General features: G+C 43.4%; 2 protein-coding genes across 6 annotated transcripts; one reads left to right on the forward strand and one right to left on the reverse strand.

The window, feature by feature from the left end:
• The first annotated feature begins 6,387 nt into the window (after positions 1-6,387).
• On the forward strand, positions 6,388-56,645 carry LOC144594573 (pseudokinase FAM20A-like). Of its 3 annotated transcripts, XM_078401286.1 has the most exons (12): positions 6,388-6,470; positions 10,522-10,890; positions 29,747-29,922; positions 35,663-35,713; positions 38,730-38,808; positions 41,915-42,007; positions 43,887-44,002; positions 46,827-47,007; positions 48,172-48,281; positions 50,204-50,285; positions 52,618-52,677; positions 53,779-56,645. In XM_078401286.1, the coding sequence occupies exons 2-12, from the start codon at positions 10,631-10,633 to the stop codon at positions 54,044-54,046; spliced, it is 1,476 nt and encodes a 491-aa protein (XP_078257412.1). In that variant the 5' UTR covers positions 6,388-6,470; positions 10,522-10,630; the 3' UTR covers positions 54,047-56,645. The 3 variants fall into 3 exon arrangements, with proteins under 3 accessions (XP_078257412.1, XP_078257411.1, XP_078257413.1); XM_078401285.1 differs by lacking the exon at positions 6,388-6,470 and having other exon boundaries at positions 10,370-10,890; XM_078401287.1 differs by lacking the exons at positions 6,388-6,470; positions 10,522-10,890 and adding an exon at positions 23,345-23,422.
• Positions 56,646-57,423: 778 nt separating this feature from the next.
• On the reverse strand, positions 57,424-121,593 carry LOC144594574 (platelet-derived growth factor subunit A-like). Of its 3 annotated transcripts, XM_078401288.1 has the most exons (8): positions 121,297-121,593; positions 117,646-117,729; positions 99,032-99,152; positions 87,653-87,685; positions 75,222-75,368; positions 68,667-68,860; positions 63,959-64,071; positions 57,424-57,905 (listed from the first exon to the last, which is right to left on the reverse strand). In XM_078401288.1, exons 1-8 carry the CDS (start codon positions 121,387-121,389, stop codon positions 57,866-57,868), a joined length of 825 nt encoding a protein of 274 aa, XP_078257414.1. In that variant the 5' UTR covers positions 121,390-121,593; the 3' UTR covers positions 57,424-57,865. The 3 variants fall into 3 exon arrangements, with proteins under 3 accessions (XP_078257414.1, XP_078257415.1, XP_078257416.1); XM_078401289.1 differs by lacking the exon at positions 117,646-117,729; XM_078401290.1 differs by lacking the exon at positions 75,222-75,368 and having other exon boundaries at positions 121,297-121,589.
• Between the last annotated feature and the right edge of the window lie 6,946 nt (positions 121,594-128,539).

Here is a 128,539-nt window from a genome sequence, read left to right on the forward strand (position 1 = left end):
TGCAGACAGGTCAAATTGTGTTTCCTTGACCACATCAATAATCTATTGCTTATTTTCCTCTCATCCTTTCTTGCATGTTATGGAAAGCTTCCAGCTTCAGTTAAATATTCACTAACAATCCGTAGATGGAGGGTTTCAAAACTTAGTATATCATGTACTGGTCTCATTACAAATCATATCGTTAAATCCATTGTTTCACGTGTGGTCCCATTAATTCAAATTCATGGTAAAAAAGGGACAATAGATGTTCAAGTTAAATTCTGTTCTCACATTTTTCAAAGCGACAAGTTAATTTGTTATTCTGATATTGTATAAATATGCATAAATATAAATATGCACAGTCACTGATTTTAAATTCTATCAAGTAATTTTTCGGCAACTACGGAGCTTCCCCCATGTAGGCCGCGGCCTATCGAATCTTTCTCCCCTGGCATCGACAGGCCTGGCCTGCCACCGCACGTTGCCATGGGTGGCTTCCCCCGACGGTCCGTGGCTCACTGGGTCTTCCTTCATCTGGCCACTGGGTCTCCTGGGCGGGCTCCCGGCCGGCTCCGCGGCATCACGGGTCCATTCTGCTGCTGCCAGGCAAATCCCTGGGGCCTTCAATAGACAATAGACAATAGACAATAGGTGTAGGAGTAGGCCATTCAGCCCTTCGAGCCAGCACCGCCATTCAATGCGATCATGGCTGATCACTCTCAATCAGTACCCTGTTCCTGCCTTCTCCCCATACCCCCTCACTCCGCTATCCTTAAGAGCTCTATCCAGCTCTCTCTTGAAAGCATCCAACGAACTGGCCTCCACTGCCTTCTGAGGCAGAGAATTCCACACCTTCACCACTCTCTGACTGAAAAAGTTCTTCCTCATCTCCGTTCTAAATGGCCTACCCCTTATTCTTAAACTGTGGCCCCTTGTTCTGGACTCCCCCAACATTGGGAACATGTTTCCTGCCTCTAATGTGTCCAATCCCCTAATTATCTTATATGTTTCAATAAGATCCCCCCTCATCCTTCTAAATTCCAGTGTATACAAGCCCAATCGCCACCTTGCCATACATCCCGGCCACTGGAAGGCTACAGACCAAGTGCGGTTGGTGCCCGAGTCAGGGGTGACGATGGGTCAGCACAGCGGACAGCGGTGAGAGACGGATAGACTTGGTTGAGTGGTGCCACAACCTCCTGCACAATGTCAGCTAAAAAAAGGAACTAATCGTTGACTTCAGGAATGGGAAGTCAGAAGTCAGAAGTCAGTTGCTTCAAATGCCGAGGCGTTAACATCTTGGATGACCTATCCTGAGCCCAGCATAAAGAAGAAGTTCCCATTACCACTTCTAATTTATTTGAAGTTTAAAGAGAACTGACAAGACCGCGAATACTTTCACACATTTCAACTGATGCACGGCAGGTAATATTCCAATTGACCTCATCATGGCCTGGTATGGCAAGTCTTACACACAGGTTCTCCAGAGCCCCAGAGAATGGTGGACTCAGCCCAATCCATTATGGGCACAATCCTCCCCATCACCATACGTATCCTCATGAGGCGCTGCCACAAAGAAGGCGGCATCTGCCATCATGGATCCCCCACCAACTAGGCCATGCCCTCTTCATGCTGTCACCATCATGCAAGAGGTACAGAGGCCTGAGGTCCCACACCACAAGATTCATGAACAGACACTTCCCTACAACTATCAGGTTCTTCAATCAACATGCACAATCCAAATCCTGTCTCAACAACAGTACACAACTGTCCACCTCTTGCACCACCAGACACTAGTTTCCCAATTGAGTTTTTGCGCTAATGTCTTGTTTTTGAACAGTCTATTTTTCTTTTCACTATACTGTAGAATTAATGTGTAATTTAGACACAAATGCTGGAGTAACGCAGCAGGGCAGGCAGATCTCTGGAGAAAAGGAATAGGTGACGTTTCGGGCAAGACCATTCCTCAGTCTGACGAAAGATCTTGACGCAAAATGTCACCTATTTCTTCTGACCCAATGAGTTACGCCAGTGTTTTGTGTCTATCTTTGGAATAAACCAGTATCTGTAGTTCCTTCCTACACATAATGTATAATTTAGGTACATTGATGTTTCTGTGTGTTGTCTGGGTTTATGTACCTGTGATGTGGCTACACACAAGATTTCATTGTACCTGCACCTTACCATACTTGGGCATATGACAATAAACTTATTTTGACTTCACATTGAAAGTAATTTTCTATAATAAACTACTTTATTGCCTTTCAGCGGAGTAAACCTGGTGGTGCAGGTCAAATACTTCCAAGAATTTTAATCACATCGCCAGGGCACAATGACATTTCCAAAGGCAAGATGACCCAATTCAAACAGAACAGTTTATATTTTGTTCAAAGTTTACATGTTTTTTATTGTATTGATTATGGATTAATATGTAAAAAATTAGTTAGATGGCTGTATTAACATAAAGGTAAGGTCACTATTAGTAGAAGTACAGGATTTAATTCATTCATTTTTGGATTATTACATTTCCTAATTTAAATAATTGTGTAGTTTTTAAGGATTTACTGAGATTTTAGAATGGACCTGAGTTTAATATTGTCTTTGACCACGATATGGTGGCACAGCGGTAGAGTTGCCTTACAGCACCTGAGATCTGGGTTTGAATCTGACCACGGGTGCAGTCTGTACGGAGTTTGCATGTCCTCCCCGTGACCGCGTGGGTTTTACCCGGGTGCTCTGGTTTCCTCCCACACTCCAAAGACGTACAGGTTAATTGGCTTCAGTAAAGATTGTAAATTGTCGCTATTGTGTAAGATAGTTATTGTACGGGGATCGCTGGTCAGCGTGGACTCGGTGGGCTGAAGGGCCTGTTTCCGCACTGTGTCTCTTGAACTAAAAACTAAAACTGATATTACTTTGCTTAATCAAATTATGTTTGAACTACATAAATTTGCTCAAACCAATAAAATAAATATAGAGTGAAGAAGGGTACAGCACAGGTACAGGCCTTTCGGCCCATCGTGTCCATGCCAAATATGATGTTACGAGACCAAGTGGACCCGTTGTGCCCAAACCTCTCCTGCATTGGTGCAGCACCCTCTCCTCCCCCCCTCCTCCCCCCACCCCTCCCCTCCCCCCCTCCCCTCCCCCCTCCCCCTCCCCTCCCCCTCCCCCTCCCCTTCCCTCTCCCCTCCCCCTCCCCTCTTTCTTCATTCCCCCTCCCCCCTCCCTCTCCCCTCCCCCCCCACTCCATCCCCCTCAACTCCCCTTATCCTCCCTCCCCCCTCCCTCCCTAGGAGATAGAGTTAAACTTTAAAATATGAATAACTATAACACCGATTTCAATGAAACTTCTTCTATTAGCACCAAAGGGACAACGGTGAGTAAGGTGGGCCTAAAATTGTTGCGCTATCGTGTTCCGTTTTGGCTGTAGTTCGGGAACAAACAAACAAACAAACGAGAGTTTTAGTATATAGATGTTAAACTAATCTACTCTGCCTGCCTGTGATCCATATCCCTCCATTCCCTGCATATCCACGTGCCCATCCAAAAGATTCTTAAATTTATTTAAACTTTAGCGAAAGGTAATCAAGATATCTCCATTTTCATCACAGACTTTGCGCAATGATAGTACTTTTAGAAACAATTCTGGCTTTGTGGTGCTTTGGAAATAAAATGGTCTGTTAAACTAGAAGTAACCTGAGACATGGCCAAGCAGTTAAAAAGCTAACAATTTAGTTGCAGACAGGTCAAATTGTGTTTCCTTGGCCACATCAATAATCTATTGCTTATTTTCCTCTCATCCTTTCTTGCATGTTATGGAAAGCTTCCAGCTTCAGTTAAATATTCACTAACAATCCGTAGATGGAGGGTTTCAAAACTCAGTATATCATGTACTGGTCTCATTACAAATCATATCGTTAAATCCATTGTTTCACGTGTGGTCCCATTAATTCAAATTCATGGTAAAAAAGGGACAATAGATGTTCAAGTTAAATTCTGTTCTCACATTTTTCAAAGCGACAAGTTAATTTGTTATTCTGATATTGTATAAATATGCACAGTCACTGATTTTAAATTCTATCAAGTAATTTTTTTAAAATCTGATAACAATGTAAATTTTTCAAACTTTACAAACAAATCCGGTCTATTCCTTTCATGAATGCCTTATGATCAATGTAAATACTGTAGTCTTGCTATAGACGTAAATTGTTAACCAACTGTTAATCATGTTTGACAATTTTTGTATTTGATTCCATTTGTCCCTCTATTCCAGCAAAACTGTGTATTGGTAAAGTACCCTTAATATAGAAAACATCCCAAAGTGTTTCATGGTACATTCGACAAATGAGGACTTTTGTCAAATTGTGAGGATTTAAGAGTTGAAAAGATTTAAGTGTGGAACTCCTCAACCCAGGTATATCTGCAGGAAGCATTGGTGCCAATGACATAGAGAGTAAATCAGGGCTGTACAAAGAACCAAAATTAGAAGAGACAGATAATAGGAAAAGATGCAAAATGCTGGAGTAACTCAGCAGGTCTGGCAGCATCCCTGGAGAACATGGAAAGGTAACGTTTCTGGTCCAAAGCCTTCTTCATACTGATGGTGGGAGAGTTGGGGGGAGGTGGGGAAGGAAAGCTGGTTTACGCACACCTTGTCTAACTTCATCTAGTACATCTGATGTTCCCGATGTGGCCTCCTGTACATTGGTATAGACTCGGTGACTGTTCATTCAAACACGCGCTAAGTCCACATTTTAACTCCTCTTCCCATTCCCATGGAAATTTCTGTCCTGGGCCTCCTCCTTTGCCAGAAAGAGGCCACTGGAAACTGGAGGAACCACACCTCATATTCCGCTTGGGTAGCTTACAACGCAATGGTATGAACATTGAATTTTCCAATTTTAGGTACCTACGTAATCATCCGCTGCCCCAACCCCCCCATCCCTGTGGCCCACTTGGACTCGCAACTATTTCTCTCCTCCCATTCCCCTTCCATTTATATTCCTTCCTCCAGCTTCACAATTCAATAGACAATAGACAATAGGTGCAGGAGTAGGCCATTCGGCCCCTCGAGCCAGCATCACCATTCAATGTGATCATGGCTGATCATTCTCAATCAGTACCCCGTTCCTGCCTTCTCCCCATACCCCCTGACTCCGCTACCCTTAAGAGCTCTATCTAGCTCTCTCTTGAATGCATTCAGAGAACTGGGCTCCACTGCCTTCTGAGGCAGAGAATTCCACAGATTTACAACTCTCTGACTGAAAAAGTTTTTCCTCATCTGCGTTCTAAATGGCCTACCCCATATTCTTAAACTGTGGCCCCTGGTTCTGGACTCCCCCAACATTGGGAACATGTTTCCTGCCTCTATCATGTCCAACCCCTTAAAAATCTTATATGTTTCGATAAGATCCCCTCTCATCCTTCTAAATTCCAGTGTATACAAGCCTAGTCGCTCCAGTCTTTCAACATATGACAGTCCCGCCATTCTGGGAATTAACCTAGTAAACCTACGCTGCACGTCCTCAATAGCAAGAATATCCTTCCTCAAATTTGGAGACCAAAACTGCACACAGTACTCACTAGGGCCCTGTACAATTGCAGAAGGACCTCTTTGCTCCTATACTCAACTCCTCTTGTTATGAAGGCCAACATTCCATTGACTTTCTTCACTGCCTGCTTCACCTGCATGCTTCCTTTCAGTGACTAATGCACTAGGACACCCAGATCTCGTTGTTCCTAACTTGACACCATTCAGATAATAATCTGCCTTCCTTTTCTTACCACCAAAGTGGATAACCTCACACTTATCCACATTAAACTGCATCTGCCATGCATCCGCCCACTCACGCAACCTGTCCAAGTCACCCTGCAACCTCATAGCATCTTCCTCACAGTTCACACTGCCACCCATTTTAATTCGCAACTCTTCAATCCTTTTGTCTCATGCCCCTGTCTTTTCATCTCAGGCCTTTGTAACCATCTGCCTATCAAGAAATCCCTCTTCACCTGCATCAACCCGTTGAATTACTCCAGAACTTTGCGTCTTTGTTTGTAAACCAACATCTGCAATTCCTCATTTCTACAGATACCATGAAGATCTGTGGAGCTGAAGAAAATTACAGAGATAAGGAAGGCTTAGAAAATGTAGTAATTTGAAAACATGGTTTTGAATACACACAGATATTATAACTTAAACATATTATAGTAGCTCTCAAACTTCAACTTTTCAGGAAAGGACCCAGCAACTCTGAATATCGTTTCACACAGGAAAGGGAAAGCCAAAGCATTATGTAAAAATGTGCATGCCTTATTAAAAATGTAAATTCAACACAGTACCTTAACTCCCAGAAATTATCCTTGTAGGTTTTATGGTTGGGATTTGGTGCAATATTCACTTGAACTTCCAATCTCTCCTGCCGAAGACTCTCAGGGGATTGAACTCAGCCGACATTCATCCAGTACTCTGTCAGCAGTTAAGTTCAGTGGTGAGTAAGCAAGTGAATAGATGCACTGCCAGTTCCTCTAATGGGAATATTAACGTTCTCCCATGTTCTATAAAGTGACTCACTCATTTGATTACAGTGTTCTGAGTCAAAAAAAGCATGTTGATATTCACACTCTGAGCTCCTTGTCATTAAATTTTGATTGGAAACTACTTATTTCCAGGATGTTTAAACATGTTTTTTCCTTAGGTTGAAAATCTAAGAGCAGTACTGTATTGGTTGAATGACGCTGTTAATTTTCCTTCATTGTCCCTTTAACAGATTCACTTGCATCTATATGTTGAAGCATGCATGCACGGCACACTGTTTCCACACTATTTCTAGTACCATGTGTCAAATTATAATCGTCTAGGTTATTTTTATCAATTCAGGATGAAAAGGGGTAGCATTTGCAGATTATTTTCACAGGAGGTTAGTTGATTATTAATTTGAAGGAAACCATGAGGTAAATAATAATGGTAAAGGCTGCACTGTGTCTTTATAATGAAAACAGGAACAGATTGCACACAAAGTGGCATTAAACATCCTAGAATCTCACCCAGGTAGCTTTAAAAAAATTGAATATTTTTGATCTATTCTATATTGATGGGTAGGTTAACCTATGATGAGTGTTTGTCGGCACTGGGCCTGCACTCGCTGGTGTTTAGAAGAATGAGGGGGGACCTCTTTGAAACATGGAGAATAGTGAAAGGCTTGGATAGAGTAGATGTGGAGACGATGTTTCCACTAGTGGGAGAGTCTAGGACTAGAGGTCTTAGCCACAGAATTAAAGGACATTCTTTTCGGAAGGAGATGAGGAGAAATTTATTTTGTCAGAGGGTGGTGAATCTGTGGAATTCTTTGCCACAGGAGGCCAAGTCAGTGGATATTTTTAAGGCAGAGATAGATAGAATCTTAATTAGTACAAGTGTCAGAGGTTATGTGGAGAAGGCAGGAGAATGAGCTTAGGAGGGAGAGATAGATCAGCCATGATTGAATGGAGTAGACTTGATGGGCCGAATGGCCAAATTCTACTCCTATCACTTATGACCTTATGACTTATGACCTTGATAGGGTATACAGTCAGAACCTCTGTCCCATGTTTCAAGGGCTAGAGGGTATAGTTTTAAGGTGAGATAGGGAAAGTTTGAAGATGAGTAGGACAAGTGTCTTACAAAGGTGGTGGGTGCCTGGCACACGCTGCCAGGGGTAGTGGTGGAGGCAGATATGATAGTGGCATTTAAGAGGTTTTTAGAGAGGTATGTATATGCAATGGAGGGGTATGCATCATATGCAGGCAGAGGAGATTAGTCTAACTTGGCATCATGTTCGGCACAGACAGTGTGGGCCGAAGGGTCTGTTCCTGCCCTATGTGCTATGATCCCCAGTGGAATTGGACAGAGGTTGCCAAAAACGTATAACATCAGCCTAATGATGATTTCTAAAGAGATTTGGTCAAATATGGGAAGGCGGGACTAAGTCAGATAGCCATCTTGTTCAGCAAGGACAAGTTGGGCCAAATGGCCTGTTTACATGTTTTGTAACTCTATGATTGCCTTTGTATAACTGATTAAAATAAATAGTTGGTCATTAATATTTCCCCCAAAATTGGCTCTCTTAAATGTAATTTCCATAATAATATTTGCTTAACCTCTGTTAAAAGTAACCTAAGAAACAAGATTTATGTATTCTTCTCTTCCTTTTTCCAAAGCCTATTATTCAAATTTAAAATCTAATTTGATTGTTAAATGAGATACAGCATGGTAATTTTTCATGCGTGCTTAATTCCTGTTGGACATTTGGCAGTTCATAATTTCATAAGTGAAAAGTAGGAGCAGAATTAGGCCATTTGGCCCATCAAGTCTACTCCACCATTCAATCATGGCTGATCCATCTCTCCCACCTAAACCTAGTCTCCTGCCTTCTCCCCATAACCCCTGACACCAGTATTAATCAATAATCTATTTTTGCCCTCAAAAGGAGAGAGATGTTTGCCTCCAAACCTGACCTGACCATGCCCAGTCAGAACCAAACTCGAGCCTGAGTTCATCTTATTTATTCCATAACCATCTGCTCTGACTTTTACAGTCATAAAGTCATAGAGTCATACAACATGGAAACAGGACCTTCAGCCCAACTCGTCCATGCCCGACCAAGATGTCCCAAGTAAACTTGTCCCATTCACCTGCATCCCTCTAAACCTTTCCCGTCAATATACCTGTCCAAATGTCCTTTAAAAGTTGTTATTATACCTACCTTAACTGCCTCCTCTGGCAGCTCGTTGCATGTATCCACCACCCCCTGTGTGAATAAGTTGCCTCTCAAGTTCTAATTAAATCCTTCAAGAGTCAAGAGTCAAGAGTGTTTTATTGTCATACGTCCCGAAACAGAACAATGAAATTCTCAGCGCAACAGATATGTAAACATAGCACTCTGTAAAACTCATAATAAACAACAACAAAAAGTTCAGTATATAAATAACAAATATAGACAAATAAATAGACAATGACAGTGCAAAGATAATGTCCCCAAGTCTGCACAGTTCAGAGCCAATTTGGAGGTTGTAGTGTTTAATAGCCTGATGGTTGTAGGGAAGAAGCTGCTCCTGAACCTGGACTTTACAGTTTTCAGCAAAGATACTAGAGGAACAAGATAGACCACTCGACCCTAAAAACCGTAGTCTGTCACGGCGCCATTTTAGTAGGCAGAAACTTGCAGAAACATTTAAAAAGAACAAAAATCTGTGAATTGATAGATGAGATATATTCTGCATTTTAACGGTATCATCACACATATTGTCCCCCCAAAACACTGATTACACTGCGAGAGGCATAGCGGTTTTGCCTACTAAAATGGTGGACGTTACGCTCCTTTGCGTACTACACTTCAGTACAGGCGATTTTGACGAAGTGGTCCATCTTGTTCCTCTAGTATCTTTGGTTTTCAGGCTCCTGCATCTTCTTCCCGATAACAGGAGCGAAACAAGAGTGCGGCCAGGGTGGTGTGGGTCTCTGATGATGCTGGCTGGCTGCCTTCTTGAAAGAGCGACTCTTGTCGATCCCTTGCTTCGGTGGTGGGGAGGTCAGAGTCCGCGATGGACTGGGTAGTGTCCCCCACCTTTTGTGGTCAGTGCTCCCACTTGATCAGTGCAGGTGTCAGGGGTTATTATGGGGAGAAGATAGGAGAATGGGGTAAAGAGGGAAAAATAGAGCAGCCATGATTGAATGGTGGGGTAGACTTGATGGGCCAAATGGCCTAAATCTTCTCCTATCACTTATGAACGTGAACCTTTTTGCAATAAGTCGTATAAGAAAATAACTGCAGATGCTGGTACAAATCGATTTATTCACAAAATGCTGGAGTAACTCAGCAGGTCAGGCAGCATCTCGGGAGAGAAGGAATGGGTGACGTTTCGGGTCGAGACCCTTCTTCAGACTGAAGAAGGGTCTCGACCCACCCGAAACGTCACCCATTCCTTCTCTCCCGAGATTCTGCCTGACCTGCTGAGTTACTCCAGCATTTTGTGAATAAACCTTTTCGCATCTTCTTCGTTCCTGGGCGTTCGAGTTGCCGAACGCCCAAGATTGCCATGATGCAACCAGTCAATATGCTCTCTAATGTACACCTGCCCATCAACCTACTCCACAATTCAATCATGGCTGATATATTTTTCCCCTCTCCACCCCCATACCGCTTCCCCTTCTCCCCATAACCCCCTGGCACACTTATTAATCAGCCTTGCGGATCCCCTTCTCTGCTTCCCTTACTCTAAACCTCGGAATAATGGGCGGCTACATTCATTCATTCAGGCGTGGAAGGGAATGTGGGCGTGTAAGGATTTCACAAGGGCAGTGGTGTCACTTTAATAAGATTGTGCGGCTCGGCTGGAGGAGCGTGGGTCGTGTTGTGACAGACTCTCTCTCTTTCCCTCCCTCCCTCCCTCCCTCTCTTCTCTCTCTCTCTTCTCTCCTCTCTCTCTCTCCTCTCTCTCTCTCTCTCTCTCTCTGTGACAAGCACAACACTCACCGGCTGAGACACAAACCATGTGGAGCAGAAGGAACAGATTGCTGGCTGTCCTGCTCCTCTCCAGCGCCTTCACGGTCGACCTGCTCTTCAACATCTTGCCCAAGTTGCAGCAGCAGCAGCAGCAGCAGCAGAGGTGGATGTTCTCTCCGGGCCAGTGTCCTTGTGATCATCTGCGGGCTCGGAGTGGAGCCCGGCCGCCTGGCTCAGCCGCGGGCACCGGTAACCCTGTAGCCGGGGCACCCTGGCAGCTCAGCCCAACTGTCTCCAAACTCCGCCAACTCTTCTCGCACCCCTTCTACCGAGTGCAGTCGCTGCTGACCCGAGGGCTCGGAGACCTCCTCTTGGACACAGACACCGCCGTCAAATACTACGACCACAAGGCTAAACGGGCGAACAGGTAAAGGGAGCACAAAAAGTGCTTGGAGCGGGTCAACAGCATCTGGGGAGGGGGATGGTCTGAAGAAGGGTTTCGGCCATGAAAGTCACCTATTTCACTTTCTCCAGAGATGCCACCTGTCCCGCTGAGTTACCATAGATCTTTGTGTCCTTCTACGTTGTAAACCAGCATCTGAGGTTCCTTCCTACACAAATGGGGACAAGGAAACGGGGCAAGCGAGCCTTGCAAGTCTAGTGCCAGGCAGTGTAGTTTGGGGCGAAACCATACGTGGAAAGAAATTCAACGGCCACAGTTCATGATGTTTGTTTGCTTCCATTGAGAATGTAAACTGTCACTGTTTGAGTATTCCGTTGTAACATTAAGTGCACACTGACTGGGTCGTTTAATGGAGAAACACGGAACTGCAGATGAAGAAGGGTCTCGACCCGAAACGTCACCCATTCCTTCTCTCCCGAGATGCTGCCTGACCTGCTGAGTTACTCCAGCATTTTGTGAATAAACGGAACTGCAGATGTTGGTTTACAAAAAAAAAGAACACACAGAGTGCTGGAGTAACTCATCGGGTCAGGCAGGCTTTGTCCCATCCCCCATCCACCTTTTGTCCTGCTTTCTCCACCCTCTTCCCCCCCCCTACTATAATCGGTCTGAAGGGTCTCAAACCGAAACGTCACCTATCCATGTCCCCCAGAGATGCTGCCTGACCCGCTGAGTTACTTCAGCATTTTGTGTTTAGTTTTTGCACCAAGTAGTTTGACAGATTGTAAATTGCCATTCAGGGAAATACCCCAGTTCCCATTCAGTGGGTTCCCATTCAGCTGGGATCTGTTGGCATCCCTTGTCCTGGAGGCCGTTACGAGTACCTGTGTCTTTGAGGGTTTGAATAACACTCATTTTAATGCACCTCTCGATCCAATATCACACGGCCCAGTTGCCAGCGTTTAGTTCGGTTTAGTTTATTGTCACGAGCACCGACGTACAGTGAAAAGCTTTGAGTTGTATGCTAACTGCTAACCAGTCCGCAGAAAGACAATACATGATTATATTCGAGCCATCAACGGCGTACAGATACATGATAAAGGGAATAACTTGAATAACGTTTAGTGCAAGATTAAGTCCAATAAAGTCTTAATGATAGATGTCAAAGATAGTGTGAGGGTCTCCAATGAGGTAGATTGTAGTTCAGGACTGCTCTCTAGCTGTTGGTTCTCTAGGATGGTTCAGTTGGCTGATAACAGCCTGGGAAGAAACTAACCCTGAATCTGGAGGTGTGCAATTGTCTTGCCTGATGGGAGAGGGGAGAAGAGGGAGTGGCCAGGGTGTGACTGGTCCTTGATTATGTTGGCTGGCCTTGCCGAGGCAGCGTGAGGTGTAAATGGAGTCAAGGGAAGGCTGGTTTGTGTGATGGTCTGGGCTGTGTCCACAATTCTCTGCAATTTCTTGCGGTCTTGGATGGAGCTGTTCCCAACACATGCTGGGATGCACCCTGATAAAATGTTCTCTCCGGTGCATCTGTAGATGATGGTGAGAGTTGTTGGGAACATGCCGAACTTCCTCAGCCTTCTAAGGAAGTAGAGTCGATGGTGTGCTTTCTTGGCCATTGCTTCAACGTGGGTGGTCCAGATCAAGTTGCTGGTGATATTTACTCCTAGGAATTTGAAACTTTCAACCATCTCTACTTCTGCGCCTTCAACGCAAACCAGGGTATATTTACTGCTTCCCTTCTTGAAGTCGATCACTATCTCCTTTGTCTAGCTGACATTAAGAGTTGTTGTCTCTACACCAGGTCATTCTGTTGAGCCGGTGAAGGGGGTCATTTTGTGGATGTTGGTGTCACAGTGATGTTGTTGTAAGAGTGGTGCAACAGGTGGGGTTGCTGCCTCACAGGCCCAATGGATCCTGGCTCCAATCAGTGAATGAATGGATTTAGGGGATAGAATTGGTTCCAGCGGTTAGGTTAGGTGGAGTGGGAATACAATTGGGGCCAGAGGAGGTGGACGTAATTGTTCTGTGAACTATCATACCTGATGGTCTGAATGGTCATCTGTATTGTTATGGGAAGTTATTTACCTGTAAATAGAAGTGTGTTCTATGCTGGATCAAAAATAATTTGTAAACAAAGAACAGCAACAAAATGCTGGTTAATACTCAAAAGGACACAAAGTGCAGGACTATCGCAATGGGTCAAGCTGCATCTCTGGATCTGAAGAGGGGTCTCAGCATGAAACATCACCTATACATGTTCTCCAAAGATGCTGCCTGGCCCACTGCGTTACTCGAGCACTTTATGTCCTTTTTTCTGGGACACAACACCCCAGCTTGTGTAGGTGGGAATGATTAATGCCACCATTGGATAATTTAGTTAAGTTTTGAGATACAGCATGGAAGCAGCCCATTCAGTCCGTCGAGTCTACACTGACCATCGATCACCTGCTCACACTAGTTCTATGTCGTTCCACTGTCGCATCCACTCCCTGCACGCTGCGGGCAATTTGCAGAGGCCAATTAACCTGCAAACCCGTATGCCTTTGGGATGTGGGAGGAATCCAGAGCACCCAGAGGAAACCCATGCGGTCCATGCGGAAGACGTGCAAACTCCACATAGACAGCACCCAAAGTCAGGATCGAACACAGGTCTCCGTTGCTGTGAGCTAGCAGCACTACCAGCTGCATCACTGTGCCTTCAAGATTTTTCCCAGATGTCATAGATTGGATGGACACTCAGAAAATCCAGCCATTGTAGAGGGATATGGGTCAAATGTGGGCAGGTGGGACGAGTGTAGATGGGGTACCTTGGTCAGCATGGACAAGCTGAGCTGAAGTGCCTGTTTCCATGCTCGATGACTCTATGCCAATGACTCTGGTCATGTCATGTTCAAATACTACCTGCACATTGCACTTTTAGAACCTGCTAAACCAGTTCCAAGTACAATTATGCTGCATATACTGTTTAATTAAGCGAAGTTGACCTCTTAATTCTCCAAAGCTAACTTGCAAATTTATATAAACATCTATGACATGGTACGTACAAAACGTCTCTGCCATAATGTAGTACAGAATATATCCTTTGCAAGACACGCCAGAATGCTTCACTGCACTTACACAGAAAACAGTTCAGGTCAGGAACAGGCTCTTTGGCCCACACTGTCTGTGCTACCATGAGTCGATGTAATTCATCCTGTCTTCCTACACATAGTTTATATCCCTCCAGCATCTGCCTGCACATGTGCCCATAAGTACCTCTTAAATGCTGTCATTACAATAGGAGTTTAGAAGAATTATCTCATTGAAAGCTACCAAATAATCAAAGGTCTACTTCAGTGGATGTGGAGAGAATGTTTCCAGTAGTGGGAGAGTCTAGAACCAGGGGGCACACCCTCAGAATAAAAGAATGTGTCTTTAGAATGGGGATGAGGAGGAGTTTTGTCAGCCAGAACATGGTGAATCTGTGGAATTCACTGCAACAGACGTCTGTGGAAGTCATGTCATTGGGTATTTTTAAAGCAGATATTGATAGTTTCTTGATTAGTAAAGGCATCAAAGGTTATGGAGAGAAGACAGGAGAAAGGGGATGAAAGGGAGAAATAGATCAGCCATGATCGGATGGCGGAGTAGACTCGATGGGCTGAATGGCCTATTTCTGCTTCTATGTCTTATGGTCTTATGTAAAAGATTATAAATTATAGATAGCATTATATGAATTATATTACATTCACAATGTTCCACGGGAGATCTGGGTTCCAGCCCCTTGAGCTGCAATGATGGGAAAGACTTAACATTTACAATCCAACAAAGACAGTGTGTCCACCTTGGGGTGTGCCAGCCTTGGGATGTGTTCATGGATAATGGCGCAGGGGTAGAGTTGCTGCCTTACAGCACCAGAAACCAGGTGTGAACCTGACTACGGGTGCTGTCTGTACGAAGTCTCCCCATGACCTGTGTGGGTTTTCTCTGGGTGCTCCCGTTTCCTCCCACACCCCATAGAAGTACAAGTTTGTAGATTAATTGGCTTTGTTAAAAATTGTAAATTGGCCCTAGTGTGTAGGATAATGGTAGTGCACAGGGTTATCACTGGTCAGCGTTGACTCAGTGGGCCGAAGGGCCTGTTTCCACGCTGTATCTCTGAAGTCTAAAGTCCACAGTTCATAAACTGGGGAAGACCTATATACTCTTTAGTCAGCTACATGAGTTAGCTACATCTTTGGCATGCCCAACACCAGGCTGCCGAAATGAAAACCCTCCTCTGCACTCAGCACTTACCAGACAGACAAATGATAAGATCTGTTTAGGAAAGCTCAATGCTTTCCTAAACAGAAACAACGTTCTAATGACTCCGGGGATAACTAATGAAAGTGGAGTATGAGCATTTGGGATGGTGTTAAGAACCTTGCGTTCACGCCCTGTATGTAAGTGAATCCCTGCAAATGGGGTACACCACTGGACCCATGACCCATTCTCTTGTCTCCTTTCGCCTCATCTATGCGAGTCTGAGTTCCCAACTACATCAGTGGACTGCTGAAGATAAAGTGTTACAGGATGAAGCAGTACAAATGATTGCAACAAGACCAGACCCAACACTAGGTAAAGATACAACCTCAGTACATGGTGACACCTGATGTCAGCATACATATCTTGAGTCAGTCACACACCAAGATAGTCTTCTGGTCAAGTTCTACATTGAGTATATAATCTCTACTTTATATCCGGAGACTTATATATTGCACCTCTGTGGATTGATTTGTTTTCAATCTTTAGATAAAGGGGAAGATGTATCGGGTAACTAACTGGTAAAGGAGTTCAGTCAGCATATGGTTTCCAAATTTAAAGTACCTGCCATATTCAATGTGGTGATTTGAAGAGATTGAATGTTCATTACTGTCACATTCAACTCTGTTTGGGTCTGAGTGAATGGACTTAATCTCCGCACTGCAGGTTAAAGCATGCAAATATTAAAGTGTCAAATCCACGTCTGTGGTCTCATCTTTCACTTGCATGCATACTATGTTGGAATAATAGTAAAGGACATGTTAATAGCATCCTTGGTAAGGAAATTTGTAATTTGTGATATATTAAGAAAATAGTGAGCAGGTTATTTCAAGAAGAGAAATGATACAATGAAAGTAGACATCTTTAGCATTTCCTACTGCACAATCTCCTGTTGACGTCAACATTCATCTAATTTGAAACATTTGACATTGATAACTGGGAATTAATCATCTGTGTAAAAATGCATTCTCTTTTTTGTCATTATTAAGACAGAATAATGTCACTGGATGTCTTACAGATATGGGTAGCAGTGAAATTAAGAGCCACATTTGTCCTTGCAAAATCAAATTTTTGTATATAATTTTTTTAACCATATTCAGCAAAAATAAACAATCCCTCCACCCTTTTATTAAAATATGTAATTTATTTATGAATTGCCAATCTGTGTAACCTTTCAGCAAGTGAACATTTTTCCATTTTCAGATTCATAGCACAAAATGAGAGCTAATTTGGTCTTCTTTGCTTTATTTAACCCAACAATAGATTTTCTTTTCTCCAGATTCTCCAGCTGTCAAACATTTTAACTCCCCTCCCATTCCCATAATGACCTTTCTGTCCTGGGCCTCCTCCACTGTCAGAGTGAGGCCACACGCAAATTGGAGGAACAACACCTCATATTTTGCTTGGGCAGCTTAGAACCCTACGGTATGAATATTGATTTCTCTAATTTCAAGTAACCATTGCATTCCCTCGCTTTCCATTCCTTTCCCACCTTCGTCATCCTGCTAGTTTCACTGTTCATATCTCTTCATTATCACCTCTTCCACAGCCGACAATGGACTATTGTGGGCTCTTTGGTCATTGGTGCCGGCTCTGATTCTGTACCTTTTCCTACCTCCAGTTTCCCTCTCCCTGACTCTCAGTCTGAAGAAGGGTCTCGACCCAAAACATCACCTATTCCTTTTCTCCAGTGATGCTGCCTGACCCGTTGAGTTACTCCAGCATTTTGTGTCTATCTCCATTGAGAAATCATTGTTTATGACTGGTGGTGGTAGATACCGACTAGAAATATCACTGAGGTCATGAACAGTGTATTTTAAAGTTGAGGGCATTATTACATATATATTTTGTGAGCAATTCTAGTTGAAAACAAACTCTAGCCAAAATTCATTTTATTATACCCTTGAGTTTAAGTATTTTTATAACAGGAAACATTTTTACCTTTTCTGCACAAAGCCTATATTTTTTGTGAAGTCAACCATAGCCTTTATTCTTGGTGTCTAATTTAAATCACAGGAAGCGTTTGGTCACTTGTACCCATCGATTGACTTTTACAGAGGCTTTTCACATGTGACGGTACTCCAATCAATGGTATCCTTGCAAACCAATAACAAAGGATATTTATCAGAACAAATCATCAGAGGTTCAAATTATCCCGTAAATTGTCAGACTGAAGTTTAAGAGGCAGCCAATATTTATATAGCACCTTTCCTAGCCTCAGGAGATCTCCGATCAATTCAGAGCCAATTTTTGAACAGCAGTCACTATTGTAATGTAAGAAGATTTGCAGGCAATTTTCTCACTATTGATGGCCATACTTAACCCACAACAAGATGACTGACACCTGAGACAGATTTTCTGGTTATAGATTAATCAATGGACCAAATATTTATTGCTTTTCTTTGACAATTGTCAGCTGTCTGAAGCCTGAAATGTCATTTCCTTTTAAATTAATTTTGTATTGTTTCTTAAACCAAAGAGGACAGCCAATACAATTGCTTTCTTCGACAGATCTCCCCCCATCTCCTCCCCCCCCCCCTTAACACCAACAAGTGCATGGATCGCATGGTTTTCTTTGTTGCTCAGATTGAAGACATGATGAAGACATCTGGCACATCACCTTCTGTACCACCTACCACTGCCCATCAGGTGAAACATCCACCTTGGAACCTTACCTCCAAATTCCCTATCTATCTCTCCTCATTCCCTCCTAAAGATCATTATGTCCATGAGAAACACTTTCCCAAACTTTATCACCATAAACTGATGACTACCCAACTTTCCATCCTGATCCCCACATTTGCTGACGTTATCTCCTTTGATACCTTTCTCCTGAATCAGCCATCTGCATATCTTTAGATTTACTTTCGAGATACAGTGTGGAAACTGGCCCTTCGTGCCCGTGCCGACCAGCAATCACCCCATACACTTGCATTATTTACAATTTGCAGAAGCCAATTAACCTACAAACCTGCACGTCTTTGGAGTGTGGGAGGAAACTGGAGACCCGGGAACCCACATGGTCACAGGGAGAATGTAAAAGCTCCTCACAGACAGCACCCCTAGTCAGGATCGAACCTGGGTCTCTGGCGCTGTAAGGCAGCAACTCTACCGCTGCGCCACTGTGCCGCTCCTATTACTCCAGCATTTTATGTCTATCCTTGATCGAAACCAGCATCTGCAGTTCTTTTTTATTACATAATATTTAAACCCTACTGACTGTAAATCACACAACTAATCAATTTTCTGTTGTCGAAGGTGTGTGCCAATTTAGTTTGAATTGTATATTGTACCCGTGGTCAGGATTGAACCTGGATCTCTGGCACTGTACGGCAGTAATTCTACCGCTGCGCCACTGTGCCGCCATCCTGAGATCTCCTCAAGTATCTGAGATTGATACTGTGTATCTCTCCTCAAAAACTCAGTCTTCGATCCCTTCAACCTTGCAAGCAAAATATTTTCTTATACTGCGAAATAAAGAGGGATCTATATTGTTAATGGCTCGATTTACCATAATTTTACTGATTGTACTCCATGAATTCCTGATGCACAATGACTCTGTTTGAAAATACACTTTGTACCTCCTGACAGCCCACATGTTGAAGTCTGAAAATAAACATAATGAAAGCCGCAGATTGCAGTTTTGAGTGCAATTAAGAAGCAAAGCTCTGGGAACTACAAGATGAAACACAGTGGCAAAAGTCAACTGAGTGAAGTTACACACCACATGAATGATGTAAATGCAGATTTTGACTTTAAATTAATCAACACATGTCTCTACACCACAAGCACAACAAGCGTGTGAAGGATGACTCAGTCATGATGAACTTAGGTGCCGACAAGGTGGAATAGGCATTTGGAAAAGTTAACCCAAAGTCTGAGCTGCCATTTTTTCTGATAACCATGCACGATGAAGGGAAGATCAGCAAAATCCTATGGTGCACAGAAAGAAGAGTTTGGATCTTTACAACAGTGGGGAAATTGCTGAGTCAGAAACAAAAAGTTTTGTTTCGTTTCTTGATATGTGTACCGAGGTAAAGTGAAAAGCTTTTGTCGCATGCTAACCAGTCAGCAGAAAAGCTATACATGATTGCAATCGAGTCATCCACAGTGTACAGATACATGATAAAGGCAATAACGTTTAGTGCAAAATAAAGTCCAGTAAAGTCCGATTAAACATCGTCTGAGGGTTTTCAATGAGATAGATAGTGGATCTAGTTGTTGATAGAACGGTTCAGTTGCCTGATAACAGCTGGGAAGAAACTGTCCCTGAATCTGGAGGTGTGCATTTTCACACTTCTGTACCTCTTGCATGATGGGAGAGGGGAGAAGAGGGAGTGGCTGGGGTGAAAATCAAATGTCTGCAGTTGTTGGGAAACTGAAATACAAACAGAAATGGCTGGAAACACCCAGCAGGTCAGGCAGTTGATGTTTAAAGACCTTCCACCAGAACTGTGAGCTCTGTTTCCCTTTCCACAGATTCTGCCTGACCCGCTGAGTGTTTCCAGCATTTTCTGTCCGCATCTCTACAATAACCATGTCATAAGTGATAGGAGTAGAATTAGGCCATTCGGCCATTCGTCTACTCTGCCATTCAATCATGGCTGATCTATCTCTCCCTCCTAACCTCATTCTCCTGCCTTCTCCCCATAACCTCTGACATCTATACCAATCAAGAATCTATCTATCTCTGCCTTAAAAATATCCACTGACGGCCTCCACAGCCTTCTGTGGCAATGAATTCCACAGATTCACCACCCTCTGATGAAATAAATTTCTCCTCATCTCCTTCCTAAAAGAACGTCCTTTAATTCTGTGGCTAACACCTCTAGTCCTAGACTCTCCCACTAGAGTCATGGAGTTATAGAGTCAGAGAGTGATACAGTATGGAAACAGGCCCTTCGGCCCAACTTGCCCACACCGGCCAACATGTCCCAGCTACACTAGTCCCACCTGCCTGCACTACTTAAACGTTGGGATAGGCCCAACCTCAACTACCTCCTCTGGCAGCTTGTTCCATACACCCACCACCCTTTGTGTGAAAATGAACACTAGTGGAAACATCCTCTCCACATCCACTCTGTCCAAGCCTTTCACTATTCTGTATGTTTCAATGTGATCCCCCCTCCTTCTTCTAAACTCCAGCGAGTACAGGCCCAGTGCCGACAAATGCTCATCATAGGTTAACCTACTCATTCCAACCATTGCAGTTCTTAATTTTTGCAGCAACATTCAATCAGTTTTATAGAGGTATGTGCAGTGATTACAACTTCAGTCTAAAGAATGATTAACGTAGACTTCATTTAAACGAAATGGATTTAAATTATTGCACCTCTCCAGCTCTAACCTTGATATCACAATATAATCTGAAGCATTTCTTACCTTGATAGGTACTTACAGAAAAGACTTGGTTTGTATGTACATAAATCTGCCATCAACTTTCATTAATTATTTCTGAGATATAACATATAGAATTTTAAGTACATTTATCAACTGGCTAATTCAACAATGTATAATAGATGAAGTAAAATAGAACAATGGCTTCATTTTATGGCCGAGGCAACATTCTAATACAAATTAACACTTTATAACAGCCAAGCCAATTTCCACATAGAACTGTTATGGAAATCAGCGCCCAGAGAATATAAGAGGATGTGTAAGCACAATATGTTCCGGAACATCTCAGAAACCAAAAGTGCTGAGCAGGGAATGACGTGGCAAAAGTCACAGGCAGAGATAAAATGAAGAGAACTGCTCTCGCAGGACGGTTTGTGGTAATGTAGGTAATTCTGACGCTGTGTACTGTAACACGGGATCAACAGCCTGTTTAACATGTCCACAGGCATCATCCATTTCTCTGCAACATCAGAGGTTGAGGGGTGACTTGATGGAAATATATAAAATGATGAGAGGCATGGATAGGGATTTTAGTTCTAGTTTGGTTTGTTAGACAATAGACAATAGACAATAGGTGCAGGAGTAGGCCATTCAGCCCCTCGAGCCAGCACCGCCATTCAATGCGATCATGGCTGATCACTCTCAATCAGTACCCCGTTCCTGCCTTCTCCCCATACCCCCTCACTCCGCTATCCTTAAGAGCTCTATCCAGCTCTCTCTTGAAAGCATCCAACGAACTGGCCTCCACTGCCTTCTGAGGCAGAGAATTCCACACCTTCACCACTCTCTGACTGAAAAAGTTCTTCCTCATCTCCGTTCTAAATGGCCTACCCCTTATTCTTAAACTGTGGCCCCTTGTTCTGGACTCCCCCAACATTGGGAACATGTTTGCTGCCTCTAATGTGTCCAATCCCCTAATTATCTTATATGTTTCAATAAGATCCCCCCCTCATCCTTCTAAATTCCAGTGTATGCAAGCCTAATTGCTCCAGCCTTTCAACATACGACAGTCCCGCCATTCCGGGAATTAACCTAGTGAACCTACGCTGCACGCCCTCAATAGCAAGAATATGCTATTGTTGTCACGTGTAGCGAGGTACAGTGAAAAGCTTTTGTTGTGTGCCAACCAGTCAGCGGACAGACGCTACATTATTACAATGGAGCCATCCACAGTGTGCAGATATAACGTTCAGTGCAAGATAAAATCCAGTAAAGTCCGATCAAAGATAGTCTGAGTTAGAAGTTAAAGTCTAAACTACAACTGAGGGTTAGACAGTCAGAGCCTCTTTCCTTGGGTGGACGTGCCCAACACTAAAGGGCATAGCTTTATGGTGAGAGGGGGAAAGTTCATTGGAGATGTGCAAGGCAAGTATTTTACACAAAGAGTGGTGGGGTTCTGGAACGCATTGGTAGGGGCGGAGATGCAGGCAAGTGCGAGAGTGGCATTTAAGAGGCTTTTAGATCGGCACATGGAAGTGCAGGGAATAGAGGGATATGGATCATGTACAGGTAGATGCGATCATTTTAACTTGGCTTCATGTTCGGCACACACATTGTGGGCTGAAGGGCACATTCCTGTACTGTTCCATGTGCTATGTTCTATCCACTGGTTTGTCTGACTTCACAAAGGCAAAATTACCCCAAGTGTTTTGGATATGAAAATGGAGCCGATTATTTCCATTCCAGAAAAAGGTTTGAAGGGGATAACGGAGAAAAACCGAGGGCCCTGAATTTCTTCACAATCATTATTATACTTAATACGTCGCCAATGCACGGTGACCGAGAGGAAGACCAAAGCTTTGCCACAAAGGCATGATTAAAAAGAGATATGACAAAAGTTAACATTGGCACTGACAACTGGGAAGAGGCTGCTGAGGACCGGGGGAGGTGGGGAAAGGACCTCCAGGTGGATATGAAGGTTCAAGACCCTAGAGGCCAGGTGCCAATGTCTCAGGTGATCGGTGGCAACAGCAACACACTCCCCTATCCAAAGGCCAGAGCCATCTTCACCTGTGGAAGCTGAGGGAGGGTCTGCCTGTCAAGGATAGACCTAGTCAGCCACAGCAGGAAATGCAACCATTGATGAAACATTCCACTCTCTGAGGAGAGCAACAGACCACAATGGACCATTGTGGGCTCCACCTTTCCTGGGTCATCGGTGCCAGCTCGTGATGTGTCATGTACCCTTTCACGCTTCCGGTTTCCCTCTCCTGTCTGAAGAAGGGTCTTGAGCCAAACGTCACCTTTTCTCCAGAGATGCTGCCTGACCTGCTGCTCAGTTACTCCAGCATTTTGTGTCTATCTTAAGGACAATGTCAAAGCCGCGCTGTCATCTTTCGTAGATGGGCGGATGCCAAGAACAACAACAACAAAAAATGTTGAAGCAATTGAGGGAATTTGTGTTGGAGGGACTCATGGTGCGTTGTTTGGCCTTAGCTCACTAATTCCACATTTCCACGGTATCTAGGAATCTTCGATGCTTCTCCCAAGCTTAGTATGGGCTCATTAACATAGGCACAAAACTTATCCATTGGCCTAATGCCTGTGGATGTTATGTGTGTGTAGCACTGTTGCGCCTGGAGGATGTTATGCCCATGTAAGTCAGCCTGATTCAAACCTTGAGGACCTGGAAAAGCCTCCACACGATGATTGATGCTGACACAGGTGTTTTCTTGAAAAATAAAATTCCTCACATTTTTCACACTACCCACTACCCCCCCCCCCCCCCCACACACACACACACACACACACACACACACACACTCAACTGCACACACACACACACACACACACAGTGCGCGTCATGTTAAGAAGGTACAGCTTGTTCCATGGGAAGACCTCCCAGAGGGTGTGAGAATGGCAACACATTGTGGTGAGTGGGGTCGTAGTCAACATGGCAAAAATATTTGGCAACAAGTTCCAGAACAGCTTTCCTCCAGATGTCTAAGCTAGCACACCTGAATGGTTAGGAAGAAACTGCAGATGCTGGTTTAAACTGAAGATAGACACAAAAAGCTGGAGTAACTCAGCGGGTTACTCAGCATCTCTGGAGAGAAGGAATAACTCAGCGGGTAACTCAGCGTCTCTGGAGCGAAGGAATGGGTGATGTTTCGGGTCGAGGCCCTTCTTCAGACTTAGTCTGAAGGGTTAGCTGTCTCAATCATCCAGGAATCTTTTACTGCTTCCAGTAAAATTAACAGCTCTTCCTGTGAAAACGTTTGCAGCCTCTTTGTGCGAAGCCGGCCTAGACTGGTCTGCCTTTGACATGATGTAAAGTTCAGGGTCATCTTAAGCTGGTCAAATCCACGACAACCATCCCACATCACACTATCCCACTTACGCACCACTCCCTGCACACAAGGGGCAGTTTGTAGAGGCAGATTAGCCTACAAATCTGCACATCTTTGGGCTGTGGGAGGAAACCAGCGCACCCAGAGGAAACCCACGCAATCACAGACCCTTAAATGCAATTTCATTTTTTGCATTATCAGATTTATCTTCAGAAACTTTATATTTAATTTAGTTTAGTTCAGAGATGCAGCAAGGAAACAGTCCCTTTGGCCCATCGAGTCCATGCTGACCAGCAATCCCCATGGACTAGCACTATCCTACACACTAGGGACAGTGTACAATTTTTACCAAAGCTAATTAAAATACAAATCTATACGTCTTTGGAGTATGGGAGGAAACCGGAGCACCTGGAGAAAACCCACGCTGTCACGGAGAGAACGTACAAACTCCGTACAGACAGCATCCGTAGTCAGGATTGAACCCGGGTCTCTGACGCTGTAAAGCAGCAACTCTACCGCTGTGCCACCGTGCCGCCCTGAACTTGATATGGTTTGAACTTGAGATCAGCCTGGAAAGCTTGGAATTTAACAGGAATGTAATCATTAAGTTAACATAGAAACATAGAAAATAGGTGCAGGAGCTGGCAATTCAGCCCTTCGAGCCAGCACCGCCATTCAATATGATCATGGCTGATCATCCAAAATCAGTACCCCGTTCCTGCTTTTTCCCGATATCCCTTGATTCCTTTAGCCCTAAGGATTAAATCTAATTCTCTATTGAAAACATCCAGTGACTTAGCCTCCACTGCCTTCTGTGGCAGAGAATTCCACAGATTCACAACTCTGGGTGAAAAGAGAGTTGTCACTATTTATCACTAAATAAGTGACCACATGAGCTTATAAAGGGGATTTTTCTGACAACCAATATCAATGTGCTATTCACAGGCAGATTCTACAATCCTTAAAATGATTAAAACCTTTTCAATTAAATATGCTTTGGGAAATATTTTTGTCTGAGCAAACATGATTATGAGATTATTCTTCAAATGCCTTATAATATTTTATCTTCACTCTGTTTATGGTGAACTATATTATATTTGCATAAACAATTCCCAGAATCACAATCAATGTTAAGATAGTGTTAATAATGGGGCAGCACTAAAATCTAGCGTTTATAATTCAAAGCTGTTCTCCGTCCATTCATGGCCAAACCAATTAGACACTAGTTATAATGAGAGGCGCAAAAGAAAAACGTGACAAATGGTGCAGCTAATAGAGGTGACACCTCACAGTGCCGGAGGTTCAATCCTGACCTCCGGTGTTGTCTTCGTAGAGTTTGCATATTCTCCCTGTTGGGACTGCTTGGGATTCTTCCGGGTACTCTGGTTTCTTTGCATGTCCAAAAAATGTCGGGTTGATGGGTTTTGAAAATTGTCATTAATGTGTGGATGAGACAGGTTGTGAGAGAATAAGATGGATTACGTCAGATTTTGTAAAGATGGATGCTTGATGGTTGGGTGGACTCGGTGGTCTGAAAGGCCTGTGCCCATGCTGTTTTTCTCTGTGACACGATCAGTATTCAATTAATCAAAATGCGAATGTGAACATGGTTCTGATGAATAATGGATGCAAACTGTGCATCTATCATTAACTGTGACCCACATTGGTAATGACAGCATTAGTTGCCCATTCCATGATCCCTCTGAAAGCAGTTCAAGATTCAACCAGGGGCGGCAAGGTGGTGCAGCAGTAGAGCTGCTGCCCATTAGCACCAGAGACCCTGGTTCAATCCTGGTTACATGTGCTGTCTGTGTAGAGTTTGCATGTTCTCTCTATGACCGCATGGTGTTCTGGTTTTCTCCCACATTCCAAAGAAGTGCAGGTTTGTAGTTTAATTTTAGTTTCACACCCCTGCAACAGTCTGTTCGAACTTCTACCATCGGGCAGACGATACAAGGCCTTCTACGCCCGCACCTCCAAACTCAGGAACAGCTTCACCCCCAAGGCCATAGCTGCTATGAACCGGTCCTGCTGAGCCGGATTGGTCACATCGCAAAGTGAACCGGCACAGACCTACTTGCACTTTATTCTGTTTTAAAACTGTTCTAATTTGTTTCATTGGGTTGTTTAAATTAATACTGACTAGCGAATTAATTATTGCATCATATGGGAGGTGCATTCCCAATCTCGTCATACCCCTGTACAATGACAATAAAGATATATTGTATTGTATTGCATTGTATTGTAATTGGCTTCTGTAAATTTTTCATAGTTAGTGTAGAACTATTGAGTGGGTGATTGATGGTGGGTATGGACTTGATGGGCCGAAGGGTCTGTTTCCATTCTGTATCTCTAAACTGAACTGAACACATTGGAGTCATGTATGGGTTGACCAGTAGGTGTGACAGATTCCCTTTCCCAGAGGATGGCAGTGAACCAGATGTGTTTTTAAACATTCCAGTAGTTGCCCAATTTCTACTACAGAGATTAACTTTTATTTTACTATTTCGACAAAGACTCAATGATCACTCATCCCTAAGGATTAATGGTGCAGGAGTCTAAGTTAATCACTGCAGTTCCATACCCATAACATCAAAATACCTTGTGAGCATGGCCCTGTTCGATGGCTGCAGGCTTCAACCTAATGCATGCAACAGTGATGGGTGTGCTAAAGTGATTTCCTCCATTTAATACAATTTTATTCATAATCTAATCTTCAGAAAGCAGAAGGAGATTTTTTGTTCCCTCTGGGCTTAGCCTTAACCGGAGAATTACATTTCCCAAAAAACAGATTTATCATAACATTTTTGTCAGGTAGATCATTACTGAGTCATTTCTCGAGGTATTTGAGGCCTTTTCCCTTCAGCTCGGTTTCAATTATGTTAAATTATGGGAAGAATTTAAAGTATCAGAGGAATAAGGGAAGTGAAGGGTATGAAGTTGTCCAAACTTCAAGAGAAAACACTTTTGATGTTGTTGCCCTTAGAACATTTGAGCATTACAACATAGGTACAGGCCTTTGACTCACCATGTCTGTGCTGACCATGTTACCAATCCAAAGTATTGCCATCTGCCTGCACTTGGTCCATATCCCTCTACTCCTTGTCAGTTCATGCGTCCGTCCAAATGACTTTTAAACGTTGCTATTATGTCTGCTTCTCCCACCTCCCCTGGCAGCATGTTCCAGGCACCCAGCACTCTCTGCCTAAAACTACTTGCCGTACAAATCTCCATTAAACTTTCCCTTTCTCATCTTGAACCAATGCCCTGGAGTATTTACCATTTCCACCCTGGGTAAAAAGGTTCTGAAGGTCTACCCTCTTTTAGATTTTTTAGATTTAGATTTAGAGATACAGCGCAGAAACAGGCCCTTCGGCCCACCGGGTCCGCGCCGCCCAGCGATCCCCGCACATTAACACTATCCTACACCCACTAGGGACAATTTTTACATTTACCCAGCCAAGCCTGTACGTCTTTGGAGTGTGGGAGGAAACCGAAGATCTCGGAGAAAACCCACGCAGGTCACGGGGAGAACGGGGATGGGAGGGGATTGGAGTGTTATGGTCAAAGAGCAGGTAGATGAGACTAGGTCAGAGAAAGTGGTCACATCGGGAGTTCGCAGGTCCCTGGCTGGCGACCGGCTTTCGGGAGCTCCAGCCGTAGTAGCTTCGACCACCCCGGAGCGCGAGGTACGATCGACCCGCCCGCAGGCCCTTCATCGCCCTGCGTGGTTCGGCCGCGGCACTTTCCATCGCCCGGTGGGGGCTTAGGACTTTCATCGGCCTGCTCGGCTCGGCCCTGGGACTTTCCATCGCCCGGTGGGGGCTTCAAAAGTTGGGAAGAATGAGGAGGAGATAATGACTTTTCTTTGCCTTCCATCACAATGAGGGTGTGCCTGGAGCAATCACTGTGATGGCTGTTTGTGTTAAAATTATATCTGTGCGTCCTGTGCTTTTTGTTGTCTACTGCCGGACCCTGACGTGAGAGGACGCTGGCGCTGTTTGTTCGCCGCTTCTCCGTCAGGATAGTTTGTCTGTTTGTTTTTATGTTATGACTGTTTTTGTAAAGCGCTTTGAGCTCCTGGTAAAGCGCTATATAAAATAAATGCTTATTATTATTATTATTATATGGTTATATAGTACAGAACCCATAGTCAGGATCGAACCTGAGTCTCCAGCACTGCATTCGCTGTAAGGTAGCAACTCTACCGCTGTGCCACCGTGCCTCTTGATGCCTCTCATCATTTTAAATACTTCTATCACGTTGCCCCTCAGCCTCTGATACGCCAGGGAAAACAATCCAAGTTTGGCCAAACTCTCCTCAGAGCTAATACACTCTAATCTAGGCAACGTCCTGCTGACCTTGTGCTGCAACCTCTTCAAGGCCTCCACATCTGTCCCATAGTGTGATGAACTGAACTGCACACAATACTCCAAATGTGATCTAACCAAAGTTTCATACAACTGAAACGTAACCTACCAGTATATATACTCAATGCTCTGACTGATGAAGGTAAGCACACAATATGCCTACTTTGCCACCTTATCCACCTGTGTTGCCACTTTTAGTTTAGTTTAGTTTAGAGATACAGCACGGAAACAGGCCCTTCGGTTCACCAACCAGCAATCCCCGCACATTAACACTATCCTACACTAGGGACAATTTTTACTCTTATACCAAGCCAATTAACCTACAAACCTGTACTTCTTTGGAGTGTGGGAGGAAACCGGAGTTCTCGGAGAAAACCCCCGCAGGTCATGGGGAGAACGTACAACCTCCGTACAGGCAAGCACCCGTAGCCAGGATCAAACCCAGGTCTCTGGTGTTGTAAGCACTTTCAGGCAGCAACTGTACCGTTGTGCCACCACGCTGCACTTTCAGGGAACTATGAATTTGCACCTCCAGCCATCCTGGGATAGAAGAACCACAGAATCTCACGTCATAAAAATTCAGCCTCGCTGTTCACCGCTGTCCCAAAACCTTCCCACAAAACATTTCCTTGTTGTTTATTGTTCCTTGTACCACCAGGAATCTAGGTCTAGGACATAAGAGAGTGTAGGACCAGAGGCCATAGCCTCAGTATAACAGGAGAATGGGGTTGAGGGAAAGGTAGATCAGCCATGTTTGAATGGTGTAGGCTCAATGGGCCGAATGGCCTAATTCTGCTTCTATGACTTACGAACTTAAGAATTAAGAATATCTTTCAGCTAGAAATCTGAACATGCCACTGGACTGTTTGTTTATTTGCCTTTACATTCTAATCTTCCAAATCCCAATTGCTGATCCCACATGGTGCCAACGTCAAATGTGCAATCAGTGCTTATAGTTAAAGTCCATGAGCAGTCAACCAGGGGCCATTGTTGGAGAAAGCTGGGTAAAGAGTTGGGGCAGGACAAGTCGGGGAGCTGGCAGGACAGCACAGGAAGACGGGTCCCAATCCAAAACATCACCCATCCTTTTTCTCCAGAGATGCTACCTGACCTGTTGAGTTACTCCAGCACTTTGTGTCTATCTGGGGCAGGACAAAGCCTGGCAAGTGATAGGTGGATACAGTTAAGGGGGGGGGTTGAAGTAGGGTAGGTGGGGGAGAAACCTGTACAGAGCCCAGCAAGTGATAGGTGGATAGGGTGGGGGAGAGGGGGGTGTGGGATTGGAGAAAGCTGAAAAGAAATCAAAATTGGGTAAAGCCTGGGAAGTGATAGGTGAATACAGGTCAAGAGGGCAGGGTTTTGGAGGGGGGGAAGAAAGCTGAAAAAGAGGTAAAGGTGAGACAACGCCTGGCAAGTGATAGGTGGACACAGGGGAAGAGTGGGGGGGATGGGTGGGGGTTGGGGGGTAGATAGCTGGAAAACTGTCATCAAGTGGTTTGTTAACTGAATGTTTTCTTTTACACATTGTCCACAAAGGAAAAGAGCGCGGACTGGGAATGTGACGGGTGCACTGTACAGCTCTCAGGTTTACCTGGCTTCCAACTGGCTAAAGTTCCACTTGGCCATCGATCGCTACGCCCTGTACCCCCGATCCGAACCCTCTCTCGATCTCCTGCTCGAAGATTTGGCCGCTCTCGACATCACTGAAGTTGGTAAGGACTCTCGGCACTGCGACTGACAGAGAAAGATAGGATCTATGGCTGATTACAGTTGGTGCAAAGAATGACTTGTTCCTCAATACAAGAGTGAATGGCACAGCACCAAAGAAGGGTTTTGACCCAAAACATCACCTATTCCTAATCTCCAGAGATGCCACCTGATCCGCTGAGTTACTCCAGCATTTTGTGTCTATCTTCAGTGTAAACCAGCATCTGCAGTTCCTTCCTACACATGGTTTAAACTCCAAGTAAGCCTCTTCCATACCTGTAAGAAAATAACTGCAGGTGCTGGTACAAATCAAACGTATTTATTCACAAAATGCTGGAGTAACTCAGCAGGTCAGGCAGCATCTCAGGAGAGAAGGAATGGGTGACGTTTCGGGTCGAGACCCTTCTTCAGGTGAGACCCAAAACATCACCTATTCCTAATCTCCAGAGATGCTACCTGAACCGCTGCGTTACTCCAGTATTTTGTGTCCATCTTTTGTGTAAATCTTTTGCTTGTTTGTTGAGGTTAAGCCTATTGGGACCTTTCTTATCAACATTGGAGATGCTGCTCCATCTCCCCATGGGTCAGACTAGGAAGATGTAACATGACCCACCCACCCTTCCTCATCATCTCCGTCCCCAACCCAAGCTCTTTCCCTTTCAGCATTACTCTGACTTTTTACTGGACACTCTGGGCAAGTATGTAGGCACCCCTCACCCCCACCCCCCTCCCCCCCCCCTCAAATTAATCAAAAGCAGGCTACTGTCCAACGTTATTGGGCATCTAGGGTTGGCATGTCTCATCAGCACTGTCATTATAAAACATCTCGCCAGTGAAAACTGGCAGCACAGTGGCGCTGTTGATAGAACTGCTGCCTCACGGCACTGGAGACCCAGATTCGATCCTGGTGCTCTCTGTGTGGAGTTTGCATGTTCACCCTGTGACCACATGGGTTTCCACCACATCCTCTGGTTTTTCTCCCACATCTCAGACGTGCAGGTTTGTCGGTTATCTGGCTGCTATAAAATTGCCCCCCAGTGTGTAGGAAGTGGGTGCGAAAGTAGGACAGCATAGAACTAGTGTGAACGGGTGATCGACGGTTGATGTGGACTCAGTGGGCCGAAGGGCCTGTTTCCATGCTGTAATTTTAATCTAAAAACATGAAAATGTGACTCTGCTCAATCAGCACCCTCTTAAGAAGGGTCTCAACCCGAAACATCACCTATTCCTTTTCTCCCGAGAAGCTGTCTGACATGTTGAGTTACTCCAGCTTTTTGTGTCTATCTTCAGTACATAACATTTAAGTAGCAAACCCTGAGTTCCAAGCCACTTTCCACTCTGAGCATCACTCTTTAAATTACTTATTCATTGGTTGTCAGTGTCTGTGCTGCAAGTGGAAAATTCCAACATTTTTATGAATCACAGTCACAGCTGTGTCTGCTGTGAACTCAATAGACTGAGGGAGGATGAGTCAGCAGGTTATGAGACCAGCTCATCAATAGGACTTGCCTTTAGGCGTGTGAGGCTTTACTGTAAACCTTTGCTGGCCAGACCTTCAGCTAGAAATTAAGCAATAATCAGATTTTGTTACAATCATTACACAACCGGCAACTTCTAATAGGGCATTTCTATCCACAAATAAAGAAAACTATTTAACAGGTCGTTTAATTTAGTTAAGTTTAGTTTAATTTAGTTAAGTTTAGTTTAGTGATACAGTGTGGAAACAGACCCTTCGGTCACCCAGTTCACGTCCACCAGCGATCACCTGTTCACATTAGTTCTATCCTGGGGTGGAAGCTGCTTTACGTCCTCACCATCCACCCTGGGTAGTTCTACTGAACTGGCAAAATCTGTAGCAAAGCGTCAACTACGGTATTCTGAAGCACCAATTGCCACTTTTGACTGTTGGAGTTGACATTCGAAAGAAAGAAGTCCTATCCTACACTCTAGGGGCAATTTACAGAAGCCAATTAACCTACAAATCTGCACGTCTTTGGAGTGTGGGAGGAAACCAGTGGGCCCGGAGGAAACCCATGCGGTCACGGGGAGAACATGCACCAGTAATCAGGATTGAACCCAGGTCTCTGGCGCTGTAAAGCAGCAACTCTACCGCTGCACCATTGTGCCACCCCAAATTAGTCACATTAAATTGCATTACAAATAGCAATAAACATCCCTAGCAGAGGTATTCTATGAGTTAGTCACAGCTCATTCAGCATTAAATCACATTATAAATAGCAATAAACATCACTGGCAAAGTTATTCTATGATTTAGTAACAGTTCCATTCCAATTCTTAACATGGTGAGAGTTTTTTAGAAATTGAGTCGTAATGATTATATAAACAACAACTGTGATCTTTGGAAATCATTCATCTCCAGCCAAGAGCAACTGCTGTTGATTGAACAAAATTGATTGACTGAAACGCACTGGTTTGAGTTGAGTTCAACCAAAACAAATAAACTGATTACTAATAAGCTAAATGGCCCACGAATTTCTATCCTGCTTAATACATTGAAAAAATTCTGACTAGCCATTTTAGTGTGTGAATTTTGAAACAATTTAAAAATGAATATTCTGGGAATCTTAAAACAAAATCCAGAAGATGCTGGAAATACTCAGCAAGTTAGACAGCGTCTGTGAAGAGACAGAGTTAACATGTGGAAACAAGGGATGGAAGATGCTAGTTTGCATAAAATAAAACAGTGCTGGAGTAACTCAGCGGGTCAGGCAGCATCTTTGGAGAACATGGATAGGTGCAGTTAGGGATCGGGCCCTTCTTCAGACCTGACCTAAAGTGACCGGTCCCCTTACATCACCTATCCATGTGTAGGAAGGAACTGCAGATGATGGTTTATACCGAAGATAGACACAAAATACTGGAGTAACTCAGCGAGTCTGGCAGCATTCTCTGGGAGAAAAGGAATGGGTAACGTTTCGGGTCGGAATCCTTCATCAGACTGAAAGATAGAGAAGGCCAGAACAAAGCAGGGCCGGCAACAGATGACCTCAGGCAGGGTGGAGTCCACAATGGCCCATTGTTGGCTGGGGGAAATGTGCTAACGACAGGGATACAAGAATGCGAACAGTGGAACTAGCAGAGCAACAGGGGTGGGGGAGTGGGGGCAAGAGAGGGGGGGAAAGGAATGCAGGAGATATTTGAAATTAGAGAAATCAACATTCATACTGCTGTGTTGTAATCTGCCCAAGCCAAAGATGAGGTAATGTTCCTATTCATGTTCTCCAGAGATGTTGCCTGACCTACTGAGTTGCTCCAACACTGTTTCTTTTGTAAACCAGCTTCTGCAGTGTGGCAACCTTACAACGCCAGAGACCCAGGTTCGATCCTGACTATGGGTGCTGTCTATATGGAGTGGTACCTTCTCCCCGACCTGTGTGGGTTTTCTCCGGGAACTCCAATTTCCTCCCACCCTCCAAAGACGTACATGTTCATAGACAAATTGTCGGCTAATTGGCTTGGCAAAATTGTAAATTGTCTCTAGTGGTCTGCAGGACAATGTTAGTGTGCGGAGATTGTTGGGCAGTGTGGACTCAGTGGACCAAAGGGTCTGTTTCTGTGCTGTGTCTCTAAACTTAAAAAAATTGGTCCCAGACAACATCCCAGAGAATCTGTGCACCTCACCAATACAGTGTGATAAACAGAACCCCTCACGGGATTCCAAGTGTGTACCCATTGGTGTTTGACAAAGTTACACCATTACCTCCCTGCGCTTATTTTCTTTACTTTAGAGATACAGCGCGGAAACAGGCCATTTAGACCACCGAGTCTGCACTGAGCAGCGATCACCATGTACACTAGCACTATCCAACACACTAAAGACAATTTTTTTTTTTTTACCTAAGCCAATTAATCTACAAACCTGTAGGTCTTTATGGGAGGAAACCGGAGCACCTGGAGAAAACCCACATGGTCACAGGGAGAACGTACAGACAGGATCCGGGGAGGGGGTGGACAGGCAATGCTTAGGGTCGGAGCACTTCTTCAGTCTGAAGAGCTGTCCCGACCCGAAATGTTGCCTTTCCATCCCCTCCACAGACATTGCCTGACCCACTGAGTTCCTCCAGCGCTTTGTGCTTTGGCTCAGGATTCCAGCATCAGCAGTTCCATTTGTATCCTTTTCCTTATTGAATGCTGATGAGAAGTGTACATTTAAAGCCTGCCTCTGTTCTCGGGCTCTGCACACTTGGAGGACATGTCCTCACACTTCCAGGATATCGATCATGTTTTGGCCCATGGGATCGCACCTTTACACTGCACAAAGTATGGCAGAGCTAAGTTACTAATAAATCGTTCCAATGAATTGGTGGTAACCTTATAGCTGATGACACCGAGGTCAGGGATCCGTTGTGAACTCTGATGTTGGTGACGCATGAACTCAAATGTTTAATTTTCCTTTTCTGGCTATTGACTTAGAGTCAGAGAGTCAGAGAGTCAGACAGCACGGAAATGGGTCATTTGGCTCAACTTTGTCCATGCCAGCCAAGTTGACTAATCAAGTTAGTCCTGTCTGCGTCTGACCACCTATCCTTCCAAATCTTTCTTATCCATATACCTGTGTAAGAGTCTTTCTAGAAGTCATATTGTACCTATCTATATCATTGTCTCTGACAGCTCGTTCCATACATGTGCCACCCTCTGTGTGAAAAAGATGCCACTCAGGTGTCCTTTAAATCCTTCCCCTCTCACCTTAAACCTCTACCCTCTAGTTTTAGACTTCTCTCCCTTACACTAATTAGAACTTTTTTTAAATTCTGGACTCTTACGATATTTGTTTGGAAAAAGAAAAGCACTTTTCTTGTATTCATTCTCCATACACTCCATATACAGTGGCACAGTGGTACTGCCTATAGCGTCAGGTACCGGGTTAGATCCTGACTACGGGTGCTGTCTGTACGGAGTTTCTTCGTTCTTCCTGTGACCACGTGGGTTTTCTCCGAGATCTTCGGTTTCCTCCCACACTCCAAAAACGTACAGGTTTATAGGTTAATTGGCTTGGTATTATTGTAAATTGCCCCTAGTGCGTGTAGGATGGTGTTAACATGCGGGGATCGCTGGTCGGTGCGTACTCAGTGGGCCAAATGTCCTGTTTCCGTGCTGTATCTCTAAACTAAAACTAAACTAAAATGAAATCGAAGCACCTGAAAATACAATAATGCAGTTACTCTACATTATGGGGGTTTTTCCAAAAATATATTTTATTCAGAATAAAAAAATATGCAAAACAAGAAAAGTACAAAGAAACTTCCAACATTCTCAGCAGTGAAACATTGCTCTCTGAAGCAATCTGCTGCAGTACAGGTTAATAGCTGGCAGCACCTTATCCCATTGCTTGCTGATGAAGTGAAATCTCGTTCTGGAGAGGGGTGTTCTGCTCAACTGCACTCAGATGTGGTACATTTGCAGGATTGGCAGCTTTCTTTAAAAAAAACTTAAATATGTTCCATTCTAGTTAAGAATCCGGGAGGTCAATCTGACGCAATGAGGATCCTGTGGTCTGGAATGGCAAGCTGTGTGTAGATAGGCGTGTGTGGGTTGTGTTGCCACCCCCACCCAGGGCACCTTACAGTGCTTTGGTATTGGAAACAGGCTTGTCTTGTACCATGAATCTAACCTCTCACTTCTGCAGCAGCTCTAAGCTGCAAATTGCCTCACTCCTATCCAAAATGGCAGTCTTATTGCCCTTGATTTCATTAATAAATAAGTTAATTTTTGCATATTTTGTAGATTATACATACGATGAAAAGGCTTTGAGGGGAAGGTGCAACTGTAAAGAAGGTAGGAGAGCATTTAACTTACTCCATCCTGACCAGTTTACTGAAAGAATTTGGCAAACTTGCACCCCTGTTTAATTTCAGGTTTAGCAGAAGATTTACAATTATTTATGTTTTTTATTAATGAATATATTCCTTTACTGTCATTGGTGAAGTCAAGTGACTTTGTATTTTGCTTCAAACCTCAGGACCAGCTGAGGTAACAGAGAGGGTTGTGAATGATGCTTTGGAATGTGGACATTCGTCCTCACCCTTTGCCTTGTGCAATAACTGCAGTGTTTGTGCTGATTTAAAGTAAACGTTGCTGCTGCTTTGACTGAGGGACGGGCAAGCATGAGTCAATAGACATGGGAGCAACTTGACTTTGTGTAACTTGTGGTTGGAGCTCTCTGGGATGATTTGTACTACTGTAAACTTTTTCAAATTCAGCTATGGTAAGGAAGCCCGCTGACAATTTGTTCAAACAGATCCTTGTTGTGAATGTTTTGGTTCTGTGATCCTTGATCGCTCCTCACAATGCAGATTGATTCAAAATCAGCTCAACTGTGCTCTGCAGTATGCATGTTTACTATAAATACTTTGCAGTACTTTCCACCCACACGTGTATGGTTTTCTTCTTGGCAGAAGTGTATAAACACTTTTGCGTCTGATAAAGTGGTGTTTGTCTCTTTAAGGAAGTAGAGAAGTGGACCTTGTGCTCAAATGTGCCCATATTTGATTTATGATTCGATGTGGAACAGAAAGATAAACATTGGAGCCAAAACTGCCTGTGAGGGTCCATGCATAACCCAGTATAGGGTGAATTAAATGGACTATGTGAACTGTTCTCTTCCTTACCTAATAGTTAATTAGTTATAGGCTACCATCATGGCTGAATCTTACAGACCAATAACCTGAAGTAGAGCTAGCTACTGTTCTGTGTGAGATGAGATTTCTTGTCCTACTTTTGTCGGAAAGAAATGCAGATGCTGGTTTAAACTGAAGATAGGGCCAAAATGCTGGAGTAACTCAGTGGGACAGGCAGCATCTCTGGAGAGAAGGAATGGGAGACGTTTAGGGTCGAGACCCTTCTTCAAACTCGACCCGAAAAGCTTCCCATTCCTTTTCTCCAGGGATGCTGCCTGTGTCGCTGAGTTACTCCAGCATTTTGTGTCCACCTTCTTGTCCTTTTGCTACAACCGAATCTATCACAAAACAGTGTCAGATTGGTTTTCTTACGTGGGAAACTCAAACTAAAATTTCATCCCATTAGAAGAAGAAGCTTGGAAAATTATTGAAGCCATTTTGCTGAACAGCCATTTAGAAAATATAAGCAATCCTAATAATCTTGCATGTTTCAATGAAGGCATGTTTCATTCCTCTAAACTCAAGACTTTATAGTTCAATCTGCTTCATCTTTAATCCAACTAATCTTTTTTATACTTGGAATCAAACTAATGACACCGCAAAAGCAACTATTTCCTTCCTTCAATAGTTGATTGATACTTCATTATCATGTGACGATTCACAAAGAAATTCTTTGTTTTGCACATCATACACAAAGTATGCAGAGTATAGGGCGCTGACAAAGTTACAGTTCCGATGCAGTGCCCTATAGTTCCTCTTTGATCTTAGTTCCCCCCCCCCCCCCACATCGGGTCCCTCTTTGCTTTCGGCTGCCCCTCACGCCAGGTCCCTCTTCTTTCTCGGTGCCATCCCCGTGCCACGTCCCTCTTTGTTCTCGGCGGCGCATCATTGACCGACCTCCGGCACCCACCGTGGGCCTGTACGACCTCTGGCACCTATTGTGGGCTGAAGGGCCTGTTTCCGTGTTGTATCTCTAAACTAAACTAATCACCTCTGACATTCCCTCGGATGTTTATATCTTCAATAAACGTTGATGCAATACACCTTCTCTCGAAATAGCGTACATTTTTGAGCTAACACTGCTCCCTCTGGCATCTAATACAGACCATTTCTCCTTACTTATTACTTTTCATTAGTTAACCCAATCTCTATGTATGCCACAACATTACTCTCCACACCATGAGCCTGTGCCTTTCTATGTGTCGCTTTACTTGGAAATCCGAGTACATCGTACATGTGGTGTTCGCTGGTTCCCTCGGCCTACAAGTTGCATCCTCGATGAACTTCACTAAATCTTTAAACATGATTTCCTTTTAATAAAACACAACTGTTAATGAAATTCAGTCTGTTCCTGTCAAGACTGACTCTCACATCTGCCAAAACATAAACAGGCCTCTAATTAAAATGTAAGACCTACTGAGTAGGCGGTTGAGTTTGGTTCTCACAGTACTTTTACACATGATATTTAGCAGCCGTTTGTCACAATATCCTCCAACACCCACCATCCGTACACATTCAACCCCTGTTCTGCTGTGTATTCTAGATTGAATATTGATGGAAAGGTCATTTTACAAATGAACTCCTTACCTTGGAATTCATGTTGAATCAAATGCTGTTCAGGGACACAAAAGACAGTGGTTTTAAGGCAATAAAAGATTGTGTATTAGGAGCCACGTTGAGAAATATATTGTTTGAGTTTATCCTTGGTTAATATCCTTATAACTCTGTATGAAAGCCACCCGACTTAGCAAACTTTTCATTCTGAGTTAACTGAGTCTGACGGTGGCACAGTGGCACAATGGTAGAGTTGCTGCCTCGCAGCACCAGAGACCCGGGTTCGATCCTGACCACGGGTGCTGAGTGCAGGGAGTTTGTACGTTCTCTCTGTGACCGCATGGGTTTTCTCCGGGTGCTCCGGTTTCCTCCCACATTCCAAAGATGTGCAGGATTGTAGGTTAATTGGCTTCTGTAAATTGTCCCTAACGTGTAGGATAGAACTAGTGTACGGGTGATCGCTTGTCAGCATGGACATGGTGGTCTGAAGGCCCTGTATCCATGCTGTATCACTAAACTGGATAGTGTGTTGCCTCTGAAGATGCTACTCCATGTGAAACATTTTGTTAGATGGACAGAATTTAATCTGTTACAATTTACCTTATGATTTTCTCCACAAGTTGTGAAGCCAAGTGGAGTCCACCTGAAATTGCTATTAAAATTTCAGAACTTTGGGAAAGCAATCTACAAACCCATGAGGTAAGTTAATTCACCAACACCCATCAGTGAAGAATATGTTCACTTCAATGCCACAACTGAAAAGCAGCAGTCTCATCTGTGGAAGACTCCTGGTGGACTACATTAGTGTTGTCCAAGACATTTGTGCTCAAGTCTCTGCATTAGGGCCTGTATCTGTCACTTTTCTCCCAAAGAGACGATATTGCTATCCAGAGCTGATACAATATAATTTTCCCTTTGGAAGGTGTAACTGGGATGGACAAATGTACATTGTAGTTTTATACAATGGAAGGGGTTATGAGAGGTGTAATTTATGTCATTCATCTGGGCTTTTTGCTCACAGAATTGTTCTGTTGAACGATTGAACAGAATGAACTGTTGAATAGAACTGTTGAACAGAACTGAACTGTTGAACAGAATTGAGTTCTATTGGGAAACCAATAGAACTGTCAGTGGAAGTTCTACCTTGGGAACTATAGTACCATCCGCGATACAGTACTGTATGCTTTCTATGGTACCAAACGCTTTCTATATTCTTTTGTAACTGGGATCTTCTATCAGCCTTTCTTTAGTCTCCATATTTGTAGCAGACAATTTTGCAAAAACTCCTGTTTAATATAAAGACTCCATTGCCCTTTTACAATGCAGAAGTAAGTTGGAATCTATTACACACACTGCTGCACTAGCTCGGGATTTAAAAGATGTATACAAACCATGAGGTTACATATAGCACGGAGCAACTCCAACATGTTCCAGCACGATGACACACTCCAGTCATTGCTTATTCTAGATGTGTGACTGATGTTCATGTACTTAAGGATTCAGAACATCAGGAATTATTGTATCAGCTCTGGGTATTATTGACGTCTCTGAGAGTGACAAAGTTAGAGATGAAGCCCAATGACAAAGACTTGAGCATAAACATCTTAGTTGACATGTTACCAGGTTTGGAAGGTTTGAGTGACAAGAAGAGGCTGGTTAAGTTGGATCTTTCCCCCCCGGTAGGCGGGAGGTTGATGGGTTACCTTAGAGGTATATACAATTATGAGGGTAGTTAATCTGTGGAGCTCATTGCCACAGAGGGCTGCAGAGGCCAAGTCAGTGGATATTTTTAAGGCAGAGATTGACAAATTCTTGATTAGAACCGGTGTCAATGGTTATGGGGAGAAGGCGGGTAAATGGGATAAGCAGAGATCAGCTATGTTTGAATGGCGGGAACACTTGATGGGCCGAATGGTCTAATTCTACTCCTATAACTTGTGAACTTGCGACTAGTTTTAGTTGAGCAACTTGGTCACCAAGGACAAGTTCGGCCAAAGGGCCTGTTTTGGTGCTGTGACAGTGCCCTCTCTCCTCCATGCCACTCTGAACCCTACCAGTAGTTGACAGGCCAGGAGAGGCCGATCTTCACCATTAATGGTAATAGCTGGGTCCAATGAGCTGACATTGGTTGGTCACCCGAACCGTGTCAGCCTATTCCCTATAATACCCAGGCATTCGAGCCAGAAGCGTAAAGTTGAGAGTATAAGCAAAAGAGGGGAAGAAAAGAGAGTGGAAGGGAGTGAACGTGGGGCATCTCCCTGCTAGCTGTGTTGCCCTGTTGCTGGGTCCAGGAATTCTGAGCCACTGGGACAAACCCAAGACCACTAGCGCCACCTTGTGGTCAAGATTTGGCTGCCGGGAAGAAGCCCTAGATAAGCCAGCGCCTCTACTGAGGCCAAGACTGAGTGGCCAGGGCAAGCCTGAGATGTCAGTGCCTCTTCCTGCCCACTTACAACAAGCGACTGCACCCACATACACAGCCAGGATAACCCAGAGACCGCCAGCACTGCTTCTTCAGGCCCAAAGCTGAGCAGCCAGGATAGACCTGACACTGCCAGCGCCTCCTCTTGAGGCAAGGGTGAACTGCAGGGAGAGACCTGGGATTGCCTCACCTTCAAATACCAGCACTGAGCTGCCGGGGCAAACCCGAGGTGGCCAACATCACCGCACATGCGCGCTGATGACAAAGGACAGCGCCCCATGTGGACCTGGACTTTCTTACCACTGTAAATAAAATAAACCTTGTGAGCTCACCCCACTGCGAGTGTTGGGTCAGTGTGGTCACTGCCAAACCCAGTGTCTTCCCTGACGCCACAGTACTGTGTAACTATATGACTCTATAACTTTCTAACGTAGTGGAGCAGGAGTCCTCCGCAGATGGAGGAGCTGGTTTTCAGTTGTCAAGAGACAAGTCAAAAGTGTTTAATTGTCAAACATAACCAAAACGAAACAATGAAATTGATTCTTGCAGCAGCATAACATGTCTGGAAGTAGCATTGACGTGAAGTTCCATCTTAAGAAAATATAGAAGATCCAATGACACTCTTTTGAAGGAAAGCAAGGAAGCTTTTCTCCAATTAACGTCACTAAAGTGAACTAGATGGATATTATTATGATGTATTGAAGGGTTTGCTGTTTATATGTTGGCTGTCATGTTAATTATATTGCAACAACGTAACAATAGTCACCTACATTGATCGAATTATCAATTTAGCTGCTGCCTCACATCGCCAGAGACTCGGGTTCGATCCTATCTCAGGTGGTATCTGTGTGTGGAGTTTGCACATTCTCCCTGTGACCGTGTGGGTTTCACCCGGTAGCTCCGGTTTCCTCCCACATCTCAAAGACGTGTGGGTTCACAGGTTAATTGGCCTCTGTAAATTGCCCCTAGTGTGTAGAGAATGGATGAAAAAATTGGTATAACGTAGAACCATTGTGAACGGGTGATCGATGATCAGCGTGGACTCGGAGGGTCGAGGGGCCCGTTTCCACGCTGTATCTCTAAGCTAGACTAAACTAAATTCATCATGGCGGGAGATGGAGACGTGGGCTCTGGGCGCAGCAAAGTATTAGTCTGGTAATTAGTAAGCTCAAGGATGGGGAGGTTGGCATCTTCTGCAGCTGGCCACAGGCTACATAAAGCCAGGACCAGCCAAGGAAAGTAATGGGAAGGAGCAATCGGAGAGGCAAGGGAAGTGAAGAGGACACCGTTGCGTCCACAACCAAGTGCAAGATGTCATCCTTTCACTCTTTGTACGATGAAAGACTCTTGCCCACTCAGATGGGTTCTGTTTATTTTTCTCAGACAGAAGCGAGAAGAGGAAACCCCAGAAGATGTTTTTTACTTTGTTGACATTCAAAGGCATAATGCTGAGATTGCTGCCTTTCACCTGGACAGGTAAGGTCTTGGTTTATCCTGCGTGTGAAATCGATTGTCCTCGAAAGTACGGATAAGAGCAGGCAATAACTGTAAATTGGCCAAAGGGTGAATTTGGTGCTGAATTTCTCTGATTCTCTGTGCTTAAAAACGAAGTGATCTACAAAACACATCTACTTTGAAAGCAATTGGATGGCAAAGTGATTTTGGTTTTAATTCACATCTGATTTTGGAAACCACAACTGTGGAAATGAGAAGTTCACGAAAATGCTGCATTCATCTGCTCCATATTATCCATTCACAGGAGCAACTCATTGTACAGGGCAGTGGAATGAGAGCAGCGTGGGCTTTGAATTTATCCCATAGATTCAGCTACAGTCACAATAAAGGAAACTCCCAGTGCGTGCAATGGACAGCTTGTTGCGTGCTTGCAGTGCCAAAAGCACATTTACCACTTCCTCCACACCCACCTCCGATCCACTCAACCCACTGCATCAAAGGGGACGTAATTTTAAGTTAAGGAGTCAGTTATTTAGTTTAGTTTAGTTTAAAGATACAGCATGGAAACAGGGCCTTTGGCCCACCGAGTCCGCGCCGACCAGCGATCCCCGTACACTAGCACGCACTGCACACTAGGGACGATTACAATTTTTACCAAAGCTACTTAACCTACAAACCTGTATGTCTTTGGAGGAAACCGGAGCTCCCGGAGGAAACCCATGTAGTCACGGGGAGAACGTACAAAATCTGTACAGACAGCATCCGTAATCAGGATCGTACCCAGATCCCTGGGGCTGTAAGGCAGCAATTCTGGTGTATACATACAGGTTTATAGGTTGATTGGCTTGGTAAAATTGTAAATTGTCCTTAGTATATGTGAAGGATACTGTTAGTGTGCGGGCATCGCTGGTCGGCGCGGACTCGATGGGCCGAAGGGCCTTTTTACCACACTGTATCTCTAAAACTAAAAAAAACAAAAAACTTAAACACACAATCGCATAAACAGCCACAGACATACACATTTACAGTCATGTAACTGCTACACACATATAATAATATAATAATAATGCATTTTATTTATATAGCGCTTTTCATATACTCAAAGACGCTTTACAGAGATTTTGAGAACATAGGGAAATGAATAAATAGATAAATAAGTAAATAAATAAATGAACAGAGAAAGGAGACAGAAGGTGAGGTGACCTTCAGTGGTTGAAGGCAGTACTGAACAGGTGAGACTTCAGCGATGTTTTGAATGTGGTGAGTGTGGGGGAGTCTCTAACGGTTTGGGGTAGTGAGTTCCATAGGGTGGGAGCAGCGATGGAGAAAGCCCTGTCCCCCCAGGATCTGAGTTTGGTCCGGATGTGGGGGGATAGGAGATTGGCAGCAGCAGAGCGGAGGGTGCAGGTGGGAGTGTGCCTGTGGAGGAGGTCGGTCAGGTAGGATGGGGCCAGGTTATGGAGGGCTTTGTAGGTTATGAGGAGGATTTTGTACTGGATTCTCTGGGGGATGGGGAGCCAGTGGAGTTTATAAAGGACGGGGGTGATATGGTCATGGATCGAGGTGTGTGTGAGTAGACGGGCAGCGGAGTTTTGAATGTATTGAAGTTTATTGATGATTTTTGAGGGTGCGCCATAGAGGAGGCTGTTGCAGTAGTCCAGACGGGAGGTGATGAAGGCGTGGATGAGGGTTTCTGCAGCTGTGGAGGAGAGGGATGGACTCATATGCACTCATACACAGGTTTACACACCCACACACAAAATAACAGACATACACACCTGCAGAAGCAAATGCACAATTACATTCTAAACTTGCACCCCCAAAGAACGAGACATATTTTTGCTTCAAAGATACGTCATTCAGATTGCACTTGTTGATGAATTTGTATTTTCCTTGGAAGGATTCTCGATTTCCGCCGTGTTCCCCCCGTGGCTGGCAGAAGAATTCACCTCAGTAAAGAAATTCAAGATCTGACCCGAAATGAAGATTTGAAAGGGACCTTTTTCATCTCGCCAGGTAATGAGACCATCAGAATATTTATGTACCAGACAGAAGGTCAATTGCACCTTTGTATGCAAATGTCATGTTGCATTGAAGCAATACCTTTCAGTGTCAACATTTAAACCGTTGCATATTTACGCCACAAATGTAAATATTTAGAGACCTAGGACAGTACAGCATCGGAACAGGCCCCATAGGTCCACAATGTCCATATCAAACATGATGCGAGGTTAAACTAATCTCCTCTACCAGCACATGATCCATATCCCTCCATTCCCTGCAGAATCATGTGCGCATCGTATCTGTCTCTACCACTGCTCTTGGCAGCGTGTTCAGGGCACCCACCACCTTGTGCAAAAAAAACTTGTCCAGCACAAGTTTGCATTGTTCTCTCTGTGTTCACATGGGTTTTCCCTGGGTGCTCCGGTTTCCTTCCACATCCCAAAGACGTGCAGGTTTGTAGGTTAAGTGGCCTCTGTAGTATGTCGGGAGTGGGATAACATAGAACTAGATGGTCGGCATGGACTCAGTGGGCCGAAGGGCCTGTTTCCATGCTGTGTCTCCAAACTAAACCAAACATCTCCTTTAAACTGTTCCTCTCTCACCTTAAGGGTGAGATCACATGGCGAACCACATTCAAACACATTTTTAAATAAACAAAAGTGTTACTCTGTTATCATTGTCATGGATGGTGAATGTTGATCAATGGTGCAGGTCCTCACTTGCAGAGGACGTCTGTACTGGTTAGAAGGTCTAGTCAGGTTCGTTGGTTGTGTATTCTTTAGTCATCAACCCCACCCCGATCATTCTGATTTTCTTTCCCTCAATTAACCCTCATGATCTCTCCCTTCCCCATAAATGCCGCCCTTCTCCTTCCGCTTGGAAATACCAACAACTGTCCAACCACTCCCAACAATTGTCCTCTCCCCATTTCTGATCTCCATCAAATTCCCTTTCCTCCTGCCCTGTCCCCTATCCTTATTCCCTTCCCACATGCTTCCCTGATCCCAGAGCAGTCACCCCTTCCAATATTGCTTAAATTGTCTGACGAGTTTGCAGATTACAACAATATTCGATCTAACTCAGCCCCGTTCTGATAAAAGGTACTTTGAAGCATTACCACAACCGTGCCCAAGTACAGGAGTGCAATGATTGTAGTGTAAGAACAGTAGATTATACTGAAGCTGTACACAGAGTTGCCATGCTTCCAGCGCTATCTTATATCCTTCAAATATCTAAGTTCTAATAAATAGCATGTCTTATGTTGGCTTTCAGGCCTGTTGTCGTGGTGGCGACATTAGGTTGGTGTGGCACTGGTCTATCGATGTTCTCCACCGTCCCCGGCCTTCACAGTTTCCACCAATGGGAGAATCTAGGACCAGAGGCCACAGCCTCAGAATAAAAGGGCATACCTTGAGAAAGATGAGGAGGAATTTCTTTCGGCAGAGGGTGGTGAATCTCATAATCATAATCAAATTCGTAATTTATTAGCCAAGTATGTTTTGCACACATACGAGGAATTTGGTTTGCCATACAGTCACTCCAAAAAAGCAACAAGGCACACAACTACATAAAAAATTGACATAAACATCCACCACAGCGGCTCCTCCACATTCCCCACTGTGATGGAAGGCAATAAAGTCTTATCTTCTTTCCTCCTTTCCTCCCGCGGTCAGGGGATTCGAACCATCCGCAGCCGGCGATCGAGCTCCCACGTCGGGGCGGTCTAAGCACCCGCATTGGGACGTCGAAACTCCTGCGGCTTGGAGTTCCCGAAATCGGTCCCTAGCCAGGGACCGCGAGCTCCACGATGTTAAGGTCCGCAGCTCCTGCAGGTTGGAGCACCAAAGGCCGACCCCTGGCAAAGGGATCGCCCGCTCCAAGATGTTAAGTCTGCAGGCTCCGCGGTTTTGGAGCTCTAGAAGTCCCAAACAAGAGGCCGCCAACTCCACGATATTAGGCCGCAGGGCAGACGGAGATACCACACGGAAAAAGTCGCATCTCCATCGAGGAAAGAGATTTTTAAAAGTTTCCCCCACACCCCCCACCCCCTCCCCACCACCCCCCACAAATACAAAAACTAAAGATAAGCTAAAACATACATTTTACAACAAACTAAAAACACAAAGAATGAAAAAGACAAAGACAAACAGTTGGCGAGGCAGCCATTGTGTGGTGCCCCCTGGTGGAGACGCCTGTGGAGGCCAAGTCAATGGATATTTTTTAGGCGGAAATTGACAGATTCTTGATTAGTAAAGGTGTCAGGAGTTTAGTTCAGTTTAGAGATACAGCGCAGAAACAGGCCCTCTCAGTCCACCGGGTCCGCGCCGACCAGCGATCCCTGCATATTAATGCTATCCTGCATACACAAGGGACAATTTTTACATTTACCAAGCCAATTAACCTGCATACCTGTACGTCTTTGGAGTGTGGGAGCAAACCAAAGATCTCGGAGAAAACCCACGCAAGTCACGGGGAGAACGTACAACCATACAGACAGCACCCGGATCTCCAGCACTGCATTCGCTGCAAGGCAGCAACTCTACCGCTGCGCCACCGTGCCACACAACAGTTATGGAGAGAAGGCAGGAGAATGGGGTTGAGAGTGAAAGATAGATGGGCCATGATTGAAATTACAGAGCACACCTAATGGGCCGAATGGCCTAATTCTGCTCCTACAACTTAGGAATTTATGAAGGGCCGTTGCAAGCTGCATCTGGTCCATGTGCTCTGCCTCTGTGGGGCCCCTAGTGGTGCCTGATCCACGCGGCCCACCACCGTAATGATCTCGACGGCACAAGATAATGAATGAAAAATGACGTTTCTGTTCTTTTGCCAGAGAACAATGTTTGCTTCTATTCGAAATGTCTGTACTCCTGTAAGACGGAGTATGCAGCGTGTGGGAGACCACAGCAGCTGGAAGGGTCTGTGTCTGCCTTCCTGCCCGACCTCTACATCGCACGTCGAGAGCAGATCAAGAACCCATGGAGCAGGTCCTACACATTTGCAGACAAAGCAGAGTAAGGCCTTCGAACTACTTTGTGTTTGATTCCTCTTTGGGGAGATACAGCAGAATATCAGTCTTCATATGTTCGCAGCTGTGCTGGTAACAGCAGGATTGTAAAAAGCGAAGCCTAGCTAGGATTAATGCTCAGCTCTTTGCAGTCACCTCAGTGCACTGGTTGCAGCTTGCAAGCTTTCTCATCAATTTGATTAATTACCCATTACGTCAATACGCAAATGAAATATTTGCCTTGCATTGGGAAATAAGCCAGTTTTATTTTACTCAGGTAAAGATGACATTATCAGAAATATTACTAATCAGTAAATGAAAACAATGAGCTGAAATGTTATTAATGTGTGATCACACGTTTTACATCAGCAATTACGGTCAACAGTCTTGGCTAGGCTAATGTCTTATAGTTTAAAGAAACAGCAGGGCAACAGGCTCTTTGGCCCATCGTGTCCATGCCGGCCATTAATCGCACTAGTTCAATGTAATTCCCACTTTCTCATCCACTCCCTTCACACCAGGAGCAATTTGCAGAGGCCAATGAACCGATAAACCCGCACAACGTTTTTGGGGATGTGGGAAGAAACCGCATTACCTGGAGCAAATCCACTCAGGTCACAGGGAGAAGGTGCAGACTGCCCACAGACACCACCTGAGGGCAGGATCGAACCAGGGTCTCTGACATTGTGAGGCTGCAGCTCTACGAACTGCACCACTCTGCTGCATATTCAGGGACAGCAGACATACCCTAAGGACAATATATAGGCCACCTCATTAAACTACAGCAGACACAAGAGGCCTCGGGAGGGGGAAGGGAGAAATCTGTTTACAATTTTCAGTCATTCCCACTTAAGCTGGTTGGAGGTTTGTTGGCAGTGGTTTGTCGGCCTTTATGTCCTTCATTCGGGTCTGATGAAGCCTGCCTGCACGGAGTTACTCCAGCACTTTGTATCTGTCTTTTAAATAGGTTGTCACTTGTGTGAAAATGCATCCAGCCATGGTTCTCTGTGCCAGGGTAAATACTAGTTCCCATATGTGCATGAAGAGAGGCGTAATGAGTCCAATTCCTTGTCCCTAATTGTGTAAGCAGTAACTGGCTCTGATATGCGATTAATGTTATTTTTGGGAATGAGTTCAAACACTATCCTAATTGCTCCTTTTTTTCCTTTAGGTGGGAAACCAATCCAAACTACTGTAAATTGATCAAAAAAACTCCTCCGTACAATGCAGGCAGTAGATTGTTGGACATCATTGATATGGCCATTTTTGACTTTTTAACAGGTAACCATTTGACAGGAAAAAATATCTCAACGATGGGGATAGGTTTCATGCGTTGGGGGAAGGTGTGGCTGACCTACAAAGGTTATAGTTGATGCCAGAACAAGCTGTGGTTAGATTTGCATTTGTAATCACTCCCCCAGAAATGACAACATGGAACTGAACCCGAAGATAGACACAAAATGCCAGAGTAACTCAATGGGTCAGACAGCATCTCTGGAGAAAAGGAATGGGTGATATTTTGGGTTGTGACCCCTCTTCAGACTGAAGGAAAGGAGAGGGAAACAAGAGGTATGAAAGGATCCTGGACATATCAGAGCCGGCGCTGATGATCAAGGAAAGGTGGAGCCCACAATAATCCATTGTTGGCTACGAAAAAGGTGATCACAAAGGGATGTATGGGTGTGAACAGTGAAACGAGCAGGATGACTAGGGTGGGGGAGGGATGGAGAGAGTCAAGAGTGTTTTATTGTCATATGTCCTAAAACAGAACAAAGACATTCTCACAGCAGCACAACGGATATATGTAAACACATTACTTTGTAAAACCCATAATGGTGGTGAATCTGTGGAATTCTTTGCCACAGAAGGCTGTGGATATATTTAAGGTAGAGATAAATAGATTCTTGATTAGTACGGGTGTCCGAGCTTATGGGGAGAAGGCAGGAGAATGGGGTTAGGAGGGAGATAGATCAGCCATGATTGAATGGCGGGATGGGCCAAATGGCCTAATTCTGCTCCTATCACTTATGTTCTTATGATCTTATAATCTTATGATAATAAACAAGAAAAAAGTTCAGAATATGTATTTAAAAAAACAGATCAATTATATTGGCAACTGCTGCTTCACATTGCCAGAGACTGGGGTTCGATTCTGACCAAGGGGGGTTGTCTGTACGACGTTTGCACATTCTCCCCGTGATCACGTGGGTTTTCTCTGGATGCACCAGTTTCCTCCCACATCCCAAAGACGTGCGAGCTTGTTGGTTAATTGACCGCTGTAAATTGCTTGTGGTAAGTAATGAGCGGATGAGAAAATTGGGATAACATAGGACTGGTGTGTTTGGGTGATCGATGACCAGTTTGGACCCGATGGGCCAAAGGGTCTGTTTCCATGCTGTATCTCTAAACTAATCACATTTCATTCCTGGAGAAGTTCTTTTTTTCCATTAGTGACAATAAAAATAGCAAAGCTATACCATCAAATTTCTAGAATATTCTTTTTTAATTGTTGACGGAACACAAGAGAAACTGCCGAAGGATGAAAAGAACAAGGAAAACCACCTTGGGCTGATTTACAGGAGATAGACACAAAGAGCTGGAGTAACTCAGCAGGTCAGACAGCATCTCTGGAGAAAAGGAACGTCACCTGTCTGACCTGTTGTTACTCCACCTTTTTGTGTCTATCTTCGGTTTAAACCAGCATCTGCAGTTTAGTTTAGTATAGAGTAACAGCGCGGAAACAGGCCCTTTCGGCCCACCAGGTCCGCACCGACCAGCGATTCACACACATTAACACTACCCTACAAACCTGTACGTCTTTGGAGTTTCGAAGATCTCAGAGAAAACCCACGCAGGTCATGGAGAGAACATACAAACTCTGAACAGACAGCACCCGTAGTCGGGATCGAACCCGGATCTCCGGCGCTGCATTTCGCTGAAAGGCAGCAACTTTACCGCTGTGCCACCGTGCCACCCTCAGTTCCTTCCTACACATTTCGTCTGTTGATTTACAGGATTCGTTTTAGATTCAGTGATGAATATTTTGAATTAATGATATCCTGTCTTCATCAGAAATTGTGATAACGTTTGTTAAACTGCTCATCAGGGCTCAAAGTAAATATTTCAAGAAAGGATCTTGGGCTAGAAGGACAACTCTGGTGAACCCCTTTACCTGCAGTCAATGTTTCTAAATTTGCTTCCAGGAAATATGGATCGGCATCACTTTGAGGTCTTCACAAAGTTTGGAAAGGATGGTTATATCATTCACTTCGACAATGCCAGAGGGTAACAACTTTAACTGTTTATCTTTGAGTATAAAATGCAATTAATATCATTTAAGTGCTGATTCCATAATAAAATATTGTAACCCTTTTTAGCAATAGGAATATACCCTTGTGCGGCACCTTGAGGCATCCTATAGAGCTGCATCCTTACCGCGCCAGAGACATGGATTCAATCCCTGGCCTTGGGTGCTGTCTATGCAGAGTTTGCACATTCTCCCTGTGACCCCGTGGGTTTTCTCCGGGTGCTCCTGTTTCCTCCTATATCCCAAAAACATACGGATTTGGAGTTTAATTGGTCTCCTTAAATTGCCGCATAGTGCGAAGGAAGTGGATGCGAAAGTAGGATAACTTAGAACGGGCGCGAACAGATGATCGTTGGTCGGCGTGGACTCAGTGAGCCTGTTTCGCTGCTTTACCTCTAAACTAAGTAAGATCACAACCAAGGCTTACTGTATTGCTTTCCAGGTTTTACTTTCCAGGTTTTGTTGTTCTGATTTGGAAAGAGCATAGAAAGCACAGCATAGAAACAGGCCCTTTGACCCACAATGTCTGTGGTGAAGATGATGCCAAGCCAAACTAATCTCATCTGCCTGATCCATACCCCCCCCCCCCCAATACCCCTCACATCCACGTAACTATCCAAATCTCTTGAATGCCACAATTGTATCTTCTTCCACCACCGTTGGCAACATATGCCAGGCACCTACCACCCTCCTGGCAAAGAACCTTGTTCTTTTTGCTCCCCTGGGACTTCCTGGTTACCTTCATCTCAAGCAAGAGAACCCCCAGAATTAAAGAAAGACACTAAGTAATGGAGACACAAAGATTTCTTTCAAATCATCACTGCTGCATTTACTTTTGCACCCTGTCCACCCTGTCGCAAAGCTGCCTCCCATTTCAAGCCACAACTCTATATTTATCTTGCACCTTCACTGTGATGGCGAAATGTTTCAAGGCTCTTCCCAGGTGCATCTTCCATCAAGATTTGACACCTGACACCTCTCACATACGAAAATCTTAGGGCAGGTTATAAAAAGGTTCACCAGAGGAAGGTTTTAAGGAAGGGTCTTCGAAGAGAGAGTTTTTGGGGGAATTTTAGATTTCAGGCCTCAACAACTAAAGGCACAGCTACAAGGCCTAATTAAAATCGGGGATACCTCAGAAGACAGAATTGGTGGAGCACGAGTAACTTTAAGGATTGTTAGCGGCTGCAGATCAAGGGGGAGGGAGATGAGACCATTAAAAAGTTTGAAAAGCAGGATATTCATTTCAAAACCAAGACATTGGTGGACCAGGAGCCCATATGAACCACCAAGGAGAGGAGTGATGGATGAAGAGAATGCTGCAAGTCAAGATGTGGACAGGAGAGTCTTGAATGATGTTAAACTTGTCCAGAGTGAAGAATGGAAGGCCAGCTAGTTAAGTCAAGAGGGACAAAAACAAGGAAGAAGCTTGTCACGGCAGATGAGTTTAGGCAGGACAGAATCATATAATTGATTAGCCATGGTTTGATATCGCGTTCAATAAAATGTGTGCTTATTTCAGCAAGACAGCATGCCAATCTACTGAAGCTCTGGAACTTGTACTGGAGCTGCCTGTTAATACATGTCCACTACCCATTCCGTGGCAACTGGTGGTCCGGCACTTCCTTTAATCTGGACAAAATTATGAGAGAGCACTTGAAATCACTCTCCCCCCCCCCCCTCCCCCTTGAAGTCCCTCCCGAAAATGTGGCACCTCGGCCGGTTGAGGCGGCCGATCTCGACCTCATTCAAGATTCAAGATATCTTTATTTGTCATCCAAAAAACAAGTTTTTTGGACGAAATTCAGTCACCCACAGTCCAACAATAAAAGCATTAAAATAGGCAAATTACACAACCCCAACCAACACACAAAAAAAAGAAACATCCATCACAAATAAAGAAAGAAACATCCATCACAGTGAGTCTCCTCCAGTCCCCTCCTCACTGTGATGGAAGGCCACAATGTATTTTCCCTTCTGGACTTCCGCGCCGATGGAATTTGCCCCCTGCTGCCAGGCCTCTGGAACTCCGGCCTGACCGGAGCCGGCAGATCCGTTCCCATAGCCAACTACCATGGCCAACATCACGTGCCGATATCTTGACACCCCCCAGCCGAGGCCATTACCTCTGTTGATCTGGAAAAACAGAAAATCTGGCAAGGCTCTGGAACCAAGGGTGCCAGAAAATCAGTGGTGGACCTGTACCAAATCATTTCTGTCCACTTAATGTCAGTCAGTACATCTGGATAACTGTGGTCCCCTGCCAGCTTTGGCACGGCAGCCTGTAACACATTTCTTTCTTTTTGTTAGGTTTGGGAAACACTCACACGATGAACTCTCCATCCTCGCCCCCCTCATTCAGTGCTGCAGGTAAAGCCACACATGATATATAAACGAGGGGGAGTTGGGTCAAAATGGTGTGTCTGTGCATCAGGTATAATTTGGGCCTGATCTAACAGCGGCTCAGTCTGCATTATATGGGTAGGAAGGAACTGCAGGTGCTGGTTTACACCGAAGATAGACACAAAATGCTGGAGTAACTCAGCGGGTCAGGCAGCATTTCTGGAGAAAAGGAATAGGTGATGTTTCGGGTCGATTAAGGGTCTGCAAAGACATGGTGTTAGATGTCCAACACTGTCAGACATGGTGCTTTGGTCTTATTAAGACAATGAATGGACAAATTCAAACAACTGATGCCTTTGTGGGCCGTCCGGTGGTGCAGCGGGTAGAGCTGCTGCCTCACAGCGCCAGAGACCCACATACCAAAGACGTGTGGATTTGTAGATCAATTGGACTTTGTAAATTGCCCCTGGTGTGTAGTGAGTGGAATGGAAAGTGGGATAACATCGAACTAGTGTGAACAGGTGATTGATGGTCAGCCTGGACTCGGTGAGCTGAAGGGCCTGTTTCCATGCTGTATCGCTAAACTAAATTAATTGATTAGTCCAGCAGTTAGAACTCTTCATGTGTTTGAATGTCAAATCCTACACTTTGATACAATGGCTTGGATAGGATTAATGAAATCCAGCCAATAATGTCCAGACTTCTGTATTTAACTGCGCAAGTACAGATGGCGGATATGACTCTCCTGTTTACACGATAATAGTTTTCATATGTTCGTAAGTTCTAGGAGAAGAATAAGGCCATTCGGCCCATCATGTCTACTCCGTCATTCAATCATGGCTGATCCATCATTCCCCCTCAACCCAATTCCCCTGCCTTCTCCCCATAACCCCTGACACGCATGCTACTCAAGAATTTGTCAATCTCCACCTTAAAAATATCCATTGACTTGGCCTCCACAATCGTCTGTGGCAATGAATTCCACAGATTCACCACCCTCTGGCTAAAACAATTCCTTCCTTCCCATCTCCTTTTTTTTGCCGCGAGCCTTACAATTGTTCTTGCCGTCAAATCGGGGCCCTTATGTTCCAACTGGGGACCCTAATTGTTGAATGGTCTGTTTTATAGAATAAAGAAGTCGACGCTCTTGCGCTTGGAGCTTCTGCTACAGCCAGGGTATCAACTCAGTGACGTGATGCGGGAGTCCCTGCTACGCGACGTTCTCAGTCCGGTGCTGACGGAGCCTCACCTGCTCGCTCTCGACAGACGCCTGCACTCAATACTGAGGACAGTTCGGGAATGTGTGCAACAGCACGGAGGAGCCGACGTGGTCACGGACGATGTGGGAGATGCGTTTGACGCAATGGACTTCAATAGCAGCGTGCTGGCCAGTTGACAGGCCACTAACGTCAGGGGAAAGGAGTTACGTATAAGGCCAAGGACAGTGACTTGACTGAGGATGGAACGCCCCCGACAAACAAACTCTCAGTTGATGTCTTAGCATTTGCATTACATCTCGTGCCACTTGCAGCCCATGCTGAAGATGTACTATCTGTTGACTGGCCCCGTCCTGTTTCAGAGCGCAGTTGCTGAGTCATCTGGCATTTCCTGGGGTTTTTCTGCGTTATTTCCTTTCTCGCCTCAGCCAGTAGGTGGAGCCCCAGCTCATAGGTTGAATGTTGCGTTCCGCAGGGTCTATGAGTCTCACCGCCAGTCATACCCATCCAGATGGGGCATGGACCTCCCTGTTAAACTTGGCATATCAGTGTCATAGCCAGAGCACCAGGTTTCATTTCATCCCTGAGGCTGTAACACCTTTCCAGTTACAAATCTATAAATTGGAGGTGGGTGAGGAAGCTTCCTAGAGAGATGTGCATGCTATGATGTTACAAGGATGTTGCCAGGACTCGAGGGCCGAAGCTATAGGGATAGGTTGAGCAGGCTTGGACTTTATTCCTTGGAGTACAGGAGGATGAGGGGTGATCTTAAAGAGGGTATAAGAACCCGAGGAATAGATAGGGTAAATGCACAGAATCTGTAGACTTTAGAGATACAATGTGAAAACAGGCCTTTTGGCCCACCGAGTCAGTGCCGACCAGCATTCACCACCAGCACTATCATACACACTAGAGACAAATTACAATTTTACCGAAGACAATTAACCTACAAACTTGTACATCTTTAGAGTACGGGAGGAAACAGGAGCACCCAGAGAAAACCCACGTGGTCCCAGGGAGAACGTGCAAAGACTATATGGACAGCACCCGTAGTCGGGATCGAACTGGGGTCTTTGGCGCTGAAGGCAGCAACACCACCACTGTGCCACTGTACCACAAAAACTGTGTCTTATACCCAGAGTATGAGAATCATGAATCAGAGGACATAGGTTTCAGGTGAGGGAGGAAAGATTTAATAGGAACCTGAGAGGCAACTTTTTTACACAAATGGTGGTAGGTAGATGGAACGAGCTGCCGGAGGAGGTAGTTGAGGCAGGTACTATCACAACGTTTAAGAAACATTTAGACAGGTACATGGATAGGACAGGTTTAGAGGGATATGGGCCAAACGCAGGAAGATGGGACTAGTGGGGATGGGCCATATTGGTCAGCATATGCAAGTTGGGCTGAAGGGCCTGTTTTTATGCTCTTTGACTCTATGACCCTATGACTGTGCTTTGGACAAGTTTACACAGAAATGTCTCCTCGCCACTGTCCCCAACAGCAGATATTGGATTTGGATTTTATGACCCTTGATACCACATATCTGCTCTGAGTGGAAGTGACAACGGTCTACTTGAATTCTCAATCCCAGCCAATATTAACTTGGACTTCAGAGGTCAAAACAGGGCAGGGCATAAACCAACCACACCACAATCCACTCTCTCCCTATTCAGCAGGATGCAGCTTTCCCTGATACACTATTCTATTCTCTTTTTCCTTTCGCCAATACCAATCTCAGCTGAATTGGGCCGAGAGGTAGAATATGGTCTTGAATAATGCTCCTCTGTGCCACAACACCTGCACCAAAAGCTGGACCCGTGCCTGACCTCGACATGTAGTTAGCACCTACCCACAGGTCAAGCATCTGTATGCAGCCAGCAGCAGTGGGCCAGGGGATGGGCAGGGCAGTGACTGTGGCTGAATGACTGAATTGATCAGCATCAGTGCAAGTTGGCAATGCATAAACCTTTCTACTGAATTGCCAACATTGAACCTTGGGGAGCTGAAGCAGCAAATTTCACGGACTCCATCTGAAGCATAGAACATTGAACCTTTACACAGAACATAGAAAAGTACAGCACAGGAACGTACAAATGGGTACAGAGAGTACCCATTGTCAGGATCAAACCCGGGTCTCTGGCGCTGTAAGGCAGCAACTCTACTGCTGCACCACTGTGCCGCACCTAAATCCAACTGCTAATATTTTTACCAGATATCACAAGATAATGGGTAGTTTTTATCTATTGGTGAAAAGATATTTCATTTTTTAAAATATTTCTACACAAATTGCTTTGAATGTGTATTCAGAATGAAGGAGTGGTATGACTATGGTTGAGAACTCACTGGCACTGGTCATCTTCATGGCAACCAGACTCATTTCAGTGCAGAGTTCATGCCTGTTGGCCAGCCTACACACACAGCCCATTGTGACCATGGGGTGAAAGGTAAAGACACAAGGAATTGCAGATGCTGGAATCTCGAGCAAAAACGCAAAGTGCTTGGAGGAACTCAACAGGTCAGGCTGCATCTGCAGAAGGAATGGATAGGTGACATTTCTTGTCGGAACCCTTCTTCAGATTGGATAATCAAGAGTTACTTTATCTCCTCATCAGCACCATTTGTCTTCATCAGGTGAAAAACACCAATATCCTTCGACGCACCCTGTAACAGGGAAGCTTGTAAAATATAATTTATAATTATAATATAAAATAATGTACTATTTAATTTTAGAGTGAACAAAATGTTCTTTTGTTTGTAGGAAGATAACAATCTCTTTTGGGGGAATTAAAAAGTATCTTGTATTCACTAATTTCTATTGCGTCCAGGAACCATTTTTGCTGATTTGAATTTCTTTCAATGTCTAATCAGTAATGTTTGAAATATATCTCATAAGTGTAGATGCTACGTCAATTAATCTATATCCCATTGAAGTACATTTCTGTAGAAACAAGGAACTGAAGATGATGGTTCATACAAAAGTTAGACACAAAGTGCTGGAGTAACGCAGCGGGTCAGGCAGCATCTTGGAAAGGATGAGTGGTGTTTTGGGTCAGGACCCTTCTTCACATTGCTAGTCTGAAGAAGGCTCCAGACCTGAAACATCACCCATTTTTTTTCTCCAGGGATGCTGCCTAACCTGCTGAGTTACTCCAGCACTTTGTGTCTATCTGAAGTATATTTCTCCATGATTAACTGTGTATAAAAGCAATGCTGAATAAGGTTCCAGCAGGGTGGGAAAGGCTGATGGAAATCTTCATTACTACCCCAACGAATAAATGTAGAAACACCTGCAAGGGGGATAGAGAGGCAGAGCGGTTTAGGGAGCAAAATCCCAACATTTAGGACTTTGGTACTGCCACAGATGATAGATCAATTAAAATGGGATATGATCAAGAGGCCAGAATTGGAGAGGCACAGATACCTTGGAGGTTCCTCGTTGATTCTCGTGATACCTTCATTATCACTTGCTTTGATTATTAATTTAACAATCACTTAGACTTTGCAGAAATTAAGACCAGATCAAAACTTTTTTTTTTTTTTGCTTTATTATATATCTGTTTACAGATTATTTTTTTTGTTACAGATCTTCAGTGTGAACCATAAGCCCCTTACCAGCAAAATGAAAGCTTAGAAACTAAACAAAAATGTCTCTCTTATCCAGAGTCCCCAGTCTGAGGATCGCTCCTCTCTGTATTATGGGACTGTCGCAAGTCACCAGATTGACCGCGGAGAGGTGCAGAAAAGGCAGCTTTTGTCCGTTATTGCACATCACGTGTGGACCAGGCAGGGTCCACTGTGAGCAAGAATCCAGAGCACTAAACATCCCATTCGCCCCAGCTCCACATGGCCTTCATTGGGCATTGGGCTTAAGGGAAGGATGCCTGCATAGTCCAAAAAGAGTGAAAGAGAATACTGCCTCTTTAATGCATGCAATATATTAGTTGTTTCTCATTGACGTGCTTTGTAGTCTTGTGTGCCAGCTCAAAGGTTGCCTCTCAGTTGTCAGTTGATTGTTTGTAATATTTTGAGGGAAACCTGGAAAAGAAACAAAATGTTGATTTTTGTTTAGTTTAGTTTAAGGATACAGCGCAGAAGCGGGCCCTTCAGCCCACCGAACACTAACACTATTCCGCATTTAAGAGGGACAATTATAATCATACTGACCCGATTAACCTACAAACCTGTAGGTCTTTGGAGTGTGGGTGGAAACCGAGATCACGGAGAAAACTGACACAGAACACGGGAAAAACATGCAAACTGTACAGATAAGCACCCGTGGTCAGGATCAAACACAGGACTCTGGCACTGAAAGGCACAACTCTACTGCTGCCCCACCATGCCACCCTAAATTTCTCTAACTTCTTGAACTCTAGAGAATTCTCGACAGTTTTCTTGAATTCTACCAGATTTCTTAAACTTTAAGTAAAACTCCCCTCCCCTAGTCGCCCTACTAGATCCACTGTTCACATCCTTGTATTCCTTCATTTATCAACTCTTCCCTAGCCAACAATTGGCCATTATAGGCTCCACCCTTCCTTGGTCATCTGTTGCCGGCTCTGCTTTGTTCTGGCCTTCTCTTGCCTCCAATTCCCTCCCCCCTACTTTCAGTGTGAAGAAGGGTCCAGAACCGAAACGTCACCCATCCTTTTTCTCCAGAGGATGCTGCCTGACCCACTGAGCTACTCCAGCACTTTGTGTCTATCTTAGATATAAACCACCATCTGCAGTTCCTTTCTACACAACATGATTATGGTATTCTGGATTAACTGCTTGATTGTGTCTTAACACTTGTTCAGAAACCAAAGCAGCTCAGTGGAATCAAGTGTTGGCCCTTCACCCACAGATTATATCACCCAATAATATGATATTGGGTCTCATTATTGGCCATAATATGACCCAATATCATATTAACCTGCAGCCAAGCTTAATATGATATCCTCTCTGTTGACTGAAACAGTCCTAAAATGAAAGGTGGTTCACCAGTCTCAACTACTCCTGGGATGTAAACATTTTAGGCATAAAACTCAGATATATCCATTCCCATTTCTGAAGGTTAAAGGTTTGACTGATGTGAAATTTAAAACAATTCAGTCTGAAAGACACTGCTAGCCTTTGTTACAGGTTGAGGCTGTGGTGCTTGCCGATCAAGATTGGGGAACATTCACTCTGCAACCAGACCTGTACAGATAGTGATAGTTGCTGATAGAGAAACCTAGGTGAATTTGACACCTCTCCTCGTGAACAGGAGAAGTTTAAATATTTCATGAGATCTTTCTTCTAATCACAAGATACATGCGATAGAAAATGCATACAAGGTCTTTTTCTATAATGAAGGCATCTTTTAAGTGTCGGGTTGTAGCTTAGTTTAGTCTAGTTTAAAGATACAGAGTGGAAACAGACTCTTTGGCCACTGAGCCCGCGCCAACTAACGATCACCTGTACACTAGTACTATCCAACATACTTGGGACAATTTACTCAAGCCAATTAACCTACAAACCTGCACGTCTTTGGAATGTGGGAGGAAACAGGCGCACCCGGAGAAAACGTACACGGTCACAGGGAGAACGTACTTACATTGAACGTATGAACATTGACTTCTCCAACTTTAGATAGTTCCTCTGTCCCTCTCTTCCCCTCCCCCTTCCCAGATCTCCCACTGTCTTCCTGTCTCCACCTATATCCTTCCTTTGTCCCGCCCCCCTACATCAATCTGAAGAAGGGTCACGACCCGAAACGTCACCCATTCCTTCTCTCCTGAGATGCTGCCTGACCTGCATTTTCTTACAACTCCGTACAGAGAGCACTCGTAGTCAGGATCAAACCCCGGTCTCTGGTGTTGTGAGGCAGCAACTCTACCACTGTGCCACCGTGAGGCCTGCTGTTCTATTGTGATGGCATCTTTTAACAGTGGTTTTATTTATTCATTTAGAGAATGTGGGCGTCGTAAACATGGCCGACATTTCCAACCCATTGTTTTTTTATGTTTGAGAAGGAGATGGTGAGCTGCCTTTATGAACTGCTGCTGCAGTCAATCTGATGAAGGAACAGCAACTGTGCTCTCGGGAAGTTCAAGATTTACACTAGTGATGATTAAGTAATTGCGATTATGTAACCCAGTGAAGATAATATGCACTTGGGATAATTAGGCACAGACTCAAATGTTTAAATAACCCGGCTCAGAACAATATGCCCGATTTCTCCATGTTTCTAAGAATTTTGAACTATGTTTCCTATTACCTATCAATGCTGCAAATAGCTTCTCAAACTGGGAATATCTTATCTCTGGTCTTTTTGCAAAAACGAAACCCTTAAATGAAGTAGAGAAAATTTCACATCCATACTCCCAATTCCCACAGACTATTTAATCCAGCTTTAAACTGCTGGTCAGAAGCAGAAGACAATTGTATAATGCACACGCTCGCATAATCCAGGCTGTAAAATCAATTATGAACATAGAACATAGAAATGTACAGCACAGGAACACAATGTTTATGCCAAACATGATGCAATGTTCAACTGTTCTCATCTCCCTGTACTTGATCCATATCCTTCTATTCCCTGCACTTCCATGCGCCGATCTAAAAGCCTCCTAAATGCCACTATCATATCAGCTTCCACCACCACCCCTGGCAATGTGTTCCAGGCCCCCACCATACACCGTGTAAAAAAAACCTCCGCACATCTCCATTAAACGTTTACCCTCTCACTTTATGCCCTCTAATGTTGGACAATACCACCGTGCGGAAAAAGGTTCTGACTGTCTACCTCATCTATGCCACTCATGATTTTTTTTTATATAGTCTAATTTATTCATTTATAAACACTCTCATATATTGTGATTTGGCTGCCATTTCCTGCTATATCTTTTGCAACTTGTAGAAAACATACGAAGTGCATTATGAGATAATACTCTTTGGGTGAAATGAAAAACCTTGGAGATAAGCAGCAGGACAGGCAGCATCCGTGAACAGAGAGAATTAAATTGGAAGTTGATTGGGAATGGGAAAGGCTAGAGGTAAAGAGGACTTAAAGTGTTCAATAGTTCAATGGTACTTCATTGTCAGATGTGCCAAGGTACAGTGAAACTCTTTATTGCATATGGTTCAGTAAAAGTTTTAGTATAAAGAAGGTAGACACAAAATGCTGGAACGGGACAGGCAGCATCTCTGGATAGAAGGAATGGGTGCTGTTTCGGGTCGAGACACTTCTTCAAAGAAGAAGGTCAACCATTCTACTATCCAAAGATGCTGCCTGAGTTACTCCAGCAGTTTGTGTCTATCTTCGGTATAAACCAGCATCTGCAGTTCCTTCCTACACAAAGTATTAATATACATAAGAACATCTTAGATTCAGTACAAATGTATAGAAATAGTACACTGACACAGTGTACAAGAGTTGCCATGTTTGGTGTCATTGTCAAGTCCCAGTAGAGAATGGCAGAGGAGAGGAGGAAAGAAAGGGGAAAGCACATACATGATTGTGGGATGACAAAGGGTAGCATTATGCAAGTCAAAATGAAACGCAGCGGAGAATTATCCAACATTTAAACCCAGTGTTGAGTGGAGAAGAGTAATAATTTACATTTGCTGATAAATGAAATGCTTTTCTTTTATCTCACGAGTTTCACTGGAAAATGTCCAAGGGCACAGAGGTCACTGAAGATGTTGGGCAATGAAGTGAAGTGATGGGCAACTGGAAGCTGAGGGTCACATTTGCACTCTGAACACATTCGTTTCCCGATACATATTTGGCCTCTCCGTTGTAAAAGGTTCCACATAGTTAGCCACAAAGTCCTGGAGTAACTCAGCGGGTCAAGCATTTTATTACTCCAGCACTTTGAGTCTTTTCTTTTGTAAACCAGCATCTGCAGTCCACAATGTCCACATTGTTAGGTGTGGGTTCATTGGAACAAATGCTATTCCTATTGTTGACACTAGGTGGGGCACTTCTCCATTCCAAGATCTGAGTGCTGATTGTCATTTGTGTAAGTAGCAGATGTTCCCATACCATCAGCAGGTGATAGACAGTTTGGTGCTCTTGTGTGGGAACGTAACAGAGATTATAGAGAGACTGAGTGAGAGGGTAAAGATCTGCCAAGTGGAGTTTAATAGATCATAAAACAGTACAGCACAAAAACAAGCTCTTTGGATGAATGAATGGAAAATAGGAATATTCATAAATCGTTCAGGAGGAAAGGTGAAGTTGGGTAACAGATGAATTTAGAAATACGTGTTGAATCAGTTAGACTAATGATCAAAAGAGCCAATGGAGATTGGAGTAAAGCAAAATAAATGTTACAATGATATAATTTTTAAGAATGTTTTTCATTACTTGACCTATAAAGAGGTAGATTCAGCAACTCGTTACAATTGTGGGAATTTATGAATGCTGCCAAATGTGGAGGCAATTGACCTGAGGAGGAAGCTCAGGTTATACCAAAGGAGCTGGACCAATTTTATGAATGGGCTGAACAATGATACCTGCTAATTTATAGAAACAGAGCAGAAATGGGTGACATGTACAGGAAGGAGCTGCTTTTGCTGGTTTACACCGAAGAAAGACCCAAAATGCTGAAGTAACTCAGAACGCAGCATCTCTGGATAGAAGGAGTGGGTGACATTTCAGGTTGAGACCCTTCTTCAGTCTGAAGAATGGTCTCAATAGACAATAGACAATAGGTGCAGGAGTAGGCCATTCAGCCCTTCGAGCCAGCACTGCCATTCAATGTGATCATGGCTGATCATTCTCAATCAGTACCCCGTTCCTGCCTTCTCCCCATACCCCCTGACTCCGCTATCCTTAAGAGCTCTATCCAGCTCTCACTTGAATGCATTCAGAGAATTGGTCTCCACTGCCTTCTGAGGCAGAGAATTCCACAGATTCACAACTCTCTGACTGAAAAAGTTTATCCTCATCTCCGTTCTAAATGGCCTACCCCTTATTCTTAAACTGTGGCCCCTTGTTCTGGACTCCCCCAACATTGGGAACATGTTTCCTGCCTCTAACGTGTCCAACCCCTTAATAATCTTATACATCTCGACACGAAACGAGATGTTTCCCATTCCTTCTTTCCAGAGATGCTGCTTGTTCCGCTGAGTTACTCCAGCATTTTGTGTCTATCTTGGGTGATATGTATGCTCCATGAATGGTGTCAAGATAAATCTTTAATGATCATTTCACTGGTCAATCTATACGAGTAACAATGTTCACCTTATCTACGGCCTGTTTCCAAAGCTAACGTGAATAAATTCCTTGTTCACACATATTGCAAAAGACCAGTCCATCTGAGTAAATTAAGATTTGTGCCAAATACACTGTGCGGTCCATACGTGACAATAAAGAAACATTTGAACCATTGAAGCTCCTTTCTAACAGGAGAGTTTGTGTGGTATCCTGGCCATGTCATTAAAGACAAACAATCTGATCATTTATTTCTGTCTGAGGAAGGGTCTCGACCTGAAACGTCACCCATTCCTTCTCTCCAGAGATGCTGCCTGTCCCGCTGAGTTACTCCAGCATTTTGTATCTATCTTCGATTTAAACCAGCATCTGCAGTTCCTTCTTACACCTGATCATTTCTTTAGTTGGTGTTTATGGCAGCACTTTTATACAATTTGGTTAATGTGTTCCTTTTATTACAACAGGTAGACACAAAATATTGGAGTAACTCAGTGAGTCAGGCAGCATCTCTGGAGAGAAGGAATGGGTGACGTTTCGGGTTGAGACCCTTCTTAAGACAGTTTTATTTTATTACAACAGTTGTTCTTAACAGCAAAACAACTTTGGATCAGTGCTTACAAAAGCGTTATGTTAACTTTTTTCTTATTATTAGTGTGCTTGGAAAAGTTAATAATTTGCGATGTTCTTTGCATCACTTCTCAGTTCATTTGTTTGCCTGACACATTTGGTTTATTTTGTGTCGTCATAGAAATTCTAACGTCACCCTACGCAAAATAATATTTGGCATGGATTGGAAAATTGTGTGAATCTTTTGATATCTGAAGCTGAAACATTGCGACACATCGTGAGCCAGAACAAAGACCGTGTGACATCGACTCAATTAGATATGTAAAAAGTGTCCCCTCACCTTGGATGATGTAACTTTGCTAGCTCTGTACAGTTACAGCTTAGATGCTCTCTGATGCTTACAGTGTGAATGGTGAGTTCTTTCCGACCATATCGATAAGATAACTTGGCAATCTGCAAATGAAGAACAGTTCTGATCAGTCCAAAGTGCCACTATCAATACTTCCGTGAAGTATATACGCAAAGAAACGTAAGAAATGGCATCAGCAATGAAATAAAAATTCCTGTAATAAAACCGTTGAAGAATTGCAAATATCAGATTCACTTCCAAAGATGCTGCACTGCACGTGCTCCTGCTTTCCATTTATGTCTGAAGAAGGGTCTCAACCCAAAACGTCACCCATTCCTTCCATCCAGAGATGCTGCCTGTCCCGCTGAGTTACTCCAGCATTTTGTGTCTATCTTTCATTTATGTTAGATATGTGACTGCACGGTGGCGCAGTGGTAGAGTTGCAGCCATATAGTGCCACAGACCCAGGTTCGATTCTGACTACGGGTGCCATCTGTATGGAGTTTGTATGTTCTCCCCGAGACCTGCGTGGGTTTTCTCCAGGTGCTCCGGTTTCCTCCCACAGTCTAAAGACACACAGGTTTGTAGGCTAATTGGCATGGTAAACTTGTAAATTGTTCCTTGTGTGCAGGATAATGCACGGGGATTAGTGGTCAGTGTGAACGGTGGGTTATAGGTACAGTTTCTGCGCTGTTCCTCTAAAGTCTCAAAGTAAAGTCAAGGGAGAGAAAGAGGAAGATCCCTTATTAATTGTGCCCCCTCAGTGATGACGAAGAGCTATGGATCTAGACCTTCATGTCACTGTTGTTCGATATTGGAAATAAAGCCGACTGTGCAATGAATATCAGTGTGGTCAAAGCTGATCTGGTATCATGACTGATGCCAGTGTATATACATAACACAAATGAGTTGTACAATATATATTTCTGTGAAATAAGTAGAATGGTAGGACATGCTCCTTGACAATTCTTGTGCTATTTTGAGACATTTCCTTTGCAGGAAATGCATTCAGTTGCTTCAATTCATTCTCAGTTCCTGAGCGTGGGTAATGCACTAGAGGACTGCAGGGAATAGTGTCTGGCACTCCCAGTGTCAGGAGCTAGGGTGGCATTGAACAAGTGCAGAGGGTTTTGCTGGGAAACGCACCCTGACAGGACAAAACACATGGTTGAAGTCTGGCTTGCAGCACGCCATGGCTTGCAGGGGGGAAGGCTCCAAGCCGGCCCCTGTGGTCGAACGCAAGACCAGGTGGACTGCCACCTGCAGGGGGGGAGGTCTCTGAGATGGCCCCCTCTCATCCCATGAAGACCAGAGGGACCAGGTGGATAGAGATGGTGACGATGACGGACGTGATGGGCGAGAAGAGCGAGGCTGGTAGGAGAGGGAACCGGGGTCCAGCCCTTGAGGTCGGCTGTGGGGCACAAAGATGGATGGGCGACGAGAGAAATGTCGCGTCCAAGGAAGGCGATGGCTTGAGGCCTGCAGCAGCCTGGGACTCGCCTGGGTCGGGCACCGCTCATAAGAACTAGAGCGTGGACTGGACTTTGAAAATGGCATCAAAGCAATGGCGCCTCTTGCATGCGGGCTCAGTAATCTATTTCTGCACACTTTGCTAAACGGGGATGTGCTTAGGTAGGGCAATAATCTACTGGACCGTATATAAGAAAATAATTTCACTGTGGGTTTGCACATGTGACAATAAAAGCACCATTGAACCCTTGAATAACAGGCCGATACAAGAGTAAAAGAACAAGATTGCAATGATAAAATAGTCAACTTCATGGTTTGCATAAATTCAAAAAGTTAAGGCAGCTTAAAGGTTTGGGAGATAACACTTCCGCTTCTTGGGTTTTGGGGCTGATACAAGCTTGGTTTTTTGTTGGCATTAAATAGATCTAAATTTGGAATAAAATCTAAAATGAGACATTCCACCATCTTATGATTAATTTGGATAACATTTGAAGAAACCTTTCCATAAACCCCAGTCTGCCCACTCGTTAAATAGCATTGCAGGTTATTATTTACTAGTTCTGTGCTCTAAAAAAATGTAATTCCAGCAAAAGAACGTATTTTTTTGATTCTCGCTGCCTTCTAAATTAGGAAGTTAAATTTGACTTAATGTACATCCAAAGTAAGCACGGTCATTACACAAGGATGTGTTTCATTAAGTGCCAAGGTTGCTTAAGCTTGGTCAACACTGAGTAGGTGTTGTGCACAAATGTTGTTGGGGCCAGTTCCTTTTCTTGCATTCTGTCCCAGATCCTGCAGAGCTTACAAACTGAAATATCCAAACACAAAAGCAAAATACTGCAGATGCTGAAACTCTGAAATTAAAAGCATAATACTGGAAGATCTCAGCAAGTCAGATAGCAACTGTGGAGAGAAAATAGATTGATGACTTTCATTTGAACTGGGAAAGGTGTCATATTTAAACATTAACTCTGTTTCACTCTTTATGGAATGCTGCTTGATCTGTAGATTATTTCCCCCATTTTCTGCAATTATTACCCAATGCAAATCTACTTTCTAGTGGAAACAATTGCCTTCTTTAAACTTCAGATTATGGATTCCGACTTTATTCCCTTCATCTCTCTATTGTCCTCTTTGCCTGTCTTTCCACCATAGAGATCCCAGCCACTAACAAGTTGAATTGTAGTTTGTAGTTGACCACAATATTAAAAAACACAACAGAGTTTTTCACTGTACCTCAGTACACTTGACAATAATAATTATTGTCATTACCACCCTACGCTCCACCCCATTGCAAGGCTGAAATTTTAAGATATCACATCAGTCACTTTTGTATCTTCCATGTGTTCAATTGTAGAGAGTTGTGGACATAGCCCAAACCAACCTCCCTTCCATTGACTCCATCTACACTTCACACTGCCTCGGCAAGGCCACCAGCATAATCAAGGATGAGTCTCACCCCCATAACTCCCTCCTCCCCTCTCCCATCAGGCAGGAGATAGAGAAGTTTGAAAATGCACATCTCCAGATTCAGGGACAGTTTCTTCCCAGCCGTGATCAGGCAACTTAACCACCCTACCAACAACTAGAGTGCAGTCCTGACTTACCATCAACCCCATTGGAGACTCTCGGACTATCTTTAATCAAACTTTACTGGACTTGATCTTGCACGAAACATTATTCCTTTTATCCTGTATCTGTACCCTGCGGACTGTAATAAATGTGTCGTTTTTTCGCTGACTAGATAACATAAAACAAAAAAGCTTTTCAATGTACCTCGGTAAACGTGACAATAAAAAAACTAGATTTAAACGTAGCAAATCTTTGTATCTTTCTGAATCAATGTCGGTTGTGTCAGTTGGGACAAGTCTCACATTGCAACCTTGAAACCAGGACATGATACAACATTACTTGGCTCTACCTTGAAGGAAAATTGTTCAGGAAATTGTAAACTACGTCATGAAAATGTTTGAATGAGGAAATGAGAGTTGGCTTCCTTCAGCCAACACTAGCACCACAGATTGTCATTGACCCAATTCAATGTTCGTGGAGTTAAAATGGCTGAACTATTTACCCATGTCTCAATGGTAACCCTTTTCAAATATTGAAATATCTCTCTAGTCCAGAAATGGGCTAAATAAGGACCTGACACATTTAGCGTGCAAATATTGGACTTCAAGACATTGAGGCGTTCTCTTCACCAAATACCTCAGGTGTGGCTACTGAGTGAGCAACTTCCTAATTTGGAAGGCATCAATGACAAGAATCAAAAAATAAATTATTTTGCTGGAATGACACTTTTTAATTTAGTTTATTTTAGTTTACCGAGGTACAGTGAAAAGCTTTTTTGTTGCCTGCTGTCTAGTCAGCGGGAAGACTATACATGACTACATTCAATCCATCCACAGTGTACAGATACGGGATAAAGGGAATAACATTTTGTGCAAGATAAAGTCCAGTAAAGTCCGATTAAAGATAGTCTGAGGGTCTCCAATGAGATAGATGGTAGTTCAGAACTGTGGTTGGTGATAGGATGGTTCTGTTGCCTGACAACAGCTGGGAAGAAACTGTCCCTGAATCTGGAGGTGTGCATTTTCACACACCTATACATTCTCTACCTCTTGCCTGGTGAGAGAGGGGAGAAGAGGAAGTGTCCAGGGTGAGACTTGTCCTTGATTATGCTGGTGGCCGTGCCGAGACAGCGTGAGGTAGATGGAGTCAATGGAAGGGAAGTTGGTTTGCATGATGGTCTGGGCTGCGTCCACAATTCTCTGCAATTTGTTGGATGGAGCTGTTCCCAAATTATGCTGTGATGCATCCTGATAAAATGCTTTCTACGGCACATCTGTAGAAGTTGGTGAGCCTGCAATTCTATTTAACAAGTGGGCAGACTGGGGTTTATGGAAAGTTTTCTTCAAATGTTACCCAAATTAATCATGAGATATCTCATTTTAGATTTTATTCCAAATTTAGCTCCATTGAATACCCATGAATCCACCTTGTTTCAGCCCCAATATCCAAGAATCTGAAGTGCTTTCGCCTGAACCTTTAAGGAGTTTGGCTAAACGTATTGAATTGGTGTACACCAGAAGTTAACTATATTCTTTGTAGACAGTGTTGACTTACTGAGTGGAACTACCTTGGGAATTAATTCACAGGATACTGAGCAGACTTTAGAAATCTTATTAAAAGCTGCGGTTACAGAATATCAACACGTTGCAGTACCTACCTGAAAAGATCTGTAACTTGCATGAGAGGGAATGCATTTATAAGTCTTGGTGTTACAACAGCCAGAACAGCGCTGTATTTCAACACATGATGGCCACAGAAAGAAGCCCACTGAAGTAGGGTCCACTTTGTACCGAGGAACATCAACCGTGACTATTCTTGTTTTGCATCCAGCTGCTTTTGGTCTGCTGTGCACTTTGATTATGAGGAGAGAAAATGAAAAAATTATTGCTTTCAAAGTACATTCTTGCCTATTTTTAGTTTAGTTTAGTTTAGAGATACAGCGTGGAAACAGGCCCTTCGGCCAACCGAGTCCACACCGACCAGCGATCCCCACACATTAACATTACCCTACACACACGACAGACAATTTTTACATTTATGCTGTGCCAATTAACCTTACAAACCAGTACATCTTTGGAGTGTGGGAGGAAACTGAAGTTCTCGGAGAAAACCCACGCAGGTCACGGAGAGAACGTACAAACTCCATACAGACAAGTCAGGATCGAACATGGGTCTCTGGCATTGTAAGCGCTGTAAGGCAACAACTCTACTGCTGTGCCACCGTGTTGCCCATTCTACCTTGAATTCCTAACTCCCAGCCTGGTTTTGCTGACAATAAAAATCGAATGTTGCATTAGTTGTGACAAGAAGTGCTCTTTCCATTTCCTCCAGGGAATGCACATGCACATTGCATACATCCGCCCCCGACACACCACCTAGCTCCCAGAAAACAAAATATGGGTACCTGTTATTCTGACTCATAGGTTTATAAGTAATGGGTGCAGAATTAGGCCATTCGACCCATTCAATCATGGCTGATCTATTTTTCCCTCTCAACCCCATTCTCCCGCCTTCTCCCCGTAACCCCTGACACCCTTACTAATCAAGAATCTATAAATCTTCGCCTTAAAAATATCCATTGACTGGGCCTCCGCAGCCTTCTGTAACAATGAATTCCACAGATTTGCTACCCTCTGACGAAAGAAATTCCTCCTCATATCCTTCCAAAAGGTAAGTCTTTTTATTCAGAGGCTACGGCCTCGTCCGAGACCCTCCCATTAGTGTTCAGGCCTTTCACTATTCGGTAAGTTTCAATGAAGTTCCGCTCATCCTTTTAAACTCCAGCGAATACAGGCCCCGTGGTGCCAAACACTCAGCATGGATTCATTCAGAGATGGTGTTGTTTGACATGGAGACATAGAAAATAGGTGCAGGGGTAAGCCATTTGGCCCTTCGAGCCAGCACCGCCATTCAATATGATCATGGCTGATCATCCAGATTCAGTACCCAGTTCCTGCTTTCTCCCCATATCCCTTGATTCCGTTAGCCCTAAGAGCTAACTCTCTCTTGAAATCATCCAGTGAATTGGCCTCCAGTGCCTTCTGTGGCAGAGAATTCCACAGATTCAAAACTCTGGATGAAAAAGTTTTCCCTCCATCTCAGTCCTTCTCTGCCTGTTACAACAAACACCTCCATGACTGACTGATTGCCCTTATGAAAGTGTGAGGCCATATGCAGATTGGAGGAACAGCACCCCTTACTTTGCTTGGGTAGTTTACAACCCAATGCGTATGAACGTTGATTCTCACCTAACACTCCCCTCCCCCTTCCACCATTAAAAGTTGGTGAACCAGTTCCACAGTTCACAACGATGTACCCCTCTTGGGATCACACCATCCCTAGCCAACAATCAGCCTATCGGAACCATCCTTCCTGATGTCATGTTACCAGTCCAAACTCAAACTGAACTGAAAACTGAACTGAACGGAACAAATTTGTCTTGGTCTTTTCCTGCTTCCAGTTCCTCCCCCCTGCAATCAGTCTGAAGAAGGGTTCCGACCCGAAACGTCACCTATCCATTTTCGATCCCAACTATGGGTGCTGTCTGTATGGAGATTGTACGTACTCCCCGTGACCATGTGGGTTCTCTCCGAGGTCTTCGGTTTCCTCCCACACTCCCAGGTTTGTAGGTTAATTGGCTCAGTGTATGTGTAAATTGTCCCTAGTATATATAGGATAGCGTTAATGTGCGGGGACTCTGTGGGCCGAAGGGCCTGTTTCCGCATTGTATCTCTAAACTACATTAAATGTCTCTCAATTACTCTCAAGGATCTGCTTTAAAATAAGTCCTACCCTGACCTTCTCTATTGAATAAAGTCACTGGAATTTATTTATCTGGAATGGAATTCAATTTGATACGTTACTTATGAAAGTAATTTGCTGACTTTGAATTCTATATTCCCAGTGACACATATCACAAGTTTTCAAGGATCGTAGTCATCTAACGTGGAAACCGGCCCTCGTGACTTTAGTGTCCATGACAACTATCAACCACCCAATTACACTATTCTCCTTTTTTCACATTCTCAGCAGCTCTCCCCAGGTTCGACCACCCACCAATTTAGAGTGACCAATTAACCTACCAACCCAGGCGTGTTTGAGAAATGGGGGAAACCGGAGCACCCGGAGGAAATCCATGCCGTTACAGAGAGAACAAACAAATTTCACACTGACAGGGCTGGAGGTTAGAATTGAACCAAAGTTTCAAGCGATGTGAGGCAGCAGATCTCGTGTTCACCAAGAAACATATTAGAGGACAACCTTCTTCCATTTCCATGAAGGTAAAGACATAAAAGTTAAAGTTGACATCTTTCAAGAAGAGTAACATAGATTGCACTGGAGTTGACAGTAATGTACATTTGTTAACAGAGCATCATCACACCTTGGAAGAAAGCCATCAAGCTATTTTCTCAGCATTCATGTAATCCCGTTCCTTATTCCCCTACAACCCTGCAAGTTGAATCTTCTACCACCACCCTTTCAGACCGTTACTTCCAGATCAAGATCACTTGATCCGTGAAAAATATTTTTCTCAGATCAGCTTTGGCTCTTCCTCCCTGTTCCTTTAAATCTGCATCCTCCAAAAGCTGGCATTTCTGCCAGAGGAAACTCTTTTGTTTCCTTCACTCTGTTTCAGTCCTGGACAATTCGGAACACTTCTTTCACATTACCCCACACCTCTAAGGAGGACAATCATAATTTCTCCAATCTGACCCCTTACATTGTGACGATCCTACTTAATCTTCTCTGCACCCTCTAATGGAGCTTCCCATACTTGCTTTTGGTGCAACGACCAAAACTGGATGCAGATCTTCATTGTTTTATAAGAGTTCAATGTAACCTCAACAGATTTGGCCTTTACAACACCACCTAAAACCACTTTCTGGTGCAGCAGCATCATATATTTCTGCACATATACATGCCAATTACTGTCCATATGCCTCTTTGCAATTGAGCCATTTATATTGTTATCTTTCCATATTCGTGCTGACTGTATACTTCACTTTGCTGTTTCCTGCTTTTAATTTCAGGGATCAACTGAGTGAATTTCCTCTGAATTGCTTCCTTTCCTGATTGAAAGATGCAGCAGTAAAACCTTTGGCCCATCGAGTCCACACCGACCATCGTTCACCCTTTCACACTAGTTCTATGTTATGCCACTTTTGCATCTACTGGGGGGCAATTTACTAAAACTGTCAACCTACAAACTCAGCACCCAAGGTCAGGATTGAACCTGGGTTCGATCGAACCTGCACGCAGATGATACAAGAGAGATGGAAATACAGTGTGAGGAGAACGCAGAGTCTGCAACACGACATAGACAGGTGAGATAAGTGGGAAAATATTTGTCACAGGAGTGTAATGTGAGGAAATGCGAGGTTATTTAATTAAACGGAAAGTATGAAAAAACAGAATAGTATTCAAATCCAGAGAACCTGTCGAATGTAACTAAGCAGAGGGATCTGGATTTCCCAGAAAACCTCCCTAAATAAGGAGAACAAAACCATACATGGTACTCAGTTTATAGACCCACCAACACCCTCATAGATGAAGCATAACTTAATTTGCTTTCAAATACCAAACTGCCTTCCTAAAGGATTTCATTGTACCTTGGCACATGTGACAAAAACGTACCATTGAACCATTGTATTGATGCTGTCCTTAGATGACATCTCTATAAGGACAATCACATCCGCAGCCAGCCTGAATTAACCTGTCAGTTGCCACAGGCATGTTGGACATTAAATACCTCATTCTGGGGAATTGAGACTGCAGCACCCTCATTCTGATTCTTATTCTTCCACTTATTCTCATCTTATTTCCACTCTTTGTTGAGGACATTGCACTCGACTGCATCTAATGATGATCACATGCTCTGCTTTTAGTCTGAAGAAGGGTCTCGACCCGAAACATCACCCATTCCTTCTCTCCAGAGATGCTGCCTGACCCGCTGAGTTACTCCAGCATTTTGTGATACCTGCTTTTACCAGATCGTTTCCCCAAACCTCAAATTATCTTCAGCATTAAGGGCAATGCAACTATATTTGTTTCTCATCCATTTTATGTAAACAACAGCAATAATGCTTTTAACAACTGTCAGCATTCTTCTCGAACATCTCCACAGTGCAAATGCCATCACATGGGATGGTACTGAACTGCATTGTTTCAGTTTGGAAAATCCTTTCAGCATGGTAGATTTACATTCGACTTTAGACTTTAGAGGCACAGCGTGGAAACAGGCCCCTTGGCCCACTGAGTCCACGCTGACCAGCGATCACCCTGTACACTAGCACTACCCTACACACTAGGGACAATTTATTACTTTACCAAAGCCAATTAACCTACAAACCTGCGCATCTTTGGAGTGTGGGAGGAAACTGGAGCACCCGGAGAAAACCCACACGGTCACAGAGAGAACATACAAACTCCGTACAGGCAGCACCCATAGTCAGGATCGAACCCGGGACTCTGGCGCTGTAAGGCAGCAACTCTACCGCTGCGCCACCGGTCCGAACCAGATGTTAAGATGGAAGCATCTGATTTTTCTAACTTTTTAAAAAACTGTGCAGCATTCATGTGCTTACCCACCAAGTCAATTATAGCCATCCAGATTCATTTGCCCTTCTCATTATCCTGCCTATAATTAGTACACTGTTTTTAGTACACTTTGGTACACTTGGCCAAGAGATGATACAGATCTGAAAACTATTGCTGCCTATTCTGGTAAAAAGCAGATTAGGACAAGTAATGTACTCGTTCTTATGTGAAGGTTCCATCACTGATGTGCAACACTTGTCAATTTTTCTAATCTGCTACACTCTCGCAAAGCACCTACCCTGGCACTCATATTGTCTACCTCACCAGCTCAGAAACATACTCCTTTCACAAGAAAGTCCAAAATGTTACAACTGAAAGAGTGTTCATTGCTGAGGATTCAAAAGCATGTTCTTGCAATAAAGTAGTTTATTTTTTTTAGTTTAGTTTTGTTTAAAGATACAGCGCAGAAACAGGCCCTTTGGCCCACCGAGTCTGCACTGACAAGCCATCCTCTCAAATTAGTGCTATCCTACACCCACTAGGGCCATTTTACTTTTATGCCAAGCCAATTAACCTACAAACCTATACATCTTTGGAGTGTGGGAGGAAACCTAAGATCTCGGAGAAAATCCACACGGTCACGGGGAGAACATACAAACTCCATACGTAGTCGAGATTGAACCCGTCTCTGGTGCTGTAAGCACTGTAAGGCAACAACTCTACTGCTGCACCACCATGCCACCCAAATGTAATGCTGATCCAAGCAGTAACTAACAAGGGAACACTCCTACTTATAATAAGAATAAAGTTGGCTTTCAAATTGTAGCCGTGCACAGATTACCTGTTTTGATAGAAAATAGATTTTTTTAAACCTTATAAGTTGAATTAAAGTCCTCCAAGTTACATTTTAAATGCAGAGATAACTTATTGCAGAGATGACTTGTTATGATTTAAGAGTTCTCCAAATTCTGTTCCCGAACGGTGTTCTCTGGATTTATTCTAATTGAAAAGGATCAGAAAAGAGAAAAGTCTCTGGAAATCTGTGGCAAACAGGTGAGAATAACATCAACATGGATTCAGAAATATAAGGTGTCCTTCCAGGAATCAAATGATCATAAGGCCTCGACAAATGGAAAAATGCAGCTTCGGAATAAAATGGTTAATTGTCCATTCAGTTCATGGCCCAAGCCAAAATGTTTTCAATTACAAACACATGTAAGAAGTCAGAAGGAAGACCGAAGGAGGTCCCAGCAAGTTGAAGGAACACCAGCTTAATTTCATCCAACGACACTCCAGGAGCAACAAACAATTTGTTGAAGGTACTCAGCCGGTCAAGCAGCATCTGTGGAGGGAAATGGACCATCGACGTTGTAGGTCAGAAACCTCCACCAGGGCTGGAAGGGTAGAGGGGAGATAGCCAGTATACAGTGGTGAGGATAGAGAAGTTGGGGCAAGAGCAGGCAAGCGATATAGGCGGATCCAGGTGAGGAGTGGTTGATCGGAAGATGGGGGAAGGGGAGAGTGGAGATAGTGACAGAGGCCGGAAGGTGATGAGTGAAGGCAGCAAAGTGCCACAGGTGGTGGATTCGAGGAGAGAGGTGCTCCGAGTTCACGTGCTCTTGCTGTTAAGCATGAAATGGAAGATGAGCATCGACTAGTAGTAATACTAGCAGACCTGCTTTAAATGCTGGTTGCTGGTTCTGTGGTGGAAGCTCTTGTGGTAATATTGGGTGATGCCATGGAGGCGAGTGTTCGTCATTGCGAGCCTGTTGTTGAAGGTAACCGTGAGTACTTTTGTATGAATCCTGCCAATGTGGCACACCTTAAAAGACACAAAGCACAAACAAATCTCACTCAGTTCAACTAACATGTAATGCCAAGTCCACATCTACCACAAGACATAATGTGGGTGTGCAAAATGCTCAGCTGATGAGATAATAGCCCTGGGCCAGCAGTCACAGGGATTGAAGATGCCAGAGATTGTTGAATTTGATGTGACTTGAGCAGTTAACAGCATCAAGGAGCCATTTTATATGCAGAATTATTCCATAACACTGCAAAAGCATCCGTTCGGAGTTCTGGCATCAACATATTAGCCCTCTTTATTCTCTACGCAAAATACGCGGCACAGGTCAGTATCGTTATCGATGGTGGACGCATCACACAAACCAACCTCCCTTCCATTGGCTCCATTTACACCTCACGCTGCCTCGGCAAGACCACCAACATAATAAAGGAGGAGTCGCACCCTGGCCACTCCCACGTCTCCCCTCCCCCATCATGCAAGAGGTACAGAAGTGTGAAAACGCACACATCCAGATTCAGGGACAGTTTCTTCCCAGCTGTTTCAGATAACTGAACCATCCTACCAACAACTAGAGAGCAGTCCTGAGCTACAATCTACCTCATTGGAGACCCTCGGACTATCTTTAATCGGACTTTACTGGACTTTATCTTGCACTAATAATATTATTTAAGTTATTCCCTTTATCATGTATCTGTACACTGTGGACGGCTCAATTGTAATTATGTATTGTCTTTCTGCTGGCTGGTTAGCACACAACAAAAGCTTTTCACTGCACCTCGGTACATGTGACAATAAACTAAACCAAAGGGACTTTAGTGTTTTACATGTGCGAAAATTATCAACAGCCCTCAAGTGCATTGTTGATTATTAAAGGATTATCAAGAGAGAGTTAGATTTAGCTCTTAGGGCTAAAGGAATCAAGAGATATGGGGGAAAAGCAGGAATCGGGTACTGATTTTAGATGATCAGCCATGATAATATTGAGTGGCGGTGCTGGCTCAAAGGGCCGAATGACCTCCTCCTGCACCTATTTTTCAATGTTTCTAACAATTGTTAGAGCCTGTGAACTGGGAACAAAGAGCTTGGGGGTCTGTTTTTAGGCACTACCTAAATCATGGGATAAACTTCAAAATATTGCAGCCAAGTTGCAGACAAGACTGACAAAATTGTGGGGAAGTAATAATTACTTCCATTAATTCCAGTAATTTGCAAAAGTCAGTGGGCATGCTCATTACTAGGGGGGGGAACTGCTTAAATTGTTTGTGTTTAATTTTTAAAACACTTAAATTACACCATTGAATCACGGCTGTCGAGTGTTTTACTTTAGTAATTGTTGTGTTTATCAAAACACATCCCTTGGTGCCCTTCAGTTTATCACTCCAATCGAGGTACATGGTAGGTTTGGGTCGTAGACATTGCTGCACCTCTGAGTCTGGGTTGTGGGAATGGATGAGCAGGGAGGGGTCAGGAAGAGGTCTTTATTCCACTAGAGTTCTGATACTGTTTATGTGGAGGAAGGAACTACAGGTGCTGGTTTACACCGAAGATAGACACAATATCTAAAGAAACCCAGCGGGTCAGACAGTATCTCTGGAGAAAAGGAATAGGCGACGTTTTGGTTCGAGACTCGAAATGTCACCTATTCCTTTTCTCCAGAGATGCTGCATGACACGATGAGTTACTCCAGCAATTTGTATCTATCTGATAGTTTAGTTTAGTTTAGTTTAGTTTAAAGATATAGAATGGAAACAGGCCCTTCAGCCACTGAGGCTGCAATGACCATCAATCACCCATTCACACTAGTTCTATGTTGTCCAACTTTCTCATCCACTCCCGACATACTTTGGGCAATTTACAGAGGCCAATTAACCTCCAAACCCGCACATCTTAGGAATGTGGGAGGAAGCCAGAGCACCCGGAGGAAGCCCACATGGTCACAGGGAGAACATGAAGACTCCACACAGACAGCAACCAAAGTCAGGATCAAACCCGGCTCTCTGGCGTTATGAGCCAGCATCTCTACCAGCAGCACCACTGTGCTGCCAATTGTAAGCTCCCAATGTAAGTTGGTCCTCATTTATGTCATTTAACAGGAAGGATGATTGTTGTTAACAGGCTAAGAGTGACGCAAGAATGCCTCATAGCTTCTGTGACCTAGGTTCAGTCCAGATCTCAGGGGGCATCTTTATTGAGTGTACATGCTCTCCCCAACCACGTGGTCTTCTTCTGGGTTATTTGGTTTCTTGCCACATACTGTGGATGTGCTGGGTTGCAGGTTAGCTCATTATATAAGTTCCCCTTGTAGTGAAGGTGAACAGCAAGAGAAACAATAGGGAATTGATGGACACAGTGAGAATAGTTTACAGGGAAAGAAGTGACAGGAATGTCTGAAAGCCAGCATAATGGACCAAAGGGCCTCCTTTAGCATAGAGCGAAATATGAAATGACTTGAAGTATGAATATATATGAAACACGATAGTTATGCATTGGGTCACAAATCCTTTAACTCTTATTTGATCAGACAACAAAAGATGAGAATGAAATTAAAATTGGAACATTTATGACGTTTCCAAAACTCCTGGAAAGTCAATGGGCATCTAAGTGTAAAGTAATATTATGACAATATTATAATATCATATGAAATATTAGGCGAGACAAGAGCAGTAGTTATTGGGGTTGAGACCCGGGTTTGATCTTGATCTCACGTGCTGTCTGCGTAGAGTTTGCCCATTCTCCCTGGTTTCCTCCCACATCCCAAAAGATGCGTGGATTTGTAGGTCAATAGGCCTCTGTAAATTGCCCCAAGCAAGTAAGGAGGGGGTGCAAAAGTGAGAATGACATAGAAGTAGTGTAAACAGGTGATCAATTGACAGCACGGATCTGGTTGGCCAAAAGGCCTGTTTCCATGCTGTATCATTCAATGAATCAAAACAGGGCCTTGTTATTGTAGAGATATAAGCACACAGGCACATGTTGCAGTGTTATTGAATTATTTTATGCTAACATATGTGTTAACTGTTTCTTTTAAATAATTTAATATCACCCTGAAAATCAAGGAGATCAATATGTCCGCTAAATGATTATCAGCTAATATTTTCATGTCCTTTTCTCAATGGTCAAATGTCAATCACTTTGAAAATTTGTGAAAACTTTTCATTGTGCATATGGAATCATAATACAATTTTTTTAAATTCATTTCCTAATTCTTTGGAAGATTGTTGACATGAATCATCATGATAATATAAAACATTTCCTTTTGAAGCATCTTCAAAGGGGTGAGATTGTACCTAATCAGATACATTGAATTAAACCATGAACGAAAAATTATTTAAATGGTGGGAAAACATGCGTGATGAGTATGTCAGAAGATTGTAATTAAGAGAAAATAAATTGAATGTGGCAGTTTTCAACATCTGCCTTCAGAGAGGACATTGCAAATTAGAATTATTTTGAATGTATCATGCGTAAAGTTTGTACAATTAAGCTGTAAGTGCTGTAAGGCAGCAACTCTACTGCTGCGCCACCGTACAGCAAATTGTGATTGTTTCAGAGATTCGTCAGCATAGTCATTAATTGTTGGGTTTTTTAAATGCCCAGCTGACCATAAAATAAAATCGGGAGCATCTACTTACGTGACAGTATGATAAGGCCTCAGTCGGGATTGTTACATAGTGAGAGGGCAGAATCGATGGATGTTGCTCCAGAACTTCCTTAACATTTGACTGAATGCAGTGTATAATGATGGAAGACAAATTGTTAACACTATTCCAAAATGTACGAATGTCAGAGCTATTTATGGATTGGCTTCCTTGGCATTGAGAGTTGAAAATATTTGTGTCTATAAACTAGAAACGGGCCAAGTATATTTAATGCTTAATTTGTTTAACTTAGTCTGAACTCCTGGCATTTGGTTTTATCCCAGTTTTATTTTTCTCAATCAGTCGTTTATATAGAACTTGCTTGAGCCTAGAGCTAACGGGAAGAAGTTATAAATGATTTCCTCTCCTTAGTTTGTTCCTTTACTTGACAACTGACTGATCCTTTTTTCTTTGTCTTGCTTGCCCCGTTCCCCAAGTCAATGCTGTCCGAACCATTCCCCCCACTTTATCGGGGTTGTTTCTCATTCGTTTTCTCCTGTTTCTTCGGTGATGCCACGGGCGGGTAGATTGAGCGCGATCGGGTCGAGAGAGCAGCCTCCTCCGGGCAAAGGGATAGGCAAGTTCAGGCAGGAAGGACAAACCCAGCAGGAGAAAACAAAATAAAACTCAGCAAGACCAGGCAGAAATAGAGGAAGAAAAACAAACCTAAGAGAAAGTCCCAAAAAGTGTTCCATTAACACAGGTTAGGTTGCGGGCAAGAGGGTGGAGAATAACACAAACCCAACACCCAAAGAATTTTCACCTCGACCTGGGTGATTTTCAGGGTCTGAAGAGCATAAATATACGAAGATTAAGAAATCCGACGCCCCCCCAGCTGTAAAATAGCTGAAGCAAGAACGTCTCTTAGAAGCTAGACAGCATCTTGGAATTAGTGTGTCTGGTAAAGAGAGCACCATGCGTGGATCCTTTTATGAACTGAAATCCTCGCTGCAGCAACTTGTTAAAAGTTTAAGTCGTTCTTTGAGAACTCAGGATCAAAGTGGCCTTTAGCAGCAAAACAGAACAGACCACAAAGGTTCCAGATAAAGATCCATTGAAATGCTCGCAGCGAAAGTACCCAGTAAAACCGTACAGAAATAACAAACACATCAATGTAGTTCCCAATAACAATCAACTTCAAACACCAACACTGAATGTTTTATGCAGAGCCTTTTACACTGGAATTGGTAGCATTTTTTTGTTTACTGAAGACTTTATGAAGATTTTTTAAAATCTAATTCAGAATCAGGAAGGTGCTGAGGAAGAGGGGGGGAGGGGGGGGGGAGGGGGGGAGGGGGGGGGCAAGGAAGAACGCATGACAACGAGGAAGAAGACATGGTATTGATCGTATATCTAGACACAACATAATCCAGTCAGTGAAACTCAGAAATTTAAATCCAGATCATCTCCAGCACTCTTAAACACTTTCCTTTTTTCATTGTCCAGCTTTGAACCGTGAATCTTCTGAATCTGGAAGTTGTCTTGATACTGAAAATAGCGAGCTCGTCAACTGGATAATGCTCACTCATTCAAATGTATCATTCAGATGTTGTACACATGCAATAATAGTATGCTTCATACCTGCACCCAAAGGATGTCTGGTATTTCACATTTAAAGCAATACTGGATACTCATGATTGTGAAACTACCGTGAATAAGAGATTTGCTAAGATTTAAAATTTAAACCCTTTACGCCATAGCCAATCCAAACCCAAACAAAGCCTGGGTATATATCATATATTTCATACCCATCCCAATAATTTGTAATAAAGTATGAAAAGACACTTGCTAAAAAAGAATTTCACGATACCTTACTACAAGTGACAATAAAGAACCATTCTTCCACTGTCAGAGTGAGGTCTAACTCAAATTGGAGCAACAGCACCTCATATTTTGCTTGGGCATCTTACAACCTTGTGGTATGAATATTTATTTCTCTAACTTCAAGTAACCCTTGCTTTTCCTCTCTCTGTCCCTCTCCCATCCTAGTTCTCCGATGTCCTCCTGATTAAATTTTACTGATTGTATGTCTTGTTGTCACCTTCTCCTCAGTTAACAATGAGCCATTCTAAATTTTCCTTGATTAGCTTCCCCTTTGATCAGTCATTTTCAAATTTTACCCTTCCACATCTCTATGCCTCCCTCTTCCCTGACTGTCAGTCTGAAGAAGAGCCTCGACCCGAAAAGTCACCCATTCCTTTTCTCCAGAGATGCTGCCGGTCCCGCTGAGTTACTCCAGCATTTTGTGTCCATCTTCATTGAACTATTAGATAGACACAAAAAGCTGAAGAAACTCAGCGGGACAGGGCAGCATCTCTGGAGAGAAGGAATGGGTGACGTTTCGGGTCGAGACCCTTCTTCAGACTGGTATGGGATAAGGGAAATGAGAGACTTCTTTGAACTATTGTTCACTGCATGTTTATTGCTATCGACCAGGAACAGTAAAATTTACTGCAGTACTAAGGAAATCATTCTACCATGATCTGGGTGAAGTATTAAGCCAAGCACGTATAATATGGCCCGACCTGGCCAGACTCTCCCTGACCAAAGCCAGTTATAAATAGTTGTGTCCCATCAGCATCAGAGTAGGTAGTGTGGCTCAGTGTTGGGCGTTGAATGGATGACGCCTTTGTGGCTGTTGGCTGAGAGATCAATAAGTACTGATGAAAGTAACAGGCAGAATATCACCAGACTGGGGAGTTAAATGAAGACACAAGGAACTGCAGATGCTGGATCTTGAACAAAGCACAAAGTGTTGGAGAAACTAAGCTCATCAGGCAGCATCTGGGGAGGGAATGAACAAGGAGGGTCATGACCCGAGACGTTGCCTACCCATTCCCTCCACAGATGCTGACTGACCTGCTGAGTTCCTCCAGCTCTTTGTGTTTGGCTGACCAATTAAACCATTTCTGCTCCCAGTCACCATAAAATCACCTGGATATATAAAGAACAGAATTAAAAAATGTACCAAAATGGTGGAAATATGAAACCTTTATGGCACATTTTAACAGAAAGAGCCTTTGGCTTCACATTTCACTTTTCTTCTTCCCTTATCTGGCACCCTTTTGTCTCCCATTTATCTCTAGCCTTTGGCTTCCCATCCGACAATCAAAACCCTTCTCACCTGTATCCACCTATCACTTGCCAGGCTCTGACCTACTCTCACCTCTTTTCCAGTGGTCCCCCCCTCCCCCTCCACTACACACTTGTAAGGGCCCCGACTGAAAACCTATCCTAATCATGTCCTCCAGTGATGCTGCCTGACCCGCTGAGTTACTCCAGCACTTCGACATTTTTTGTTGTAAACCAACATCTGCAGTTCCTTGCATTCAAAAAAGTTCATGCTTTTTGTTTAGGTCTGCTGGTCAAGTTGGGAATGGATATAAATGCTTGAAGATAACATATTTTGGGAAATCTACACCACCATTGACTTTCCAGGTCTCCTTGCACGACAGTGAAACCACTTGGAAGACAGGGGTTTTCTGTAACAATTGTACTCATCTGGTTTAGCTTTTGCACCATAGTCTGAAGGCTGACATTTCTCATTTCACTCACTAGCTGGTCTCATTATATTTTCATTGCAGCACTTTACTGAAGGAATTGCAATCTATTATTCCCACTGGAACATTTCCAAACTGACGAAGACTTCAGAGAAACAGAAAGAAACCACATCATTTGGATCAAACATGACTTAGACACAGTTTAACAGAACACCAATAGTAATGTGCTTAAAAATTTAATATATAGTCATCTTGCTTTTAGTTTAGTTTAGTTTAGAGATACAGTGTGGAAACAAGCCCTTCGGCCCACCGAGTCCACATCGACCATTCAGCGTAGGTTTACTAGGTTAATTCTCGGAATAGCGGGACTGTCATATGTTGAAAGACTGGAGCGACTAGGCTTGTATACACTGGAATTTAGAAGGATGAGAGGGGATCTTATCGAAACGTATAAGATTATTAAGGAGTTGGGCACGTTAGAGGCAGGAAACATGTTCCCAATGTTGGGGGAGTCCAGAACAAGGGGCCACAGTTTAAGAATAAGGGGTGGGCCATTTAGAACTGAGATGAGGAAAAACTTTTTCAGTCAGAGAGTTGTGAATCTGTGGAATTCTCTGACTCAGAAGGCAGTGGAGGCCAATTCTCTGAATGCATTCAATAGAGAGCTAGATAGAGCTCTTAAGGATAGCGGAGTCAGGGGTTATGGGGAGAAGGCAGGAACGGGGTACTGATTGAGAATGATCAGCCATGATCACATTGAATGGCGGTGCTGGCTCGAAGGGCTGAATGGCCTCCTCCTGCACCTATTGTCTATTGTCCAGTGATCCACGCACTCAAGGGATAATTTACAATTTTACCAAGCCAATTAGCCTACAAATCTGTACGTCTTTGGAGTGTGGGAGGAAACCAGAGCACCTCGAGAAAACCCATGCAGGTCAGGGGGAGAACGTACAAACTCCGTACAGACAGCACCCGCAGTCAGGATCGAATCCAAGTCTCCGGATCTGTAAGGCAGCAACTCTACCGCTGTGCCACCATGCCGCCTGTTTGTTGCTTATTGTTTATTGCTTATTGACAATAACATAAACCTTACACTGCAGTGTGAAAATGGAAAAATTGGTTTGTGCCTCTCGTGAACTAAATGTCTAGGAAATGCAAGTCTTTCACGAGGTTTCATAAACTCTGCTTTCTTGGTTGGTGTCACATGGTTGCTTGTAGAGATTTTTAGCAAAGAGTTATTTAAAAAATATGCTCCTTAGTCAGATCTCTTGTAGTCTGGTGATTCGGCTGCTGAATCAACATTTCAGCAGTCGTGGGTTCAATGTTACTACCATGCAAGGCATATAATTGACTTAATTTACCTTGGGGATCTTTACACTAGTAAAGTGATCATAAAAGCAGAAAGTGATCATAAAAGCTGCCAGGATGCTGGTAAAATTCAATACCTTCATTTGTGTCCACTGAGGAAGGAAGTCTGCCAATACTACTTGCTCTCACCCACATGTGATGTGCCAGAGGAACACCAGGTGGGAAAATAGGAATGATTAATAAATACTGACACAAGAATTGAAAACAAATGAGGGATTTAAAAAGTCTTTACTTTAAACAATTGGGAATGTGTTGGAAGGAACTGCAGATGCTGGTTTACACCGAAGATAGGCACAAAATGCTGGAGTAACTCAGCGGGTCAGGCAGCATCTCTGCAAAAAATAAATAGGGAACGTTTTGGGTCCAGACCCTTCTTCAGACTGAGAGTCAGGGGAGAGGGAAACTAAAGGTATGAAAAAGTATAAATCAAAGCCAACAACAATGATCAAGGAAAGATGGAACCCACTAGGGTCCATAGATGGCTGTGAAAAAGGTGATAATGAGTGGATTAAACTGTGAAACTAAGCAGGACGGCAGTGAAACTAGTAGGACGACTAGGCTGGGGGAGGGACGGTGAGAGAGAGAATGCAAGGGTTACTTGAAATTAGAGAAATCAATATTCATACCGCTGGGTTATAAACTACCCAAGTGAAATATGAATTGTTGTTCCTCCAATTTGCGTTTGACGTCACTCTGACAGTGAAGGCGGCCCAGGACAGAAAGGTCAGTGTGGGAATGGGAATGGGAGTAAAAATGTTTGGCAACCGGAAGATGGTCAGTCTGCATGGAAGACATTGAGTCACTGAATAGCTGGATTATTCTGCATCATATTATTTTCCTCTCTCTTCGGCACTCCCTCAGGACTGAGCGGGACCTGCCTCTAGTCCAGTTCTGTGGCTTCTCAGGTCGCTGATGAGGCCCATGTGGGAACTGCAGTGACTATGACAAAGGTTCAGATGGGATGGTGGGTCAGTAGTTTTGGAGGTGACTTGCATGTTACACCATTTATGCTAGATTTCCATCTATTCATGCCACAGAACAGTGAGGTTCTCAGTACCACCCTGTGTGGGTGGGAGGGGGCGCTTCCTCCACTTTGAGCAGTTGTGAGTCCCAGGAATCAGTGAAGATTTGGTACTTTTTCCAGGGGACTTCATCCACATTCTTGAGTCTGTCCACCTGGTGAACTCTTCCCAGGAGGGAGCTCAGAATGGGAGGGTCTAGTTCAAGAGTCTTGTTCTGTGAATGCAAACGAGGTTGGTCTGCCCTAATGAATTGAATTAGGACCTTATGGTAAGGATTTATGGCCTGGATAGAGTGGATGTGGAGAGGATGTTTCCACCAGTGGAAGTGCTGAGGACCGGAAGCCATAACCTCAAAATTAAATGCCGTTCTTTTAGGAATGAGATGAGGAGGAATTTCTTTAGTCAGAGGGTGATGAATGTTTGGAATTCTTTGCCACAGAAGGCTATGGAGGCCAAGTCAAATTTATATTTTTAAGGCAGAGATAGATACTTTCCCACTTTTTGTGGTCAGTGCTCCCACTTGATTTGTGCAGGTGTCAGGGGTTATGGGGAGAATGCAAGAGAATGGGGTTAGGAGCGAGAGATGGATCAGCCATGATTGAATGGCAGAGTAGACTTGATGGGCCGAATGGCCCAATTCAGTACTTATGACTTATGACCTTATGACATTGGCCTGGGAGGATCTGATTTTGCAAGGAGGTGTTGATGGTATATTTCCAGTACCAAAGGACAATGTCTCTGAGTTCTGTCTTCATTGATATTAATTCCTAAATAAACTCCTGAGGTACTATGGCATCTTGTATTTTGGAGTAAATCAGTGTTTCACGAGTTATGCATAACTGCACAAGTCACTTAGTATTGCTGTGTGAGGTTAATTTAGTAAAGTTTAGTTTAGTTTGGAGAAACACTCACCGAGTTCATGCCGACTACTAGTACTATCCGACAGGCAAGGAATAATTTACAGAAGCCAATTAACCTGCAAACCTCTCATTCCTGAGCCGGATTTTTTGACAGGTTCTTCTTTCCTCAGAAAACTGTCTTCCCTGGAACCTGACTGATTATCTGTTACATTGTTTCTGCAAGTAGGAGTTTACTCCTTGTTCTACCTCCTGCTCTCCAATTTTACACCATCCTCTTTCTCGCAACTTGTGTATAATTAGCTGTATAAGATTATTGTGATGTCGCTCCAGCCCTTTTGATACGATCTTTAGGCAGCAAACCACTCAATATAGCAGCTCTGTCGTTGTCAGTTGTACAGGGCCCTAGTGAGACCGCACCTGGAGTACTGTGTGCAGTTTTGGTCTCCAAATTTGAGGAAGGATATTCTTGCTATTGAGGGCGTGCAGCGTAGGTTTACTAGGTTAATTCCCGGAATGGCGGGACTGTCATATGTTGAAAGACTGGAGCGACTAGGCTTGTATACACTGGAATTTCGAAGGATGAGAGGGGATCTTATCGAAACATATGATTATTAAGGGGTTGGACACATTAGAGGCAGGAAACATGTTCCCAATGTTGGGGGAGTGCAGAACCAGGGGCCACAGTTTAAGAATAAGGGGTAGGCCATTTAGAATGGAGATGAGAAAAAACGTTTTCAGTCAGAGAGTTGTAAATCTGTGGAATTCTCTGCCTCAGAAGGCAGTGGAAGCCAATTCTCTGAATGCATTCAAGAGTGAGCTAGATAGAGCTCTTAAGGATAGCGGAGTCAGGGGGTATGGGGAGAAGGCAGGAACGGGGTACTGATTGAGAATGATCAGCCATGATCACATTGAATGGTGGTGCGGGCTCAAAGGGCCGAATGGCCTCCTCCTGCACCTATTGTCTATTGATATGTCAATTATAATTAACTCCTGAGGTTAGTTTAGTTTAGTTTAGTCTAGAGATACAGCACAATAACAAGCTCATAGTATAAGAAAATAACTGCAGATGCTGGTACAAATCGATTTATTCACAAAATGCTGGAGTAACTCAGCAGGTCAGGCAGCATCTCGGGAGAGAAGGAATGGGTGACGTTTCGGGTCGAGACCCTTCTTCAGTAGTCTGAAGAAGGGTCTCGACCCGAAACGTCACCCATTCCTTCTCTCCCGAGATGCTGCCTGACCTGCTGAGTTACTCCAGCATTTTGACAATAACAAGCTCTTTGGCTGACTGAGTCCACGCCGACCAGTGATCCCCACACATTAACACTATCCCACATACACAAGGGACAATTTATATTTACACCAAGGCAATTAACCTTCAAACCTATATGTCTTTGGAGTGTGGGAGGAAACCGAAGATCTCGGAGAAAACCCGTGGTCATGGGGAGAACGAACAAACTCCATACAGCCAGCACCCATAGTCAGGATCGAACCGGGGTGTCTGGCACTGAAAGGGCTGTATGGCAGCATCTCTACTGCTGCGCCACCGTGCTGCCGTTTAGTTTAGTTTAGTTTAATTTAGAGATACAACATGGAAACAGGCCCTTCGGCCCATCGAGTCCACACGGGCAATCAATCACCCATTCACACTAGTTGCAGATGTAAGATCGGCCTTTCCTGAGAGTAAATCCACTTTCTGCGAGTTTGGTTAAACAAACTCATTAAGTGGATGATGTTACAACTGCAGATACCGATCAAGAGACAAAGATCACACCACCATCTCACTTCCCAGTGCTTTTTATGACTGTTCCTGCATTTTACCCCTGAATGCAGCTTTATATCTAAATAGTGTATTATTCACCTCATTATTTGTTGCATTTAAACACACAAGGCTCTGGAAATTAGGCCTACCTGTTCTCGATCTGGGTCTGATGCCAGCAGGATCTGTTGAAAGAATATTAAAAATAATGCAATGTAAATAATTGATATATTGTTATAAAACATTCATTAAACATATCGTTGAATAGATGTGTTCATTTTTGGAGATGTAACCTTTCTACATAAAGATAGAATTTCACTGCATCTAGGAACATGAGACAATAAAGTCTCATTGAATCATTGAGTCATTGATGCCATTAAGATCACCAGCAATGAAAATAAATCTATATCCACCTTCTCAAGATGAGCTGGGCAACGACACAATGCTGAATTTCCTTCCTTATAAAAAATCTATGCAAAATCTATAAAAGCAAGTGTCAGCATTTTCCAAACCACACAATGCAAATCTTTATTTCTAGAGGTTCATTGCACAACTTTAAGGTTAAAATATTACAGGAATGAAATGAAAGAACTCAAAGCAGTCGTCGAAGGGAAGCTAACAGAGTGAGTCCCCTTTGACAGAGAATCTATTCTTGCTCCTCTCAGCAGGCTCAGGGTCAGAAAATCCACAGCAAAATGAGCTTCAGCAAGAAGGGAGCACCAGGAAACAAAGCAGAACAGGAGATAAACAATTCATTCATGATGTACTAACATACTCTGAACTCCAAAACTGAAACTTCCTTCAAAAACTATTACCTAATGAGCTTCAACGTCTCAATGGTATTGCATAGATATTGTATGGGTGAGACTAGCTCCTGACCCATTACTCATTATGTAAAATCTCCACATGGGAATGAGGTTTGTGAATGCTAACACAACAACCTCAAACCCCAGACATAAAATCCATAGAGCTATAAATCAGAACCTTCAGGTAACACCGCTAAATTCAGCGGGCCTCCTGAAATTTGCCGCAGTTTGTGCCCTTTTAATCATAGCAGTTGCAATCTTCTTTCTTCTATGAATCGAAGGTGTCACAAACTGCTGGAGTAACTCAGCAGGTCAGGCAGCATCTTGGAGAGAAGGAGTGGGTGACGTTTCGGGTCGAGACCCTTCTTCAGACTGACGTTTCTTCTATGAATGGTCAGATCCAATCAGGAATCTGGGCTACCTTCGAGACAGTGATCTTCAGCTACCTTCTGACAATGATCAGATTGATCATTCTCCTATGAATGGCCAAATCCAATCAGGAATCTGGGCTACCTTTGAGATTTTAGTTGTCAAGAGTTCCACTCACCAGATTAACATTTGCTCTGCAGGGCATTTTAATTTACTTTAGAGATGCAGTGTGGAAACAGGCCCTGCGACCCATCGAGTCTGTGCCAACCAGCAATCACCCGTACATCAATTCTATCCTACACTGTTTGGACAATTTACACTAGCCAATTAACCTACAAACCTGCACGTCTTTGGAAAATGGGTGGAACTCGTAGAACCCAGAGAAAACCCACGCGGTCACAGGGAGAAAATGCAAACTTCATTCAGACAACACCCGTGGTCAGGATCAAACCCAGGTCTCTGGAGTTGGAAGGCAGCAACTCTACTGCTGCGCTACTGTGCCACCCTTGAAAGTTGTTCATTCACCAAGAGCACAGCTTTACGTATTCGAACACACCATGACCATTGACTGTATTTGTTTTCATTTCCCGTGCCTCAGGAATGACCGAAAGACAAGATCAAGTAACTCGGTTGTCCCATTGCAGATGAATCCTTTGTGAAGCAGAGTTCCTCATCAAGTCAGAAATTTAACCTGGAGACCAATGTAAAACACAACAACCTCGAACCCCAGACATAAAATCCATAGAGCTATAAACCAGAATGTCCAGGTCACAATGCCAAGTTCAGCAGACCTCCTGAAATTTCTACATGAGCAAGTCATTAAAAATATCTCACATAGAATTTCAGAAAGGCCATCGCTTCAGGTTTAATATTACCATTAGTTAGTGTGTCATTTGTTAGATGTTGGGCAGAGGAGAAACATGGATTAAAGATTCTGCAAATGGTGAAAAATGGCTTTACTATTAAATCATCCTTGGCTTCACCATTCAATGAATATAAGGTTTGGGGTTTGGAACCTGAAAGGTTTGGATCCAAAATCAAACTATCAGGTTAAAGGCCTTTTAATTCTGACATTTGCCACTGTAAACAGTGTCCATGATGAAGTGTTTCAAACACTAACTTTGATACCATTGCTCCAAGAACATTTGCCTTGTAACAAATTTTAAAAGGTGCATACTTCGTAGCATTAAAAGACTTTAATAAGTTCATAAGTTCTTAGAACAGAATTAGGCCATTCAGCCATCGTCTATTCCACCATTCAATCATGGTTGATCTTTCCCTCTCAACCCCATTCTCTTGCCTTCTCCCCATAACCCCTGACACCCTTACTAATCAAGAATCTGTCAATCTCCACCTTAAAAATTGCCATTGGCTTTCAACTACCACCCATTCAAATGCATGCCAATGTACGTTTAAAACTTTTTTTAAATATTTTAATTCATAAAATATAAGTTAGAAAATGCAGTTCAGGTGACAAACGTTGAAAGCAGCAAGGATTTCCCATGTACAGTTTCCATTTGGACAAGTGCAGCCTGATCTCCAGTGCTGTCTGTGTGGAGTTTGCATGCTCTCCCTGTGACGGATTGGGTTTCCTTCAATTGCTCTGGTTTCCACCCAAATTCCACAAATATCCAGGTTGCTAAGTCAATTGGCCACTGTAAATTGACCTCCAAGTGAGCCGGTGAATTGCAGAATCTGTGGGGAGTTGATGGGAATGTGGAGAGGTTAAAATGGGATCAGTATTAGATTAAAAAAGGCAATGCTTGTTAGTCCATGAAGATTCAGTGGACAGGAAGGCTTATTTCTGAGAGAAGGGGCACTACGTAACTCAATTTATCATTCTGAAGGATAACTGCATTAATTTAATTAAACCCTCAGAACGTAAAATATAAATTATATCATCATAGAATGTGCCCTACATGTGTGAGTGTATGAGCGATAAATTGTTCTGACAAGGTAAACAGATTCAGCGGCTATTAGGAACTTGGAAGGACTCTGGTGTGGTGAAAGTGGAATGCATTAGAAGAAATTTTTGCATTGGACCATGACATATTCTTGATAAGTTATTGTCTTAAGAGGTCAGAGAAATTATTTGTGGGTGAGGTATAATGTTACTGCAAAGAATGCCATGTATGTGCCATTGTGACTGTGTGGGCCGTGGCAGCTACAGCCTTCTGAAGGAATGTGAACTGAGAAATAATTAACTGGCTTGCCCGTGATTAGAACTGTGTGTGGAAGGGATGTGCAGCTTATTAGGTTAGAGACCTGAGGTAACTTTTACTCAAATAAAGATGACATTATCAGACATATTACTAATCAGTAAATAAAAACAATCTGAAATGTCATATTTACATCTGCCATTACTGTCAACTGCCTCAGCTCTACTAATGTAGTTTAGTGTAGTTCAAAGATAGAGCATGGAAACAGGCCTTTGGCCCATCGAATCCATGCCGACCATCGATCACTAGTTCACACTGGTTCTATGTTATCCCACTTTCTCAACCACTCCCTATACACTAGGGGCAATTTTACAGAGGCCAATTAACCTACCAATACTGTAACAGTAATAACAGAACCAGAGCTTTATCAAAATAAAGGAGTCTATGTGCATACTTGTTAAATTTGCATGCATGTGTCAATGTGTCGATGGTTAAATATTTATATCTGTGAATATTTATCATTTGGTTTTATTTCTGGTTGATGCCAAAACGTTTGTCATAACCATTTTCATGGAGAATAGCTTTGAGATAAAGCATGGGGCATGGAATGGTGGTGTAATTTCAGGATGGGCCAGCACGGTGGTGTGGCCAGAGCTGCTGCCAGACCGCTCCACGGTTCTAGGTTCAAATCAAATCTCGGATGCTGTCTTTGTAGAGTTTGCAAGTTCTCCCTGAGAACTTGGATTTCCCTTGGGAACTCAGGTTTCATCCCATGTAATAAGCATGTGTTGGGAGGTTAATTGGCTACTGTGTAAATCACCCCTAATGTAGGGAGATAGCAGGGGAATTGGGAGGGGGGAGTGGTGATGGGTATATGAGAGTGGGGGATTATGAAGGGGGATTGGGAGGGGGAGGTGGTGATGGGTATATGAGAGTGGGGGATTATGAAGGGGGATTGGGAGGGGGAGGTGTTGATGGGTATATGAGAGTGGGAGATTATGAAGGGGGATTGGGAGGGGGAGGTGGTGATGGGTATATGAGAGTGGGGGATTATGAAGAGGGAATTGGACTGATGGTAACATGGACCTGATTGGAGGAATGGCTTCTTTCCATACTGTAAATTATATGTGACAAACATATAGAAGCATTGTTTTGTTGTTGGAAGGAACTGCAGATGCTCGTTTAAACCGAAGATAGACACAAAATGCTGGAGTAACTCAGCGGGGCAGGCAGCATCTCTGGATAGAAGGAATGGGTGATGTTTCGGGTCGAGACCCTTCTTCACACTTCAGACAGCAAGCATTGTTTTCTGGGAGTAACTAGGTTTATTAGGTTACTTTGTCATGTCTGCAAATTTATGCTCTGTTTCTGAAAGTAATTTGTTTTAGCTCCTTTAGTACAGCAATTCGTCTTTTTATTGCTTAACTGCACCTTCCAAAAGGAAATTGGGCTGATTTTTAACGCTCTCTCTGATATCTCCAACACATTGGGAACTCTCCTATGTGGATCAGAGGGACAGAACACAAGCTGTTACCCTGTGCTACCAAGATGCAAAATCACAAGGCACTAACCTACTTTAGGTTTAGGTTTAGATTGAGGATTTAGCTTTAGATTTATTATAATCATGTGTACCGAGGTACAAAGTTGCGTTTTGCATTCTGTCCAAACAGATCAGACATACTGCACACAAATCCAACCAAGTCAAACTCAAGTAATTAGAGGTCTTTCCTCTGTTCAGTGGGTTACCCTCATCCACTATTTACCTGCCTGTTCCATTAAAACACCACAGAACAGTGATCATGTTGAATTTCCAGCATCATCCGCCTCTCATGGAAATTTCACGGTCTGGGTTCGTGATCAGTGTCTGCTTTTAATTGTGAAAGTAAGGTGTGTTCAGATTTTTACAGAGATAGACATTCCTATGTGTTGAGGTCAAAAAATCCCACCACACTTATGTAATTCTTCCCACAAACAAGAACAAATAGGTACAACCTTCGTTTGAGGGGAATTCCCATTCAATAATATGTTGACTCCGAGGCAAAGGATAATAACCTACTTTTGCTCAGCTTTTGTTCCTAAGCAACCTTTAATTATAAAACAGAAAAAAATCAAACATGAGGCATGTAAGAGTTTACATCATGTCTAGAGTAAGATATATCTTGCATTTTTGCAATGTCGGGGATTTGATAAATTAGCCTGATTGCAATGAAGTGTAGGAAAAGTCGGTCTGAAGAAGGGCCTCGACCCGAAACGTCACCCATTCCTTCTCTCCCGAGATGCCGCCTGACCCGTTGAGTTACTCCAGCATTTTGTGTCCACCTTTGATTGCAATGAAAGTATGTTTGATTTCTTGCTGAGTGGTTTCCAAACTATATCTTTCTGAAAAATGACTATTGTTTTCTATAAATTATTCACTTTTTTTTTTTCAGAGAGCTTGCATAAAATATACACATATATCGGTTCTGGGCGCATGACAAATGATAGGTGCAACACAGAAGCTATTCATCCAATTTCCCCTGAACATTGCGATGGTTTCTCCTTCAAAAACTCACTACCCCAAACCGTCAGAGACTCCTCCTCACTCACCACATTTAAAACATCACTGAAGTCTCACTTGTTCAACACTGCCTTCAATCATTGACCATCGCTCCACCTTATTCATCCTTTTCTGTTCGTTTATTTATTTATCTTTATGTTAGATCTAATATGTAAAGCGTCTTTGGGTTTCTAAAAAAGCGCTATATAAATGTAATGCATTGTTATTATTATTATTAAAATTATAATAATATTTCCAAAAATCTATTAAAATATTTCCCCAAATCTATCTGTGCAACCCCAAATCTTTTAACTCTCCCCGCATTTCCTCACGGACTGTTTTAAATAGTTGTGACTCCCCAAGATGAGGAAATAACTCTTCCATTCAAGCGCTTAATCATCTAATGCGCTTCGATTAAAATTCCGAGCCTCCTTTGCGTTAGTGGAAATGAACTGTTTCATTTCTCTCCACAATTCTAAAGTTACTGTATTTCCCTGCAATTAACCCTGTTCAAGGTTTAAACAGCGTGCAAAACAGTAGGAGAGCAGACACTACCTGTACATGATGTTAACAGTGTACAGATTGCAGTCCAAAATGTTATGAGAAACACTTATTTTGCACACAGATTATTGATGCCCTTAGCAATAGAATGAATCCAGGGTGTTCACTTTGTAAGTGAGCGCCATTTGGATTGAATGGCTAATCCCTAAACCTACTAAAAACTACTATTGAAAATAACCTGCAGCTTCAAAGTCTGCAGAGGTCAAATGGACAACAACGCAGCAAAGAATCAGTAGCAGCAGCCTGTATCAAAGAAAGAAATGAGGCACAGAAAAGCCACTCTTGAAATATAACCCTTCATTTTTCTTTATTGGTCCTTACTCACATACAAACAAGAGCATTGAGTCATAGAGTCACAAAAACAGGCCCCTCGACCCAAGCCAATCACGGTGCCCATCTAAACTAGACTAATTTGCCCACATTTGACCACATTCTTCTAGATCTTTCCTATCCAGGTACCTATCCAATTGTTGTGGTACTTGCCTCTTGCACTTCCCCTGGCAGCTCAGTCTATATTACCCACCACTCTCTGTGTGAAGCTGTTGCCCCTCAGGTTTCTATTAAATTATTCCCCTCTCACCTCAAACCTATCCTTCAGTTCTTGATTCCCTGATCCTGGGAAAAACACTGTGTGCATTCACCCTATCTATGTCCTCATGGTTTTATACACCGTTACAAGTTCACCCCTCAGCCTCCGCTTCAAGGAATAAAGTCCCAGACTGCCCAACCTCATGCTGTAGCTCTGTCCCTCAAGTCCTGGCAACAACTTCATAGGCCGAAGTTCATAAGTTCATGTTCATACTTTCTAGGAGCAGAATAAGGCCATTTGGCCCATCAAGTCAACTCCACCATTCAATCATGGCTGATCTATCTTCCCCTCTCCTACCCCATTCTCCTGCCTTTTTCCCATAACCCCTGACACCCTTACTAATCAAGAAACTGTCAATCTCAATTTTAAAAATATCCATTAACTTGGCCTCCACAGCTGTCTATGGCAATAAATTCCACAGATTCACCACCCTCTGACGAAAGAAATTCCTCCTCATCTCATTTCTAAAGGTACGTCCTTTTATTCTGAGGCAATGGCTTCTGGTCCTAGACTCTCCCACTAGTGGAAACATCCTCTCTGCATTCACTCTATCCAGGCCTTTCATTATTCAGTAAGTTTTAATGAGGTCCCTCCTCATCCTTCTAAACTCTAGCGAGTACAGGCCCAGTTCCCTCAAATGCTCATCAGACATTCGCCTTTGCTGCTCTCTTTCTAGTTTCGCTTCTTTCCTATAGCAGGGTGATCAAAAGTGAACACTTGTGGGGTCTCATCCACGTCTTGTACAACTGCAACATGACACCCAATTTTTACACTCAGTGCCCTAAAGGGCGAAGGCCACCATGCCGACATCCTTATTCACCACTCTGTCCACTCGCAGAATTATACAGCAAAAAGAAAGAGGCCCTTCAGCTCAACTTGTCCATGTTGACCAAAGTGCCTACACATGACAATCTTAAATTCATATCCCTCCACTTCATAAAAAATAGCAAATACAAGTTTGAAAATAGTGTGAAACAGCATTAACGTGCCGCCACCTCAAAACATTGCATTGAAATGTGTCCAGTGTGGGTCCTGAAAGCCTGGCAGGAGTAGTATTATTTTAATGTGCCATCACCACCCTGTTGTCCAGCTCTTTAGCTTAGTTTAGATTAGTTTAGTTTAGAGATACAGTGCGGAAACAGGCTCTTCGGCCCATCGGGTCTGCGCCAACCAGCTATCCCCGTAGACAAGCATTATCCTACACACTAAGAATAATTTGCAATCTTTACCAAACACAAATTAACCTACAAACCTGCACATCCCCGAGTGTGGGAGAAAACCGGAGCACCCGTGGAAATCCCACATGGCCACGGGGAGAACGTACATATATCTTACAGACAGCGCCCGTAGTCAGGATTGAACCCGGGTCACTGGCGCTGTAAGGCAGCAACTCTACTGCTGCGACACCGTGCCGCCCCACTTGTGTAAGTTGTTTACCACTTAAACATGCAGTCACCATGGTAGCTACACATCAGTAACATATAGACTGTGGTGATGGAGACGACAGCTGCAACATCGTAACAGTTCATGTTTGTGCCTGCAACCCCAGGTTCAATCCCCTCGCCCGACACATCTATTTCCATACTTGTTCCACCTGTGGGATGATGATTGAGCTGCGCCTAAGATTACTGTCTCCATTTTATACATTTTCCAAAATTCACTTGTTATTTTTGAACACAGACTTTGGAATGTTCATGAGCAGACATCAATGAGTTAATGGAGCTGCCTTAGGATGCATCCTAATATCTGCAGTTTTGCTTTTAATCTCAATTAAAGGAAGATTAGTAAGTGGCACTAAGAGGTGAAAGCTACAGTGGCAGACATTACACCCTCTCCAGCACCTGAGAGCAACACCTTCACTGTGCAGGAGTATGACGTTAAGCGAGTGCTCAGAGCAGTGAATCCCAGGAAAGCTGCAGGCCCCGATGGTGTGACGGGCAGAGTGCTGAGGGAATGTGCAGACCAATTATCTGAGGTCTTCACAAAAATCTTCAACCTGTCCCTTTTAAAATCCACCATCCCTCCCTGCCTGAAGTCCGCCATAATCATCCCACTGCCGAAAAAGCCTGTCATCAGCGGTCTTAACGACTACCGTCCGGTAGCACTCACACCGGTCATCACAAAGTGCTTCGAGAGACTGGTCCTGCAGCACATCAAAGCCAGCCTCCCACCCACCTTCGACCCATACCAGTTTGCCTACAGAGCAAATAGGTCTACAGGGGATGCCATCGACACTGCTCTTCACACTGCACTGACCCACCTTGAACACCAGGGGAGCTATGTGAGGATGCTCTTTCTCGACTTCAGCTCTGCCTTTAACACGGTCATCCCGAGCAGACTGGTCACCAAACTTTCCGACCTTGGATTTTCCCTAACCATCTGCAAATGGATCAAGGACTTCCTGACCAACCGCCCCCAGACAGTCAAAATAGGCCCTCACCTCTCCTCCACCATTACACTGAGCACCGGCTCACCACAGGGCTGTGTGTTGAGCCCCATCCTTTACTCCCTCTACACTCACGACTGCGCCCCCACCCATCCCACCAACACCATCATCAAGTTCGCGGATGACACGACTGTGGTTGGACTTATCTCAGAAGGAGATGAGACAGCCTATAGGGATGAAATCCAAAGGCTGGCAGCATGGTGTTCAGTGAACAATCTGGTCCTGAACTCCTCCAAAACAAAGGAACTTATAATTGACTTTAGAAAAACCAGTGGAGATTACGACCCACTCTACATCAATGGGGTCTGCGTGGAAAGGGTACCAGCTTTCAGGTTCCTGGGTACGCACATCGCAGAGGATCTCACCTGGTCTACCAACACCATCACCACAGTAAAGAAGGCACAGCAGAGACTCCACTTCCTGAGGATCCTCAGGAAAACCAACCTGCAGGAGAAGCTCATGTTGTCCTTCTATCGCTGCTCCATCGAGAGTGTGCTGGCATACTGTATAACCACATGGTATGCCAGCTGCTCAGAAAAGGACAGGAAGGCCCTTCAGAGGGTCATCACGACGGCCCAGAAAATCATCGGCTGCTCACTGCCCTCCCTGGAGCACCTGTTCAGCCTGCGCTGCCTCAGTAGAGCAGGCAAAATAATAAAAGATCCATCCCACCCCGGCCACCGTCTGTTTGTTCATCTGCCCTCTGGTCGACGTTTCAGGTCAATCAAATCCCGAACAAACAGACTTAAGAACAGTTTTTACCCCAGGGCCATACGAGAACTGAACACTACCTGTGCACTAGGCAACACCGTTAAAAAATCTTGTACTTAATTTAATTGTATTTATGTATTTATTTGTTTTTGCATTTATTGCATATATGTTTGTACGCACCGTCAGGATTGGCTGTTTTTTAATTTCGTTGTACTCGTTGCAATGACAATAAATGAATATTATTATTATTATTATAAGTGACGTGCTGCTTGTTCTCTAGGGACTTTCCCACAGAGGTTGTCGTGTGGAGCTTTGAGGTCCAATTTATCTTGACGTTGTTTGAAGCTTGTACTGCTCTCTGACTGATGTCAGTAGGAGCATCAAAACGTCAAATGTGCTAATTAAAGTCATAGAGTCATACGGCACAGAACAGGCCCTTTGTCCCAACTTGCCCGCACCGACCAACATGCCCCATCCACACTTATCCCACCTGCCTGCATTTGGCCCATGTCCCTCTAAACCTATCCTATCCATGTACCTATCTAAATGCTTCCTAAACGTTGCTGTAAACCTGCCACAACTACCTCCTCCAGCAGTTTATTCCATGCACGCACTGCCCTCTGTGTGAAAAAGTTACCTCTCGAGTTCCTATTAAATCTTCCCCCCCCCACCCCACCCTAAACCTATGTCCTCTGGTTCTCGATTCCCCTACGCTGGGCATCGCAGCACACCACTCAACACTTTCTGCACAAAGTTTTGAAATGATTTTCTCAGAACTAAGATATTAGTTGCAGCTAAGTACACTCTTCACAGATATCAAAGCCGAGACCCTTAATGCTTTCAAAACAGGATAACCACAGCAGCTGCATCTAAGCTGCTGGAAACCTCTAAATCCAGTCGCAGCACCAGATTTCCCAACTACCAACAATCTCTGAGCCTGCAAAACGATGCAAAGGCATCAGTCTCCGCTACATGACATTAATAAGATTTACCACTTCAGCACATCAGTCAGCTAAGCTTCTGTCAAGTATTTTCCACGCAACCACATAACCAGCAGGGTGAGTAGGGCTGAAGGGCCTGTTTCCATGTTGCTATTCCGCTGTTATTTTTGTAAATTAGATTCATGGAGCCATGGTGTCACGCAGCATGGAAACTGGCCCTTCGATCTGAAAGACTCTGTGCATTCTGCCTATCTATTTCCCTCATGATTTTATGCATCTCGGTAAGATCACCCCTCATCCTCCTGCGCTCCAAGGAATTAAGTCCTAGCCTGCCCAATGTATCCCCATTGCTCAGGCCCTCGAGACCTGGCAGCATTGTCATAAAATTGGTAATGTTTCTGTGGCCCACTGACCTTTGGCTTCGACACCCAGGAGATTTTCCAGGTCGCCAAAACTCCGGATATCAGCTTGTCCAATTACCTTCAGAATGTCATCCGGGAGGCCGTCCTCTTTGTCAATGTCTTTTGGCAGTTCCTGTTCGAGAAAATAACACGGTCACAAATCCAAAGACAAATAACGGTTAAGCATGCACGAGACAATATTGTATTTGGTAAGCTTTGGGTGTCAGTGGTTTAGTGTTTAGAACTCGAAAGTGAAAGATACAAAGAGAACAGGAGAACAAGGATGATCCATATAACAAATGGCACTTAACAAAATGAACCAGTGAGCAAGAACTTGGAGCATCTACAATTTAATGTAAATCAAACACCTTTGTGCTGCAAACATGTGATAAATGAAAGACAAGGTCAGATGATCCAACAAGATAAAGACAGACACTAAGAGCATTATAATATCTTGGATCTAAAAGTTTCTCTGGGTCTCTGATGATCAGGAGATTCACTACAATCATATCATATCATATATATATACAGCCGGAAACAGGCCTTTTCGGCCCTCCAAGTCCGTGCCGCCCAGCGATCCCCGCACATTAACACTATCCTACACCCACTAGGGACAATTTTCACATTTACCCAGCCAATTAACCTACATACCTGTACGTCTTTGGAGTGTGGGAGGAAACCGAAGATCTCGGAGAAAACCCACGCAGGTCACGGGGAGAACGTACAAACTCCTTACAGTGCAGCACCCGTAGTCAGGATCGAACCTGAGTCTCCGGCACTGCATTCGCTGTAAAGCAGCAACTCTACCGCTGCGCCACCGTGCCGCCAATCTTCTGTAAGAAATGATATCAACCACATCTAGGAACTTGCCCAGTTCTGAACGTGTGGAGCAGCAAGACCCTTCCTTGTTAAAGACAGGCACAAGGCGCTGGAGTAACTCAGTGGGTCAGGCATCTCTGGAGAACAGGGATAATGTTCCGTGAAACGTCACCTATCCATACTGTGTCTTTCAGCTATTTCGTGATTTTCTTTGGTAAACCAGCTTGTGCAGTTGCTTGTTATTACATTTTGACTATTAGTTTAGTTTAGTCTAGTTTAGGGATACAACGCAGAAACAGGCCCTTCAGCCCACCGAGTCCGCACCAACCATTGATCACCATGCACTTGCACTAACATACACGCTGGGGACAAGTTACAATTTGTACCAAAGCCAATTAACTTTGAATTGGCTTTTGAACCTCTTCTTGGAAATGATTAAATATCTGATGTACTTTTTTTGATCGTTAATGATCCATTATTAGGTATTTTATGACCAAATGTTTAAAAAAAAAATTTGGACATGACATTGGACTCAAACACTTCTGTTCTTTTGGTGTTACAGGTGTCAATTTGCTTCCAATTATCCTGTGTGAGTCAAGGGCATACATTGCACCCTCTGGTAAATTGAATTGGACAAACTAGCTGTGTTGCTTGGGAAGTAGTGTGTGGGGATTGTGTGGGGATTGTGTGGGGATAGTAAGGAGTAAGACCTGTGTGATCTCCCGGACTAGTTTCGATTGCCTAGCTTGGGGTCGGAGAGGAATTTCCCGGATTTTTTCCCAAATTGGCCTGGGTTTTTTATCCGGTTTTTCGCCTCTCCCAGGAGATCACTCAGTTCTTTTGGGTGGGTGGTTGGAGCGGTTGGAGTAGCGGCCGGGCGGTAGGTTTAGTAACCGAGCGCGGGGCCTTGTTTGGAGAGTATGACTGCCAGGGCAGTTTTTTGTTCTGGGTGTCAGATGTGGGGAATCTGGGAGTCTGATAGTCTTCCAGACATCCACATCTGCGCCAGGTGTGACGAGATGGGGCTCCTAAGGGACCGTATTAGGAACCTGGAGCGGCAGATTGATGACCTCCGTCTGATCAGGGAGAGTGAGGAGGTTATAGATAGGAGTTACAGGGAGGTGGTCACTCCTAGACCACGGGAGGTAGACAAGTGGGTCACTGTTAGGGGGGGCAAGGAACAGAGGCAGGGACTAGGGAGTACCCCGGTGGCTGTACCCCTTGGAAATAAGTACTCCTGTTTAAGTACTGTTGGGGGGGACAGCCTACCTGGGGGCAACGACGGTGCCCGGGCCTCTGGCAAGGAGTCCGGCCCTGTTGCTCAGAAGGGTAGGGAAAGGAAGAGGAGAGCAGTAGTAATAGGGGACTCTATAGTGAGGGGGTCAGATAGGCGTTTCTGTGGACGCAGTCGGGAGACCCGGATGGTGGTTTGCCTCCCTGGTGCCGGTGTCCGGGATGTGTCTGAGCGTGTCCAGGATATCCTGAAAGGGGAGGGAGAGGAGCCAGAGGTCGTGGTACATATAGGTACCAACAATATAGGTAGGATAAGGGAAGAGGTCCTGAAAGGAGAATTCAGGGGGCTAGGAAGAGAGTTAAAAAAAAGGACTTCCAAAGTAATAATCTCAGGCTTACTGCCTGTGCCACGCGATAGTGAGAATAGGAATGGAGTGAGGTGGAGGATAAATACGTGGCTGAGGAACTGGTGCAGGGAGCAGGGTTTCAAGTTTCTGGATCATTGGGACCTCTTCTGGGGGAAGTATGACCTGTACAAAAAGGACGGGTTGCATCTGAACCCGAGGGGAACCAATATCCTGGCGGGGAGATTTGCTAAAATAACTGCGGAGACTTTAAACTAGTACGGTTGGGGGGAGGGACTCAAACACAGATAGCTAATAGGCAGTGTGTGAGGCAGGAGGCAGAAAAGGGAAACACTCAGACCCAATATGTAGGAGAGAAAGAAGGGAAAAGAAATAAACTGAGAATAAGAAATGATGGGTCCCTTAAATGTGTATATTTTAATGCTAGGAGCATTGTAAGAAAGGTGGATGAGCTTAGAGCCTGGATTGACATCTGGAAGTATGATGTTGTGGCGATCAGTGAAACATGGTTGCAGGAGGGTTGCGATTGGCAATTAAATATTCCAGGATTTCATTGTTTCAGATGTGATAGAATCGGAGGGGCAAGAGGTGGGGGTGTTGCATTGCTTGTCAGGGAGGATATCACAGCAGTGCTTTGGCAGGACAGACTAGAAGGCTCGATTAAGGAGGCTGTTTGGGTGGAACTCAGAAATGAGAAAGGTTTAGCAACACTTATAGGGGTGTATTATAGACCGCCAAATAGGGAACGAGAATTGGAAGAGCAAATATGTAAGGAGATAGCAGATATTAGTAGTAAGCACAGAGTGGTGATTGTGGGTGATTTCAATTTTCCGTATATAGACTGGGAATCACATTCTGTTAAAGGGCTGGATGGTTTGGAGTTTGTAAAATGTGTGCAGGATAGTTTTTTGCAGCAATACGTAGAGGTGCCTACCAGAGAAGGGGCAGTGTTGGACCTCCTGTTAGGAAATGAGATGGGTCAGGTGACGGAGGTATGTGTTGAGGAGCACTTTGGGTCTAGTGATCATAATGCCATTTGTTTCAATATCATTATGGAGAAGGTCAAATCTGGACCAAGGGTTGAGATTTTGGATTGGAGAAAGGCTAATTTTGAGGAGATGAGAAAGGATTTAAAAGGAGTGAAATGGAAATTGTTGTTTTATGAAAAGGATATAATAGAGAAATGGAGGATATTTAAAGGTGAAATTTTGAGAGTACAGAGTCTTTATGTCCCTGTTCGGTGGAAAGGAAAGAATAATAATTTGAAAGAGCCATGGTTTTCCAGGGAAATTGGACACTTGGTTCGGAAAAAGAGGGAGATATACAATAAATATAAGCGGCAGGGAGTAAATGAGGTTCTTGAGGAATATAAAGAATGTAAAAGGAATCTTAAAAAGGAAATTAGAAAAGCGAAAAAAAGATATGAGGCTGCTTTGGCAAGTAATGTAAAAGTAAACCCCAAGGGGTTCTACAGATATGTCAATAGCAAAAGGATAGTGAGGGATAAAATTGGTCCATTAGAGAGTCAGAGTGGACAGCTATATGCTGAGCCGGAAGAAATGGGGGAGATATTAAACAATTTCTTTTCTTCGGTATTTACCGAGGAGAAGGATATTGAATTATGTGAGGTAAGCGAAACAAGTAGAGTAGTGATGGAAATTAGGAGGATTAAAGAAGAGGAGGTATGGACACTTTTGAAGAATATAAAAGTGGATAAGTCTCCAGGTCCTGATAGGATATTCCCTAGGACATTGAGGGAAGTTAGTGCAGAAATAGCAGGGGCTATGACGGAAATATTTCAAACGTCATTAGAAACAGGGATGGTGCCGGAAGATTGGCGCATTGCGCATGTTGTGCCTTTGTTTAAAAAAGGTTCTAAAAGTAAACCTAGCAATTATAGACCTATTAGTTTGACGTCTGTGGTGGGAAAATTAATGGAAAAGATACTTAGGGACAATATATATAATTATTTGGATAATCAAGGCCTGATTAGAAACAGTCAACATGGATTTGTGCCTGGAAGGTCATGTTTGACTAATCTTCTTGAATTTTTTGAAGAGGTTACCAGGGAAATTGATAAGGGCAAGGCTGTGGATGTTGTCTATATGGACTTCAGTAAGGCATTTGACAAGGTTCCACATGGAAGGTTGATTAAGAAGGTTAAATCGTTGGGTATTAATAGTGAGGTTGCAAGATGGATTCAACAATGGCTGAATGGGAGATACCAGAGGGTAACGGTTGACAATTGTATGTCAGGTTGGAGGCCAGTGTCTAGTGGAGTGCCCCAAGGATCTGTGTTGGGTCCACTGTTGTTTGTCACTTACATTAATGATCTGGATGATGGTGTGGCAAATTGGATTAGTAAATATGCAGATGATACTAAGATAGGTGGAGTAGTTGATAGTGAGGTAGATTTTCAAAGTCTACAGAGAGACTTGGGCCTTTTGGAAGGGTGGGCTGAAAGATGGCAGATGGAGTTTAATGCTGATAAGTGTGAGGTGCTGCATTTTGGTAGGACAAATCAAAATAGGACGTACAGGGTAAATGGTAGGGAATTGAGGAATGCAGTGGAACAGAGGGATCTGGGAATAACTGTGCATTGTTCCCTGAAGGTGGAATCTCATGTGGATAGGGTGGTGAAGAAGGCGTTTGGTATGCTTGCCTTTATAAATCAGAGCATCGAGTATAGAAGTTGGGATGTAATGTTGAAATTGTACAGGGCATTGGTGAGGCCAAATCTGGAGTATGGTGTGCAGTTCTGGTCGCCAAATTATAGGAAGGATGTCGACAAAATGGAGAGGGTACAGAGGAGATTTACTAGAATGTTGCCTGGGTTTCAGCACTTAGGCTACAGAGAGAGGTTGAACAGGTTGGGTCTTTATTCTTTGGAGCGTAGAAGGTTGAGGGGGGACTTGATAGAGGTTTTTTAAATTTTGAGAGGGACGGACAGAGTTGACGTGGGTAGGCTTTTCCCTTTGAGAGTGGGGAAGATTCCAACAAGGGGACATAGCTTCAGAATTGAGGGACAAAGGTTTAGGGGTAACATGAGGGGGAACTTCTTTACTCAGAGGGTTGTGGCTGTATGGAATGGGCTTCCGGTGGAAGTGGTGGAGGCTGGCTCGATTTTATTATTTAAGAGTAAATTGGATAGGTATATGGATAGGAGGGGATTGGAGGGTTATGGTCTGAGTGCAGGTAGATGAGACTAGGTCAGGGAGAATGGTCGGCGTGGACTGGTAGGGCCGGACAGGCCTGTTTCCATGCTGTAGTTGTTATATGTTATATGTTATATGTTAATAGTTTGTCCCTCACTCGCACAGGCTGAAGGTGCGCAGAGTTAACAGATCTTTTCAGTTGTGTGACAATAGTTTGATGCCGACACAAGAGGCTGCAGATGCTAAAATCTCGAGTTAAAAAAAAAAATAATGCTGGAGGAATTCAGCTGGTCATGGAAATGGAGTCTGAAGAAGGGTCCAAAACTTATTTCCCTCCACAGATGCTGCCTGGAATCTGGAGCAAAACACAAAGTGCTGGAGGAACTTAGCGGGTCAGGCAGCATCTGTGGAGGGAATGGGCAATTGACATTTTGGGTCAGGGCCCTTCTTCAGGACTCTAATGATCCCTATTAACATCACTATTGTAAGTAGCAAAATAAGTCACTTCCACTAACATCACAGTTTACAGGAATTCTCATTGGCGTCCACATCTCTTGGCGATTGATTAGAAAAAAAAAGAGATGGTTGGAGAGAAGTGTGTTATTTACTATTGTCAGATGTGGTCAAAATTTCTTACGTCTTTGGGGAGTGATGTGGTTGCAGTTTAGATTTCTCAAATATTATTTTTAGCCGTGTCCTTTTCCTTCCAGACCATTTCCCAGCACGCCCAGCAAGCTTTGGTTACAGAAACTCTTGTCAAAAATCTCAACAGAAAAATCCGTGTCCAATCTCGCCCTCCGACCCTTCTCTCCCTCCCTGGTTGCAAGCTGCTTATGGCCAGGAGACTCACCACATGCATGTACTACCTCTGAATCCCCCCTCTACAAGCCAGAGCCAATATCTGAGTTGGTGGCCGTGATTGTCAGATTTACCCCTACCTTATTGCTCAACTTTAGACTTTTAGACTTCAGAGATGAGTTGAGTTTAGTTTGTTGTCACGTGTACCGAGGTACAGTGAAAAGCATTTGTTGCGTGCTAACCAGTTAGCGGAAAGACAATAAATGATTACAATCAAGCCATCCACCGTGTACAGATATATGATAAAGGGAATAACGTGAATAATGTTTAGTGCAAGGTAAAGCCAGTAAAGTCCGATCAAAAATAGTCAGAGTCTTCAATGACATAGATAGTAGTTCAGGACTGCACAGATACAGTGCACAAACAGGCCCTTCAGCCCACCGAATCCAAGCCAACCAGCGATCACCCCGTACACTAACCTACACACACTAGGGGCAATTTTACAACTTACCACGGCTAATTAACCTACAAACCACTACGTCTTTGGAGTGTGGGAGGAAAGCGGAGCACCCAGAGAACAGCTAGGTGGTCACAGGGAGAACGTGCAAACTCCGTACAGGCAGCACCCATAGTCAGGATCGAACCCGGGTCTCTGGCGCCTGTATGGCAGAAACTCTACCGCTGCGCCACCATGCCATCCCATAGCTACCAGAGCTCAGACTAGTGGGAAGTTACAGACTCCCTGAAAGACGAAATGCAAGGGGATGACATGTGTGCTGAGGGAGGGTTGTACACTCATACCATCAGTATCTTAACTGGAAAAAAATGAAGGGCAGGTGGGATATCCTCACAAAATGAATGCTAACTTTGCATTTGCCTTCCTTACCACTGACTCAACCTGCAAATTAAACGTCATGCATTCCTTCCCCCCAGAGATGCTGCCTGTCCCGCTGAGTTACCCCTGTCCTATTTGTGTCTATCTTCTGCAAATTAACCCTTTGGGAATCTTGCACCAGCACTTCCGATATGAATCCTCTCCCCATTTAGAAAATGGTCTAATTGTTACCTTTAAGGATTTTTCCCTTTCTTCTGCATGAAAAATAAATGATCGTGTAAAAGAAAATAGAATTGCTGACTTAATTTTATCATGACCTTAAGTCATTTCACTGGGAATCTAATGATTGCTTAGATGTTGTTGCATGATTTAGAATGCCACAGAGCCACTGTTTCCATGGGGGCCACTGTGACTTAAACCAAAGTAACTGATGCATTCCATCTTTGGAAAATTGTTTCAACTTCATGGGAATAATATTCTAAAACCTCAATGACCTGCCTGTGGTCTTTTTCTGTCAGCCACCTCATGGGATGGGAATGGTCCAGAATTCCATTTGGAATAATGGCCCTAAAAAGTCATATCTGTTCTTACATTAATTTTGTGGTTGGCAACTCTGTCAATGCATGGATGCTTTCATTCCCAGCCTTGACCCATGGTCTTTTGTGAGGGTAGCACCTTTGCTATCCGGTAGAAGCACCTGCTTTAAAAATCAAGAGGTCTTGATGTGCAGACCCAGGATAGAATCACCAAAAGTAACCGATGGCTAAGTTTAGAGAACAGAAGAGATTCTTAAAAACATTTGAAGTTTAGTTTATTGTCACAAGTACAGATAGAGTGCAAAAGTTGCTGCCAATTCTTTAAGCTACTGCTCCTCTTCCCAAAAGAAGTAGAATCATAGAGTCATACAGCACAGAATCAGACCCAACTTTACCATACCAACCAAGATGCCCATGTACACTAGTACCACCTGCCCATGTTTGACCCATATCTCTCTAAACCTTTGTACCTGCCAAATGTCTTTTAAATGTTGTGATAGTACCTGCTTCAACTACCTTCTTAGTTGAACACAGTGCACCACTTGTTCTGCGTGCTATTCAATCAAATCAGAGTAGACATGAGTACAATCTTCTTGAACAGCTTGCAACATCTGCAGTTATTTTCCTACACTACCGGACTCCTGTCTTAGTGGTTTCTCAGGCTCACTTCCTTTTGAAAAATTATGATGAGCACATGCAAAAAACGCAGGCTATTAATATCTAACTTGTATCTAACTTGTATACATGGATCAATCTAACAAATGTACCAGCCATCAATTGATGAAAAATGGATGATAATACTGTGCAGGTTTTTTACGTCAAGATATAATTTTACTCGTAATTAAACTCAGGAGTACGTATGAATGAGTCCTACTGTGCAATATCTTCTGCCAGCCAATGTAATGAGAGATATTGTGGTCGCCTCACATGTTCTCTGATAATCAATTTACTGTAATGTTTGAATGTTAGACCCAGTCAGGTCTAACCCCAAGCACTGCAGAGAATAAAGACCTTGCTTTCAATTTATTTATGGAAACGGTTGTTTAACAATTTACACAACCTGAGGTGTTCAGAAAAATTCAGTTTCCCTTTCAAAGAAATCCTTTTGCTCAGGGAATCCCCCCACAGCCCGCCTCCATCTTAAGAACAAATTTATCAAGGGGCTATCTTCTTCTTCTTGCGTTTGAGGCAGCAGAAGTTATGAAGCTGCTTCTGCTTCTGCTGCCTCTGTTTGTTGTCGTTCGCCTGACTGAGGTCAGTTGACAGGACTCACCACGGGGAGCTCGACAACGTGAGCCCTATCAAGAAGCTATGAATAATAACGAGTAAAATGTTTCACCATGTTCTCGATTCAGAGCGACCATTTCCTTAGACTAACTGTAAAAATAATAAACTGAAAGGGTTGTGGTTAACTTCTTTAACTGGCACAAACCTATAACTTAGGTTTGGGCCTAATGTTTAATGAATGGTTTAAAAGTGCATGTGGGTCACGCAGTTGCCATTTCTCAATTAAACTGCCAGAGGAACAGTGTCTGCATTGATGAACAGAATCTTTAAAATGAGACCCGAGTTATGGACTAAACGTTTCACTCCAGCTGCTTGAGTCACCCGCTGAGTTACTCCAGCTTTTTGTGTCTATCTTCGGTTTAAACAAGCATCTGCAGTCCCTTCCTGCACAGTGGAAGGAAATCCTGTTTTAGAGTGAAGATGCAAGCCATCAGCTTCGTTGACAGGTCCCAACAAAGCTTGCATACAAAAACTTCAGTTGCAACAAAATAAATAAAGTTTTCACATCTGAGAGTTAATAACAGTTGCTTCTAGTGATATGAAGTGGGCTTCAGAATGTAAAGTGGGAGCCACAAACCACTTCCGTTCATGCTGCAGTTAACTGTAAACTGCATGTGCGACTGAATACACGATGCATTCTGCACTGAACATACCAACAGATACAATGTACAAGGGAATATGTCATTGCAGGGAGAGATGTCATTAGGTTTCATACTGGCAAAGCAACATAGATAAAGGTTCAAAGAGCATCAATGTTGCATTTGTTGCTTCACCAAATTGCCTCTCAGCGTACTTCCAATTGATGGGTTTCATCGAAACACCCGGTTAAAAAGCATGACCCCGGGTGATCGAAGACTAAAAGATTGAGATTGCATTAAGGAGGCCTGCAAGAAAGTATTATTACTGAATACAAATGTCAAGCAGAATGTCTGCAGAAATAAGGACTGCAGTGATCACAACACAAGCTGGTTGGTGTCCTACTGCAAATTGATGCAGTTCTGAGTTCATAAGATCTTATCAGGCAACTGAACCATCCTACTAACAATTAGCAGTCCATTAGTTACTGTTTACCTCATTGGAGACCGTCCAACTATGTTTGAATGGACTTTACCTAATGTCTAAATGTTATTCACGTTATTCCCTTTATCTTGTGTCTGTACACTGCGGATGGCTCGATTGTAATCATGCATTGTCTTTCCGCTGACTAGTTAGCATGCAACAAAAGCTTTTCACTGTACCTCGGTACATGTAACAATAAACTAAACTGAACTACACCATAAGACATAGGACCAGAATTAAGCCATTCGCCCCATCGGGTCTGCTCCACCATTCGATCATGGCGGATCTATTTTTCCCTCTCAACCCCATTCTCCTGCCTTCACACCATAGCCTTTGAGTTTTAGCCCTTAGTAATCAAGAACCTATCAACCTCCGCTTAAAAAATTCATAATGGCTTAGCCTCCACGGCAATCTGTGGCAATGAGTTCCACAGATACACCACCCTCTGGCTGAAGAAATTCCTCGTCTTCCGTCATCTGATGAGCATGTTACGGGATCCAAGGACATCGATAGTAAGGTAGTCAAACTGTGGTGCCTGGAGTTTCTAACTGCGATACTAATTTTCCTGGTCCAAAGTGATCTACACATCCTTCGCATGAAAAGAAGAGAAGACAAAGAAAAGAAGGCATTGGCAATCTTGAATAAATAGAGCCATCAATACCAACGGCAACAATGTGGGATTGCACAGGACAAGGAGCACATTGAGCCTTGTCTTTTCACAGACCACATGCGTTAAAACTACTACTTTTAATATTAGTAAGGAAAACCTTGCAATTTTTGGCAAAAAAATCTAATTGCATTGATCATTTTAATATCAGTAGCAAGTACGTTAGTTAGTTGGAACAAGGATAGGCAATTTCCTTCTCCCAGTCTTATTGTCTTTGTATATATCCAATGCTCCCAACCATTTCTTGACAACGTAAGCGGTGAATTGAATTGGCCTCTGTGATGGGGGCATAATTATGAGGCAGCTCGGAGGGATTGTACATTGGGCATTTCTAAGTGAATGTTCCTGGATTCAGGGTCAGCAATCAGCAAAGTAACAGTTTCAAAGGAACAGACTAGGCAATGCAACACAAGAACAATGAGAGGTTGAAACAATTGCAAAGAAATAGGAAAGCTGCTTGGTGGGCATAGCGTGTTGAAGGCAGCACAGTGGCACAAAGGTAGAGTTGCTGCCTTACAGTGCCAGAGACCTGGGTTCAATCATGACTACGGGTGCTGTCCGTACGGAGTTTGTACCTTCCCCCCGTAACTGCGTGGGTTTTCCCCAGATGCTCCAGTTTCCTCCCACGCTCCAGAGACGTGCAGATTTGTAGGTTAATTGCCTTCGGTAATGAATTGTAAATTGTTCCTAGTGTGTAGGATAGTGCAAGTGTACAGGGTGATCGCTGGTTGAGACAGAGTCATTGGCCTGAAGGACCTGTTTCCGCACTGTATCTCTAAAGTAAACTAAACTACAGTCAGCCTTTACATAGCTCTTCTCTTTCCAAACAACTGAGCCAAACCACAAACCCCACAAAACTAAAGTTAAAGAGAAGACAGAGACAAAGAACTGCAGATGCTGGGATCTTGAGCAAAACACAAAGTGCTGGAGGAACTCAGCCGGTCAGGCAGTATCTGTAGAGGGATGGACAGGAAGCATTTCTGGTGAGGAGCCACCTTCAGTCTGAAGAATTCTGATCCAAATAGCACAGGCTATTTTCTGCCTGGAGTTTCTGACTGAGATACTATTTTTTCTGGTCCAAAGTGATCTACACATCCTTCACATGAAAAGAAGAGAAGACAAAGAAAAGAAGGCATTTCCTCCACAGGCAAGGCAACATCCTCCACAGATGCTTCCTTACCTGTTGAGTTCCTCTAACACTTAGTGTTTTAAACTAAAACTAGACCAAGTGGACCCGTTGGGCCCTAACCTCTCCTGCATTGGTGCAGCACCCTCTCCTCCCCCACTCCCACTCTTCCCCTCCCCCCTCCCTTCCTCCTCCCCCTCCCTTCCTCCTCCCCCTCCCCTCCCCTTCCTCCCTCCCCTTCCCCCTCCCCTTCCCCCTACTCCATCCCCCTCAACCCCCACCCCCTCCATACCCCACAACCCCCCCCTTATCCTCCATCCTCCCCCTCCCTCCCTCCCTCCCTCCCTCCCTCCCGAAGAGAGGTTTAAACTAAAATGTGAATAACTTTAAAAATATAACACCAATTTCAATGAAACTTCTTCCATAACATCAAAGGGATGATGAGTAAGGTGGGCCTAAAATTGTCGCACTAACGTGTACTGTTTTGGCTGTAGTTCAGGAACAAACAAATGAGAGTGTTAGTATATAGATCACAACTATTTTAAAGCTCATATTTAATCAAATCTGGATTTTTCTGCATAATGGGCTGCTCCAAAATTAAAGTGATGAACTCTTTAACGATATGCCTCTAGTTTCTCTCTACCCTGACTCTCAGTTTGAATAAGGATCTCGGCCCAAAACATCATATATATCTTTTCTCCAGGGATGCTGTCTGACCTGCTGAGTTACTCCAGCATTTTGTGTCTATCTACATGTGGTTTACATGTTCTTACACATGGAAATATCCTCAGACTCCAAATCCCAGTTTTTGGAAATGAAAGCAGTCTCGTGTACATAGTGTAATTAATATATCTACACGTCACTTTTTCATTTCACTATTTAACTGTTAGTGAGCACACATCTTAGGTAGTGGAAGGGTCCTGAAGGAGGATTTTACATTATTGAAAATGTTTTTTTCTAGGTTTGTGATGCGCCTTCAAAGCATGGCTAGGGAGTAGCTCCACCCAAGACCGCAAAAAATTGCAGAGAATTTCGGACGCAGCCCAGACCATCACACGAACCAACTTCCCTTCCATTGATTCCATCTACACTTCATGCTGCTTCGGCAAGGCCACCAGCATATTCAAGGAAGAGTCATACCCCAGTCACACCCTCTTCTCGCCTCTCTCATCAGGCAAGAGGTACAGGTGTGAAAAGGCATACCTCCAGTTTCTTCCCAGCTGTTATTAGGCAACTAAATCGTCCTCTCACCAACTAGGGAGCAGTCCTGACCTCCCATCTACCTCTCTGGAGACCCTCAGACTATCTTTAATTGGGCTTTAACGACTTTATCTTGCACTAAATGTTATTCCCTTTATCCTGTATCTGTACATTGTGGAAGGCTCGATTGTAATCATGTATAGTCTTTTCGCTGACTGGATAGCTTGCAACAGAAAAGCTTTTCACTGTACCTCGGTACACGTGACAATAAACTAAACTAAACTAAACCAAAACCAAGATTTTGACACCTGGTTCATGGGACAGTGAAGAAGCTTTGCGACAGCATCTATTGAGCAATTTCATAATTAATCATGGAACAATTCCATCTATTTAATAATATTCTTCTGTGGCATAATTTTACATGAACATGTCCTGTAAATGTTTAAAAGATCTTTGTTCTGTGGTAATATGGCACCTACTACGGCCATCGCAATTATTTAGAAAATACTTTATACATAACACTATCTAGAGAAGCCTGGATTGAAATACAAGTCTTTACCATTTTGTCAGCAAAACGTTTTCAGTATTATAGTGTGAAAGTGCATACATCCAGATTTAGTGACAGTTTCCTCCCAGTGGTTTATTAGGCAACTAAACCATCCTATCAATAACTAGTGAACGATCCTGACCAACCATTACCTCATTGGAGACCCTCCGAATATCTTTTTTCAGACTTCATCTTGCAATAAATGTTATCCTGTCTCCATGATAGCTTAATTGTTATCATGTATAGTCTTTACGCTAACTGGATAGTATGCAACAACAAAGATTTTCACTCCTACCTGGTACACGTGACAATAATAAACTCAACTATACTGCCACCGAATAGGATAGTTATCATCATCTTTAAGGTGATGGAAATGTGGAAGGGTGTAAATGTCCTACATCAGCGGGCAAGCAATAATGTCAGAAGGGGAAGGTTTAATGGAGATGTGCAGAGCAAGTTTTTTTTTTACACACAGAGATTGGTGGGGGCCTGGAACGCACTGCCAAGGGAGGCAGATTTAAGAGACTTTGGATAGGCACATGGAAGTGCAGGGAATAGTGGGATATGGATCATGTACAGACAGATGAGATCAGTTTAACTTGACATCATGTTCCACACAAACATTGTGGGCTGAAGGCCTGTTGCTATGCTGCACTGTTCTATGTTCTAAGATACTTCAGGTTAATATGGTTTAAATAGACTCTGAAAGATTCCCAAAGTTAGCACACTCACATTGGCAAAAGTAAAGGGCCTGTCCCACTTAGGCGATTTTAAGGTGACTGCCGGCGACTAGGCTGTCAGTGAACGTTCGCCAGGGTGTCGCGGGTATGATCGTGAGGAGTCTTCAATGAATCGTAGCACATCTCGGAAAAAAAATCCAGATAAAAAATTCTCGGAGACAGCTGGCTTGTCGCCAGGTATTGTAGCTTATTGCGGACGCTGTCGCATGCTGTCCCCAGGTTTGTTAGGTTGTCGCAGATGCATTTAGAAGCACGTAATATTAAATTAAGAAAAGGCATTTGAAGATACCAGAAGATAGTTTTGTTTAACCAATTTATTTACCGTCAGGACATTTGACAGGTAGATTGGAGGCGACAGTTTGACGGTCAGGTAAGCGTGGGAATTTTGCGATGTTTCCGAAGACGGTGTCATCTCTTAGCCAGGTGCTAGTTTCACAAAAAAAGTAACTTGTATCGACCTGACTCGGCATTGTCGTGCTCATTGTCGTATTGTAAAAGAAAATTTTGGCGATCTGCTACGACTTTGACAGTCGCCGGCAGTCGCCTTAAAAATCGCCTAAGCGGGACAGGCCCTTAAGAGAGAATTTATATTCTGGTTGTAGCATATCTTTCACACCGCACTTGATTTTTCCAGACACGACACAACTTGAATAAACAGAAAGATTGCAGTGGCAAGTTAGTAGACATTGGCCTCAATCTTCTGTTCAAATGCCAGCAGCTCTGCTCAGGATGCACATCACTGAGCAAAAGTTCATGACGTACTAACACAAACTAAAGCTTTCTGCCTTGACTGAGAGTTCTGAGCAAGACACCTCATAGAGTCCAAGGGGAGAAGTGTAGACTACCTTCGATTTCTTGGCATTTCGGCCTGGAAACCTACCAACTGAGTCTGTCTCAGTTCACCTGGTGTGGACTTAACCAGTCCATTGATTTCAATAGGAAGAAACAGCTAGAGAAGAGGGGAAGTGGAAGAAAGTGCATGCTAGGTTTTTATTTGAAAACCAAACATTTCCAGATGTTTTACATAAAAGTAAATTGTGCAGCAAACACACAGCAGGGAAGGCAGAATCCATGGAGACAATAGACAATAGACAATAGGTGCAGGAGTAGGCCATTCAGCCCTTCGAGCCAGCACCGCCATTCAATGCGATCATGGCTGATCACTCTCAATCAGTACCCCGTTCCTGCCTTCTCCCCATACCCCCTCACTCCGCTATCCTTAAGAGCTCTATCCAGCTCTCTCTTGAAAGCATCCAACGAACTGGCCTCCACTGCCTTCTGAGGCAGAGAATTCCACACCTTCACCACCCTCTGACTGAAAAAGTTCTTCCTCATCTCCGTTCTAAATGGCCTACCCCTTATTCTCAAACTATGGCCCCTTGTTCTGGACTCCCCCAACATTGGGAACATGTTATCTGCCTCTAATGTGTCCAATCCCCTAATTATCTTATATGTTTCAATAAGATCCCCCCTCATCCTTCTAAATTCCAGTGTATACAAGCCCAATCGCTCCAGCCTTTCAACATACGACAGTCCCGCCATTCCGGGAATTAACCTAGTGAACCTACGCTGCACGCCCTCCATAGCAAGAATATCCTTCCTCAAATTTGGAGACCAAAACTGCACACAGTACTCCAGGTGCGGTCTCACCAGGGCCCGGTACAACTGTAGAAGGACCTCTTTGCTCCTATACTCAACTCCTCTTGTTACGAAGGCCAACATTCCATTGGCTTTCTTCACTGCCTGCTGAACCTGCATGCTTCCTTTCATTGACTGATGCACTAGGACACCCAGATCTCGTTGAACTCCCCCTCCTCCTAACTTGACACCATTCAGATAATAATCTGCCTTTCTATTCTTACTTCCAAAGTGAATAACCTCACACTTACCTACATTAAACTGCATCTGCCATGTATCCGCCCACTCACACAACCTGTCCAAGTCACCCTGCAGCGTTATTGCATCTTCCTCACAATTCACACTACCCCCCAACTTAGTATCATCTGCAAATTTGCTAATGGTACTTTTAATCCCTTCGTCTAAGTCATTAATGTATATCGTAAATAGCTGGGGTCCCAGCACCGAACCTTGCGGTACCCCACTGGTCACTGCCTGCCATTCCGAAAGGGACCCATTTATCCCCACTCTTTGCTTTCTGTCTGTCAACCAATTTTCTATCCATGTCAGTACCCTACCCCCAATACCATGTGCCCTAATTTTGCCCACTAATCTCCTATGTGGGACCTTGTCGAAGGCTTTCTGAAAGTCGAGGTACACCACATCCACTGACTCTCCCTTGTCAATTTTCCTAGTTACATCCTCAAAAAATTCCAGTAGATTTGTCAAGCATGATTTCCCCTTCGTAAATCCATGCTGACTCGGAATGATCCCGTTACTGCTATCCAAATGCTCAGCAATTTCGTCTTTTATAATTGACTCCAGCATCTTCCCCACCACAAACAAAAAAGGCACAAAGTGCTGGATTAACGGCCACAATGGCGCAGGGGCTACACAGTACCTCAGCGATATAGTTGCGGCCTTACAACGCCACAGACCCAATTTGGTTTCTATCTGTGAGTGCTGTCTGTACAGAGTTTGTACGCTCTCCCCGTGGCCGTGTGGATTGTCTCCGGGTGCTCCGGTTTCCTCCAACACTCCAAAGATGTGCAGGTTTGTAGGTTAATCGGTTTCAGTAAAATTGTTAATTGTCCCTAGTGTGTAGGATAGTGCTAGTGCACGGGGATCGCTGGTCGGTGTGGACTCGATGGGCTGAAGGGGCTATTTCTGCACTGTGTCTCGAACGTTTAAAATTCGAACTCAGTGGATCAGGCAGCATCTCTGGAGAACATGGGTCGATGACGTTTTTGGTTGAGGTTGGAGAAAGGGAGAGTGTGAAATGAACAAAGGAGTGTCCATGATAAGAAGGCCAAGATTGTCCAGGTGACTATATGCTTTCTGAACAATCCAGTTCATGGGTGAATTGGAACAGTTAAAAAAACAAATAAAGAATGTGTAGGAAGCTGAACAAGCCAATTGCTGGAAATCTGAAACAAAAGAGAATGCTGGAAATATGTCTAGCAGATCAGTTGGCACCTGTGGAGAGAGAAAACCTGCGTGACCATACGTTAGCAATTCTTACTCGGACAGGAAATGTTAGTTATCTGAAGCTGCTGAATTGTTCAGAGTCCCATGAGTTGCAACATGCCCAGATGAGGTGTTGTTCTTTGAGCTTAGGTTTGACTTTGTTGGAAGAGCGTAGGAGGTCAGAATGAGAATGAAATGGAGAATTAAAGTAACAGAAACTGCGAGCTCCAAGGGCACAATGTGTCATCTAATCCACATTAGGTTTCAACATGTAAAGTAAGCCCCATCGCGAGTATGAAGTGCACTGTACAGATTGGAAGAGAATCGCTGCTTCAGATTGAAAGATTGCTTGGGTCCCTGGACAACAGGAAAGGAAGAGATAAACGCGTCGGTGTTGTTTCTTCTGCAATTGCAAGGGAAAGTGTTGTCAGAAGGGGGATGTTTGGTGAAGATTAATGATCAAAAAAGGGAATCACAAAATGAATTATCCCCGCAAAATGGTCCCGAGGGGGCACCTCGTAGAAACATACAAAATGGTGAAAGGCTTGGAAAGAGTGGATGTGGAGAGGCTGTTTCCACTAGTGGGAGAGTCTAGGACAAGAGGTCATAGCCTCAGAATTAAAAGGCAGTCTTTTAGGAAGAAGAGGAGAAATTTCTTTAGTCAGAGGATGGTGAATCTGCTTGAATTCTTTGCCACAAAAGGCTGTGGAGGTCAAGTCAGTGGAGATTTTTAAGACAGAGATAGATAGATTGTTGGTTAGTACAGGTGTCAGAGGATATGGGGAGAAGGCAGGAGAATGGGGTTAGGAGGGAGAGGTAGATCAGCCATGGTTGAATGGCGGTAGACTTGAGGGGCCGAATGGCCTTAAATCTTCCTTATGACAAAGTGGAAAGAAAGGAAAGATGCACCTTCAGGTCCCATCTTGTTGTCGGTAGCGGAAATAACTGAGAATGATCTATGGAATGTGGAGGCTAGGAGATGGCAATAAAGGAAACCCGAATCTTGTTCTAGCTGGAAGGAGAGGAGATGAGAGCAGAAGTGAGAGAAATAAAAAAGAGTCACAGTTGAGAGAGTCTTGTAATCGATGGCAGAATGGAAGCCATGGTTAAGGATAAAAGGCACTGGTGGGCAAAGTCTTCTCATCAGAGATGGAGAAATGGAACAGAGTCCTTACCAGAAGCAGGGTGGGAGGAGGTGTAGTCAAGGTAGTTGTAGGAGTCTGTGGGCTGGTAATGGATATTGATTGTGTGTCTCTCCCCTGAAATGGAGACAGAGAGATCAGGATAGAGAAAGAACATTCCAGATATAGAGCATGAAGAATTATTTTTGTTTGCCATCTTGACATTTGAAAATGAAAACAAGGTGAAATTTGATACAAACAGTAAAAATATTTTCTGTGCAAGTGCAAAAAGTAGCAACAATAAATCCATTAATGCAATGGGGAAAATTAGTTGAGGGAGAGTTCTTGACTAAAACTAAAATAAAGACCGATAGAAATACAGGCATAACATGGACCCACGTCCATGTAATAAAAAGGAACTGCAGATGCTGGTTAAACCAAAGATAGACACAAAGTGCTGGAGTAACTTCATAATAATCTTATTATAATAATAATGGATAAGAAAGGTTTAGAGTGATAAGGGGCTAAATGCAGGTAAATGGGACTAGCTTCGATGGGGCATCTTATGATTATAATAATAATACATGTTTAAAAAAATAAACTTGTTTTTTACTCATTTATTTTTGAGAGTGGCCGAGTGTTTTTGAAGGATTGCTGTAATGGCAACTGAACAGCGGGAGAGGGCTTCACCCGTAACCAAGGCAACGCAGGAGACGGAGATTGCCACACACACACTCAGTGAGGTCCACAACTGTTCCAGGTCTCTCCTTACAACTGGAAACCAGAGTCCCAGCAGAAGGCTGTGCCAGCTCCAAGGGCAGACCAACAACAAGCTGTGACAGCTTGCCAAATGGTCAAATCTAATGTTTTTCTTTCTTCTTACTCAACAGTTCTTCCACAACTATGTGCTGTGGGAAGGTGCCAAAAACCTGCAAGCCAAGTGATAACATTGGTAAAACGTTTTTTTTTTAAAGCTGTGTTCTTCCCTGCGAAATTCTTAGCTGTTCTGTGTAAAACCCAAGAGCAATGATTTTTTTTTTGCCCTAAAATAACAACTAGCTAAACATTTCAGCTAATCAAATAATACAGTTAATTAGGAATTTCATATTTAGAACGCTGAATTATCCGATAACTGGAATAAAGTGGCAAATTGGCAGTTTACAGTTCATAATGAACACTAAAAAGCCTGGCATCATACTCAGAGGCCAACGGGTTGCTTCTCATGACCCTTAGAATAAACTGCCTATTTAAGCTGGATCCCTTGGGATTTAGTTATGCAATAAATGTACTGAGCCAGATTTTGCAGTCCAAGTAGTGGTAAAATGATCGGGAACTGCCATTAACTATACATGAGCAAGTAAACAGGGAAATTAAGAATAAATTAAGAAGCCTGTTGTCAAAGAAGCCTGCTTTATTAAACTTTACTTTAGACTTTAGAGATAGAGCATGGAAACATGCCCTTCGGCTCACCATCCGCGCCAACCAGTGATCACTCCGTACACTAATACTATCCTACACACTAAGGACAATTTATAATTTTACTGAAGCCAATTAACTTACAAACCAGTACTTCTTTGGACTGGGGGGGGGGGGGGGGGGCAGAGCACCCGGGGAAAACCCACACGGTCACAGGGAGAACATATCAACTTCATACAGATAGCACCCGTAGTCAGGATTGAACCTAGCTCTCTAGCGCTGTAAAGCAGCAATTCTACCGCTACGCCACCGTGCCACTTTATTATACTCTATATAACAGTATCCATACACTAGATATCAATGTTATACACTAGATGGTAACAGTATAACCAATCCCTTGAAGAATGTGGAATACGTACTTATCTGATATGCCCTCATTAAAATCCTCAAAAAGGAAGCTTATTAAGCCTAGACCAAGGGATATTTTTTTATATAATGTCACAAATAAACTCCCAGGTACTGAATATTAACTTTAAAAACTGTGGCATCCTATTCCTTCAGAATTAAACTAGTACGGGAGATTTTTATTTAAAGTGTCAATCTGTTCATTCTTTCCTTCTCTTCATTTTTCTGTTTGTTCTTGATATTGAATTCATTTTTCAAATTAACACTTCCTGATTTGCACACAATATTGGTCAATTATTCAGTTTCTCGATCTGATTGTTTAAGGAAATATACAGATTGCTTACTCTTTTATAGTTTTAAATATGGATTTTTAAACTTAACATGAAACCAACATATAAACAATTATTGTATAATTTCTTCCTTTCTTCACCCTTGGACAAAATCAATAAAACTCATTCTCTTATGTCGTAAGTGATAGGAGTAGAATTAGACCATTCGGCCCATCAAGTCTACCTATTCAATCATGGCTGATCTATCTCGCCTAACCCCATTCTCCTGCCTTCTCCCCAAAACCTCGGACACCTGCACTAATCAACAATCTATCTGTCTCTGCCTTAAAAATATCCACTGACGGCCTCCACAGCCCTCTGTGGCAAAGAATTCCACAGATTCACCACCCTCAGACTAAAGAAATTTCTCCTCATCTCCTTCCTAAAAGAGCGTCCTTTAATTCGGAGGTTATGATCTCTAGGCTTAGACTCGCCCACTAGTGGAAATATCCTCTCCACATGCACTCTATCCAAGCCTTTCACTATTCTGTATGTTTCAATGAGGTCCCCTCTCATTCTTCTAAACTCTAGCGAGTACAGGCCCAGTGCCAACAAACACTTATATTTTTAGGAAACTATATTTTCAGAAGTTTCATTTCCTTCTGTTAGGATATTAACATAATATTCTACAATTATGAATTTACATTATAACAATGCAAAATTATTTGAGATATCCAAAGATGTACAGTATATAAAAGCAAACCCCCCCCCCCCCCCCTCCCCTTTCTTATTGTGTTGTATTTGGTCACATTTCTGGGCTCTGATGGAAGAACATAGACCTGAAACATTATCCCTGTTTCTCTCTCCACAAATGGTACCTTACCTGCACAGTATTTCTATAAGTATTTCATCCACAATACTGTAAATATGAGAATATAAAAAAGTAGTCAATTTGACCCCCCCACCCCATTCCAGGAATAAACCTGTGAACCATTGCTGAACCCTCCAGAGCAAGTATAGATAAAAAGACAAAAACAGTTCACATTTCTCCAGACGTTTTGTGTTCTCACTCATGGTTGATCTCTACTAAAGGCTCACTCAACTATGGTGAATTAGACTTTAACATTACAACTCCTTTTAATAGGTTGAAACAAAGAGAGAAGTTGGCATTCATATTGTCCCTTAGAGTTTGGGATTGTACACATGAACAGAGTTTCACTATTTATTAGATGCTGACCATAAAGCAACATATAAAAGTCTGCATCCATTACTGCTCATCGATTACTTAACATAAACAATGTGTATACTGAGCAGTGGGGCATCACAGATACCAACAAAATTCACTGCGAGCGTTCTGTGCAATATATGTAAACCCACGGGAAAATTTTATATAAAAACATTTGTCTACAACTGGACCAGCAACAATTTGCACAGGTTACGATATTGCAAATAATTTTCTTGTATTACAACTGAACACTGTACATACAACTATACTTAAAAGTAGCACAATTAGCAAAGCTGATCAGAAATCCAAAAAAAAGAGTAGTTGCTCAGACATGCCAGCAAAGATTCCACGACATCACATGCTGTTAGATATAAAAGCAATATTTATTACCTCAGAGAAGGCAGTCCAGAAACAGAAGAGAGATAGGAAAACAAGCAGCTGGGATTTCATGTTGTTTTCAGTTGTTTTCTGTAAAAAATCCATTTACTGCAGCAATGTGGTGATGAACTGAATTATAGTCTAGATAATTACAGGGATTTGGTCCCCTTTTTCTGAGCTGCCCAGCAATGTTTGTAAATTAGAGCTCACATACTGCTTCCGCACTAAACCTACGCCCACAAAAAGCCAATGGAATTCATTAGTGAATACTTCCCCTCTTAACTCTTAGGCTGCTGAAGGGCAGCACTCAGCATACGTTCATAAGTTACAGGAGCAGAATTAGGCCAATCGTCCTATCAAGTCTACTCTGCCATTCAATCCTTCCTTCTCAACCCCATTCTACTGCCTTCTCCCCAGAACCCCTGACACCCGTACTAATCAAGGACCTGTCAATATCTGCCTTAAAAATACCCAATGACGTGGCCTCCTCAGCCTTTCGTGGCAATGAATTCCACACATTTACCACCCTCTGACTAAAGAGGACTAGATAAAACAGTCTTCTGATGGTAGTCAGAAAAAAGGAAGCATTTTACTTGTTTTTAAAGGAAGATAGGTTAGTTTTTAGTTTAGTTTAGAGATACAGTGCGGAAACAGGTCCTTCGGCTCACTGAGTCTGCACCAACGAGCGATCGCCGCACATTAACACTACCCTACACACACTAGGGACAATTTCTACTTATACCAAGTCAATTAACATATAAACTTGTGGGTCTTTGGAATGTGGGAGGAAACTGAAGATCCCGGAGAAAACCCATGGTGTCAAGTCAAGTCAAGTTTATTTGTCACATACACACGATGTGCAGTGAAATGAAAGTGGCAATGCCTGCGGATTGTGCAAAAAAAGAATTACAGTTACAGCATATAAATTAAAGTCAATACAGAGAAGACAAAATTTAGTCCCTGGAGTTATAAAAGTTAACAGTCCTGATGGCCTGTGGGAAGAAACTCCGTCTCATCCTCTCCGTTTTCACAGCGTGACAGCAGAGGCACTTGCCTGACCGTAGCAGCTGGAACAGTCCGTTGCTGGGGTGGCTGGGGTCCCTCATAATCTTGCTTGCTCTCGATCTACACCTCCTGATGTATAGGTCCTGCAGGGGGGCGAGTGTAGTTCCCATGGTGCGTTCTGCCGAACGCACTACTCTCTGCAGGGCCTTCCTGTCCTGGGCAGAGCTGTTCCCAAACCAGACTGTGATGTTGCCAGACAGGATGCTCTCCACAGCCCCAGAGTAGAAGCTCTGTCACGGGGAGAACGTACAAACTCCATACAGACAGCACCCAGAATCAGGGTCAAACCCGGGTCTCTGGCACTGTAAGGCAACAACTCTACCGCTGCGCCACCATGCCGCAGTGAGTCTGGTCTCACCCCAAAACATCACTTATTCCTTTTCTCCAGAGATGCTGCCTGAGTTACTCCAGCATTTTGTGTCTATCCCAAGTTTGTCCACTCTCTCCTTGTATCTAATACCCCCTAATCCCGACAGCATTTTGGCAAACCTTATTTACTGAGCACAGGCAAGTGGGACTAGTGTAGCTGGGACATTGTTGACTGGTGTGGGTAAGTTGGGCCGAAGGATCTGTTTCCACACTGTGTCACTCTATGACTCTATCAAATAACCTCCTAGATTACTGTAACACTCTATTCCTGGATTTGTCATAGAGAGTTAAAGTGTCATAGAGAGCCTGCTGAATTACTCCAGCATATTGTGTTTTACTCAAGTACCACAGAGAAATTGCTTCTGGGTGTTATTCAATGATTGAAGAAGTCAACTTGTTTTAACATTGTACTCTGAGCCCTGTCAAATCACAACCCAATCACTTTTGTACTGTGTAGAAACTACTTTTAAAGATTTAAACATATTTTGCAACTTAACCCCCCCTCCCCCCTGCATTTTCTGGCTTTATTTGGTCCCCACAGCTGTTAAGTACTGTAGCTTCTTTCAGTATCAGCTTGGATTGTTGTTCTACCCCATACAAAAAAATATTGATGTCTATTTTTACTTTTTAATGGCATGTAGCTCAAGTTTAACCACATCGAACCGCATTTACAATCTCATAAGTTCAGTCTAAAACCATCTAGGAAGATAGGAAGCCTAATTCAACAGATCTTATATTTATGGAGAAGAGTTGCCAGTTGTTTGGATGGTTGCATTTTCTCAAATATGATTAAAAACACAGGGCTCCAAGAGCTCTCTATAGAAAACTCATGCCCATATTACATTGGCAACGTAGCAGATGTATAATTTTTTTTTGTGTGTGTATTTTTCAAGCCTGCTGCTTACTTGAGGCCTTTAAATAATCCATCACTTCTTCCCCAGTAACAAACTGTGACCATTTCTGTAGCTTTTGATCAATACACAAACCTGTGCCAATTTGTGGCAGATCCCTTCTTCTCCCATGCCAATTGTTACATCATACACATCAATGAGTGATCCAAATGCATAGGCTAATGTGACTAAAACCAGAACTGCAGAGACTTAATTGATAGATTTTGAGTTACCGCTCCACTAATGGCACAGTAGCAAACGGTAGAGTTGCTAGCTAAGAGCACCAGACTAGTGTTCGACCCTGACTACGGGAGATGTCAGTACGGAGTTTGTACGTTCACCCTGTGACCACGTGCGTTTCCTCCAAGTGCTCCAGTTTCCTCCCATATTCTAAAGACGTGCAGCTTTGTAGGTTAATTGACTTCTGTAAACCATCTCGAGTGAGTAGGATGCATAACTGGGATAAATGGTGTAGAAGGGATAATTGCTTGGCATGGACTCAGTGGGCCAAAGGACCAGTTTCCACGCTGTATCACTAAATCATTCTGGCACTTGGTATCTCATGACTTTCTTTAATCCATCTTTGGCAGCGCTTTGGTCCTAGATTCAGGAATTCTGTCCTTCACGCACTCACTCTCTCCTCTCCTTTATGGCATACGCAACTCTATGATTTCACCTCATATTGCCTTACACAGCTCAGTGATTAATTTTGTGCAATGAAGTTCCTGCAAAGAAAGTCCCTTTGGAGCACTTTACCACATTAAAGATCGCATCTAAATGCATGTTGGCATTGTCAGTGCTGGGGTATTTTAAGCCTGGATCTTGAAACAAAGACCACAACATTCTTAAGTTATGACTAAACCTAGTGTTTCCCACCATCATAGGAACAAGATGTGAGGTTTGTTGAAGACTTGTGTGAGGAAGAGAGAAAGCTTACAATGAGCTGATAGTGGCTATGCAATGCTGAAAGAGATGCCTGGGTGGTTTGCATTGGCATTCCCTTTCAGGAATTTTAGCCTTTGTGATCTGGTCCTAGTTGGAATCTCCAATCCCATGGTCTAAGAAACAACTTGGCAGTGGTGGTAATACCATTCCAAACACGTGTCAAGTATACATACAATGCCCCAAGAAATATCCAATCTGTAAGAATATCATTGCAATGTGTTCCAGTCATGCATGTCAGAAAATGCAAAGACAATATATATAGGGGAGGGTGCATCTCGATTCACACTGTTTCTCAACTACATAAGAGCTTTTGTTCACATCTTGCTTTGCGAAAAGTATTTTTGAATGTCTTTTTTGTTGTTGTCATAACACTCTTAGTTAATGTAATTGAAGATTTGTCATATTTTCAGCTGCTGCTTGTGAAATCCATCTTTCCACTATGGTGAAAGAGGCAACAGAATACAAATACATTTATTGGGCCAAATACAAGTCATGCCCATGCAGTAATCTAAGGTATGGGCACAAAAAGATATGATTATACTTTCCAACAGGCAATGTTAGAATTCAGGCTCTTTCTTGCATTGGACAGCGACTTCACCTACTTGCTATGAACTATTATGCACAATTGCATTTATTAGTGTAGAATGCCATGTGAACAATAAATCCTTTATTTTGTAGATTAATTAAAAAAGCATGATAAGGCTTGCACCTTCCTGGTCTCTCTGATTCATGGATTATTAACTGATGGACCAAATACATTAAATTATAAAAAATTAGACTATGAAGGCGAGACACAACAGTAGCAACTTTATAAGACATAGGAGCAGAATTAGATCATTCAGCCCATCGAGTCTGCTCCACCATTTGATCATGGCTGCTCTATTTTCCTCTCAACCCCATTCTCCTGCCCTCTCCCTCTAACCTTTGATGCCCTTACTAATCAAGAATATCAATCTCAGTTTAAAAAATACCCAATGTCTTGTCCTCCAGCTGTTTGTGGCAACTTCATCATCAGGTAATATTTTGACATTTCTTCCCAACACCACTGTGTAAAACATTATTGCCTGTAAGGATTCAATATTTGGCTAGATTTGGCATAAACTATCAAATGTTTCAAATGCCGAGAAACAACATTTTAAAAATCTTCAAAATATTGTTATTTGGAACATTACTGAGAAGATTCCATATGAAACCAGAGGTTTTCTTTAAAATCAGATCAACAACGCTAGCAGGAAGATACTTGCTAAGTCTAGAAATGCAACTCCCAACTAGAGTTCCATACTCCTCACCCTAATTGCCCCCTTCCTCCTCACTACACATTTTCCCAGTTCCACAGTTCTCCGCATTGTTTTGCTTGAGATCACACCTTTCCTAGCCACCAAGGCCCTGATTGGTCCTGGTCCTTCCACGCCTCCAGCTCCGCCACTCCCCCTCTGCCACTCCCCCTCTGTCACCCCCCCCCCCCCCCAACCCCGTAAAAGTGTCACCCATCCTCTTTTCTCCAGAGATGCTGCCTGACCCGCTGAGTTTACTCCAGTACCTTGTGTCTATCTTTGGTATAAACCAGCAACTGCAATTCTTTGTTTCAGAAAGATGAGTTCCAATTCTGTGTTTCTTAAGGTCACATTGTGAACAAGTATCAGATATTTTACTATAAGCAGCCTTGTTTATCCCCCAATGCAGGGACACACTTATTCGCCTCACCAACTGTTCTTTTACACTGGAAGCAAAGCAATTCAAATTATTAACAAGAGCTTAAGGTGTTCACAATCATAAAGGATTTTCATGAGTGTCTCTTCCCAACTGGAAACAGCAGTCAAAATCTTACGTGATTAATAAAATAATCATAAAAGGTGAGGAATTAGTGGGTGCAAGAGATTCAATGTAAGATTGGTTAAACTTAAAATTAAATTCCAGGGTTTCAAGAAACATGGATAGCTCTTACAAATAGCTATCCTAACGTCCTAAATATGATCCTATAAATGAAATCAGACTTTGTTTTGGTATTAATTAGGGGAAGAGATTAATGGAGTGCACAGCAGAAGGAATCAAATTCCATAGGAACTAAACATTTCATTTTAAACTCCAGGTTCCCACCACCAGTTATATAAAATGAGAGCCCATTTACACTTAAAAGAAGGTACTCAGTTGGCTAACAGAGGTGATTCAATTGCCGGCAAGATATATATATTACTTCTGCTTTAAAAAAATCATCTAATTTTGTCATGAAATATTAAATATAAATGGACAAGCTATTGCAAATAAAATATTTTTAGAATAATTGGAAGCAAGACAAGTGCAACATGCACCTCATATCAGTATCACCTATCAGACAATATTCTGTAATGCTATACATGTAACTGCAGCCAACGCCTAATGTAATCATTCATGTGAAGCAGCATCAGAATTGGATGATAAACCACATAATTAATGTAATGAATTCCTATTCAATATTTCAAATCTGTACCAATCACAAAAACATGACAAGAGTTGATTGGAGCAAGAGATTATTTGCTGAACATGCAGCAGGAAGATGCACAGCACCAAACCAGGGATGAGGGGCCCCAAATAGTAACAGAAACATTTAGAGGCATGTTTAATGTGTTAAAAAAAAAAGGAAAATGTGAAGAAAAACATTGATAGAAGTGGAAGAAATTTTTAAAAGGAATGGTTCATGTTAAGTGAATACAGATAAGCACATGGGAGGATTTTTACCGTCAATATAGCTAAAAATAAAATCCTGAAAAACGCATCACCTTACTATATGTACACTGTGCTAAATGTACTTAGGTGCTACTAGCTGTCAATAGTCAAGAAATAAGATAAAATTATTCTAACAGGGTACTCACAACTACTAAAGTGTTGCCCTGTTTCTTTCAGGGAGTAATTGTTACTGAAGTAGACCAGTGGGTAGCTAACATGATAGAAAGGAACAGTCTATAAAATGACGATTGAAATACCATTGTAGGGAACCTATCACAACTGCAAAAAAATTATTAAGTATATCATAGAATGCCTCCAATGCATTCAAGAATCCAACAAATTTGGCACTTTTTGGATTGCTGGCTTTGTTAGCAAATAATGCCAGCATTAGACACAAGGAACTACAGATGCTGGTTTAATGGAAAGGGCACTGTGAGTCAGGCAGCATGTCTGGAGAATATGGATAGGTGACATTTCGAGTCAGGAACCTCCTTCTGCATTCACTGAGTATAAACCATTCTTCTGAAGGGTTCATATGTTCCCGAGATCCTGCTTGACCAGCTGGGTAACTCCAGCACTGTGTCTTTTTATGCTGTCATGAATCATTGGAATAGAATAGAAATGCTGATACAGAGAACCAGTTCCTTTTGCAGCACTCCACTTGATCCCATGCCCCACACCCCTTTATTTTAGGAGTTATTTTCCTTGGAGTGTCCATCCAGATCCCTTTTAAAAGACAATAATTTCTAGCACTTTCAGACAATGAGTTCCGGATAATATAAGCAAAACATTCCTTTTGTTCACAGGTATGTACACAAAATCTGGAACCAAGTTGCAAAGCAAGTTATCAGGCCACTCAAAAGCATTCCACTTTCCTCCCACACTCCAAAGACGTGCGGGTTTATAAGTTAATTGGCTTCTGTAAATTCTCCCTAGTGTAGGATAGTGTTAGTGTACGGGTGATCGCTGGTCAGCACAGATTTGGTCGGCCGAAAGGCCTGTTTCCACATTATATCTCTAAAGTCTAAAGAAGTGATTAAGTTTAAGGCATCAGAACATCAGCTAATGCGCAATATTGCAGGCATATTACAGCCTGATAATCTAGCAAATTACCCTAAATTTTGATATCAGCTGAGCACAATAATGTGGACATGTGGAATGAAGACAGTGGATACTACACTCATTACATTTTTAAATTGAAGATGAGAACATGACTCCATGGTCAGTTTTTGACAACATATACTTATATAATGCCTCGTTATGATTTAAGTTCAAGAATATTG

This window comes from Rhinoraja longicauda, chromosome 6 (assembly GCF_053455715.1).
Source record: "Rhinoraja longicauda isolate Sanriku21f chromosome 6, sRhiLon1.1, whole genome shotgun sequence".
NCBI lineage: Eukaryota > Metazoa > Chordata > Chondrichthyes > Rajiformes > Arhynchobatidae > Rhinoraja > Rhinoraja longicauda.

Bases quoted from the DNA above. Each gene is read 5' to 3' on its own strand.
- LOC144594574 (XM_078401288.1), bottom strand. From the start codon at position 121,389: ATGGATTTTTTACAGAAAACAACTGAAAACAACATGAAATCCCAGCTG. The intron at 117,730-121,296 runs GTAATAAATATT...TCTCCATTTCAG, and splicing joins TCTGGACTGCCTTCTCTGAG to GGGAGAGACACACAATCAAT. The intron at 87,686-99,031 runs GTCAGTGGGCCA...TTCTTTCAACAG, and splicing joins CCTGGGTGTCGAAGCCAAAG to ATCCTGCTGGCATCAGACCC.
- LOC144594573 (XM_078401285.1), top strand. From the start codon at position 10,511: ATGTGGAGCAGAAGGAACAGATTGCTGGCTGTCCTGCTCCTCTCCAGC. The intron at 48,282-50,203 runs GTAACCATTTGA...ATTTGCTTCCAG, and splicing joins CATTTTTGACTTTTTAACAG to GAAATATGGATCGGCATCAC. The intron at 50,286-52,617 runs GTAACAACTTTA...TCTTTTTGTTAG, and splicing joins CACTTCGACAATGCCAGAGG to GTTTGGGAAACACTCACACG.